The sequence below is a fragment of the Biomphalaria glabrata genome, chromosome 11 (assembly GCF_947242115.1).
Source record: "Biomphalaria glabrata chromosome 11, xgBioGlab47.1, whole genome shotgun sequence".
NCBI lineage: Eukaryota > Metazoa > Mollusca > Gastropoda > Planorbidae > Biomphalaria > Biomphalaria glabrata.
In genome coordinates this window covers 11662512-11806690 of record NC_074721.1, presented here as the reverse complement: position 1 = coordinate 11806690, position 144179 = coordinate 11662512, and the positions used below count along the sequence as shown (strand labels likewise).

At 36.4% G+C, this 144179-nt stretch overlaps 3 protein-coding genes and 1 pseudogene across 5 annotated transcripts in view; 2 read left to right on the top strand and 2 right to left on the bottom strand.

Moving 5' to 3' along the window:
• LOC106054906 (uncharacterized) overlaps positions 1-1463 on the top strand; it is a 19263-nt gene extending 17800 nt beyond the window's left edge. Inside the window, exons 7-8 of the mRNA XM_056045727.1 lie at positions 1-22; positions 1321-1463. The exon at positions 1-22 is cut by the window's left edge and continues 140 nt beyond it. Coding sequence (XP_055901702.1) covers positions 1-22; positions 1321-1452 — 154 coding nt within the window. The 3' untranslated portion in view covers positions 1453-1463. The remainder of the gene's footprint in view (positions 23-1320) is intronic.
• A 22811-nt stretch (positions 1464-24274) lies between these two features.
• Positions 24275-26918, top strand: LOC106051128 (beta-1,4-mannosyltransferase egh-like). Its single transcript, XM_056004793.1, has 2 exons — positions 24275-24426; positions 24877-26918. The coding sequence occupies exon 2, from the start codon at positions 25497-25499 to the stop codon at positions 26904-26906; it is 1410 nt and encodes a 469-aa protein (XP_055860768.1). The 5' UTR covers positions 24275-24426; positions 24877-25496; the 3' UTR covers positions 26907-26918.
• A 14076-nt stretch (positions 26919-40994) lies between these two features.
• Positions 40995-131546, bottom strand: LOC106054816 (uncharacterized). Of its 3 annotated transcripts, none has more exons than XM_056004897.1 (8): positions 131393-131546; positions 56612-56919; positions 52021-52135; positions 48755-48871; positions 47720-47791; positions 47339-47510; positions 46667-46828; positions 40995-45544 (listed from the first exon to the last, which is right to left on the bottom strand). In XM_056004897.1, exons 2-8 carry the CDS (start codon positions 56907-56909, stop codon positions 45398-45400), a joined length of 1083 nt encoding a protein of 360 aa, XP_055860872.1. In that variant the 5' UTR covers positions 56910-56919; positions 131393-131546; the 3' UTR covers positions 40995-45397. The 3 variants fall into 3 exon arrangements, with proteins under 3 accessions (XP_055860872.1, XP_013066315.2, XP_013066312.2); XM_013210861.2 differs by lacking the exon at positions 131393-131546 and adding an exon at positions 116940-117090; XM_013210858.2 differs by lacking the exon at positions 131393-131546 and adding an exon at positions 95794-96132.
• LOC129921826 (uncharacterized) lies at positions 109516-113851 on the bottom strand (annotated as a pseudogene).
• Positions 131547-144179: the final 12633 nt, after the last annotated feature.

Below are 144179 nucleotides of genomic sequence, written 5' to 3'. Positions count from 1 at the left end.
TGACTATGTTCATTTGTATCAGGTAGTATAATTTTTTTTTTGTATAGAATAACATAGAGCCAAATATTTTAAAATAATAAGACATTTTTCTTAACTTACAAATAACGACATTCCTTAAGCAAGATTACAAAAGTGTTTCACACAAACTCCGAGGCGGCCTCCATATGTCCGCCTATGAAACCGCGTTTATCAGACAGTTACACTGCGACCAAAAGAAAGCTACTCGTTTTTAAGCATCTCATAGTTGTAGCATGACTAAAAGAAACTACGAACTGTAAACCAACAACAACCACAACCCTGTCTCGGACAATACAAAAAGAAGAGACTTGTACGTACCGAAAATGTTGCCGATACTTTTATATTGTTAGACCGTCAGAGGCGGCCTGAGTAGTGCCCGAGGCCGTGGTCGAGTGTCATATCAGGAGTAAGATTGGCTGACGGTCACAAAAAGAAAAATACAAATCTTCTTATCGTGGTGTTGATGTCGGTCGTTGACTTGTAGCACCAAACTGCTGGTCGTCAACTAAACCGCTGAAGGCGTGTTATAGTTTAACTTGTAAAACTTGAAATAACTTCAACAGTTTCTTTGTGAGCAATAGCTTTTATTATAATAAAATGAGACAAATGTAACTTGAGATGAAACGAAATCAATTGAGTAGACTTTAGTAGTACTATAAAATGGTATTTTGAACTAAATCTAGCTCACTACAGTAACACGTTCTGACAGTCTGGCCATATGGAGGCGTCTGTCCTAACGAAGACCGCTGACTACAGTAACACGTTCTGACAGTCTGGCCATATGGAGGCGTCTGTCCTAACGAAGACCGCTGACTACAGTAACACGTTCTGACAGTCTGGCCATATGGAGGCGTCTGTCCTAACGAAGACCGCTGACTACAGTAACACGTTCTGACAGTCTGGCCATATGGAGGCGTCTGTCCTAACGAAGACCGCTGACTACAGTAACACGTTCTGACAGTCTGGCCATATGGAGGCGTCTGTCCTAACGAAGACCGCTGACTACAGTAACACGTTCTGACAGTCTGGCCATATGGAGGCGTCTGTCCTAACGAAGACCGCTGACTACAGTAACACGTTCTGACAGTCTGGCCATATGGAGGCGTCTGTCCTAACGAAGACCGCTGACTACAGTAACACGTTCTGACAGTCTGGCCATATGGAGGCGTCTGTCCTAACGAAGACCGCTGACTACAGTAACACGTTCTGACAGTCTGGCCATATGGAGGCGTCTGTCCTAACGAAGACCGCTGTCCACAATGCCGCTTATCTTACATCATTCACATTTTGTTTTTCTTTCAGATTCACACAAAGTTGAGAGAAATGGGTTTCCAGAAGTTCACCGTAAGGCCATACTCCAAAGTTTTAGTGGAGGGTTATTACGCAAATCAAGTTGAAATATCGTTTGTCAATGTCTTGTTTCAACCAAGATAAAGGCTTATTAATTATTAATTATCACTTCATACAAATTGTTTTTTTTAAACTATTTTCATTCAATTCTATAGAAATGAAATAGAAATGTGTTACTTAATTTAGTAGGAGGCGGTAATAAAACCTGGATTGGAAATCCGGCTACAAGAACAAATAACACGGAACTAGTTGCTATGATTGATGTAAAAAAAAAATGGAAGGATATATTGCACAAATTGTTTTAATAAAAGCAGTGTGACCATATTAACGACGCGTCTTAATTGAATAAAGAATTCCCTTGATATGATGTAAATGTAGAAATCATCCATTGATGAAAGAACATCTATAATGTTGACATGTTTATAGACGTCTTAGTAAACAACGTGTTAAGTCAGAATGACTGAAGAAACTTTTGTATTTTGTTTGACAGCACACCTGACTTAACAGACACTGATCAGATTCACAAGCTATAAGACTTCAAGGGAAAAAAAATGCAGATAAAATGTCTAGAAAGGAGTGAGCTTCAATGTCAGATGTGTCGAGCTCAGAGATAGGAGAATGCAGCTTTAATGTCTGAAACCACGGAGGAGATATGAGAATGCAGCTTTAATGTCTGAAACCACGGAGGAGATATGAGAATGCAGCTTTAATGTCTGAAACCACGGAGGAGATATGAGAATGCAGCTTTAATGTCTGAAACCACGGAGGAGATATGAGAATGCAGCTTTAATGTCTGAAACCACGGAGGAGATATGAGAATGCAGCTTTAATGTCTGAAACCACGGAGGAGATATGAGAATGCAGCTTTAATGTCTGAAACCACGGAGGAGATATGAGAATGCAGCTTTAATGTCTGAAACCACGGAGGAGATATGAGAATGCAGCTTTAATGTCTGAAACCACGGAGGAGATATGAGAATGCAGCTTTAATGTCTGAAACCACGGAGGAGATATGAGAATGCAGCTTTAATGTCTGAAACCACGGAGGAGATATGAGAATGCAGCTTTAATGTCTGAAACCACGGAGGAGATAAGAGAATGCAGCTTTAATGTCTGAAACCACGGAGGAGATATGAGAATGCAGCTTTAATGTCTGAAACCACGGAGGAGATATGAGAATGCAGCTTTAATGTCTGAAACCACGGAGGAGATATGAGAATGCAGCTTTAATGTCTGAAACCACGGAGGAGATATGAGAATGCAGCTTTAATGTCTGAAACCACGGAGGAGATATGAGAATGCAGCTTTAATGTCTGAAACCACGGAGGAGATATGAGAATGCAGCTTTAATGTCTGAAACCACGGAGGAGATATGAGAATGCAGCTTTAATGTCTGAAACCATGGAGGAGTAGAGAATATGTTAAGAAATAACAGAAAATCTATTTAATAGATGTGTATAGCATTCACTTAATCTATGTGGGCAACACTATTTTCGTTCTGAAATAATAGCCACTAGAGACGCTGCTTAAGATCTATTGAAAAATGTCTTTTATTTTACCGTATGCCTAGAAGGCCAAAGATACACAATAGTACGTTTAAACTTTTGACAAAGTGGTAACCAATTAAAACTTTTCCTTACCAAAAACATAACACGTTAGCTTAAAGTGTTATTGAAAAGGCTCTTTAAACAAAAAACAACAACTTGTGATTTAATAGAAAAAAGAAAAAAAAAAAAACAAGAAGAAAATGTCAGGCGAGCAATCACAAGATGCCGGACTCACTATTTAGTAGCAAGTTCCCCTTTCAAACCTTGCTGTCTAAGGGGCAGATAACTTAGTTCATCTGTTTCTGTAGCCCACGGTTAACGAGGTTGTCATGTGGCCAGCACAATGACCAACCGCCATTACTTTTCCCCAACTAATGTCAGGTACCCAGTGGCGTTCCGCACCGGGTGACACCCGTTAGGGGGTGACACCCGAATGGAAAAAATGCACATTTTCAAAAAATATAATAAATACCAACGTAAAAATGTGATAGAAGCAAGATCATAAAGCATAGGAATGGTTGAATAAACATTTTCTTCATGGGGAAAAATCAATAGCAAGATTTTCTTGTTTGATAGACAGTGGTCATGCCTACAATGAGAAACTCGCGAGAAGAGTTGAGAACATTAATTAGGTTTTCAAATTTGAAACAATTAGGCAGCCGGACTTAGGCTACTTTCATAGGACCCGCGCTAATTCAAGGTGTATAAATTATTAAATTAAACCATTTTATAACTTATTAATTAATTTATGCTCCTTGAATTAGCGCGGGTCCTATGAAAGTGCGGGTCTTATGAAAGCGCGGGTCCTATAAAAGTGCGGGTCCTATGAAAGTGCTCCTGGTAAATCGACAGGAGGGCGCGGGAAATCTCTTTTAAGTTATAAAATGGTTTAATTTATTAATTTCTACACCTTGAATTAGAGCGGGCCCTATGAAAGTGCGGGTCCTTTGAAAGTGCGGGGCCCTCTGCGGTCCCATAGGTTGCAGGCGCCTAAGGCCGGCCCTGATAAATAGCGGCGTATGCTACGCCGCCGGTCGACTAATAGTACAATAAACATAGGAAGATTTCATTCATGTGTACAATCTATTACAAGAGAAATTCAAAGTTGATTACAATATCATGTGAGAAATAAAACACTCAGCGTTGTTTACATTGCCTTCTATGGACGAGTGCCAAGGTTATTCACAAGCCAGTTTGGAAACAAAATCAACGTTCACAGCTTAGTACAAGACCAGGGTCGGCCTTAGATAATTAGAGGTCCTAGGGCTCAAATGAAATAGCAAAATACAAAAATAAACATCCAAAAACGTAAATTACTTTTCAATTTGTTTCAAACTTTGTGAACTACAGCAATAGTGCTGGCCGCAAGTTACTGTATTTCTTCTCTGAAAAGTCCCGTGCGAGGCCCCAATCAATCGGAGGCACTATGTAGCTGCCGTGTTTGCCTATGCCTAAGGCCGGCCTTGACAAGAAATTCCAATATTGTTTACAAAATGCAATACGAGAAATGTGTTCTCCTTATTTAATGTTATCAATATAACATGAGAGTGTTATTGCGAGAATGTTTGTTCACGCTGTGAATCTTGGGTCTTTGAAATGAACAGTGACCTTAATTCGTTTCAATGGGTTTTTCCATAAATTTCATGCGAAATTCTCTTGCATTCATAAAAATCCTTACCAGTCAGTCACAACGAGTCAACGACCCCATTTTTCTTGAATGGCTTAATTTTAATGTCTAAATGTTTCATCGGCAACTGTAGGATCCTACATAGTTCCTTTTGAATTAATATTCTATTTAATGATTCATATAAAGCTATTCCAGTATTCAAGTGACTATATAAGTTTGCAGTAGATACGAATACGTATATTTCTATCAACATACTAAAGATATGTTACTAAATATAAATAAATAAATAACACGGTAACAAAGACAGTTTGAGCATAAACTCAAAATCGGCCCACGAAGTGGTCTGCCCAGGCAGGTCAAAAGGCAGGTTTCAATATTTTCAGAAAGAATATCAGAAACTATGAACTACAAACTATCAACAACTACAACCTTATCTCCTCTATCAACAACTACAATCCTATCTCCTCTATCAACAGCTACAATCCTATCTCCCCTATCAACCAGGGGCGGACTGGGTATCAAAATCGGCCCGAGCATTACCATATAAAACCCGGACCACAAATTGCATGTCATATATTTTCGGTGTGGGGGGTGGTGGTTAAACCCCCTCCGCAATTTATATATATATATATATATATATATATATATATATATTAGTGTGTGTATATGTAATTAATCTTCATTACATTCTTATCTTTCATTCTTTTAAAGTTTTTTCTACTCTAGAATACTCTCTTCCTATAAAAAAGGTAGTACTCAGCGCCAAGGGACAGCTACAATTAGGAAGTCTGGGGGAGCGCCGAAAGCTCCCCCAGTGGGGTCCGGGGCGAAGCCCCGGATTTGAGCATTATTTCCGTTATTTTAAGCTTTAAAAAATGCATATTCTGAGGTATCTACAGTGCAATTAGCCTGCTACTCTTCCGATAAAAAAATAAAAAATAAATCTTCTATTCACTGGAGTCTAGCGACTGGTAGAAAATGGTAAAATGCTTTAGTTTTGTATTGGAAAGGGGGGGGGGGATCACTTTTGGCTACGCTCATGAAATTTGGTGACTCTTGTTTGCTTAATTTGGCTGCACTGGGGCAGTAAGTAAAGTTTCCCTTTCAGACAATGAGATCTGAGGCCAGTGATGGTTTGAATTCCTCATTTCGGCTACGCCCATGGGCTTTATCATAGGTGTGAGCCTAATTCTATTCAAAATATATAAAGTTTGATAACGCATCAAAAACTGGATGTATTTTTTCGTAGGCTTACATAATGTATTCTATTTATATATCTACACGTATGTAGTCTGAAAACTATAAACACTACAATAGCAGCCTTAATGAGTTTCAAATTTTTTGGTATTACTTATAGATTACAGACGTTTCTTCAAAAAAAAAAAATAATTATGTCCTACGCATTTCACGTGTCAATCTATTCATGCATGTTGATCTGTGACTTAAAATATGCTAAATCATTGGTTTTCCTGCCTGACAACCCATTCCTTTAAAGCGGTATCTCCACAAATACAAAACTAGGGGTCTATCGAGCCGTCATCCTGCTCTACATTGCTCTATGCCTCAGAAACATGGATAGTGTACAGTTATCATGCAAAGAAACTGAATCACTTCCACATGACATGTCTGTGAAAAATACTGAATGTCAAATGGCAAGATAAAATGCCAGATACTGAAGACCTTCAAAGAGCGGGTCTGCAAAGAATCCACACACCCTGATGCAGTCCCAGCTGCGATCGGCAGGACACGTATGCAGAATGGAAGACCACCGCATCCCTAAACGACTTGTATGGCCAACTAAGCGAAGGAAAGCACTCTTAAGGTGGTCAAAGAAAACGCTTCAGGGACAACCTCAAAGCTTCTCTGAAGGCGTTCAGCATAGACCCATCCACCTGGGAGACAGAGACACATGACAGGGCATCATGACGTCGCGCTGTGAAAACCGGCGCACAGGTTGCTGAGGAAAAGAGAACAAAGCTGGCAGAAGAAAAAACGCCAGAGAAGAAAAGCAAGGCCAATGACACTAGCTCCAGCTGGAATAACCTGCCTAGTGTGCGGCCGAACATTCCGGGCTCACATAGGTCTCACCAGCCACACGAGGAGACATAAAACCCCAGTGCAAAGCCCTCAGCCCCCTGGATGACAAAGTGGTCATAATCGAACTACGATAGACGAACTATATATATTCCTTTAAAAGATAAGAGAAAGCAGAACGGTTAAAAAGGTACTTCTAAATGTGAAAAGCTCTTGCTTCGTCCTAGTAAGGCTAGTACATTCTCAAAAACGAGATTTGTATATGAATATATTATTTAAAATATAAATGATTATAAATCTCCTTTCATTAAATATCGGATGTGACAGCGCTATATAATAGTATATAAATTATTGTAATTATTGTAATAATCTTCATCATCAATGACTTCATACTAAGCATAAGTTAGCCGTTAATCACAACGGTATAAAATTGATTTAGATCTAGATTTATGTTTTAATTAAATAATATTTTTTTTTTGTAAGCCTTAAGTGTAGTATTTTTAGATTTATGTTATTACAAAAAAAAAAACAACAACAACAAGAAACTTACTTTTTCTTTTCAAATCGCAGATAGTAGAACTTAGTACCCATATTGAGCTATGAATAAGTTGGGTGGTTTGCAATTTCGCGGCTGTGTGTATGTGTTTTGTTAAAGACCTAATTGTCTCCCCTTTTGACGCATTATATCAATGTTTTCTCACTTATCCTCTCCCATCCCTCTTTTTCGTTAACTTTCATTGAACCATCAAAAAACGGGTGAGGGAAGGAGCAAAACAAAAATAGGAGAGCCATCAAAGGCCCATGCCGACCAGCAAAATGATCAGGCCAAACACAGTCTCGAAGACATCAAAGTAGTGTTGAAGGCCATATAGTGTATAGCAGAAAGTACGTTCTAACGTTTTACAAATGATAATACCTACAGCGTATAGTGTAATTCTTAAAATTATATTCTTGTTGAATTTCAAACAAAATTAATTGTCATAATAATTTTAAAAACATGTTCGGGCCTTTGTGTCTTGTTGCTGTCACTTTTTTAAAAAGTTGTCTGCATTGATTTTTTTTCTTTGGTAGCTACCAGACCGGCCCATTTGGTACCGGCCCATCGGGCATTTGCCCGTTTGCCCATATAGCCAGTCCGCCCCTGCTATCAACAACTACAACCCTATCTCCCCTATCAACAACTACAACCCTATCTCCTCTATCAACAACTACAAACATATCTCCTCTATCAACAACTACAACCCTATCTCCTCTATCAACAACTACAAACATATCTTCTCTATCAACAACTACAACCCTATCTCCTCTATCAACAACTACAAACATATCTCCTCTATCAACAACTACAAACATATCTCCTCTATCAACAACTACAACCCTATTTCCTCTATCAACAGCCACGATCCTATCTCCTTTGATACAAAAAATAAGAGATACACGTATGAGTGTTGATACTGTTGTATGGTTAGACCATGGTTAGACAGACCAACGACTAGACGAGTATACTGAGATGTATTAATGTTATTATTTTTACATTTTTAATATTCATATGTAATCAAAAAAAATATTTGAAGGTAGAGTTCAATGGGAGCCTGGCTTAGCTGATGTTATTGAGTGATTATCAAATTTATTTCAGTGTTTTGTTAAGAATCGATCTCTCTTTCAAAGCCTGAACAAAGACAATTTCCCTTTGGTTACATGTCTTTCGATGCATCGGTTGTTGCACTACATGTTTGTAGGTTGAAACATTGCTTTTTTAATTGTAATTTTAATTATGTTTGACTTACATTCATGCCAAATAGATTTTTTTCTCTATTATAAGAAAAGAAAACATTTTATTGAAAATGAAATAGCTAGTATTACAGCAAATACCTAATTTGATAATACAATTTTTAGAGAACATTTTTGTGACAAAAAAAAAAAAAAGAAACTTTTGCACCAATGTGTTTAAAATATGCTTTACAATTATTTCCAACAGTGGCGGGGTGCGGGTCGCACCTGGGGACACCCGATAAGGGGAGACACCAGAGTGGAAAAAATGTCCCCCCCCCAAAAAAAAAATAAAAAAATTAAAAATGTGACAGGAGCTGGAGCATAAAGCCTAGGAATGGTTGAATAAATTGATTCTTAATGGGGAAAACATCAATAGCAAGATTTCCTTGTTTGATAGTGGACATGATCACAATGAGAAACTCTGCGAGAAGACTGAAGAACATTTATAAGGCTTTCAAATTTGGAACTTTTTGGCAGCAGGACTTAGGCTACAAAAACAATTTGACACGGAAGACATTGCTATGACTGACATATAGATGAGAAAAACAGAGGAACATCTTGCACTTCTAGATTGCTTGATATCGCATTGTTTCTAGCTAAGCAAAAGTTGGTAGTTGGTGGCAAATTGAAGAAAGCTTTTGATTGAATAATGGAATTTTTTTCTTGGGACTGTGAAAATGTTATCCAAATATGAGCCAGTCCTGATATACAAAGAGCCAGTCCTGATATACAAAGAGCCAGTCCTGATATACAAAGAGCCAGTCCTGATATACAAAGAGCCAGTCCTGATATACAAAGAGCCAGTCCTGATATACAAAGAGCCAGTCCTGATATACAAACTTGAAAGATGGCAAGGGAGCGATGCAATAAAAAAAGTTACTTTCCAAGCTTGTACCAAAACAAAAAACAAAAAAATGTTTAAGCAAACCACTTAAGGGATATACGTATTAGAGACAAATGTTGCAAGGTTCTCTGGTATCTTGTAATACAGCAAAATTAACATAGACCTCTGAAGTTGTAAGATATATTAAGAGTAGCAATGTTCAAATGACTGAAATGTTGTAGGATATTTGTCTTTAAGTGGACCAAAAGCTGATGGTATCAGTTCTAATTATTTAAAACGCCTGGGAAATGATTGATATGATGAGCTCAGAGACATGGTAATGCAATGTCAAGAATTCATAAGGGAGTGCAGGCAGTATTAATGAAGAAAAGAAACTTGAATAGATGTGTACACTGTCATGGTGGATTTTCCAACTCGTTGATTTAGGGGTAGACAAATTCCTTGAACTCTCACACACAATCATTCATAATGCCATGGATGCACGAACCATGTCAAACAAATCAGGCTTGACTACAACAGAGTCCCAAACCTGCGTCCCTAAACAAGAAAAATGAGCATTCCTTGAGATCTCCATTCACAAGATCATAGGACCAACGAATTTAGAGCTACACCACGAAGAATAGAGTAAAACAAACTAACTTACCCAATATTGAGGAAAAAAAAAACCCAAAGAAAACAACTCCAACCAAAGATCTGCCATCAGTACAGCCACAACAGAAGCAAGGAAGCGAATGTCATCAACAAAAGCGCGTTCTTAGAAACTAAAGTAAATTATTGTGCACAAAAGAAAACATCACGCAAGATGCGCGCGACATACATCATTTACTTAAGCTATGTGGTCCAAAATTCCTTATCAGAAAATGCTTCTAACATACATTTTTTCGTTTTTCTTGAAAAAAGTTTTTTTTATTTGCTGCTACCAATCGATGGGATATTTTAATGGACGATAGAGTGTCATAGGAACAACTTGCTGGTGTACTCATCGTGTTGCTGTTAGACCCATGAAAGAACGATTTTATGAAAGTGTGACGAAAGTCTTTGCGTTGCTCTGAAAATACAAACCCTAGAGGCGCAGCGCAAAGACATCTGTCTGTGAATACATGCAGACCTTTCATTGCTTGACTTTCTTGTTGGCAGGTGTACCGAGGAAAAAGTCAACTAAACACAAGAGTACCTTCAAATTAAAGTGTTAATTATGGGAAAAGTGGTGGCTAGAGCACTTCAACATTTACCCAACGAAATGTGTGACTAATTCAAAATGTTATTGAGATAACGTGTCCAATCAAACTAGCATGTTATTGCAACATAAAAATACATTTTAACAATATGAAAATATCAGGAGAGTAATAAGAAGATGCCGGATTCACTATTCAAATAGAGAAGAAGAGGTCAATGCTGGGTGCATCTCTTTTATACTGAGCCAGACGACAAGATATTTGAACAGAAATACCAAAACTAGAAGACATCGACAGGCAGCAAGTTTCAATAGGAAGGGCTTCAACGCATCTCCACCAGCCTTTGATTTAAGCCTTGAACTGTTTCTTGCCATAAGCAAGTGTAGGCTTACGTGGCATGTCTAAGTGGCGAAGCTTTTCAAAACTAAATTTTATTAACAACTATTAACAACTTTTGAAAAACGAATTTCAAATCAAGCAATTCAGTCCATTGAAAACGAAGTTGCAAAATATATTGAATTTAAAGTTATTTATAACTTTTTCAAATTTGAAATCCAGTAAAGGAAAGTTTGTATTTTCTAAAGTTATTGTAGACTTTTAAATGTTAAGATGAATAAAAATTTCTTTTGAAGTTTTTGTATCTATCATTATACTTTTCGTAAAGTTGCATTTTGTTCTTAATCGCCCTCAGGAAACTACCATTATAATGTTATAAGGTTTCCATTAAGAGTAATATAAGCTGTTTAATGTTTACTAAAGAAAGTGTGTTTAGGTGATGTGGTGAGTTTGGCACAGAACAAACTAAATGACATGACGAAGGCAACTCGTAGGACGATTCCAAACTGTTTATTATACATTAAAGACCTGCCAAAGGCAAACATAAAACATAATTACACATGGGCATAAACTAAACATAATTAATAGGCCTAAATGGTTAGACCAAGTTGTACACACACAATCAGGTCTAAATACTACATCAACAAATAGAAAATCTAATAATGTAAGCCAATCATCTCTTATCAGAGCATAAGGAGGGATATGATACATCAGAAACATAAAAATTAATGACAAAGTAATTCTCTAACAAGATGGACATTTAACATTCTATATAAACTACTAATTAAAATTACAATCTAATATAAATAAATAAAATGTAATTACCTGCAGCCATCCATAAACACATGGTGTAGAACCAGGCACAAACAGGGAGTGGGGATAACCCAGTAACGTACGGACACTACAGCGACAGAGATGCCGGTCGAATGGACAGTGCCCACGTTGGTCTGCCTTTTTATGCGCGGACACAGGGTGCCATCTAGGGGGAAGGGTCACGTGGATCTCGGGGTGGCCGGTGTTTCCTGAAAAGGTATCCACTCCACTACATTGATATTTAATTTGTTTCTAATTTTAAAATCATAGATGTTAATCTATATACTAACTAATGATAACAAATGATAAAATGTCAGAAACAACACAATTTGAAAATAGTCTCGACACTCATTCTAACGTTGTCTAACAGCAATCAACGAACTGTATTAAGGGCAAATAAAACAACTAAACAACGATATTGGGAAAAATAAATGGAAAGTGTGTGTGTGTGTGTGTGTGTGTGTGTGGGGGGGGTGACACCCATCCTGTTAGCACAGCCGATGTCCAATACTAAATGATCTCCCGTGTTTTATTTTAATATTGATAGTGAATAGTTGTAAAAATGGTTTATTTAGTGACAATACTGCTCGCATAGTTGATTTTAAAAATTAAACTTATCCCTTTCATAAAAATAACTTTCGCATCAGAACTTTGAAAGATTTAAAATATCAAGATATCAGATTTTCAATATCTTTTCTAATTTTTGAGATCTAACTGGGATGGACGGACAGACAGACCATACCGGGCCGGTAAAAATTAAAATTAAATAACCAACAAATAGAAATCCAGTTTCTTTTACATAAGTTAAGGGAGTGAACTTTTGTTTAAGCTTGATTATATCTAACTTGCTTACTCCCCTTGCATACATTTCTTAATCTTAGAAATCAATCTGTTTGACTTGTAATTTCCTTCTATATGTATTTCAAATTTAATTATTAGGATATTTTAGTGATGCACATTATAAGCACTACTTAAATGGGCTCGCTTTGTAACATGCATGTGAATCAAAGAGATCTATGTTACACGCGATTTCACTTGAATTTGCTCACTAGTTCGATATTCAATACAAGATTTAATTAATATCTTTTTAAGAGAAGTAAAAATGTAATCAAATCCTTTTTTTTGTTAAAGAATGTTTTTACTGAGTGACTCGAAGACATGCAATATCATTATTTTGAATCAATCATGTAATTGATTTTTAATAGATCCAGAGTTCTAGACTAACAATACTAGATTTGTGTGATTGGAAATATTCTTATTAATTGTTTTTCTTTAGCGGAACTTTCATGCTTATAGCCTGCTCGGTGCCATATGGATCCATTCCATTTTGTGGATCAGAGGTGGGGAGTGTCGTGCGCGAGGGAAGTTCTCTTTTTGTGTTTCATATTTGTGTAGTAGTTCTTTTTCAATCTGAGCCCACCGTTTTTCAGTTGGTGTCAATGCTCTAGAGGCAAATTCTATTGGTTGTCCTTCTTGCATTAGTACAGCACCAAGTCCATGTTGACTACTTTCCACTTGTATTTCAAGTTTCTTGTCGGGGTTGTAGAATATAAGGACTGGAGTATTGGTAATCATTGTCTTTATCTTGTTGAATGCCTCTTCATATTTTTCAATCCATCTAAAATTGCAATCTTTCTTTGTTAGTTCTCTTAATGGTTGAGACACTTTGGATAGATTGTTAAAAAATTATGACAAATACTGCACCATTCCACATAATGTTCTTGCTTCCTGGCTATTTTCTGGTTTCTTCATTTCCAGAATAGCTTTGATGTTCTTTGTGTCAGGTTTTATGCCTTGCACACTAATGCAGTGTCCCATGAAACTTATCTGGTCTTGTTTCTTTACCATTTAATTTAATGCATTTCTCTTTGCGTGATCTGAAAGTAAAGAGAAGCTGTCGGCAAGATAAACGGGACTGGATTGAGCAGAAGGGACAAGAGGCACAAGCAGCTGCAAGCAGAAATGACACAAAAACCCTCCATCGTATTGTCCGAGATCTCACTGGAGCAAAGAGTGGACATGGGGCACCAATAAAAGACAAGCAAGGCAAAACTTTGTTAACCAAAGAAGAACAGGATGCAAGATGGGTAGAGCACTTTAAAGAGACCCTTAACCAACTGTCGCCAGACCTAACTTACATATTCAAGGACCCCTCTCCAGACAATGATCTCAAGGTCAAGACAGACCCAATAACTGCTGAGGAGGTTACCATGGCCATAGCAGTGCTAAAGAATAACAAAGCACCAGGACTAGACATGATATCAGCAGAAATGCTAAAATATGGGGGACAGTGCATTGTTAACAGAATGACTGATCTCTTAAATCTCTGTTGGCGAACTTCAAAAGTCCCAGAGGACTGGCAAAAGGGAGTGATTGTAAAGCTTCCAAAAAAGGGCAACTTGGCAGATTGCAACAACTGGAGGGGCATTACTCTCCTCTCTGTCCCAGGCAAAGTTTTCAGCACTGTTTTGTTGAGACGGCTTCAACAGTCTGTAGATGAAAGGCTCAGAGAAGAACAAGCAGGCTTCCGAAGAGGCAGATCATGTACAGAGCAGATTTTCGTTTTACGAAATATCATAGAACAAAGTCTTGAGTACCAACAACGGCTAATGATCAGTTTTGTGGACTTCAAAAAAGCGTTTGATAGTGTCCACCGAGAATCACTATGGAAAATAGTTAGAGAATACGGTATCCCAGAAAAATTCGTCCAGATCCTACGACGCCTTTACAGTCAGTCTAGTTGCTGCATTAAAACAGAAGAGGGAACAACAGAGTTTTTTACAATCGAGACAGGTGTGAGACAGGGGTGCATCTTATCTCCCTTCCTTTTCCTCCTAGCCATCGACTACATAATGAGGAGAGCAATGAACCAGACTGCCTTTGGTATTCCATGGCATGAACAACTCCGATTGATGGACTTGGACTTTGCTGATGATGTTGCACTACTCGGGGCTACAAATAAATGCATTCAAGAAATGACGGAGAGCCTAGACAGAGAGGCACCCAAAATTGGCCTCCGCATAAACTTGGATAAGACTAAAATTATGCGAGTGGGATATAAGGCAAAGGGTGTCCCCATCAGACTTGGCGAGTCAAAGCTTGAAGAGCTGGACAAGTTCACGTACCTTGGCAGCATCATAACAAATGATGGAGATGCTTACCATGATGTAGCATGTCGAATAGGAAAGGCAGGGAGCATTTTCCAAAGGCTGCAGCCTATTTGGACTAGCCAAGCCATTGGACTCGAGACAAAAATACACCTTCTCAACACAATCGTCATTCCAACTGCTACATATGCATGTGAGACGTGGAAGTCATCTGTCAAAATTGAGAAAAGACTAAATGTGGCTCAACAGAGATGGCTGAGACGGATTTTGGGAGTCAGTTACACAGACCGGATCTCAAACAAGGAAATCCTATGCCGAACTGGGAGTCGAACACTTAGTGAGGTTGTGACTGAGCGTCGCATGAGGTTTGCGGGACATGTTCTACGTCAAAATGAATTACGCACACCAAGAGTTGCGATAACCTGGAAGCCAAAACGAGGAAAGCGCAAACAGGGACGTCCTCGTATTACCTGGCGACACACCTTCATGGAGGACCTCAGAACAGTGGACACCAGATGGGAGGAGGCTCCAGACATTGCCAGTGACAGATCATTATGGAGACAGCTTGCCGCCCAATGCGCCGAACGGCGCGGGAGGACCTAAGTCTAAGTCTAAGTCTCTTTGCGTGAAATGCGTATGACGTAATTATCTTCTTTTTGAAACAACGTCTGTAATGTATAAGATAAGAAAATAAGAAAATAAACCAAGCCAGTGTGACGTGAACAGTCAACCGTGAGGAAAGACGAGGGACGGACCTCCACTTCGCGTGAAGATCGCCCGTAAGCTAAAAGTGATCTTCTACCAGTAAGAGGCGACAGGTCAGTTGTGTTTCGATAGGGGAAATCTACTATAAGGACAGTCCAATCAAACGGAAGGCAGTTGTGCTTAATACGATCTCAGTACGAATCCAGTTTGAGTTCAGCCCAGTACACGACAGTGGTTGTAGAGTTTTTAATAGTTAATATGTCATCCATTATTATTTTAAGTTACCTCTAAACCTGAGTTATTAACTGAGCCTGAGTAGGCTTACAATGGAATATTACTTTTTTTATATTCTCAAACATTTCCATTTGAAGAAAAAATAAAACCTAGTTCTAGGTATTTAAACTTATACCCTATTTATGTGTCGCTTTTTCGCTGAACTGTTGAGTACATTCTAGTACCAGCACATAATTTTCAAATTTCTTCATTATAATTAAACTCTAGTTTCTGTTTCTGAAGATTACCTCCGAGTAACAAGTTGTCAATGTTTTCATTCCTAAAAATCACGCGTCTCAAATACCCTCTGACAACGAGTCCGACTCCTTGCCTTTACGCATGTTCCATAAATACAAGAATTGATCGTATAGGGTAGCGGTTCTCACCATTTTTAGCTCGGCGACCCCTTTATAAATTCCTCACAATGCTATGACCGTGAAGAGCGCCTAAAGTATTTTCATTTATAAATATAAGTAACTGTGCTTTCGCTAATTGTACACAATTACTTTTGTAGGTCTAATGTAAATGTCTGACTTGCATTGCCAAAGCTTTATGTTTTATCACTAAACAATATGTAATTATATTCTCTTTGTAAAATTACATTACAAATAAATGAAATAATATCATCATGACATGCATTTAGTTACTTTTCTATTTTTATTCACATTTTCATGTTGTATATATGTGACAATTTGAAAAGTATGTCGGAACAATAGCACAATACATTGCCACAATATTGTTGCGACACTCTCAGCTTATTTCTGTTTCACCAAAATCAGGTATTCTCGGGACAGTGTTTGCAAGATCATAAACGAAAATCATCTTTTGCATCAAGTCTTTTTCTGTATTTGATTTCTGTAAACTTGATAACTAACAGGATGTTTCACAAAAAAACAACAACAATATTATTGCAACTGGAAGAAGAAGGTCCAACAACGAAATAATAGGACATAACTGCAAACGCTGGATTCAGATTTGTGTAATTGAAGAGGAAATGTTTGCTTCAACTAGATCTATAGTGTTGAGTTCAATAAACTTTTTCTTTGTCCTAAACATCTGATACAACATCCTCAACTTTGACTTTCATTAGAGTTATGACAAGTGCAAATGAGATGTTAAGTAGTTTTGGATAGTAGGATGACATTTAGTTAAATGTTCTTTCACAGATTTTTTCCCGTCTGTCAGGCTCAATGTCATTCTCCTTATAGAGAGTAGATCAGATTGGGAACATGTAAATATTATTCTCCTTATAGAGAGTAGATCAGATTGGGAACATGTAAATATTATTCTCGTCTTACGTTTTTAAAGTTTCATTTGGAAAGGTTGTTGTTTTTTTTCAGACTCAATGAAAATAGGCTTTGATCCATGTAGTGACGTTTTTTTTTATTGCTTTTAGTAATTTTAGAAGCATTGTCTTCGTTATTAATATTCGAACATGAATCACACAGTGATTTCTTATCTTATCTTATATAATACAGACGTTACTTGAAAAAAAGAAGATGATTACGTCCTACGCGTCATGCATTTAGTCATGCAAAATAACCAATGACTTAAATTCTGCCACGTCACTGGTTTTCCTGGCTAGCTCAGACAACCCATTCCATGCTCTAATAGCACTAGGGAAGAAGGAGTATTTGTACAAATTTGTCCTATCATATGGGACGAGGAATGTGCCTTTATCTTTCCGATGACTTTTGGTGACTCACTCTGTACTAAACGTTGCAATCCAGATCAAACACAAATATTTTTCAAAGTTATTATATATTTAAAAAAAAATGAAATATAAATTCACATGCTGTCGTAGTCGGTTGGTTCAAAGGGACTGCAAAAAGAATTTAGTCTTTAAATCATCAGCATTTATATGCCTAATCATTCCTCCAAAATACTGGTTACCAATGACGACGACAAAGCTCGGATGCTTGCTATCATAATGACGTCATTGTTATTTCGGCTTCATAGATTCGACTTGAAGAACTACGTTCCAAATGACATACTGGAGTTTTTCAATTCCTAATGGGACAGGCAGAGGCAACAGTGGTGCATGTCTTACAGGGCAGGCAGAGGCAACAGTGGTGCATGTCTTACAGGGCAGGCAGAGGCAACAGTGGTGCATGTCTTACAAGGCAGGCAGAGGCAACAGTGGTGCATGTCTTACAGGGCTGGCAGAGGCAACAGTGGTGCATGTCTTACAGGGCAGGCAGAGGCAACAGTGGTGCATGTCTTACAGTGCTGGCAGAGGCAACAGTGGTGCATGTCTTACAGGGCAGGCAGAGGCAACAGTGGTGCAGGTCTTACAGTGCAGGCAGAGGCAACTGTGGTGCAGGTCTTACAGGGCAGGCAGAGGCAACAGTGGTGCATGTCTTACAGGGCAGGCAGAGGCAACAGTGGTGCATGTCTTACAGGGCTGGCAGAGGCAACAGTGGTGCATGTCTTACAGGGCAGGCAGAGGCAACAGTGGTGCATGTCTTACAGGGCAGGCAGAGGCAACAGTGGTGCATGTCTTACAGGGCAGGCAGAGGCAACAGTGGTGCATGTCTTACAAAACTGTCCAAGAGCTGCGGGGAAACAACTGAAGGGTCCCTTGAACCCCATGGAAGCTATAAGTTCAACAAGAGTTACTTACTTGAAAATTAAGGGCGGCCCATGCTTTCCTCCCCTGCTAACTATTAAGAGTTCATCCAAGGTACATGGTGTATAATGCGTTATGCCTTTCTAATCAAAGTTGACGTAGTTTATAATTCAAATGTATGGATGCGTGGTTTAACCTTTTTCAAAACGTACACAGTTTAGTTCACATGTTATAGTTTTAGTGTGTGTGTTTGTTAGGACTCCCAGGTCATTATGTAAATGGTCTAAACGGTGGTACACTATATTCACCAATATCTTAATATATTGGTGATTAATATTACTGACATCTGAGACGACGGTCCCGAGTGCATTCAACCTGACCCGGCCTAACGATACATTATGCATTAATTTGCATTCACTTAAACTGTTTATAATATTTCTGCTGCGACAATTAAAATGTGTGAAATCAATTCTGATTCAATTATCTGCAACTTCTATCTTCGAGCAATATTAAAAGTAGTAACTTCCACAGGTTGTAAACACCTGGTACATGGTACAAGTCGGAAGAACGATTTCAAAGAGAGATTTAGAGTTCGTTTATTTTTTACTAGAAAAAAACAAACAAATGTACTACCTTTTATCGATCATGAGACTTTTGGACGTTTTGTCAAGATAATTGATTGTCATATAAGTCAGAAAAGCGAGTCGGAAGAACCATTTGGCGTTAATTGGTTTTTGACGTGGAAAAAAACTATTATCGACAAAGATACTTCTAATCCTAATTTGTTTTTGACTTTAAAAAAAAAAGATAAACACATATCGATAATGAGATTTCTGAACGATTGAATGTAATATAAATCAGAAAGCCATTTCAAATAACTATTTGGCGCTAATTTATTTAAAAAAACATGTAACGAACATTACATTTTACACAAAAAAATGCAGTCTAGAATTTAATGCTAAAATAATAAAATTGATATAAAAGCTGAATCAGAGTAATCGCCGACAATAAAAAGGTGAAGTCAGATTTTCAATATTTTTTTTTGTAGTCTCTACGAACTAAGCGTGACAGACCATGACGCATACAGACGACACAAAACTAATACCGGTTTTTCTGCTTAAGGTTTGCGAGAAAAAACCATAACCGATTTTGAATCTTAGGAAATTATGTAAATATAAGATGTGACCTTAACAGTGCACAAACCACCACTGCACTAACCATTGTTTATTATCAACTCGATTGTAAAAAAGGTAACAAAGACAGTTTGTATGAAAACACAAACTCAAAATCGGCCCCCGAAAAAGTCGGCTTAGGCAGTTAAAAAGGCAGGTTTCAATCTTTTCAGAAAGACTATCAGAAACTATAAACTACAAACTATCAACTACAAAAAGAAGAGACGTGCTCGTGTCGAAAGTGTTAGTGATACAGTTGTATTGTTTAACTAACGACTTGATATCACAGGATACGGAGATTTATTATTATTGCATCGTTAATATTCCTATGTATTCAATGAACTGATGGTTACGAAGATACGGTTATATCCTAGGTGTCACAAAGACCGCATAACAAATGAAGAGATAAGAAATAGGATGAATACAGCAACTGGACTCCACGTTGACCTGCTAACCGCTGTCAAAAACAAAACATCAACTCTCGCGAAGTGGGCGACTGCTGTCAATCAAAACAAGAACGGAGCGGTACAAAAACTCGTTCGTACCTCACTCGGTCAGACTCTATCACCGCCACTCATTGATCAGGGAACATGAAATGCACCAAGATACCTGTGTGTAGTCGCTGAATGAACTCTTTATGTTGTCTGTTGTATTTATGTGTATTTTTCTGTTGTGTTGTCTTTATATGAGAAAAGAGTCCTTGTAATCACAACAAATTTCCGTAAGGATCAATAAAGCAGTCTTAGTCTTAGTCTTACTCTATGACCATATCACAAGGTCCTCAGGACTCGTGAAGACCTTCCTTCAGGGAACAGTACCAGGAAGAAGATGAAGAGGAAGTCAGAGAAAGCGATGGGAAGACATCAAAGGAGTGACTGGCCTATCAGTAAATGAAATTCAATCAAATGCAAAGGACAGAGAGGAATGGAGAAAGACGGTAAGCCGGTAAGCAGATCTTGTGTGGTGCCCCAACGGTTCAGCAGACCAAGGGATGGGTGAAGATGAAGTTAAATGTTAACCTGGCCTAACTGATATTGAATGATTATCTAATTGATCTAATTGTTTTGTAAAGAGCCAATCTCAATTTCTGTCTCAACAAACAAAACTTTTCCCTTTAGTTTTTTTTTTTTTTTTTTTTTTAGGAAACCTCAGCTTTTTAGCTTTTGACTTCAGTTGTCTAACTTAGTACATCCTAGGAATCCTTGGGCTTTTGCCTCTTTTCTTTGCCTCTTTTTTGGGCGTTGCCTCTTTTTTGGGCTCTTGGCCTCTTTATTGGGCTTCTTTTTTTTTTTTTTTTTCTTTTTTTTTTCCAAGAAAACACACAAAACATCATTCTAAATTAATAAATGTACAAGGAAAATTTCATAAAAAAAAGACATTTTTATCAAAGTCATATTCCAGGATTTTCAGTATGTTCGCGGAGTAGGCTGCAGCGAAGATCCATAAAATGGTGACAGCAAGGGGTCCAAAAAATGATTACAGCAAAGGTCCAATAAAATGATGACAGCAAAGGTCCAATAAAATGATGACAGCAGAGGTTCAGGAAAGGTGACAGCAAAGGTCCATAAAATGATGACAGCAAATGTCCAGAAATTGATGACATCAAGGGTCCAAAAACATTCACAAAAATTTGGAAAGTGTTCCTTAAAATGAGTATTCCCAAAAATTATTTTTTTATTATTATTATTATTATTTTTTTTTTTAGTGACTTATGAGTTATTAAAAATTTTATTTTTATTTCTATTATTTTTGCAACAATTTTTCCGTTACGAACCTAAGACAAAGGACCTCCATCCTATATCCTTAGGAATTCTCTGGGGTCTGCTAGAGTTACAAAAATGTACATATTATGAAACAATTTGGTTTCTATAAAGTACAGAGCTCAAAGTAAGTATGTATGTATGAAGAGCTTACAAAATTATTTCACTTTGGAATATAACTCATTTTAAGATTAAATTCATTATTTATTTTTATTATTATTTATTGTGATAGTGTTTTTGTTTTTTTTAACAATTTAGTAGTCCATTTGCTCCATTTTCATGAAATCCTGTCCTGTTTGGGTTGTCTTGAAAATTTATTAATTTGGTCAAAGGGATGTAACCAAAAGAAATTTCCACCTTGCATCTTCCAGTCCTAATTGTCTCTCTTGTTGAAAAAAGAAATTAATAAATAGTTTATAGGTAATTTTTAGTAATTATAATTTTAAAGCAAATAAATGATGTATTAAATACATTACACATGCAAATTTTTAATAGTTATTACTTATACAAACACACACACACCCATACATTCAAAACTTATTTTCTTCATTGTTTAAACAGACTTTGTGAATTGATAATTTATGATAAAAATGGAACCTTCCAATTCATTGGAAGAAAATAAAGGAACCCTTTAGTTAAGTGCTCTAGTTGTATGCTCGGTACTATCGGCTTGCCACTTTAATATGAAACACTGCATATTAATTTAAATTAAACTCGGATTAGGGTTAGGGGTTACTATGCATACTAAATATATTTTTTTCTCTTTAAAAATAAAAGTAAACAATTTTTTTTTGTAAATATAGGTAAATTGTTGGACAAAGATAACTTAACTTAATAATACAATTTTTAAAAAATTGGACAAAAAATCTACAACTCTTTTCATAAACATGTTAAGAATATGGTAAATAGTAATCTCCCTTTATAAATTGTCTCTCTTGTTTCTTACTTATAGTTCATAGTTGTAAAAATGGTCCATTTTTTATGAAAAAAACTGCTTGCATAGTTGATTTAAAAATTAGATTTTTCTCTTTCAGAAAAGAAAAAGTAACCGTTGCATCAGAGCTTTAAATGGTCTAAAATATTATGTCGGATTTTCAATATCTTATTTTATATTTACGAGATCTAAACGGGACGGATAAACAGGTGGACAGACCACACAAAACTAACAGCGTCTGTTCCCCTTTCGGGGGCTGCTAAAAATGAGTGATATTAACATATGAGATACATTCTTAACGTCTATAAATAAAAACAAACGTTTTCTGTTAGGCATGGGCACGGTCCCTGCAGGGCGCCGCATATACAGTTCATGTCATTCGCCTGGTTACAGTTGTCAAGCATTGAGTTCTCTCTTATGCCGCAGGCAATATCAGATTCGTTGTTTCTGTCTCGGCCATTGTTGGGGCCCGTATTCGCAATTTCACCCGACGACATCCAAGGCAAGAAATCAGAAACGGTCTTGAGGCTTTCATGGTTTGAGTTCTCATCAAAGGTACTGGCGGATAAACAGAGGTCTTTTAAGTCCAAAGCAGAAAGCTGGACGCAGACCCAACGTTGTCTTGATCTGTCCGTGTCATTGAGATACTAGTTGCAGGCACACCAGGAACAAAAACTTCAGGCACATAACAGACTTCTCTTGTTTCTTCATTTGTTTCTTTCCTTTCGATTCGGCACATCCCGTTGAGATCGTCGCAGCAATCGTTGTCATGTTTCTCGTCTTGAAATTCACACCCACAAGACTTGCCCACAACACATTCACAGAAGGCGCACAATCCCCAGCGCCTCCATCACCACTGTTTGTGCAGCTACAGTCCTGACCAGGCAACTGCCCCTTCACTAACGAGTCTATTCCTCCTTTTGCTTGCGACACAATTTGATCACTTTGGTCTATTTGACCTTCTACTTGAAATACACTTTCATCTACCTTGTTCCAAATCATGTTCCTCATCATGTTGCTAATCATGTTTATTTGTTCATCAAATGCATCCCTAAAGTTCTGGTACTCGCCAATGACCTCAACAATCCCAGGTTCAATTTCAAATTGGTAGGTTTCCGGATCTTCTTCTTCATCGACCAAGGCTTGCCGGTGACGAGTCGTGAGGGTTTCCCTGCTACCGACGGTTTTTAAACCTCGGTACTGTAGCTCTTGTCTTAGCGCTTTAATTAAGAGTTGATGTAATAGCTTCAAACATGCCATTGTAATCAAAGTCTACCTCCTCTCGTTGACTTACCTATAACCCCACTTCTGACACCAATGTAATAACTTAAGGGAGGCAACTCAACGTTTATTTACAAGAGGACAAGACAAACACATAGGACATCTGCCTTGAGCACCGCACCTTCATATGGGCTCTAGACTTGGGCGGAAATCGTCCTCCTTCCTAATGTAAACATTCTTCCTAGTCTGGTTTCTAGAAGTGCGCACCTTCTGCACTAGCCTGGATGGCGGTGCGCATGGCAGAGTTATAACAATATATATTTATTCATAAATTTCTTTGTATAATTATAACATTGCTAATAAAATTAGTGATAAAAAGATGCTTAAAAATTATCTTTCTCAATATAAACTTCCTTACTTTGGTGTAGATTTTGAAACGGTGAATTCTATGAAGAAAAAAAAAAGGGCTTTCATACCTATGAAAGCAAAATGGTTCGCCTTTTTCAAAAGCCTTTGCACCAAAATATCATGAGATCGAGTTTTTAATAGCTTCTCTAGTTTTTTAGACTTAAGTGTTACGGATGGTCAGCCCATAGAAAACAGATAGCGACTTTTCACCTTTATGTTTGTGTTGCTTTCTTAAGATTTTGTTGTTTTCCTTGAGTAAAAATTGTTTTTTTTTTGTTCTAAAGTAATATATGATTTACAAAAAAACCGTTAGAAATATTTATTTGTAAAAGTCTTTTTGTTTTGTTTTGTCGTTTTTGTTGTTGTTTTTTGTTATGAAAGAAAACTTGTATTTATTAAACACAAACGTTTAGTTAAAAAGAAAAAAATGTACTTAGATATTACCATTATTATTCTCCGGTTTGAGTTAGCGGAAGGGTAAAAGTTCAAACCTTACTAATCAATGCAAGCATTAGAAATGCAAATGAACCAATGAAAAAGAACTTTTTCCCCTATGCTGTTTAAATTAGCAGATCAAGTGTTTTTATAACCTTTGGGCGATTGTAGGCTTATTCAAAAATGGAAAGTAGTCGCCATGCTATACATTTACTCTGTACTTTGACGTGGGATGTATTTAAATTAACAGTGCGAAGACGTCAGCATCAGGAACACTAACATTTGTGTAGAGATTCAAAAATGGTTGTAAATACAAACAAGCTAGGTAAGTCATATAGACAGACAGATATACGTAAAAGTGTAGATAGATGGAGTTTTAGATCTAGTTATAGTTATAGTGGACAATCTTTATCTCTGGAAAGGTGTAGATTCTGAGTGCATCTTTAATTAAATGGTGGCATGAGGATTACTATGTCAATGTATTCATCAAGTTATAAAACAAACCAATGAAAAGCTTAAGAACACATAATGCTTCTCTCAAGACTCAATAGTTTCTTGATTTCTACAACTATCAGGAGTTTCTCCTCGGCATTGTAAACATCGAAAACAAGCATTTATGGACACATTTGTTGATTTATCAAAAACTTGAATAATGTAGCGCCATAGCTTGATTGACTTATTTCACAGGTTTCCAATCAACTGTCGACTTTAAGCGCTATCATATATTTGATCACATTTAAAATTAATAATATATTGCTGATCTTTTTTTTTTCAGACCACGATGCTCTATATTAAGACGACCTTTAAAGAAGTTGAGTTGGATTGGGTTCTTTAAAATAAAGTTTTTAGTGGGCACACAAAGAAAGAGAACTCAGTTCACCCCAACTGAACAACTAACAAAGTGAACTATTTTAAATTCTTCAGCATTGCTGATCAGTGGACTCTGCTTCCCGATATTTTGTATGCCTACGGAGAAAAACTCAGAAAATTTAAATGTTAAGTGAAGAAAAAATAAGAAGGTCTGCAGAGATCTGATTCGCTTCGAAAAAAACACACAAAAAAATTCAATCATAAAATATATGAGAATTTTTCTCTTGGATGATTGTTGATAGTAAATGTATCTTGTGTAGCGGAATGAGTTTCAGTATGTCAGTCAGTTTATTCATTTTCAAAGGTCTATAAACAAGCCAGACCAGGTCTTTGAGCACTGTACAACTTGTGGTAAGACTGGTTCGTTTCTTGATTTTTAATAACATCAAGACTTGCTGCTCATTTTTTTCGTATAGTAAGCACCGAAAAACTCAAGTCTTAAATTTATTGAAACTCCAGCAACGTATCAACTTATTCCATTGTAAATTTGCTTCAACGGTTGTATTCATTCACTCTCTATACACAATGGCACTTCGAGGTGTAATACAAATGTACAGGGCAGTCCCCATGATGAAACATGTCTTGTCAGTAGTAATATTGATGGGTTGCATTTTCATAGTCTATAAAGTTGAGAGCGCAGTAACGCTAGAGAGAAAGATTTTGCCCATTGAGTACAGTACAAAATGGATGATAGTAACCTTATGCTTAATAGTAATGATCAAACTTCCGTTTTACATGGTCAATTTTCTTGGTGTAGTCTTCCTGAATAACTTTGAGAAGAGACCCAAGCTACGGCACTCGCTCCTTGAATGTCCGTTCTTGTGTTTCCGCGTGGTCACACGAGGTCTGTATCCTGACCTTGTCCAAAAGAACGTCCAACTCAATCTTCAGACCTGTAAGAATCTCGGTCTTAAAAATTTTGTGATTCAAGTCGTCAGTGATACGCCTATACATCTTTCAACAGATGAAAATAGCAAGGAACTAGTTGTACCAGAGAATTACACAACAAAAAATGGTACACTGTTTAAGGCGAGGGCGCTGCACTACGCACTTGAACCGGAGATTGATATTCTTAAGCCCGGGGACTGGATCGTTCATTTAGACGAGGAGACACTACTGACGGAGGATTCGCTCATTGGAGTCATCAATTTCGCAGTTTCCAAAACTTATTCCTTTGGACAAGGAATCATAACATACAACAATGGAGAGATAGTGAACTGGATTACAACACTGGCTGACTCTATTCGTGTGGGAATGGACTACGGGTGCATACGACTTTGTATGAAAGTTTTCCACAAGCCTTTGTTTTTTTTTAAAGGATCATTTATTGTGGCCGACGCAGAGGCGGAGAAGAGCGTAAGCTACGATCACGGTCCAGAGGCTTCCATTGCGGAGGATTGTTTCTTTGCCTGTGTTGCTTACAGTCAAGGTTTTAGCTTTGGGTTCGTCGAGGGAACAATGCTTGAACAAAGTACATTTACGATTCATGACTTGGTTCAACAGAGACGTCGTTGGATGCATGGGATTCTCCTGACGGCTCTGAGTAATAAAATCCCGGTTAGAAACAATTTGGGACCCATTGTAATTAGCTTATCCAGCTGCTTACTCCCGTTAAGCCTGTTGCTCTCTTTACTTATGCTCGTTTCGTTACAGCCGTTACCTCCCTTTCTCAAAGTCTCTTCTAGTTTCATTTGGGGCACATATATCTTCATGGCCATCTTTGGGACTCTTAAAACATTTGACGTCCACCAACACGGTTTTATAAAATGTATCCTCTTGGTCTCGGCCACTGTTGTGTGTTGCTTCTTACCAAATGTAATAGAGTACTGGAACTCTGTTGTTATCTTCTGGCAGCCTAAACTTACAACGAGTCATTTTCAATTTCATATTGTTAAAAAGGAGAATGTTTTAAAGATTTCTCCCAAGATTGATTAACATTCGATTTATTGTGATTACTGTATGATTATTTTAGAATAATAATTAGTATTGATAATGTCATGATCATGTTAATGTAGGCTTACATTAGACCTATATTTTCTACAACTATATTTTTTACTTTGATGTTATCAACAGAAAAAAAAAATTAAAATGTTTACATTTTTATTTTGTCGTTTTGTTTGTACAGAATGTTATGGCACGATTAGGAATTAGTTTCGGAAATAGGGGAACGTTTTTAATTAGTGACGATGACGTGATAAATCTTTGAAAAAGTAAGAACGAAATAGGAGTGGACATAAACAAGAATTTTTCTTAACAACGTAGAAGTAAGAAGCATTTTATAAGCGGCTAGAAGTAGGTGACATTCGACGGTTCCCTTCATGATTATTAAACGTGTTTGATGTTCAACACCAGCGTCGACTATCTCTATTGATTATTCGGCCTTTCGCCGGTGTTATCAGTTCCGGCATTACGTTTAGTGTTACCTCTATTTGGGCTTGTTTGTATTCGACACCGCGGAAGCGCATAGCAGTATTACACATTATGACAATAATAATAATTACAATAGGATGATTAAAAATATAAGTTCTTTGAGTTATCAATACGTTCTAGAAAAAGGGGAAAATGAAGGTGGCAAAAGATGGTACGTTACCACGTTCAATATTTCTCTTGCAAACCACAGAGATCAAAAGAATGTATTGAGGAATGTGTATTTATTGAGAGATGTGTGAACTCAATAATTTATTCCAAACCTCTAATCATGCTTAGAAACCCAAGCGTCTTCACTTTCTTTTTGTAAAAAATTGAGATTAAGTCCCTAATTAGGGGCTTTCTTTCGAGAGATTTCTTTTGATTAGAAAAACCAATTGGTCCTTCTCTCTGTTGTAGTGGCTTCATCAGCATGTACCATAGATATTTTAATTCTAGAGACTCACTCTGTTGGAGGGGCTCCATCGACATAGACCATATAGATCCTAATTCTAGAGACTCACTCTGTTGGAGGGGCTCCATCAACATAGACCATATAGATCCTAATTCTAGAGATTCACTCTGTTGGAGGGGCTCCTTCAACATAGACCATATAGATCCTAATTCTAGAGATTTGCTCTGTTGTAGGGGCTCCATCAACATGGACCATATAGATCCTAATTCTAGACATTCAATCTGTTATAGGGGCTCCATCGACATGGACTATATATATCCTAATTTTAAAGATTTACTCTGTTGTAGCGTCTTCATCAACATGGACCATATAAATCCTAATTCTAGAGACTCACTCTGTTGGAGGAACTTCAACATGGACCATAGAGATCCAATTTCTAGAGATTCACTCTGTTGGAGGGTCTCTACCAGCTCGGATCAAATAGATTCTAACCATTACGGATACTGATTTCCTTGAGCCCCCCTCCCAGAATGTTCTGAACCAAATATGTCATTACCCTTTGGGACGCCGATTAATCAAACCAGCGACCATTCATATCTTAACTTATATTTTGGATCTAATTTATTCATAACTCAGTACTACGTACCTATATTAAGAATCCACTTCATTCTTATTAATCATGCAAATAAGTTATTGCGAGTATTTCAACTTCAACATAAATAAGAATAGAAAAAGAACGCCTTCTTCAAACTCCTACAGAGAGATCACGTGAATTGGGCCGGATTCAGAATAAAGCCTACTTTCTATTTTTAAGAAAACAAAGCCAATTCTAGTTGTAATCTGAGCTGAGTACATAGTTGTAGCTACTGTAGCCTTTTTTTAAATATATAAAATGTTGTTGAGCAACTTCTGTTGAAATATAATCTCTCCGCCTCCTTATTTCATTTCCGCGTATAAACTCTCCGTGACCTTTTGAACTTCAACTCAATAAGTGGCCAAAGTTTTGTTAACATTTAGATGTCATTGTAATTGTTGTGGCTGATTGTCACTTAGAAGACCGCGACCCACCAACAAAGACGAATTTTAAACAAGAAAACAAAAATAGACAACTAGTGTCAAGATTACAAGAGTGCATTCTTGATACCTTTCTGGAGAACTTAAGATTTTTTAAAAAATTAGGCCTTCCTAATTTCAGACCTTGCGATGTATGTGACAGATTATGTAAAGGTCATCTGTTTCTATGCCCAAAGGTATCGTGTGGCCAGAACAGCAAACCAACCCCTTTTACTTTCCCAACTAATGTCGGGAGCTGTTGCATAGACAAAGCTCTCCAAAGACAAACACATTGTTTATGTAAAGCGAATGCTACCACCGACCATCTCTTTATTGTGTGAGCATAAAGACTTCTTCAACACAACATCTGAACTTGGTGGAGTTTATTAATACTTGTATTATTGTTATAATTATTTAATTTTTATTGAAAACGTGTGCTTTATAAACTATGAAGACTTGGTCGACTCAAGGGGTCGGAGAGTTTCATATAAGGCAGGAGACGCAGGGGATCAATGTGTCTGAGCGCGAACACAACATACATCTTTTATAACACATTTTAACTTGATCTCTGTCAGCGGAAGGCCTCCATCAAGAACGGAGCTTTGAGATATCGCCTCAGCTATATACCCCCCCCCCCCTATCAACGGCCCCATGTTGATGACTCTTAAAAACTCTTTTTGTCTGTTAGGACAAACAAACTTTGTTCGTTTGGCTTTTATCACCATGCTGAGTGGAAATTTTTCAGATTCAACTATTACAAGAGAAATAACTTAAAAAAATAGCTTGGATCTATTGCGAGACATTATTATCGCCCTTTTGAAAGTTTTTTTTTTTAAAACACAAAATTACTGGAGATTGTCATGATAAACTAAACAATGTGAAGGACACTAAATTGAACTTCTATGTTGCTATTAAAAAAAAAAGAATTGAGCTATAATTCACCAATATCTTACTGCATATCATTTGTTCTTCCTATCAAATGTTATTGATTACTGATAGTTAGTGGCCCATTTGTTCTTCCTATCAAATGTTATTGATTACTGATAGTTAGTGGCCCATTTGTTCTTCCTATCAAATGTTATTGATTACTGATAGTTAGTGGCCCATTTGTTCTTCCTATCAAATGTTATTGATTACTGATAGTTAGTGGCCCATTTGTTCTTCCTATCAAATGTTATTGATTACTGATAGTTAGTGGCCCATTTGTTCTTCCTATCAAATGTTATTGATTACTGATAGTTAGTAGCCCATTTGTTCTTCCTATCAAATGTTATTGATTACTGATAGTTAGTAGCCCATTTGTTCTTCCTATCAAATGTTATTGATTACTGATAGTTAGTGGCCCATTTGTTCTTCCTATCAAATGTTATTGATTACTGATAGTTAGTGGCCCATTTGTTCTTCCTATCAAATGTTATTGATTACTGATAGTTAGTGGCCCATTTGTTTTTAAATTAGTTCGAAGTCAGAGTGAAAGTCTAAAGCCTCCTCCTGCTTGAGATTATTTGTTCTACAAACAAAAGAGCTTAGAAGATTTGATTTTGCAATATTAAATTGAGCACACAAAATATCATAGACCTTTTAAAAAAAATAGCCACACTTTATTTTGGACACCGGATACACCAAAAAGGCTAGTATTAACTTTTTCTCTCCTAACTGACGATACCAGCGTTGATTCCACCAGAATGTGTTAAATAATTACCGAGAGAAAGAGTTAATGAAAATCTACAAAATGTTTATTGTTATTGTTACGTGCGCATCTTAGTGTAAATGTGAAATGGTGCGATTGCGTGTTGAAAGGAGAAGAACAAAAATGGAGGAATATGAACAAGAAGGTGTTTCCAGTGTTAATAAAGATTAAAGTATTTATAAACTGTGCTTTGTCGTTTTCATGTCTAAAGAGTCTCATCAAATATGAAGACGTAACAGTTATACGTGGGCACAGAATTCTTATGAAATTAAAGACAAAATTTTAATCCCCGAGCATAGATGTTTTCTTGTGTGAATTCCTGTCCGCTGAAGCAAAATTGTCCACAGTTCATCTCGCCATATAATTCACCATCTTTTATCGGAGGAGGTTTTTGGCCCAATAATCGAGCGTTACATTTGTTATTTTAGAAGTTTCTCTCTCGGTGAGTGACTCGGCAGAAATTTAGTAAAACTTTAAAATCACATCTAGTACATTCTTTTGTAAACAATCTCTCTAAGTAGTTAAGTCACATATGTACTTCAGTCCCGAGTAATCTTTTCCTGATTCTTTCCGTGCATTTCTGAACTAATTCTGTCAAAGGCTGGAGATGCTTTAAAATGATATTCTGTCGGTCACCAAGCAGCACTGCTGAATGTAATAGTGCCGCACTGTTATTGTCGCGTAGTAATAAGAGTTATGGCCAAGGTCAAGGCTGCTTTAATTGTATAAAGAGAATGATTACATTTCGATAAACAACAGTAGATTTCACTAAATAGAACCAAAAATATCGAAGTGAGCTAAAAATTAGAGAAGACCAATATAAAAATTCTCATTCCTTCCTGAACGATGGAGAAGCTCTTTTAGAGAGGCTATAAAATACAAGGGAAGGCAAAGCGAAACCCTTCAGTTTCAAGCTTCATGTAAAGTACTTTAGTAAATTTATGATTGAAATTAAGTTATATTGTGTTGTAGTGTGTGTTCAATCTTTTGTGATGTCCATTAGGAGCACTAGAATGTTTTATTTCGTTAAGAGGATTAATTCCCCTCTATATCGAAATATGAAATATGTATCACCGGCACTTTTTGGACATTGTGTTATCTTTCATTGTTTCTAAAAATGGCAAAACGTAATACTAATTTCATTTTTTACAGTTGTGTACATAATACATCTGCTTAGTGCACGGGGATTTCAAAGAAGCCTTTGACCATGCTGGGGCACTACTCATAAGATAAATAAAATTTCAAACTAAAAATTAAAAGAACAAATCTAACCTATGTAAATGTTCAAATATAACCTATGTAGGTGAACAAATCTAACCTATGTAAGTGAACAAATATAACCTATGTATGTGAACAAATCTAATCTATGTAAGTGTGAGCTGGCGCTCCTAGATCTAATTTTTTATCTATTTTTTAATCTGTATTTTAATTTGTTAAATTATATAGCCCAGTGCTAGAAATATGTAATTTAGTATTTTTTCAGTTTGTATAGGTCAGGGCTGAGTACATTGTAATTTCCGCTATGTAAAACATTCTGCTAGTTATAGTTTTTTCTGTTATTTTGTGTTTTACCCGTAGAGTAAAAGTAGTTTTTAAAATTGTTAACTAGTGTTAAAGTTGTAAACACCTTTTCATATTTTTTTGCCGCTAATGTTGGATTAGTAGTTATTTTTTAAAATTTCAAGTTTTAGCGTAGGTACATATACGTTACCTATAGAATATCAGAGTTTAAATATAAATAACTTTTATCTTCCTTTTTGTATTTTTGTAAATGGCAATGATTATGACATATCTTCCAAATGTATGTGGATTTAATCTTTCTAGCCCCAAAACTACGGCAAGTAGTTCTTTTTTCAATCTGAGCCCACCGTTTTTCAGTTGGTGTTAATGCTCTAGAGGCAAATTCTATTGATTGTCCTTCTTGCATTAGTACAGCTCCAAGTCCATGTTGAGTACTGTCCACTTGTATTTCAAGTTTCTTGTCGGGGTTGTAGAATATAAGGACTGGAGTATTGGTAATCATTGTCTTTATCTTGTTGAATTCCCTTCACATTTTTCAGTCCATCTAAAATTGCAATCTTTCTTTTTTAGTTCTCGTAATGGTTGAGACACTTCGGCTAGATTGTTCAAAAATTTTGACAAATACTGCACCATTCCACATAATGTTCTTGCTTCCTGGCTATTTTCTGGTTTCTTCATTTCCAGAATAGCTTTGATCTTCTTTATGTCAGGCTTTATGCCTTGTGCACTAATGCAGTGTCCCTTGAAACTTATCTGGTCTTGTTTCTCAACTGTTTTTGTTTCATTTAATTTAATGCATTTCTCTTTGCATCTCTCTCTTAGTCTCTTCAGTTTGTCAGAGTGATCTTTTTCTGCTTCTTCTTTGGACTGACCACATCCCACAATCACGATATCATCAGCCACATTAATGCATCCTTCTAGTCCTAACAATGCTTCTGTTAACTTCTTCTGGAATATTTCTCCACTCACACTTAGTCCAAAAGGGAGTCTTGACCATCTGTAACGCCCATATAGTGTGATCATACATGTTAGGAGACTAGACATTTCATCTAGACGTACATGCCAGTAAGCCTCCTTTACGTCTAATTTGGAAAATATTTTTGCATTTAAGAACTGTGGCATTACAGCTTCCAAAGTTGGTAACTTGAAATGTTCTCTTTTTAAAGCAGTGTTTAGATGTCTTGGGTCAATGCAGATCCTTAAATCCCCATTTGGCTTTTGAACCACAGCCATCTGGCTGACCCAATCTGTTGGTTCATTTACAGAAATTAATATTTTTCTTTTTACTAATGTCTCTATTTCTGATTCCACTTTCTTTTGAAATGCAAATGGTATGTTACGACAAGGTGATACCACTGGAGCTATGTTCTCGTTAACTGTTAATGATGTTTCACCTAAATCTCCCAGATCACAATCCATTTTGTTTACTTGTGATATGAATCTATCTTCATTTAATGTGATCAGACTTAAACTTTGGCATGTTTTACGGCCTAATAAACATTGATAATGGTTTTCCACAACTGTGAATGTTACCAAAATAGTTCTTTTTGTTTTTAGGATTCGTTATTATTAAGTTAGCTGTGCCCTCTCTTTTTAATTGGTTAATTGTTAACGTTTCAACAGTCTTATTAATTTGTGTCTTTTAAACATATTTCTTACATATAATGTTAACATCATCTCCTGTGTCCAGTTGAAATATTATTTGTTGAACATTTATCATGAATAGTGCTATCATTCTGTCCCTATTTATGTTTAACACATTTATTGAGTTTAATTGTTCCTCTTGGTCAAATTCATCCATAGCATTATGCATATGTATTTTATTCTTAGTTTTACACTTTAACAGCAAAATGTTTTTTTCCTTTGCATTTATTGCAAATTTTACCCCAAGCCAGACATGATGTTCTGTTCACTGCATGTCTGCCTCCACAAAACCAGCAATCTATTAGGTTGTGTCTGTTGTCATTTTTCTTCTGTTCTACTTTATCTATCCTTAGAACTCTTTTTTTTTTATCTCTGATAATCCTTTTGACGTTTGTTCATAAGTTTGGCATATCTCTATACACTTCTTTAATGTAAGATCATCATGATTCAATAATCTCTCCTGCAGTCTTTTCTCCACGGAAAATACAATTTTGTCTTTAATCATCCAATCTTTTTCCTTAAAATTGCATTTTTCAGCCTGAGCTCTAAGCTGTGTAATGAACATATCACATGAAGACACATTTTATATATTCCAAAATCTAAAAGTTTCTAGGACGTCATTTTTTCTGAAGTTGCAAATATTCGTGTAATTTTTTTAGTAATATTTGTGGATCATTAACATCCTCGTCATATTGTAATTGTTCACAAATTTCTTGGGCCTGAGGTTCAGCACAATGTAGTATTATTGCTTGCTGTCTACGTTTAGGTTTCTCTTCTGCTCCTATTGCCAAAAGAAACAGTTTCACTTGTCTTTTCAATTGACGAAAATTTTCGCTAATATTTCCATCTACCACGTTTAATTCTGTTGGTGGTTAAAGTTGACCTTCTGTCATCTTCAATGCAAACTTTACTATCGTATATCTCATTATCTAGTATCTAGACTAGACTGTCACTAGACTTAACTAGATATAGACTATAGTCCTAGAATACCATAACTGAATTGACTGAACCTGACTTTAGATCTACACTTTAGATCAATTTTTATTGAACTTAACTCTTGTTACCGCTGCCACCATGTTAATTATCATGAACGAATAATAACAAGACTCTGGATATAACTTACAAGACATGAAATCAGCTGTTTAATCTTACGCCATCTTGGTTGACAACAACAGTTACAAGGGATGTTACTCCCAAACACAGAGTGGTACAACCTATATAAAACACACATCAACGCTGGTAACCCACGTTTAGCCTCTTTTCAACCTTCACGTATTGGAGCGTAGGAGGCCGTTGAGAGTGACTGTATTGAGGAGGTGGATTTTAATCTCAAGGCTAATGAACACGATTGTTCAGAAAGGCCATAATCTTTGAACGAAGTATGGTGATTGTATTTGTATATAGAATTGTAAACAACACTTGATAAAATGTTGGGTGTAATATTTAAGGAATTCTATGTTTATTTATTATTATTTCATTGGACCATTGTTTGGGACAGAGTGACATGGCTTGGAGTTTATTATTGTTGTCAGAGGCCTGAGTTTTGGAGCCTAGTCGAATAGTAGAAGTAATATAGAAGTCAGTTTTCATAATTGTGCATATTTGATAGTTAACATTTGATGTGTTGTCTACAACTACAGTTATCCTGATGACTTTTATTCAAGTTCTATTCTGTTATTAATTCATCTCTGGCGTCTCTTAGAATTATTGAGAGAAGTTTTTGTGTCACGTCTAAGCCAAGTTAGGAGTACACAACACGAAAGCTCTTGCTTTCCAATCCGACATGAAACATCGTGATATGAATCTCCATCGCTTCAGATAACGCTTTCAAAATAGGTGAACTTTACTATTTGTCAGGGTGGGGAAACACTACTTGACCTGCGTCCAATATGCACATAGCTTTGTGTGCGTCTTCATCCGTCATCTCGTGTAAACTTTTAATTGTATTTCAAAGTAATGCTCTATTTCTGCAAAATTCAACTTGGTTTGGTTTACGCCATGGGGACCCGAATGCAGCCTGTTTTTTAATATCTTTATTTAAAATGAGATCGTCAATGACTAGAAGAAAGAGAAGTGGTGATAAGATACACCCTTATCTCTCAGCCATCTACTAATATAAATGTATAGATGAGTTTGGAATATATTGTGTACTATTGCCTATTATGTAGTTTATGCTTATTTTTTTTTTGGGTCGTGATTTATACTTGATTTGTACTTGGAGAATTACATAGTTTTTTTTTCGTACTGAGAAATTTTATTTTCACCTATACAAGATTCCCCGGCATACGTTCGATTTTGGATTATCCTATCAAACATCAGACATCAAACATCAGACATCAAACATCAGACATCAAACATCAGACATCAAACATCAGACATCAAACATCAGACAATGTCAACCTCCCAGTTCCACTGCAACTAAATATGTGATGAAATCGTGAAAATAGTATTAATATATTTTTTTCCACGTTGTATTGTTAACACGTGACATAGCAATGAAAGAAAAGTGAAGAAAACCTTGGTTTAAATGTTAACATTTTATTTATTGAACATAGGTTAAACATTTGCAACAATGATTCAGAAAGTAGTATTTTTTCCCCATAAAATACTCACCATGGCATTAGTAAATGTACGTTATACAACACATTTAGGATCTGGAATCAAAAGCTAGTCCTTTTTTTTTTTAGCTTGTAGTGATCATAGATAATGAACTCAGTGCTAAATCTAGTCTAAAATAAACCTTGACATTGGAGATGTTCATACTAAAAGCAAATCAAAGCATGTGTATTCTTCTTTGTGTGAAGTTTAAGATCCGGTTAACATTCTTTAGGCAATAAAATGTAATAAGACAGAAAAAGAAGAGACAGCGGTAAGGAGAAACGTGAATGCGATATGATTAAAAAAAGGAAAAATATGACAACGAAAAGAAAAAGATTGGGAGAGATTTTGAAATTAACAATGTCAAGGACACCATATTAAAATATCAGTGTTTCCAACTGAGAAAAAAAATGAGATTGAAATTTGACTCTCATATAAAATAAAATGAAAAACAAAAAACAAAAAAAAAACACCACCAAAAACAAAAACATAAGTTTCAAATTCTTTAAAAATAGATAATTTATAAATACTTTTATATTTTGCATGCCGGATACCCCGAAAAGATTTCTATTTATGGATTCGCCTTCATCAATGAAAATCTCTACTACCATCAGTTGGTTAGTGTACATGAGTTTAATGAATACAACAGAATGTGACAAAGGATGAATTTTATTGCTAGCTTCATGACAGATGTTATAACTACGACCTGCTCAATAAATACATGTCTGTTTAGTTGGCAACATTTACAGATGTTATATGCTAAATACTTTATATAGTCAGGCGACTAGATGTTTTGGGAGCGAACGCGGGACGCATGCTGATCAAGAGCTTAAAAAAAAGAAAGAGTGAAAGAGAGAGAGAGAGAGGGGGGACTTATAATCAGAAAATAATTTGAGTTGTCTCTCCAACCGCAGGCACCAGACATAATTTTCTGTTTCTGGTCCTTGTATACTCCCTAGTTCTGCTATACTCCACACTCTACATCGACAAATGTATTCTTTGAAAGGTTCCACGCGAACTGTGCAGGAGCGGAAGCAATAATAGGCTACATTTTCACGCATACTATTTTATTGATAGACAATATGCAGTATTGGAAGAATGAAGATCGAGAAAGAAACGCCAAATGGCGACGATATTCTAACTAACATTTTCTTAATATAAATAACAAGGTTACAAAAGACAGTTTGTGTGGAAACACAAACTCAAAATCGGCCCCCGAAGTAAAATGTTTTACATAATTCGGATAATCCTTCAGAGTTGAAGATAGTTTACTTCCTAGTCCAAACCTCCCGCAGGACGACGGGGGATGGGAGCAGGCAGGGTTTGAACCTTCGATCGTCGATAAATCCAAACGACAGTCCAGCGCGCAAACCGCACGACCAGTGGTCCACCCAGGTAGGCTTCAATATTTTCAGAAAGAACATCCGAATGAAATTATATCAAAGACAAATGAGAGATAAGAATGGAGAAAGAAGGTTAACAGATCTTGTGTAGTGCCCCAACCGTCCCGCAGATCAAAGGATACGTGAAAGTGAATGTAAAGTTAGATGTGAACCTGGCCTAACTAGTTTGTGGTCTATAGGGCAGATGATGTAAAGTTCATCTGTCGTTGTGGCCTACGGTTAACGAGGGTGTCATGTAGCCAGCACAACGACCAACCGCCTTTGCTTTTCCCCAACTAATGTCAGGTACCCATTAGAGCTGGGTAGACTCAGAAGTTGAAAATCCCAGTCTTCACCAGGATTCAAACCCGGGACCCTCGGTTCGAACTAAATAAGTTAATTTCTTTGAAAAGGCTCAATCTCATTTTCGAATTCTCAAAAAAAAAAAAAAAAAAAAAAAAAAAAAAAAAAAAATTTCCGCTATATAAAAAAATGTTTACGAAAATGATATTTATAAGATTACTATTCGTCCTAACTTAGGTGTAACATATAATGCATACTAATTAGCTTTTTCTTATAAAAAACTTCTTGCATAATTGATTTTTAAAAATTAGAATTTTCGCTTTCAGGAAAAAAAAAAGTAGCCGTTGCATCAGAACTTTGAATGGTCTAAAATATTGTAAAGTCGGATTTTCAATATCTCTTCTAGTTTACGAGATCTAAACGGGACGGACGGACAGACGGACAGACGGACAGACATTTCGCACAAAACTAATAGCGTCTTTTCCCCTTTCGGGGGCCGCTAAAAAGTGAAGAAAAGCTCCCCTTTCAGACCTTGTGATCTAAAGGGCCTATCACCCTTAGTCTGTTGGACCGTTGGGGCACCAGGCAAGACTTTTCGACCGTCTTTGTCCATTTCTCCCTTTTTTTTTTCCTTGTTTAGAACCTCTCTCAATGACAGGCCTGTCCATTCTTTAATGTTGTCCTCCCATCGCTTTTTCTGTCTGCCTCTTCTTCTTTTCCTGGCACTGTTCCCTGAAGGAAGGTCTTTGCGAGCCCCGTAGATCTTGTAATGTGGCCATAGGTTTTAAGCTTTCGTCTTTTTACAATAGTTAGCAGGTCATCATGGGCTCCGATCGCTGCAGTCTCTGATCTCTTGGTTTGTGATGCGGACTTTGAATGTGATGCCTAGGATCCTTCTGTAGCATCTCAATTCCATAGGTAGGATCCTTCTCTCTAGGTCTGCATTCAACGTCCACGACGCCATGACCAGGGAGCGCATCAGTCTGATTTTGGTGCCGAGGGCTAAGCCCTTGTCTTTCCATATTATTTTAAGTTTTGAAAGGGCTGCTGTGGACTGTGCTATTCAGGCCAATAGTTCGGGTTTTGTTCCCTCATCTGAGACAATAGCTCCGAGGTATATGAAGCTGTTAACACTAGTTAGCTTATCACCTCCAATACTGATGCCTCTTTTAAAGCCCTGATGGCTATTGGTCATAATTTGTTTTTTTTCGGCATTTATTTGCATGCCATATTCTGCGGAAGTCTTGTCAATGCACATCACCAGGTCAGCTAGTTCTTCTTCTGTCCCTGCTAGGCCGTCAATGTCATCTGCGAAGCGCAAGTTAGTAATAGTAATTCTTCTTCCTCCAATGCTAACAGTACCTTCATAGCCCTCGAGGGCATCTTCCATTATCCTTTCAAGGAAGATATTGAAGAGTGTTGGTGACAGTAGGCAGCCTTGTCTTACTCCAACTGTGGTTTTGAACCAGTCCCCAATATTATTGTTGAAGTACACCGCACTGGCGGCATCCTTGTAGAGGTTCTGGATAACTTTGATTATGTTTTTATTAATGTTGTACTTTTCCATTGTCGCCCAGAGTGCCCCGTGCCATACTCGATCGAAAGCTTTCTTGAAATCTAAAGGGCAGATGATGTAAAGGTCCACGGTTAACGAGTGTGTCATGTGCCCTGCATCTTTACATCTTCAGACAACGCCGCCCGCGCTAGCTTGGACATGTTTGCCGGATGGAGGACAATCGCATTCCGAAAGTCATTCTCTACGGGCAACTCGCGTCTGGCACAAGAAAAACTGGTCCCCCCCCCACCTCCGTTACGTGGATGTAATAAAACTGGACCACAAAATAATGAACATTGATACTGACCATTGGGAAGACTTAGCACCAAACCGCACTAGATGGAGAGAGACTGCGATCAAGAAAGCTATGTACAGTGAAAAAAAAACATGGACCTCAGCTCTTGAAGAAAAGTGACAAATAGCCAGCTCCTCTACCACCAAAGCAATAGCCACCTTAACCTGCGATATTTGTGGACGGGAGTGTCTCTCCAAAATAGGGCTCAACAGGCATATGACAAAGTGTTCGAGATGAATCAAAGTCGTTCTACGACTGAAGGAGGCCAAACATGTGACCAGCACATCGACCTTTACTTTTCCCCAAAAAATGTCTCGTACCCATTAGAGCTGGGTGGACTCAGACGCGCCAAAAAAAATAATTATAAATCCTAGTCTTCAACAGGATTCGAACCCCGTACCCCGGTTCCCTCTTAATAGAAGCCGGACAATAAGTGAATTTTTCGGTAGACTGTGGAACATTCGGCTGGACTGTCCTACTAAATCGGAACGTCTGGTTGCTATATTTAGATGTGAAATGTAAACATCAATTCCTAGCAGGCCTATGCCAAAGAAAATCTAATGGTGATCATGTAGTAACCTAAGAAAAAGGCGACTTTTACAAGTCATGAAACTCAATGCCTGCAGCCTACGTCTTCTCAAGAAACAAAATTAATGACTAATTTTCAATGGGCCTTGAGGGCTCCCTATAGTTGAAGTCCGGAGCGCAATGTACCCCCTTTTGCGCAAAGGCTGCCATGCCACTGGCCAACAGTTAATATTAAATGCCAGGAATTAGCACTGAAAAAAAAAACATCCACTTTAAATATAACAACAAGATTTACTCCCAAAAAAAATCAAGCCAGTTGCAGGCCCATACATTTAACAACCTGAAAATCATTTAATAGTCACTAGACTCAATAGAAACATTCAAAGTTTTGCTTTCACTGGTGGAATATTGGCAACTTAATGTTTACCAAAATAAAACGTTGTCCTTTTACCATTGAAGCATTTTGTGAGGGATGTATGAATAAACCAAGCTTTCACGAAGAGAAATCCCTAGCAGATCGAAATATGTTGTTACCCCCACCTCCCCACACCCCAACAAAAACAAACATTCAAAACATTAAAGACATGATTTAAAATTGAGAAACGACATTCACTTCGTACTGGGAGAAACGTGTCAATGTCGTCATAACATTTATTTCCATTGCTTTTTTTTTTTTTTAAATATAGTTTTTATCTTAACAAGCAGAGACCAAAACTTGAATGACTTCGACCTGAATAGAAGCACAGTATTTAACTTACAATAATGTAAGATCATCAAAAGCAAAAATCAAAACATAAAAATTGTTCTACATGTTGATGACGTTGAAAGAAATGTTTCAGTTATTAAAATGCCTAATATTTAGAATAACTTCAGTAGCGAACATTGAAAAGGGACATACTTATATAATGGTGTAAAACTTTTGGGGCTTTACCCGTCGCATTAAAGTGTTGGCTGTAATGTAAATAGCATAATAGAAACATAAAAATACATCTAAAAAAAACCAACAACAAAGCTTATGTTAAGTGTACTTGTATCCATTAGTTCGGATTAATTATGTAATTATATGTAATTCCGACCTAGACATAATAAATCTGTGCGATCAGAAATATTTTTACTAATTGCTTTTGTTTAGCCCTTAGCTTTCTCAGTGTACTCTAATCCTATCACTTGTCTGGGCCAGTTGTGAAAGGGGGTATCTTGGTGAATGTTTACATGAGTCCTCAAGGGAACTAATTCAACTTATACCACCACCTCTGTGAAGTACGATTTCTTTACCTTGTTTAAGATACTAAACAAAATAATCAATTACCAATCGTAAATTAACTAATTGGTAAATAGTTTCGATTCTTATGTCAGGTAAAAGTAAATAATTGTGCAAAATTTCAACTTAATCCGAGATTGGGTGTGGGAGAAATAACGCGTACAAACCTTTTACTAGACAGTGTGAGTTGAGTTAGCCTTATAATAAAATGTTGGTTAGTGTCCGTTGTACTTTTTAAAGTTCATCATATTTACTAATCAGATTATTTGCATTGTATTATCTAAAAGGTAATCTTTAAATATGCAAAGGCTTCTGAGACAGTCCAATAAATAAAATAAACTGCTAAAGAACAAAAAAAAAAGTAGACGCTATAGTGGTACAATGACTGAATACTGATGGATCCATAATGTTTTCTTTTGCTGCAGAAGAGGTATAACAAAGTTTTAGTTTAGAAGAATGGTTTAACATAGCAAACAGAAAAATGTACCAGCAACAGTTGAACGCCTCAAGGAAGTTAACTTTGCAACCATTTAATGTAGGAGAGTATTTTATTATCGGTGTATATTACTGCAAAAGAACTAGAACTTATTTACGCTCCAAATAGGATGAATAATACTCATTCTAACTACTCATTCAAAAAAACACACATCTTAACATCAATCCTAAAAATAACAATAGTGCGCTGTATTATGGATCATTGACATGGTCAAATTTCTCAAATCACATACACTTTGATCCACCAGCACCTTTTAGGCACATAGGCTAGCTGTGACCACATGCACGAAGAAAAATGGACCTCTTCACAATTCTAAAAAAAAAGTATTAGATTAGTTCATTTTTGTATAGGCTGGTGTGGTGATGAACAACACTTCAAGAACAAGTCCATATTCTTGGGTCTAAGGGAGTTACAGTTAAGCAAATACCAAGTAGGAAGTTAATTGAGGGAAATTAGAGGGTTAGAATATAAAAGGGAATGGATGGTGAAATAACATTGGAAAAGGAAACAAAAATAGGTATGCTAAACACACAAAGCAATTCTAAATCAAAATGCAGTTACATAAATACTTAATATTTAAACACTGCACAGGCTCAGCCGATAGAATGTAAAATGACAAAATAAGTTTACATACATGAACCAGTAGTAGACTAAACAGTGTGAGTTACAATCTTGAATTGTTGAGCCAGACAATAAACAATATTCTCTCATTTCAAAGTGATATTTACAAATAAAAAGTATGAAAAGTATATTTCAGAAAACATCAGCCCCAAACGTCATAACGTTATGAAAAACAAAAACACACCAAGAATTGATGTCCACTGTTCATTTTGTATGTACACAAAAAAAGTTGTAAATAAAAATACCAAAAAAAAAAAAAAAAAAAAAACTGTCTTCATATTTAGACAACTTTTAACATTTACATAGTTGAATTTAAATTGAATCAACTAATAAAAAATGTGAATATTTTAATTTGTTACTCAGCAAAATATAGTAAATTGTTGTTTTTTTACAAAGTCTTTAAAGCAAAAGCTATATTGGTTTCAGTTGGAACAGTAAATTAGTGCCTTTAACTTTTCTGTCAAATCTTTTGAGTTTAAAAAATTTTTAAGCATGCTTCTATGAAAACAGATTTCCAAAGCATGATTAGTGAATATCTATAAATATTATGCATTCAATCTTGTGTTATCACAATCAAAAACAAAAATACAAAGCATTGTTGTACATTGTCCCATGTATTAAAAAGTGAAAAAAAAAAAGCATTAAGAAACCTAACAATTACATTAACACAGTAACAAAAAGTGACCAAAAAAAAAAATGTCATTATTTGAAACTTAGATATTTTTGTTTCTTTTGTTATTTAATAGATCTGCATGACCTAGTTCAAATCACTCAGAACTAAATGTTGGGCATCAAATATGTTGGTTTTGAACTTCTGAGTTAAAAATTTCTCATTTGTTGTGAGTGTAGCATAGCGTGAATGTGGAATGGTGCTAATGCATGTTGAAAGAGAATAAGATAAAAAAAGGGATTAGGAAGTAAAGTAATATAAACGAGGTTATTATTGACATATTGTCATTTGTTGAACCAAGATTAAAGTTCTCATAATCTACTATTGATGGATCTGTTTGATGTATGATTAAGTGTCTCATAACAGATTTAACAAGTGGTAGAATTGAAAATTAAGGTGCTTTTTGTTTGGCATCCAAAAAAATATTTATTTTTGTCCCTGCAATGTAACAATTATTTGATCATAGATTTACTTTTCTCCTACACTGTAATGGTTTATGCATGCTTTTCTTCCCTTTAAGTATTAATAATTAAATGTATAAGGCATTTATTTCTCACTCAAATGTCTTAGCTAATCTAGTAGACATGTACTTCAGCACCTTATGTCTTATTGATTAATGCGCAGGCTAATCTTATTTGTATGTTCAAACTTGTGTTTGTTGACTAGCAACTCTTATTTCTCACTAAACAAAGTTGAGCCTACTTATAAAACATGTGAATATCTCTCCAATAGAAATATTTTATAGAATATCTTATTCCTTTTGTGATGACATGGGAATCTAAAAACTCGGGAGTAATAAAAAAGTTACCCTCCTTATCTAAAAAAAGGGCTATAAAATGTTGGTTATTTTTATTAGTTTCAAATGTTCTTTCAGAAAGGACAATAGTTATATTCTTCCCCTCCCTTTGAGATAACTGGGAATTACGGTGGGCATAAATTGAACTTAAGACACTCTCATGATAGTATGAAGTACTTACCACTTAACCAGGCACCCAACTGAATTGATGAATGAAATGAAAGTCAGGAAATGTCCAGATTACCTGCCATTTACTTGAAAACTATTTGGATAATTACCTTGTTGTGTGGCATTTGTTTTTGACTGCCTGCTACCATCTCATGTCATCTACATTAGGCTTGGGCTAGTAATTAATAATCTTCAATTCTGAAGGAATGTCATCCCAAAAATTAACAAAACAAAAAGTCCAGTTCTCTATTCTAATCATCTCAATCTATTAGTATTTTATGTGTCAGAATATTAGCCATAGCTTAATAAAACCCAAATGACAATATTGTACGAAAAATATTAAGTGTACGATGGTATGTTCATTATTTCTTCCATCAGCAATATTTGACATCTTGAGTAAACATTTTTTAAGAAAACAGTTTACTTCATAATTTGACAAGACAAAATGCAGATAAAAATATATCACACTTTTGGATGTGTACAGTCATATTTGTACTTGTATGTATTTAATTTTGTATATACTTGTATATAGATATCTGTATTTTTGAATACACGGATATGCATGTTCATATGTACTGCTACATTCTTGTACTTATATGTATGTGATTACATTATGGTTCTTTCAATATCCAGATACAAAAAAAATGGAACAACAACATGACCATGCACACTTAGGTACATGAACATTTGCACATACAGGTACACACAAAAAAACAACAAATATTGGTACATATAAGTATACACATTTTATACATACATATGGATACATTATATAGTTGTTCTTTTTTTTTAAAGTTACTTCCCTTTTAAAAATGACAATGAATGACAACACTAATGTTACATTGTCATTTCAATTTTTTAAAAATGATTATATGTTCTTTTATAGCAATAACCATATTATGTCAATCTATGGAATATCAAACTTCAGAGAATTATCTCGATTAGTTCAAAATATTAAATGTTCAATATAACTGAACAAAAATATATCATTATTAATTGTATAGATGAGACTTTAGAAGCTACATCATAATTCCAAATTGTTATTTTGTTCAAAAAATATATTAACATATTCAGAGTCACCTTGGTTGTTGAACTTATCCTCTTTTAAAGTTTTAGGGTGTGGCCCAACAGCGTACTCGCTAAAACCCATTTCTCTTAATCTTGTGTATATCTGTGACAAGAGAGAAGTATCAAAACAATTCAGCTTTTAATTAAAATTTAATTATATATAACACACACCTTAAAAATTTAATTATGTATAACTCAAACCTTAATAACATCTAACTCAGTCATTATCTAGATAGGCATAGATTGAGATGATCGCTTACAGCTAAAGGATTTCAGATATGTTAAATACTAGATATCTATCATATAAGATCTCTAATTTTTTTTTAAACATACAACTTATGATTATTTATACATGTTATAATTTACTGGTATTTGATAAAAATATTGTGATTTTGTCTCAGAGTAATAAAAAAAACTATTAAAAAATGAACTTTTGAAAATCTAACAACAAAATCTGGCCACATTAAAAGTACATAAAGAAATTCCAGACTGATTTGCAGATCACTTGTTCCTTGTTACATAAAAAAGATATAAAGAAAATTCTATTATTTTGCAATTCCAACAAAGGTGAGTGTTTAGATATGGATATATTCTAAATTGGAAAAAAAGTTTAAAACAACAAGAAAAATACAAAATAAAAAAACTTGGAAGAAAAACAAAGCTTATATGATGGAGAAGAACTCCATCTTTAAAACTATATCTACCAATTTTTTCCCCCTTATTTGAAATTTTAAAAAATTAATTACCAATAATTAATTGGGTATTTTTTTATTGATTCATATTTTGCTAGGTACAATAAATAATTGTTTAAAGTATCAACTTAATTGGAGAATGTGTGAAGGAGAAATAGCAATAACAATTATCTAAGGGGTCTAAATCCAACAAAATTAGCCATATCTGTGAATACTGAAGGATTAGTTTCTCTTGTTGGTATCAAACAAAATAATTAATTACCAGTAATTAATTGATTAATTGGTTACTTTTTAAGCCAAAGAGTAATTGTATTAAGATTCAACTTGATCTGAGAATAGGTGTGAGAGAAATAATGTGTGCACACTTTTTACCAGACAGACAGACAGAGTGAGTGGATATAAGCTTTCTAAAAATGGTTTCTCTGAATATTTAACATACAAAATTACATTTAAATAGTTGATTTTCTTTTCAAAACCTTTACTATTTTTAAGCTTAACTCTAGATCACCTTTTACAAATAAAAAATATTTTACCTGATATAAATTGACATAGTCTTCCTTGACTGGCCAATCAGGAAATAAATGAAACTCCAACATAAACTGTCTGACATATTTAAAAACACCTGTTTCCATCATATTATCAATTACTGCCCACTCATGGCCTTCAATGTCAATTTTTAAAACATCAATTACTTTCTGTAATACAAGAAAAAAATATTTTTTTTTCAAATTAAAGAAATAATTAATATTTTTGTACTTTGATTTTAAATTGGATATTTCAGGAACATATTAAAACTTTGATAATAGACACTTTGATAGAATTCCATTACTATCAAACCATTCAAAGGCATGATTGACCAATATTTATTCAGCCTTAAAAAGATAGTGAATGTTATGAGACAAGTTGGCAGTATGCAGCACAGTCATGAAATGGAAATTTGTTAATTAATATTAATTAATGCCATAGCTCTATATACTACAAAGTTTATCTACCCTTTCCTATAAAAAAATATTTAATTACTTGTAATTGATTAAGTAATAACTAATTTTTGTTATTGATTCATGCATCGTATTCAACTATGAATAATTATGTAACATTTCAACTTGATCTGAGAATGTAAAGTGGGATTAACAAAACAAGTTTTTAAAAAATCCACACAGTCAGACAGTTGAGTTGCTATAAACTTTGTAAAAAGTTAGAATCACCTCTTCATGACCAAGTTCTTTCATCACAGACTTCAAGGTTCTCATCTTCCAGACTTGAGGTTTGTTGACATAGCCATCTTTTCTTGGTAAGAAGCCATCAGTGTTTGTGTTACTGAGACCTAAGTTGTGGAATGTAGAGTTATTCTCCCGTCTGTGTGTTTCTTTATCCATACTGTAATCAATGAATTACATTGTATAATTGTATGTCGATCTAAACTACTTCATAACAGTATGTGTGAATTGAAGTTTACTTTAGACTAAATTCATATTTATTACAATAACAAACATTTTATTTTAAACCTACATTATTCTCAAACATTTGATTGATGGTTGTTCAACGATTGTTATTTCCTAAGATAAAAAATTATTAATTTTATGTACCTTGGATCAAAGGAATGAACTTCACAGCCTAACTTTGTCATGGCATCATCAAAGGAAAAGTCAAAGTTAATACTAAAAATAAAATATGTACATTTTATTTAGTTAATAGAAAAAAAGATGGCTTCTAATTATCATTAGTTTTATTATTGTAAATAAATGACAAAATTAGAAAAAGGCAACAAAAAAACTGTGATCAAACAAACTAAAAACATTTGTGTTTCTGCCCCAAGTAATTATATCTAGATATATTTTAGAAGGACAGCTGTGCTAACTTATTTGTCCAAAGATTAAAAAATAATTTTTGAAGCATAAAAAGAAATACTTGTTGAAGGCCAAATTTTTTTTTAAAAATTTTGTTAATATTACTTATTGCTCTCTATAATGGGTCAATAAAACAACAGAAATAAATCTTTTCATGATGTAGGGTAAGGAAGTCGTTCCCTTTATGTTGCTTACTATTGAAGCTAGAATTAAATGTCTTATTCAAGGTACGTGGAATGAACCTTCAAGAAAGGCCACAGATTGAAGAAAAACATGACCAGAAAAGCAGGATGTAAGAAAAATAAAACAGCTTACAATGTGCAATGCGGAGACCATAGCCTAATTGAATCCTTCAAAATCAATCACTTACTGCTCTTTTAGGGGAAAAAAGTTATCTCTCTCTATAAATCAGAATTACATTTTACACTTTGGTTTCTTATCACTCTGTTAAGTGTTATGATAGTTAAGTTCCAGGTTGTTGGATCATCACAGTCAGGTCTCAATGCAGTCAGCTTTCATCATATTTAGGTTAACCCTATCCATAAATGATGCCGAATCATTGCTTTTAAGTCTTAATTATAAAAAAAAATAATAACATCCCAGCCAGTTAAACATTTAGGAGTCACACTGATCTAGCTCTACAAAATGATTTACTTTAAAACAGTTTTTTTTTTGTCATTGGACTGAAGCTGAATTAATATATAAGAAGCTTTGATGACAAGATTATATGCCTAAACATAATTTACCAATGCTTCAACAATTTTGTTCACTTACCCAAATGAATACACAAGACAAGGAGGCTTTATTGTATATTTTGAATCCTGACAAATGTGCCAATTGCCAACAGCTACTCTGTTTTCACATTTATAGCGAATTGGTGAATGTATATACCTGCATTTAAATAAAGCATAGCATTTCGTCATATGACAGCAAAAAAAAGTATGTCAGCCAGCGTTTTATCTTCAAGGATTTTTCAAATTAAATGCTCGAAAAAAATATTTTGAAGGCCTAATGATTAAAAAAAAAACAAAGATATTAATTATAGTCGTTCTCCGACTGAAGGAGGTCAATAAATGTCGGTCTGTCTGGCCAACACCCAATCTCGGATCAAGCTGAAATTGCGCACAATTATTTCTTTTTACCTGACAACACAATTAACAAAAATTAACTATTGGTAATAAATTACTTTGTATGATATATCAAACAAGGAAAAGAAATAGTACTTGACTAAAGATATGGCATAAGCTGAATTAGTTCCCTTTATAGATTGTCGTCTGAGGCGGGTGACAAATTTAATTACATTACTGATCCGAACTGATACACAATTGATACATAATTGATAAGCTTTTTTTTTAATTTTTTTTTTATTTTGTTTGTTGTACATTTGGTGCAAAGCATAACACATAAGGATGACACAAAAAATCGTGTATAGCCACATGGCACAGTTCCAATGCAGAACAACCCAAGAGGATCGACTATATCATGGTGCAGTAGCATTTTAAGACAGACATCCCTACGGCCAAAGCAAGAAGTTTTTCTGGAGCTGATATTAAAAGAGACCGTGACCATTGAAAGAAGCGAAGAAAAAGTGGATATAGAATAAATGTCAAGAAATTGAACAGGGACTAAACAGGAATGACAGTAAAAAAAAGCGTACAAACTAGTAAAACTCCTCACTACCTTAAAGGATGGAAGAACTAGCACAATACAAAGACAAAAGCAATAGATGCTTAACTGAGGAAAAAAGATGTGTTAAAAAGATGGATGGAATACTGTTCAGAGTTGTATGACGTTGAAATATCAGGAGATACAGAGATACTAAATGTCCCGACAGTATCCAACATAGACGAATATTCAATTCTTCGCTCGGAAGTAGCATCAGCAGTGAAAGCCCTGCAAAAAAGGAAAATCAGCCGGAATAGACAACATTTCTAGTGAACTTCTACAGGCGGGAGAATAAACCATGATAAACTCACTTTATGATTTGCAACAAGATCTGGCAGTCAGGAGAATGGCCCAAACCCTGGATGCAATCACTCATCATCATCCTTCCAAAGAAAGGCAATTTATAACTCTGTCAAAACTACCGCACCATCAGCCTCATAAGCCATCCCAGGAAAGTACTGTTAAAATTATATTAAATAGGCTAAAACCGATACTAGACAAAATTATCTCAGAAGAACAAGCAGGTTTTAGACAAGGTCGCAGCATAACAGAACAAATCCTCCGCATCAGAATACTTTGTGAAAAATACCTCCAACATCAAGATAATCTTTTCCATTTCTTTATTAATTTCAAGAAAGCTTTCGACCGAGTATGGCATGGGGCACTCTGGGCGACAATGGAAAAGTACAACATAAATAAAAACATAATTAAAGTTATCCAAAAACTCTAGAGAGGCCACCAGTGAGGTGTACTTTAACAATAATATTGGGGACTGGTTCAAAACCACAGTTGGAGTAAGACAAGGCTGCCTACTTTCACAAATACTTTTCAATATCTTCCTTGAAAGGATAATGGAAGATGCTATCCAAGGGCTATGAAGGTTCTGTAAACATTGGAGGAAGAAGAATTACTAACTTGCACTTTGTGGATGACATTGATGGCCAAGCAGGGACAGAAGACTTAGTTAACTTGGTGGTACGCATAGACAAGACTTCTGCAGCGTCTGGTATGCAAATAAATCCCCCCCCCCACATTATGGCCAATAGCCAACAGGGCTTTAAAAGTGGCATCAGTATTGGAGGTGAAAAGCTGACTAGTGTCAATAGTTTCAAATACCTAGGGGCTATTGTCTCAGATGAGGAAACGAAACCTGAAGTACTGGCCCGAATTGCACAGTCCACAGCAGCCCTTTCAAAACTTAAAATAATATGGAAGGACAAAGCATAGCCCTCGGCACCAAAATCAGACTGATGCGCTCCCTGGTCATGGCCACATTTTAATATGCTTGTGAGTCTTGGACGCTAACTGCCTAGCTAGAGGGGGATCCTAGCAATGGAACTGAGATGCTACAGAATAATCCTAGGTATCACATTTAAAGACCGCATCACAAACCAAGAGATTAGAGACATGATTACTGCAGCGATTAAGCCCCTTGATGACCTTCTAACTATCGTAAAAAAAAAAACGCAAGCTAAAAATCTATGGCCATATTATAAGGTCTTCGGGGCTCGCAAAAACCTTCCTACAGGGAACAGTATCAGGAAAAAGAAGAAGAGGCAGACAGAGAAAGCACAGAATGGACGGGCTTGCCATTGAAAGAGTTTGTATTTAATGCAAAAGACAGAGAGGCGTGCAGAGACAGTGGACAAATCTTGCACGGTACCCCAACGGTCCAACAGACTAAAGGATACGTAAAGGGAAAGTAAGTAACATCATCATAATGCTTTCGCTCCTTTCTCTCTTAAACTCAAAATGTGAACAAAACCACATATTACTGTGTGTCACGTATCAATTTAAATAAACCTAAGCTAGGGTAATAAAAACTTGGTAAAATTTGTCCCAGCGGGAGTATGGACAAACCCACGTGCTCGAGCTGGAGAAACCCATGACGTCACACATCCGCTGACAGCGTAACATCTAGTGAAATTCGATTGGATGTATTTTAGTTTTGATTTGTAACTTGTAGTGACAAGTATTTTATTTATTAGATTTAGTATTAATCTGAATATATTTTGTTATTGAGCTTTGAAAGAAGATATTCATCTGATACAGTTTTATTTCTGGACATACTGTATATTATTGTGATTCCAAGTTTTGAATTTAAGTTCTGTATTTGAATTAAAAGGATCTTCGTTAATTGAATCTCTAAGACTTATTTAGATCTAGAGATACATCTACAGAAGCCCCGGCATGTCACAATAACATTTTGTAACATCTCAACAATCTCAATAGAAAAACCTGCGATACTGCGATTAACTTGCGTATATTAGTGTGACAATTCCCAATACATAAGTGATTTATCTTGTAACTTTTATTTGTTTAAAGACCTTATCAGAGTAAAACATAACATCTACAGATTCACCAATTGTTCTTACCAATCTATCATCGCCGCAGCCTGCCACCACTTCACTATAGTGCTGTTCTTGTTAGGGTCCACGTTCGACAAGTCCGCTCTCGCATCAAATAGATCTCTGTATTGTTGTAAGTACACTGTGTATAAAGCATAATTAGGCTTCAAGAAAACGAAACCTCATCACAAGATTAGCGTCTATTACACAATATGCCTACACTTTCTAACAAAATACAAAGATACATTATCTTAATAAGATGCATCGGTTTACATCCTTACAATTCAATTATTTCATTTAAAGCCTTCAATAAACATTAAACTAACGGCTGATAATGTTAAGACTTCGCCATTGATAACTTTAAATTGTGTTTGCTTTGTCTAACAAAGGAAAGGTGGACACTAGAGAGTCTCTAGCCACAATTGCTTGGTGAATTTCTTATCAAATGTTCTTTGAGTTACACAGAGTTTATTTTGAATTAGAATGTTCTTTGAGTTACACAGAGTTTATGTTGAATTAGAATGTTCTTTGAGTTACATAGAGTTTAGGTTGAATTAGAATGTTCTTTGAGTTACACAGAGTTTATGTTGAATTAGAATGTTCTTTGAGTTACACGGAGTTTAAGTTGAATTAGAATGTTCTTTGAGTTACACAGAGTATATGTTGAATTAGAATGTTCTTTGAGTTACACGGAGTTTATGTTGAATTAGAATGTTCTTTGAGTTACACGGAGTATATGTTGAATTAGAATGTTCTTTGAGTTACACGGAGTTTATGTTGAATTAGAATGTTCTTTGAGTTTAGGGTTATATAGAATGTTCTTTCAAGAATGAAGGTCAGTGCGTTCTAGCTTGAACCTCCCGCAGGATGGAAGGGGAAGGCAGCGGGCAAAGTTGTAACTCGCAGACCATCGCAACAACAACCCAGGGCGCAAACCACACGACCAAGCAGACATTCATTATTATATTTCAGTTGTTCCCAAACTTTTTCCTTAACGGAACACTTCGCACATTCGGATTATTTAGCGGAACACTTTGCTTATTTTTTTCACAGAGATTAATTCAGGTGGTGGCCTACTAATTAATTATTGCAGTAGTTCGAGGAACACCTATTCAGGCCTCGAGGAACACTTGTTTTCCACGGAACACAGTTTGGGAAACACTACTATATTTGAAATAACAGTCCAATATACGGACCCTCGACCTAGAAGCTTAGCCTTCTCTCTGTTTCCTAATTGCTATTGTGTCTCCTTTTTGTGTGTGCAATGTTTTTTGTTTGTAAAATGTTTGACATGTTTCGGATGTTCCTTCAGTTTTGAAGATTATTTCATCCTAGTAAGATGACTAGGGAAGGCAGCGGGTAGGGTATGAACCCGGGACTATCGAGACCACCCGAACGCGAGTCCAGTGCGCATACTACACGACCAGGCAACCTATAGAGCAGTAGGCGTCTGAAAAATATCCAACTTAACAGTATTCCGATTAAGCGAGATTGCTGTATGAAATAGATGATAAAACTAAAGGGAAGAAACAGAAACAATAACAAGATTACAAAGAGAGTTTGTGTTACACAAACTCAGAGGCGGCCCCCGTCGAAGTCGGATCCCTGTCGGATCTGCATATTCGCAAATAATATTCAAGAGGTGATTTAATTTTGATGTAAAATGTTTTACACGTTTTGGATGTTCCTTCAGAGTTGAAGATAATTACTTCCTAGTCCAAATCTCCCGCAGGACGACGGGGGATGGGAGCGGGCAGGGTTTAAACCCTGGGCCATCCATAAATCTGAACGACAGTCCAGCGCGCAAACCGCACGACCAGGCAGCCATCCGATGGTCAAAAGTAATAATGTTTCAAAGATTCATTTGCCGTAAATTTAAATTTAAATTTAATAAAAAAAATAGTAGATTAGTTTTAGTATATTAAAACATTACAATATTGATCAAAACGTTTGGAAATGAAAATCTACACTTTTTTTTTACACTTTAAGTTTAGAAATTGAAATTCTACATCTTAATCTAGTCTATTTTAGTCTAAACTAGATCTAGAAATTCTAGATCTAGACTCTAAAATAATTTTAATTAGAATATAAATCCAGATCGTAGATATACTGTAATAAAAATCTAGATCTAGTTTAAAAAATCTAGATTAGATCTAAATCAAGATATCATTCCTTTTTTAAACGCGAGTCACATAACGAGGCTTAATAAACATTACTATACCGAGTTCTTTTTTCATTTCATTTGAAGAATTAATTCCATATAACGTCAGAGGGAAAAAAAAACACTACGTCACACGGCCTAGCTAGACTAAAAATCGCCTTCATCTATAAGAGCCTTTTATCGAGTGTTCATAGACATTGGTGCACCGAGTGCGTTCTTTTAGCATTTCATTTAAAGAATTCATTCCATATGACGTCAAAGGAAAAAAAAACTACGTCACAAGGCCTAGCTAGACTAAAAATCACCTTTATCAACACGAGCCATTTCTCGAGTGTTCATAGACATTGGTGCACCGAGTGCGTTCTTTTAGCATTTCATTTAAAGAATTCATTCCATGTGACGTCAAAGGAAAAAAAACACTACGTCACACGGCTTAGTTAGACTAAAATATGTTTTCATTAATACAAGCAATTTTTTCGAGGGTTAATAGACATTGGTGCACCGAGTGCGTTCTTTTAACATTACATTTAAAGAGTCCATTCATATGACGTCAAAGAAAAAAAATTCCATTACCTCACAATAGGCTAGTACCGGTACCATAAAAAAAAATGTCTTTATTTACACGAGATATTTAACGAGGGTTCATAGACATTGGTGCACTGAGTTCTAATAGATATTATTTAAAAAGGATCAAAGCCACATTGTTTTTGCGTTTTGTCTGTCAGTCGGTCTGTCCGTTATCTTATATAAAAAAAACAACTAAAAGTTATTAAAAATTGATTAACCTTTATTTTACGTTTCAAAACATCGCAATAATTTTTAGGTATGAACACAATTGAAAAGTTTATATAATAGATTGTTCCGGATGTTTGTATAAATAGTAAAAGAAAAAGAGAATTTGAGATAAATGTAATACCGTTAATTAAATTTTTTGGATGGTCTCGTATAAAAATTAGATGTACTACAGCCACGTGGAGAGATTTTCATACCTTACTTTGGTGTTTGGATTCTGTTTTCCTTAAAAATCGGAACATAATATTAACGATAATTAGATTTTTTAATGTTTTAGGTAGAAAGTTAAATGTACTGTAAGAGAGTAGTGAGTTAAAATATTTTTCATAAAAATTCGTAAAAACATTATTTCGTAAATGAGAAGATTATTTGTTTATTAATTAGAAGAGGGAGTTCAAACAATTATTTGGCGTTAGTAGATTTTTAAAAAAATTCGGAACTTTCTGGCGACGATTTTTAGAAACAAAATCCGGAACATTCTTTATCGATTACAAAACTTCTATGTTATGTTTCAGCAAGAAAATTAAATGTCTAAAAAGTAATTTTGAGTAATCAATTCTAGTAAATTACTTTTTTTAAAAGCCTTATGCGATTTCTAACAATCATTAGGCATAATTCATGTTTTATAAAACAATATCCGGAACATTTTTACACTTAATGAAATATAAGTCAGTATAGAGATTATGATTTAGCATTAATATGCTATTTACATAAAAACGGAACAACATATTATTGATAATGTGTTTTTGCAACGTTTAAGCATGGGAATTGAATGTAATATAAGTTAGAAGAGCAAACAAACATTTGTTGGCGTTGATTAGTTTTGCACAAAAAAATCCGGAACAATCAATTTTAGATACTTAAAACTATTGAGATGTTATGGGAGGAACATTAAAGGGTAAATCAGATTTTCAATAGCTTTTAGAGTTCTAGTTTTTTAAATCTAATCGTGACGGACAGACCGACCAACAGACAAAACGCACAAAAATAAGCTTCTTTTATTCGGATGGGGGCACTAAACAAAAAATAAATAAAATCTGATTTTTAAAAAAAGTTTAAGGAATTGGTTTAGCACCTGATCATGTTGCGACGTTACGCTACTGCACGAAAATCGCTGCATAAAAAGTCCATTTAAAAAAATGTGCGTGATATTTACATACAAAGTGCATTATTAGCCTTTATAAACAAACAGAAATGTTTTCTTTTAATTTTAGCAGCTAGTTGACCAGAAAAAACGTCTTTAACTATTATTTGTATTTGTTGTAAATATTTCCTGTACATTTTAAAAATATATTTGACTTAGTGATACTGAAAATACACAAAAGTTGTCCATCTTTGTTAGCATATTGTAACATTGCCTCCCTTACATTTACGTAATTGTTTTAGAATTGGTGTATTTTTATGAAAAAATCGCTTGCATAATTAATTTTATAAATTAAACGGTTTGCTTTTAGAAAACCAAAAGTAGCCGTTGCACCTAAACTTTTCAAGCCGGATTTAATGATGAAATAATATTTTTCATATCTCTTCTAGTTTTCGAGATCTGAGTGTGACAGACGGACAGACGGACAGACGGACAGACGGACAGACGGACATTTTGCACAAACCTAATAGCGGCTTTTTCCCCTTACGGGGGCCGCTAAAAAGACACACAAAAATACTTACGCATCGCTCCTGAGTTATCCACAATATTTTTCCTACGTACAGCAGGCTTGTGGACCGGAATTTCTATCTTTCTTTGTATTGGTTTCTCTGTTATTCTTTCGTCTGCTGGCAGTTGGTCTTTAATCAAATACCCAGCGTTCTTCTTGGGCTCGCCAACGACAACGTTCTGTTGGAGATGTGTACTTTTGTTGACCTCCGCGGTACTCTGGGACAGAGTGAGGAACAAAACTGTGCCAGCCATCAAAAACACAATCATCAGCAATAGGAACCTTTTTGAGGAGAACAATCCTCCAGCCATGTTCGCTTCTCTGAGAGAATAGAAAAAAAAACATATTGGTAACATTGTATTTTTTTTTTAATGTTTACTTATCTTAATATAAAAAGATTTATTTAAATTCATGATATGGAAAAGTATAGAACAGCATAATTTTCATTACAGCGATTTGGTTTATGTCACTTTTATTTCGGGGCTTTCTTTATCAATCTATAGAAACGCTTAGTTATAAGTTTCCTGGTCTCGTTATCTTTACTTATCTTAATATAAAAATAATACCTAACTTCGTTTATTTAAATTCGTGGTACGGAAAAGTATAGGACAGTATATTTTTCATTACAGCGATTTGGTCTATGTCACTTTTATTTCGGGGCTTTCTTTATCAATCTATAGAAACGCTTAGTTATAAGTTTCCTGGTCTCGTTATCGGCTGTCTTCCTTTTTTTTTTCAAAATAAAAATAACAATTGCTGGTAAAAAAAAAAGCGCGATGCATAAAAAGATAAGAAATAATAATGATTGTCAACTAAATCAGTACAGTATCAACTAAATCAGTACAGTATCAACTAAATCAGTACAATATGCAAGGTCTTACTCTCAAACGTTTGTCAAAGGCTTTTAATACTTCAAAACAATCGAAGTGAATGATCAATGAAAAAAAAAACAATAACGAATTATTGCAGTAATGAACTAGTGTGTCTACACGCAAATTAATTCCTAAATAAATGTAAGGAAGAAAGAAAATCTTAATAGCTCTTCTCAGTAACGAAACAAAACATTCTATAACAGCAGTGCCTATTACTCCATGTATACCAGCACGCCACTCTCCCAATTTACTTTGCTTTAGTTTAATTATATAAATACTAAATCGGGTTTATGTGTACCTGCATTTCTGTCATTTATGTGGAGTGATGAGTCTCACTCTTGGTGCTTGTAGTTACTTTGGTTTCAGTAGTGACTAAAATACTTTGAATAATCACTACATACAGTACTTTAACTCTATACTACAATACAGTGTATTAACGTGATCACAACATCAAATGGCAACACGTAACAGTAGGCCTACTCGTGAACTCAAGACTCTTAATGAAAACTAATATTCAATATCTCTATTTGCCATTATGATGTGGCAAAATATGTAGGTTACAGCTGGGGCTGCGTAGCCACGGGAAATAATGCATTCCTCATTAATCTTCGGACTCAAAGAAAGCCTTATGATTATGCCATTATGATCATTATAAAACAATGTAATAAATTTAATGATTAATTATATAATGTTTTGATGATTACATTCATGGTCAAATAAGACAAGTAGATAATTATTCCAATTATATAGAATGGGTATATACTCTCTCTCTCTCTCTCTCTTTCTCAGGCATTCTATAAAATGCCTAGTCATTCTATAGAATGCCGGGCGTTTTTAGGCTACATTTGCTACTTTGCCTAGGCAATTTTTAGAATGTCTAGGCTTTCTATAGAGTGGCTAGATCTGCGTCAGGCAAAGTATAAAAAGTCTTAATTAGAAAGATATTTATAAACTAAATAAAAATATAAAAAATAACACACAAATAAACATCAGGATTTCTTAGGACTAAAAAAACTTTGTATCCTATGTCTTCTTTACCCTATGCTTAGCGACATTGGGAAACTTCAACTGTCTGAATGCAACCGCTAAATCAAGTCAAAGTAATTCATAATACTCTTAAAAGCTGCTTTTTTTAAATAAAAATATTTGTATTAGTTTCTTCTAAAAACAAATATAAAATCAATAGAATGATGTTCCAATGAGATGTCTTCACTTATGAAAGGGTAATAAAAACAAAACTGCCGATAAAGCAAAAGAAAGTCTTGCCTTCCACATATTCTATTTGGTCTTATTTCATTTCCAAACTTTTTCTTGGTCTTTTTTTTCTTTTTCTTATACATTAGAAAAAAAAACGCAGCGAGACCAGTTGAGGCTTATCAGACACCTTATCAGACACTTTCAAAACCATAGGAGGGGAATAAATGAGACAAAGCCTTACAAAGAAGAACAACAAAAAAAGATAGATCTAGAGTAACAATGAAAAGGCGTTTATAAAAATAAAAATTGGAGGGTAACGACCTGACTTCAAACTCATGGCTCTATCCTTCTCAGGCTTCTCAAGCCAACACCGCAACCACTCTGCCAGTGAAGAGCTTCCAAGAGATCATGGAAGATTGTATAGCTATCTATTGCTTCTATAATATCCACCTATTTCTCAGCTATGTGTGTGTTTACTAAGACTCAGTCGACGATCTAATCGATCATCATCATCATCATCAAACTCCATTAGAGTGAGGGCTTGAGAGGCTCTCTTGCAAAAGCCCTGGACAGAAACCCTGCTGTCTTGCGTAGTGCATAAATGTCGCTATACAGGCGAGAAATATGAGCCAACAGGACAGTGGCCTGTCCTGCACTGTGCTATAATAGCATGCTCAGGCCTGGACAGCCTCTACCACGGGGAAGTGCGGTCAGGGCGCCTCATGCGCTCCCAGACTCCACGGGCTTTTTGGGACTTGTCCCAGCACTCAAACCACTTTTAATCTAATCGATAAAGAGGACTAATTCAGCTTATGCCACTACTTCAGTCAATTACAATTTCTTTCCCTTGTTTGAAATACCAAACATACCAAACAAAATAATTTATTACCAATAGTTAATTAACTAATTGGTTAATTTTTCAAATTGATTCTTGTGTTGATAGGTAAAAGAAATAATTGTGCAAAATTTCGGCTTGATCCGAGATTGGGTGTGAGAGAAATCACGTGTAAAACCTTTTACCCCCCCCCACACACACACATACATACATACATACATACATACATACATACATACACACATATATATATATATATATATATATAGTTCGTCCATCGTGGTTCGATGATGACCACTTTGTCATCCAGGGGGCTGAGGGCTTTGCACTGGGGTTTTATGCCTCCTCATGTGGCTGGTGAGACCTATGTGAGCCCGGAATGTTCGGCCGCACACTAGGCAGGTTATTCCAGCTGGAGCTAGTGTAGTGGGCCTTGCTTTTCTTTTCTGGCGTTTTTCTTCTGCCAGCGTTGTTCTTTTTTCCTCAGCAACCTGTGCGCCAGTTTTCACAGCGCGACGCCATGATGCTCTGTCATGTGCCTCTGTCTCCCAGGTGCCTGGGTCTATGCTGAACGCCTTCAGAGAAGCTTAAATTATAATATATATATATATATATATATATATATATATATATATATATATATATATATATATATATATATATATATATTATATATATATAAACAAGAAGAAGTCTTTCCCCATGCTTAGCAGACCAATACATTATTGAATCCGCAAGGCTACATGAGCTCAACAAATGCTGTCTGTCTGTCATCTTGTCGGACTATCGTCTGTCGCTCATTTTCTAGCTGTTCTCATCTAACTACTGTCATAGAATCATCATAGACTATCATCATATTCTAAGGATATCTCCACTGGCTGTCGCTCTACAGGCGGATCTCTACTGGCTGTCCCTCTTTAGACGGATCTCTACTGGCTGTCCCTCTACAGATGTATCTCTACTGGCTGTCCCTCTACACATGGATCTCTACAGACGGATCTCTACTGGCTGTCCCTCTACAGGCGGATCTCTACTGGCTGTCCCTCTACAGACGGATCTCGACTGGCTGTCCCTCTACAGACGGATCTCTACTGGCTGTCTCTCTACAGGCAGATCTCTACTGGCTGTCCCTCTACAGGCGGATCTCTACTGGCTGTCACTCCTGGTCCCTTAGAACAACTTCCAGGGTCTTTGGTGAACAGCACCCACCTCCTGGTGCTAACATGGCAAGTTAACTCAGCAATTCACTCCCAATGTGTGTGCACCCAAAACTTCTTGTACACGACACACGCTCCTGTCAGTCCCTACACGACGGTGTGTCCTAGTCTGCCCCAAACTCTACTCTATACAGACTAGAGTAACGCTAATTAATCTGTGTCTGCCTCGAGCCACAGGTATCAAGTCATTCTTCAGCCTCTACATCTAAGTGTCAGTATTTCTACCTTTTGTCCTGCTCTTTGTCCAATCAACTCCATCGAAACTAAATTAACCTCACTCACACACAGCATAGTGACAAACATCATTATGAACTTTGAACTGCTCTAGATTCTAATTTGAAACAGAATCAACCAATCTGATCGAGCTTGTTTAAAGAGTATCACAATATTTGAAAACCTGTTTCATTTCGCTCTAGTTTCCTTCAACCTAATTGCCCAAAACTGGATTATCTTATTTTGTTAGAATAGAAGTCAAAGTATAGATCCAGGCTTGACGTCCGTACAAATATTCAACTTAATAATATCATGTCTGATTCAAGAAGTCTTTCTCTTCCTTAATGAGGTGCTATCCAATTTACAAAGCATAATTCTTTGCATTATTTTATGTATGTTATTTAATAATAGGATGTTACAAGTGTTACGATTTCTGTTTTTATGCCTAATTTTAGCGCCCCCCCCCCTTTAAGGGTAAAAGCCGCTATTAGGTTTGTGCAAAATGTTCATCTGTCCGTCTTTCACAATCAGATCTCGAAAACTAGAAGAGAAATGAAAAATATTATTTCACCATGCAATGCGGCTTGAAAAGTTTAGGTGCAACGGCTACTTTTGGTTTTCTAAAAGCAAACCGTTTAGTTTATAAAACTAATTATGCAAGCGATATTTTCATAAAAATACACCAATTCTAAAACAATACAAAATAAATGTAAGGGAGACAATGTTATAATATGTTAGCGAAAACACAACTACAATATATATATATATATATATAAAATGTACAAGAGATGTTCACAACAAATATAAATATTAGTTAAAGGTGTTTTTTTCTGGTCAACTATCTGCTTAAAATTAAAAGAAAACATTTATGTTTGTTTATAAAGGCTAAGAATGCATTTTGTATGCAAATATTACGCACACTTATTAAAATGGACTTTTTATTCAGCGACTTTCATGCAGTAGCGTGACAGCGGCGGGACGTAGCATTAATCAGTTCTCTCAAAATTTTTTAAATAATCATAGTTATCCATGTTTTGTTTAGTGCCCCCCATCAGAATAAAAGATGCTTATTTTTGTGTGTTTTATCTGTCGGTCAGTCACGTTTAGATAAAAAAACAACTCTATAAGCTATTGAAACATCTCAATAGTTTTTGTGAAAAACAAATCATTGCCAATGAATGTTTGTTTGCTCTTCTAACTAATGTTACATATAATTTCCATGCTTAAACGTTGCAAAAACACATGATCATGATCCGGTTTTTTTTAAATGTAAATAGCACATAAATGCTAAATGAAAATCTCTATACTGACTTATATTTCATTAGCTATAAAGCTGTTCCGATATTGTTTTATAAAAAATAAATTATGTCAAATGATTGTTTGCAATCGCATAATGACTAATATTACACTTATATTCTTTGACAATACGTCACTAAAGTTTAATTATCGATATCAAATTGTTCCGTATTTTCATTTTAAAACAAATTTATGTCGAATGACTTTATTTTTTCAAAAATATGGACAATAGGTTGTTCAGGATTTTAAAATAAGAAAGTAATTTACTAGAAACGATTATTGAAAATCACATTTTAAGACTTATTTTAGTTTTAATTTTCTTGCTGAAACATTACAAAAGTTTTTTAATCGGTAAAGAATGTTTTGTTTTGAAAAAGAAATCGACCTACATAACTTTAATTTTCTTACAAATCGTCGCCAAAAATGTTCCGAATTTTATATGAAAAATCTACAAACGCCAAATAACTGTTTGAAATCCCTCTTCTAATAAATAAAACAAATAATCTTCTTCTCATTTACGAAAATAGGTTGTTCTGGATTTTTTATGAATTGTGTTTTGGTGAAATGAGTTATGACATTGAAAGACTCTTATATAATTATTTGCAAACGACATATTTCTTTATAAAGCTGGATGAGTTAATCTTGTCTGGCAATGAAGCATTATTATTGTTATGAAACAAGAAATCCATAAATATCTATTCTTTACAGAGAACTTTATCAATTGCCTCTTCACACTGTACAATCGTTTTCAAAAGGGTTATTTTGATGATTTTATTTTCTTTTTAACACTGTCTTTGGAGTCCTTGAATGCTAAAGAGCTAATTTTAAAACAGAAATATTAATCAAGCAGAAATGCCCTCTAATCCGATTTTCAAATAAAATTTGAGGATACTTCAAATATGGTATCACCTGAGTGGATAATCAAACTATATGATGATGATATAGAAGAGACCGTAGCACTGTACGAAGAATCGCTCGGAATAAGTAGGCCTACTAATGATGGCTTAAAGTTCAATTTAAAAAAGGATAACAGCTCCTCTCGTTTCAAAATGATTATCACTGATACCATACCTAACACAAATTATGGAATATGAAATTCGAAATTGTTTTTCTCTCTCTGTACTTATTGAAAAAAGATTTTAGAGAGGTTGCCAATTTTCTAATAAAAAAAAAAAACAAACAAACTAGACATTACTATCCGAAAATTTTTAATATTTTACCAAATTAAATTGAAGCCCGATATTACAATTATATCATCAAAGCAGCCCACTAATGGGCATTTATTTTTCGTTCATAATACATAATAAATTAATTTGTTTCGTTTAATGTGAATTTCATCAATGGATATCTAAGACTTAGAAAGCAGTGAAGAAAAAAACAACACATTTGAATTTGGTGAATTTTCAAAAATGCATAATAAACTAAGCTGGGTGTCTACCGAGAATTGGAAAAAGTGGGAATGGGTCTACAAGACTAAAAAAGTTTTGGAACCACTGTTCCATATTATTGTCTTATAAATGTACTCATGAGTGTGCTAATAAAAACATTATCTGTATATATTCCATTATTTAGAGTGCTAATAAAAAAGTTATCTTTATATTAAAAAAATCAAGTTCTGTTTAGTTTAATAGCTTTTGAATAATACATTTTGAACAAGATCTTTAGCTACTTGAAAGGTATTTTACCGTCTTTGGAATGACCAACATTTCAGTCATTGTTAATTAATGGCATAGAAAGATTTAAAGATAATAGTGACTTTTTATTTTTCAAGTTTTCTTTATATTGTTTGAAAAAAAAAATAATTTAACAATCAAACAATCGAAAGACACTCCAAGTGAAAATTTTTCACATAAAAACATCTTCAAATGAAAAGGCTCATCAATTAAAAACAATTTTCAGATGAAAATTCACTTGTAATGAATACACACTTCAATTGAAAACACATATCGAGTGATAACACGCTAAGAATGATAACTAATTTAAATTGAAAACACACAACAAATAAAGAGAATACTGTTATCTAAAGCAAGCATCAGATATAAAAACCGATCAATAAGAGTAACAAGTTTTATTTTTTAAAAAATACTATTTAAATGCAAAGCTTATTTTGAGTGCAGGGCCAGACTTTGGCCATTTCAGGCCCCGCGCTAATTCTAGGTGTAAATTATAAAGTTAAACCATTATATCTGGATCTCCTGAAATTGCAAAATATGCGAACAACTCCTGGAACTCTCCTAAAATTATTAAAATCTTCTAAAAACTCATAAAAATCTCCTGAAAAATATACACATTTATCATTCAATGTGGTAAACACCAATACTACGCGCAATAAAAAAAAAATCGGCATTGACAAAATAAAAAAAGATAATAATACAACAAAAGTGTAAATGTAAATCCAAAACCGAAAGTTCCAATACTTTATTTACTTGAATAGTCACTGGCATATAAATATGGAACTGTGACGCGCTCGATGACTGAGCTAAAGAGACAAATGATGCGATAATTAAAAGAGAAGCAGATGAAATGAAAACAAAACAACAAACAAACAAAATGGTGACACTAACCTAGTTTGTTGCACTCAGAATATTTTTTACAAATTCAGTAACTTAGCGCTAGAAAAGCTAATAAAATATAGTTCTCTATACTTGTTAAACAGCTTATGTTTTGGGGGGGGGGGGGGGTATTTTTTCTCTCTACTTTTTAAACAGTAAAACATGGCGCCAATACTGTGTCTACATTTCCTAATGCTGAATGCTGAGGAGTTATAGTATTTAATTCATTTTTAAATTACAGTATAACATAATTAAATCTATCAGGTGCCATGACACGTTCTTTTACAATGTAGGTAAGCCCTATCTGTTAGTCTTTAATATTCTACTATGTGACAGCTTCAATACCACATTTCAATCTTGGTGATAAATTTCACCAAACTTGATCGATTGGATTGATAGATTTTGTTTTAAAGCTGGAATTTCAAAACGTTTCGGCTGCATTATCGTCTGAGCAAGATTTGCACACACACACACACAAAATGCGACAGCGACAATCAAATCTAAAACTAATCCAGCACACAAAGACGTGTTCATATCGGATTGGTTGTTCAAGTGGACTGATTAGTGGCCTTCAGGAGACGTCCTGGAGCGAGTATGGTCGGGGAGGGGGGGACTTTTTAAAAAAATTGCTAGCTCCTTCACTCCCCAACAATCCAGAGTGTTACAGACACAATCTTCACTAGATTTAGTATACCACCGATAATTGGTGTCAATGCATTGATAGATAATTTATAGTTTGAAAAAAAAAAAGCTCTCAAACAAAGTCCTGACAACCCCCAAAAATTATAAAATAAAATGAGAAAAGAAAAAAAAAAAGAATTACCCCAAAAACTTATATTCTTAATTTAGAATTTAAATTTATTATTTGAAAATTATACGGAAAATGTAACCCTCTAAACTTTAATGCCAATATGTGGCGCCAATACCAAGAATGATCACATATCAATAGCCCTGAATATAAATTGATAATGAAACCTGATAATGTTAAATAACGTGAAATGAAGTTCCCCTTTCAGTCTTAAAAGAAAGAACCAAATAAAATTATGTATAGATGAGTGTACAACTGTAAGCTATACAGGGGTAAATCAGTTTCACGAAGACAATAGTTTTTGACATTTTGTCCCTTTGATGTCTTTCTTTGTCCCCCCTCTCAATCGTTGTCCGCAAGTCCGCACCCTCTGCATCTTCCACTCAGAAAAACATTTGCCTTTGGAAAGATTATTCTTCAAGACAGAGTGTAGGATTACCAGACGTCTGGAAAAAGGAGGCCATTCTTCGTTTTTTGGGGGTCATGTCTTCCGTCCGTCCGGCATTAGTCTAAAGTATGAAAATATCCGGCTTTTTCACTGTTGTTTACTGCAATGGCATAAACATAGATGTCACGCTTCGAGGAATTCCAGTACTCTCGCCGGATGTTCTCATTCATATAGTACCTAAAGATAAGTGGTATTAATGTCAACGATGTTCAATTGTTTGACCAGGACTGTAATTTAAAATTAATGATTTGCCGGACAGAACGATAGCAAATTTTTGTTAAGCTTCTTCATGACAGTGCTGTACGTAGATACAAAGCTGTTGTAATGAAACTTGTTACTCAGGGCTCCTCACACTGTTTGGATGTTTCCTACGCCAAAGTTGAGAAAGTTACACAGTGGAGACAAGAGACAAATGAACGATGTCTTGAGTCAATGGGAGCTCTTCTTCTCACGAAGTACACTTTAATGAAAAGTGCATGCATAAAGCTCCATGCGTATTTTCGGATGATGAAAAGTAATTTCTTTTGAGAAATAGGACATCTCATAAAGTTACATTACATCCTATGAGTTACTAAAAGTTTAATCAAAGATAAATATGTCCAGTTTTTAAAGTTTTACTTTGTCTGTATTTTTTGGTCACCCTTTGGGTTTGTAGGTGTCCAAGGTAACCCTAACAGAGGGAACACTTTAAGTCGCCTAAAGAAACAAAACAACGGTGTGAAAAGATTTAGAGAGGTGCCACGGGTGTCATTAAACCGAGAGCAAAGTGAAGAGCATTACTAACAAAAGTCGCATTAGCATCTACACAAACATCATGCCATCACATAAGCACAATTACTAATTGCAATTTGCTTCCTTCAACTAATGTCTACACTAGTTACAACTCGGTAAACTAACCGAGCAAAGAAAACTCGGTCTACTAAACAAGCCAAAGGGTTTGAACTCAAACAGATCGGTTCTTCTTGAAAATGTTATCATCGACCAGGTTCATCCAGCTTTAAGTGGCTACCTAACAAGTGGGGAATGAAGGTGGTAGGACGTTGTGGTGTTTATGTAACACCATCGTACATTTTGTGGTCACAGATATCATACATTTTTTTTTTTCAAGCCGGGTATCGAACTTCTACTTTGGCACCGTCAGCTCGATGTACCAACGTCTCTGCCCGTTGAGCCAGAGCTACACTGTGTAAATCTATAATTATTTATTGGTACTTTCATTCTAAAGACATCTAGGACTAGATTTGGATCGAGACTTCTGATTTAGAATTATTGAGATCTAGTCTAGATCTAGATCTACTTGAAGATCTAGAATCTAGATGTAATCTATATTCGATTGACGTAAAAATATAAGTAAAGCTTAGATAATCTATCAATAAACTAAAAGAAGCTTTAAATTTAATAAACAACTCAGTTACCGATACACTACGCCTGACTACCTTATGTTTTTTTTTAATCGAAGCGAAATTTTAACTCATTTTTTTTTTTTTTTTTTTTTTTGAAAAATTCTAAAAGCCAAACTAGAGTTTTTTCCCGTGTAGCCAACAAGCTAGTAATTTTTTTTCAGCAATATACATCGACTGCCAAATTTCTAGGAAATACATTAGAGCCATTTTAAGATCCGTGTCCAGATTCCACCCACCGTCCACCCTCGATGAAATTGTGACTTGAATAGAGGTATTGTCATGTGTCTAGATCTGTATGAAGCGAAAAATAATCCATTTCACTTATGTACCACAATGATCTTCATATAGTAAAAACCTACATATATTCATGTATTCATGTATTCATGTAACTGTCACCGAGTCACCGAGTGGAAGGTCTGTCTGATAAGGATAAAAAAAAAATTTCCTGGCAGGAAGAAAATTTTGTTAGAATCTTGACCTAGTTCTTGCTTATCTGATCCAAATTTTAGTACAGATTTTCTCACGCATTCTCGTTCAAATTCCACTAAACACACTTGATTAAATCACTAAACTAAAACATAAATATGTAATACTACATAAAACATTTAACCATATCTTTGTGTGTGTGTGTTTCTATGGTGACGGAGGGAAGAGGTTTGCGAATGATGCAACATAGGTTGCATTGTCGTCATTTGGTCTTAGTTAGGGGAGACGACTCCAGAATGTAAAAAAGAAAGTGTTTTTGCTGTGAGTCAGATTTTGTTTAAAATATTTTACTACAGTCTTCTACATTTATTTCATTTTATCACGAGTTGAATTTGTCCATGTTATAAATAAAGTTCTATGTAGTATTGTTCACAAGGAATTTATTCAAGGTTATTTCAAGTTTTGTTTGTTAGAATATATTTCGTCTACAACGGTTTAGTAGTCTACCAGCAGTTTGGTGCTGCAAGTGAACAATCGGTATCAACAAGATAATAAAAGACAACAACAACAAAAGAACATAACAAAATAATCAGACAATAAATAAATAAATGAACATTTCTTATTCCATATGCTAGGAAAAAGTCCTATAAGTATTCTTTCTTTCTAACTCTCATTAGAGCCCGTTGGTAAAGTTTGCTTCAAATAAATATGAACCACTAAAACCAGCAAAATATAAAAATCCTTTAAAGAAATACAATTTTTTTTATAAAATTTTTTTTGAAATATTTTTTTTTAAGGAAATGTTTTATTCCTGAGGAATAAGAGATTGGAAATTTTCAAAACAATTAGATCAATTAGATATAAATTATAAGACATCAGTTAGGCCAGGTTCACATCTAACTTCACATTCACCTATCCTTTGGCCTGCTGGAACGCTTGGGCACCACACAAGATCTGTTAACCTTTTTTCTCCATTATTTTCCGTCATTTGTCGTTGATAGAATTTCATTCTGATAATATTGAGACCTGCATTTTTACGTGACTGGGTTGACCACTTCGGGGGCCGATTTTCAGTTTGTGTTTCCACACAAACTGTCTTTGTAACCTTGTTTTTTTTTTTTTATTGATTCATGTCTTGTCCATGCCAATGAAGAATTTTGCGGAATTTCAGTTTGATCTGGGAAAGGGTGTGGGAGAAATAACGTGTACACACTTTTACCATAGTGTACACACTTTTTACCATAGTGTGCACACTTTTTACCATAGTGTACACACTTTTTACCATAGTGTACACACTTTTTACCATAGTGTACACACTTTTTACCATTGTGTACACACTTTTTACCATACAGACAGACAGAGTGAGTTGATAAAAGCTTTGTAATAAAACACGCTAAAGGAGAAGGACGTAGTCATTTTGCTTGTTAAAGGAACGTCTGTAAATTATAAGATAATGGCCTTTTTTCAATCAACATTAACTGAGAGCACAACACATTCTCCAGCTAGATGTGCTTGCACTAAACATTCTCCAGCTAGATGTGCTTGCACTAAACATTCTCCAGCTAGATGGGCTTGCACTAAACATTCTCCAGCTAGATGTGCTTGCACTAAACATTCTCCAGCTAGATGTGCTTGCACTAAACATTCTCCAGCTAGATGTGCTTGCACTAAACATTCTCCAGCTAGATGTGCTTGCACTAGACATTCTCCAGCTAGATGTGCTTGCACTAAACATTCTCAATCGAAGCCCTTACGCACGTTGTGATAGCAACTAAAAAAAAATCTGTCTAGCACTGCACTGGGGCACTTGACGAAAACATGTTTGCCAATGACAGACTAGAAAGTGACCTCCTGAACAGTGCTTCCCATTCTTGTTTCGTTTATTTGGCGTAAACAAAGAACCATAACCACGACGGGCAATGTTGTTTGGATTGTGTCCCCTCACTTAGAAACAAACAAACCTATAAATAATAATTTTAAAAAATATAGCCTATTGTGCATGGAGTATCAAGTAAATTAAGAGCCTATTTTAAAAAAAAATACATGTCATGATTCTAAGTTGTCTAAAGTATATCGGTATATGAGAGACCAAAAACATTAGTAATGAAGAAGTATTAATTATTAAGGAAATATAAAGATCTATTGCGGACATACATTTAGAAAACTAAGCAGAAAAGAGACAATAAAAGTAATCTGGTTATAGCATGTGAAAGAATATTCTCTGAGTAAGAACATCTGACGGGATATTGCTACGTATTTGACAGGATATTGTTACGTATATAACGGGATATTGTTATGCATCTGAACGGATATTGCTCTCGATTCAAGCGAAATCCCCAATGTCTGAATCAACACACTTTTGTCACTGGCATACGTTTCATTGCATTGTCTCTGTAATACTTGCTATCTAGCTACAGACAATTACAGTTTTAAATCATTGTGGAATGCTGGATCCACGGTCCAGTTTAATCTCGTGAAATGTCGTAGTCCACTAGAATTAAAAGTTATTGTATATGAAAATGTTACAGTGTTGCATATTAAATAAATGAACTCAGTAAGTGTCCGGAAAACCGTAAACATTATTTGTCCTTGGGTGTGATTCTGTGCTGTATATATTTGAAATGACAAGAACACAATAAGGCAAACAATTGAATGGTTCCCCAATTGTACAGGAACACACAAGGCAAACAATTGAATGGTTCCCCAATTGTACAAGGTGTCCAGAGTATGTTCTACGTTCAACATTTGTATTCATTTTCACTTCCCCAAGTAGTGTTGATGAACCAGAACTCTAAACAATATAAGCATGGTTACTAATAGGGCGCCCGTGTAGGTACTATTGTTTTGTCTGTTAAATCATTTTAAAATATCCATTTATTGATTTATGATTGGTACTAACTTTCTGTCATAATTAGAAAAATGATTGAGTATATTATAGTCTCTTGAAAGGGATGTGTATAACTAACTTTTATACCTGGGTATGAAAAGGAAATATTGTACTCCTTTCATAACTGTAATACTTTTTTTTGCATTGAACAACTAAAAGACATTGTCTACGATTCCAAAGATAAGGGATGAGAACAGTATTTCACGTGACCACGGAAACTCAGTTGCGACATGCATATTTTGCCACTTTTGATGCCAACCAAGCCGTTGTCCACCGGGGATCTATTTAAGTTTTCGTAGCTTGACCCTGTATTTCCTTTGGGTCTCCAACTTATGTACCGCAACCTTAGTAAGAGGCTTTACATTGCTTAAAAACAAACAGCCCACTTACGACAAAGAGCTTTATTTTGATAAAGCCCGGGAAACGAATCGAAACCAACTCAAAAATAGGAAATATTTTTTTTAAATACATTTATCAGTACTTCCGATTTTTTTACAAACTTCTGGTTATCTGCTGTACATAGGATGTGTCAAAGTAGGTCACTTAAACTTGACGAGATAATGTCCAATAATAGCAAAAGATATGATATTGAAGTGTGCTACAGTACTTTAAAAAATCTGCGTATATTAGATTTTTTTTCATAAGTATGTTTGTTTTTTTGACAGATAGGGTTATTGATTCAAAGAAGGCGGTTACAAGAGATTTAAAAAAAAAGCATGGGAGATAAGAGTTTTTTTTGTTTGTACTAGAATCTAGCATTCTTTTAAAGTAGGTCATTACTGGAAAGTTTAAATTCGTGAAAGGGAGAAGATACAATTCAAAATAAAAGTTGATTTAAAAATTAATAAATATCAAAGGAAATTTAGCATGAATCTAGGTAGTATATCTAGTGCGACCTAGTTTTAAACAGTTATTTTACATTGTGCCATTTTCAATAAAAAAAAAGTATATCGGATTAAAACAGTTACTGAAGCTCACAACGGTGAAAAACAAAATCAGCCTCCTTGATAAAACAACATGCGATGATGGAGTTAGTTAACACCTTCTAAGGACAACTATAGTTGACAGATGAAAATATGCTCGAGACTGGTCTTTTTACAGAGCTTATATCAAGTCTGTCTGTCTGTCTGTCTGTCTGGTACAATATTCGTACAAGTTATTTGTCCAACACATATTCTCGGATCAAGTTGAAATTGTACAAAACGTATTTGTTGTACCTAGCAAAACATGAATCAATAAAAATAAAATTAATAATTAGTTAATAAGTGGTAATTAATTATTCTATTTGGTAATGAAAAAAGGGGAAAAATTGCTACTTATTGAGAGATGTGGCTGTATATGTGGAGCTATTCCCCTTATTACGTTTTGTACATGTTATTCCTCCACTCACCATTCTCGGATCAAGTTAAATTTTTTGCACATTTATTCATTATTGATGACAATACATGAATCAATAAAAAATGTAACCAATTTGTTAATCATTTAGTGGTAATTAATTAACTTTGTTTAATGTACCTAAGAAGGAAGCTAAAACCTGCCATCTTGGCATACTTAGCAGTAATTAGCGGTTCTTCCCCTTAAATAAAGTTTAAAAAAAAAATATTTTCTTTTTTTAACCTCGGTCTAAACTAAATCAATTTTATAAACTTCAACCGAATAGAAGCCCATTCATTTCTCAAGTTTCTCTAATTCTTCATTGAAATGTTTTTGAGTCAATTCCAACGAGTAAAATGATCACGTGTATTTTTTTGTTCAAAGAATGTAGCCGCCCGTTGTAGCACAATATCCGCAAATCTGAATATTTACACGGCATAATATTTATTGAGCAAAGTGATGCTCCCCCCATAAGGTCATGGTTTGTGTAACAAATTCTCAAAATTCCTATCCACGGGTTGCCGGGACCTGGTCCATAACTGTGAGATTTTTTTTTTTATGACTCTATGCCTCAATTTAGCTTTACGTTCAGTGAACGACCAATATCAGAATATGCGTCCTCAGTTTTGGGAGCCCTCAGCTCAAGAAAATATAACGAAACTAGAACAGACGCATAGAATAACTAGCGAATATTCACATTTGACTAGAGTAACACCACTAAAAAAATATACAAAATATTTTTAAAATCTTTTTTTTTAAACAAAGCTTATTTAACGGAAAAAAAAAACAGCTCTGCCATATTGCAGGAAAAAGGTCCACTTTTCTATTAAAAAAATAACCACTAATTGATTAACTAATTGATTAATTTGTTTTGATTGACTGATGTATTAGATCAGAGGATGATAGGTAGGATAAAAACGTGTACGTGTATTAAAGGGAATGGCTCCATATATAGGCCAATAATAGAATATGCATCCTCCGTTTGGGACCCCTCAACTCAAGATAACATTAAGAAACTGGAACAGACACAAAATAGAGCAGTGAGATTCATAACAAACGAATATTCGCACTTAACCAGAGTAACACCTTTAGTAAAATCACTAAATTTAGAAGGCCTTCAGGACAGAAGACTCAAAAGTAAAGTAGCAACTATACATAAAACACTGAACCATAATCTTCAAATATAAACAAAAATTTAATAAAATACTCTGAAAGACACAAAGATAAAGGCACATTCCTCGTCCCATATGCTATGACAAATTTGTACAAATGTTCCTTCTTCCCTAGTGCTATTACAGCATGGAATGGGTTGCCTGAGCTAGCCAGGCAAACCAGTGACTTGGCAGAATTTAAGTCATTGGTTAATATGCATGACTAAATGCATGACGCGTAGGACGTAATCATCTTCTTTTTTGAAGTAACGTCTGTATTATATAAGATAAGATAAGATACAGCCACATATCTCAGTAATATCTTTTCTTTCCTTTATTCGAAACCAAACAAAATAACTAATTACCAATAATTAATTGGTAATTTTTTTATTCATATTTTGTTAGGTACAATAAATAATTGTGAAAAGTTTCAACTTGATTCCAGGATGGATGTGGGAGAAATAACATGTGCAAACATTTACAAGACAGACAGACAGACAGAGTGAGTTGATATAAGCTTTGTAATGAGTCAATTTTGACACAGCTTAGGACAGAAAACTTAAAAACGCAAATTTCTTATTAAATATTTTTAGTCAAATGTGGTCCTTCTTTCTTTACGATGGTGTAAGACAGATTATAACTGCTCGCAGCCCAGGACCCCAACCGTAAAGGAGGCCTATATTTTTTTTTTAATATCTAATTTGTAAAACAATTAACCTTAAATATAAGAAATTAAAGGAAATGATAGTAAATTTACAAGTACCGCTACTCTCTCTTTTTTTCATAAACATTACATGCTTTTAGATTTAGACACATTAATATTATTAAGAACATTTACATTGAAGCTTAAAGAGGGTAAATGGCGTCCTAAAAATTCCTCCTCATGGGCTGCACTTACTTATTTATGTATATATACTTACTTACTCCGGCACTGACACACAACGACTTTGGCTCTAGATTCTCGTATTTATAAAAAGTCCTTACTAATCTAGTAGTATCGAGCCCTCTGTTATGGAGTGTTAGTTTGTTTCCAAGGTAATGTCGATAAAAGGTTGTTGTTTTTTTGTCTGACAGGTTTCTGATAAAACCGCTACATGGTCAGTCAAACTGGATGTGAAGAGAAGTGACGTGGGTGAGAGTAATACGTTTTTTTTTTTTTTTTATTCGAGTAACGTGATCCAGAAAGAACGAGTTTGTGTAGTGAATTGTATCTTGTTACAAAGCTTACACCACTCATTCTGTCTGTCTGTCTGTCTGGGTGAAAACTTTCACACGATTTTTCTCCCACTTCCCATTAACGGATCCAGTTGAAATTTTGTAAAATCATTCATAGTCAACGAAAATACATGAATCAATCAAAAGGGTTATTATTTAGTTAATCGTTTACTGGTAATTAATAAATTGTTTCATGCAGAAAGAGGAAATAAACCTTGCAGTATTGAGAGATATGACTGTGATTGTGCGGTGCCTTCACCTATACAAGCTTTGAATTTGAAAAAAAATATTTATATTTATATTTTTCTTGTTTTAAATATCATTTCACTTGTATATGCATACTATTGCATACATCTACTTTCAAGCTGAATCTGTGTATATTATGCATGTTACATTAAGTTGTTTTTTTTTTTAAATCAAGAAGTTTGTTCAACTTTCTTTTGAAGTTCTATATTAAAACTTAAATATACCTATATCATTCAATAAGCAGTTTTGGCTACAAACCAACGACCGAATAATAACACCCTTTAAGTCTTAACAATAGTATTCAGTCAAACGTTTCAAGACTGTTGTTCCAGGAATACCAGCATGGTGGAACCAGAAAATAATTACAATGGTCTGTAAATGATGTTACTCGGTAACGCAACTAATTTACATTTAGCTAGGAACTATGCGATGATAGTCACTAGTGAGAGCACAGACCGGACAAAGGTCACTGTGTTGACCTAAATAACACAGAACACGGTGAAACTTGACCCCGAAATGAGAGTACACACATCCTGTAGTGCCCACGAGACCAGTTGTTTTTTTCCGCACACGTCATCGACCTCGCGTGGCACTTTCTGTTTTTTTTTTTTTGTTTAATGAGACAGTAACATGTGACGTGAGAGTGAGGGGAAACATGTGTGGGAGAGAAAGGGAAATATGTGTGGGAGAGAGACGAATTTTTAGTGTAAAGAGATACAATGTATAAGGAAGAGTGTGGAAATCTGTAAGGAAGAAATCTGTAAGGAAGAGTGTGGAAATATGTAAGGAAGAAATCTGTAAGGAAGAGTGTGGAAATCTGTAAGGAAGAGTGTGGAAATCTGTAAGGAAGAGTGGGGAAATCTGTAAGGAAGAGTGTGGAAATCTGTAAGGAAGAAATCTGTAAGGAAGAGTGGGGAAATCTGTGAGGAAGAATGGGGAAATCTGTAAGGAAGAGTGGGAAAATCTGTAAGGAAGAGTGGGGAAATTCTGTAAGGAAGAGTGGGAAATCTGTAAGGAAGAGTGTGGAAATCTGTAAGGAAGAGAAGTTGATGTGTAAGGATGAAAGAAAGACATGTGTGTCGTAGAGAGAGGGTGGTGTTTAGAAGAGAGAGGGATGTGTTTAGAAGAGAGAGGGAATGTGGGTGAAAGACAAGGGTGTATGTGTGGACAAGAGGGGAAAAGTGTGTGTAAGAGTGAGAAATGTGTGTGGAAGATAAACGCGATACATGCAGTATAGAGAGTGTAGGGGAGAGGGAGGTGTGTATAGAACAGAGAGATGGAGTGTGTGTGTGTGGAAGCAAACAAAAAATGTGTGAAAGAGAGAGGGAATGTGTGTGTGAGAGAGAAAAGTATTGTGTGTATTTTAGAGAGGGAATGTGTGTGCGAGAGAGTGAGATATATTTGTAAGAAAGAGAGAATGTGTGTGTGTGTGTGTAAAGAGAAAGGGAATATACAAGGAAGAGGGAATATGTGCGGAATGGAGTGCTATGTTTGTAGAAAAGAGGGATAGTGCATGTCAGAAAGCGATAGAGGATGTAGAAGAGAGTCGATGAAAGATATTCCAGAAAGTCATTTACTGGTACCTTCACCGCTTCAGAATGTGCAGATTTAGTAAAACCTACGTGGTCGCTTGATTATGGGTGTGCGGACTGCACTGAGTGACGTCATCCCCAGCAACGCCTCAGATTAAAACTATGTAGTGTAGGCTTAATTCATGCTAGTAGGAATAAGGAAAAGGAAACCCCAGTATTGTCATTGTTTAAAGGGAGGCAATTAATGAAGAAAGTTGTTCTCGTTATTTTCTACCTCAGATCTGACACGATTGTGGTTGCAGCACACACACACAAACACACACACACACACAACCAACACGGTCCTGTCGAATTGTCACGTGGTATGCGCGTCAATGTTGCCAGAGAAATATAAACAGGAAGCTTTGCACACTTGGCTTCTAGATTCTCTTATCTTATATATTACAGACGTTACTTCAAAAAAGAAGATAACTACGTCCTAAGCTTTTCATGTCAATGTAGTCATTCATGTTAATCAATGACTCTGCCAAGTCGCTGGTTTTCCTGGCTAATTCAGGCAACCCATTCCATTCTCTAATGGTACCAAGGAAGAAGGAGCACTTGTACTAATTTGTTCTAGCGTACGGAATAAGAAAGTGCCTCTATCGTTGTTTCTTTCTGAGTATTTCGCAAGGTTTTGTTTTTCTATTTGTAAAATATGGTTTAGTGTTTCATGTATTATATCTACTTTACTTTTTATTCTTCTGTCCTGAAGTGTCTCTAAGTTTAGTGATTTAACTAATGGTGTTACTCTAATCAAATTAGAATATTCGTTTGCTATAAATCTCACTGCTCTATTTGGTGTCTGTTCCAGTTTCTCTGTTCCAGTTTCTTTATCATTTGACTCTGGTATCTGACAACTTATTACTGAGCAGCAAGATTTTCTTAATGTTAAGTCTTAACAAAGTCAGGGTCTTCAAATAGGCTCGACGCCATCCCGCATTTTAGAAATCATTTTATCAATATCGTGCTTGATGTCAAAAAAGTTATGATCATCAACTTCACAATATCATCAAAATTAATCAACCTTATTTTTTTCAACGCTTTTTTGTATCTTCTTTATCTTATATTATACAGTCATGCATGTAAACCAATGACTTAAATTCTGCCAAAACACTGGTTTTCCTGGCTAGTCCAGGCAACCCATTCCATGCTCTAATAGCGCTTGTACAAATTTGTCCTAGCATATGGGACGAGGAATGTGCCTTTATCTTTGTGTCTTTCTGAATATTTTATTAAATTTTGTTTCTGTATTTGAAGATTATGGTTCAGTGTTTTATGTATAATTGCTACTTTACTTTTAACTCTTCTATCCTGAAGGCTTTCTAAATTTAGAGATTTTACTAAAGGTGTTACTCTTGTCAAATGTGAATATTCATTTGTTATGAAACTTACTGCTCTATTTTGTGTCTGTTCCACTTTCTTAATGTTTTCTTGAGTTGAGGGGTCCCAAACAGTGGATGCATATTCTATTATTGGCCTAACCAAGTTTAAATAACATTTTAGTTGTATGTTCTTATTTGATTTATAGAAATTTCATCAATATGGGGATTTTTTCATTTATTATAACACCTAGGTATTTTGCGTTTTCAGTCTGTGTTACAGTATGTATTTTATTATATGTCTGATACATAATTGAAAATAAATAATAAAGCTAAATGAAGGAAATGATTTAATTCGTAGTAGTGCTTAGTTTCAACACATAGGAAATAATCAAACCTAAAAAAATGAAAGTGTTCCGCTGATTTCTCCTAATGCACAAAGTGTTCCGTTAAAGAAAAGGTTTGGGACACACTGTCATAGTAGATCTATAATATATGTTTACTGAAATGGGTCTGAACATGGCCTTTGGGTCCTGTGCGTGAGGTGTGTCTGTGTTTGTGTATGGGCGAAATAGGCTTGCCAGCCAAGAAAGCGGAATGACTTAGTCTGGTGATAAGCTAGATGGTACACGCCCTGCTTTTGGGAATGGTCACAAGAAAGAATGCTTTTGAGTGTATATGTATAGGTGAGTCTATCAGTGTGTGTGTGTGTGTGTGCGTGCGTGTGTGTGTGAAAGAGAGAGAGAAAGAACTAGACAATAGTAGTGTATTGTTATGAAAATCAACATGTGATTAATATTAATCGTGAAAATAATACGAATCATCTGATACCTTTATAGCGTCTGTATTTAACAAACTAATGAAGCGTTCATGTTTTTCAGCGTTTTTGAGTTGAATCAATTTAAGGGAAATCGGATTCGAGCTTTAAATACGTCAGCACTCATAGAGGAGAATTAAGAAGATCTCTAAATGTATTTCAAAACAAAACACCATTGTCTGGGTTTGGGGGGGGGGAGACAGAAACTAAAAGTAAAAGAACCAGGATGTCCTCTTTCGTTCATTAATATGCAGTACTCCGAGAGGTAGCCCTCTTTCACTCATCGTTGTCTCTCTTTCACTGTGTTGTTCGTCTGTTTCGCTGTGTTACAGAATCTGTTTCACTGTCGGTTTCACTGTGTGTCAGTCTCTGTTTCACTGTGTGGCCGTCTCTGTTTCACTGTGTGGCCGTCTGTTTCACTGTGTGGCCGTCTGTTTCACTGTGTGGCCGTCTGTTTCACTGTGTGGCCGTCTCTGTTTCACTGTGTGGCCGTCTCTGCTTCACTGTGTTACAGTATCTGTTTCAATGTCTTGCCGTCTATATTTCACTGTGTTTCACCGTGTCTCTCACTGCGTTGCTAGAATATGTTTGTCTGTGTTGCTGTGTTTAATGTGTTTCTGTCTCTGGTTCATAGAGTTACTCTATTTTTTTTGTCTGTTTTATTTTCATTTTGTCTCCTACCCACTTAAGCTCTGGAGAGTCTTTTAAGTGTACTTTTTCAGTTGCCTAATTGTCTCGCCAAGCACCATTTGTTTTATCCTCTGTGAGTGTCCGTTGAGGGCGAACTTTCGCCCTATTTTGAAGCTTGACCAAAGGGAAGGATTTTATCCAGAGGCCATGGATGAGAGATGGCTCTTCACCGATCCCTCTGTCCAGAGGCCCTAGATCAGTTGGATGCTCTTATTATCATACCCGTTGTTTAGAGATACGGCTCCGTTAGTCTCACCTGGATTCTTCTCCCCCCCCCCAAAAAAAAAAAACAGGCCGGAGGCCGAGCACAAGAGGGGTTCCTACGTATTCCTATAATGCACCGCCCTAAGCGTGTGAAAGCAATCACTCCAGAAATCCCACAAGAGATAACGTTTTTAAAATTAGCGACGACCTTTGACCTTACAATAAGTCCGAAGTAGTGGTAGATTAATAAACAAGAAACATATTTAACGTATTAATTATTAGCATTCCGATTTAATTTCTTTAGTACTTCAGTCTGTTTCTGCTGTACATTAAAGTAGTCCACCTGTAAAGAGGGCGAACGTGTTCGCCAGTGAGTTATGCAAGGATGCCTTGGTTGATTTCATAAGATAGCGATCTCACTTACTTGATGAAATAAGGGAAACAGATATAGAAGTATATGCTGGATTATGGGTAATGACATTTAAGAAACATGGGAGATGTTCAAGGTAAACTAAACAATGTCAAGGACATTCAATTGAACTCCTCTGTAGACAATGAAATAAATTAAACAAAAAAGAACTGAGCTGTAGTTTTAACAATACATGCGAAGCAGTTGATCTTCGTATTTAATCTATTTTATTACCTACGACTAGTTAGTTGCCCATTTGTTTTGTTAATAAGTTTGAAGGCAAATTTTAAGTTCTATAGTGAACTCTGCTAATACATCAAAAAGCTGGCTATATGATTTTTCCACCACGTATGAAACTCTTCATTAAATACAAAAGTAATGTTAAAAATAAAACGTGAAAAAAGAAGCTGGAGTTTCCAGGGGGTAAACACATTGATTGTGATTCTGTTAAAGATCTTCTCAATCAGGCTATTTATATATATATTTATATATTATTATATTTAAATATATATATATATATATATATTAAAGGAAAATGGAAAAGAATTCTTATTCGATAATGATCAGATCACAGACCTTTATATATATATATAAATGTGTATATATATATATATGTGTGGGAAGCGTGGTCGAGAGGCCATGTACGCTTGAACTTGGTTTGGCTTGGCTACCTATGAAGGGGGCTCGAGGTTCGACACCCGACACCCTGAGTGCCTAAAGCCAGCACCGAAAACCCTCTCCCAGATACCCCCTCACCCCACTGGTCCACAAATGCCTTAAGCATGAACCAGAATCTAGGAAAATCGATATTTTCTGTCTTAGAAAAGTAATGATCTTTATTTAGAAATACCCGTATAAGACACTGGCCCCAAAACACCCCAATAAAAAGAAAACTATATGGAGAGCTCCCTGATTTGGAAACCACTGGGCAGTTCATCTCAAGTATTGGTCTAGGCATCTGAACACTCCAACATAACAATGAGAACGAAGAAGAAGAAATTTAGAAATAATACAATACCATTTTGTGGATTCTAAATAGACATTTCAAAAATCCTAGGTCGAAATAAGTCTGTTGATTTTAATACATTTAAATAGATTGATTTCCTAGATCTTTGGACATAATGTATCTAAAAATGGCAAAATAATAATAGTGAGACGAAAGTGTTTGATTATAGATCTAGATCTAAACATTTAACATTTAAAATGTATGCTACATAGGTTAGGGTTGAAAAAAAAAACCTACCTAAAAACCTATCTACATTACAAAACCACGACTTCTTTCAGCTTTTTTGAAGTTTTTCACGACATTGTTATGTAGTATTAGAGATGTCAATGTCCAGTTTAGGTAAAATAAATGTCTGTGGTTCTATTCTTTTCAATTGTTTTTTTTTCTTTTCAAACTTTTTCTTCTAAATGTTACAACATTTTAATTACTATTTTAACCATATGTTTTATGTTTGCATTTCAGTTAAAAACTACAACAGAAAATATTCGTTTTCAAAATGCCAAAGGTCGAAACCACAGAACAATGACAATGACGTGACATGTTGCCAAGGATATAAGAACTCGTCCACTCGATGTTCTACGTTGAAGTAATATAACACTCAAACCCCCCCCCCTACACGCACATTAGAATCTCTTATTAAGAACAGTTGACTTTGCCTTCCAAAACGTTTTCAAGTAACCTCATCTTACCTTCATTCACAGCAACTACCAGTGCCCCCCCCCCCCCCATTTCCACTCCTTTTCCATTGCATTTAGGGAAACGCCAACCTCTGGTTGACAGACAGCAGTAGACATACACGTCTCTACATGCGCGCGTCGCAAGGACATTAACCAATGTCTTGGCTATGTTGTTTAAAATAACAAAAACATGAATACAATTGATCATTGTTATTAGATAATTACATGTTTTTGGTGCAAGAGTGTAATTTAAGCCATGATTTAAAAAAAAAATATGCAATAATGGGGTGTAGATAGACATCAGTACTAGTCTTGAAAAAAAAAAAGAAAGATAAATGAGAGAGTTTCTGTGACAAACTCAAGGGTGGCCCCTGTGGGCAAGTCGTACTCACACATTACATGATACACAGACGATATAGTGCAGTGGTACACAATCTTTGTCAGCATGGCGATGCATTTAAAACTTTGACACTCGTTGCAAGGGCCACATCGATGCAAAAAGAGAGTGTGTGTTTTCACACAAACTCAGAGCGACCAATATGAGTCGGCTGTTTGAAAGCAAAGCAGCTAAAAAAGACAGGTTTCTATATTTAAAAAAAATACTAACATGAGCGTGAAATCAGATTACAATGGCGTTTTTAGTGTAGGTGAGATAGAAAATGCTAACAGTGACCTATTAAAGAAGTAGTTGCAAAGGATGTAAGCGAACCTTCAGTTTAGTAAAAGCCATTGGAAACTTGTATTTGTGGACACCAGAAGCTATAAATCCTCCCTTTCAGATCTTGCGATCTATGGGGCAGATGATGTAAAGGACATCTGTTTTTGTGGCCCACGGTTAACGAGGGTGTCATGTGGCCAGCACAACGACCAACCGCCTTTACTTTCCCCGACAAATGTCAGGTACCCGTTAGACCTGGATGGACTCAGAGGTTCCCTTAAGATCCGAAAATTAAAAAACTTCAGTCTTCACCAGGTTCGAACCCGGTTCGGAAGCTACACGCTTTACCACTCAGCCACCGCGCCTCCTCGACGCTATGAACTACAGCTGATATCAATAAGAACAATCCTGTCTTCATTCATACAAAGTGTACATTGAAAGCATGATTGCTTGCAATCACTCAAACCGAAAGAATACAGTCCAGCTTGTCGGATTTCTGAATATGAATAAAGGTATTGTATGCATTCAACGGAAGAATGACAGGAACCAGTGTCTGTTAAGTTTTGATGAAATCTTAATTAAGTGTAAATTGAGCAGTTCTCGTTGGTTTTTTTTTAAACAAAAGATCAACTTTTGTAACGGTTAGTAAGTAACACTTCCGTTTCAGAGAACCACGTTTCTTGCAATGTAATTAGTATTCCCAAGAAATACTTTATACGTCTATTTAGCATTGTTTTGATAAGGGTGTATATCTTATTGTATATCTTATAGACATTTTTGGAATATTTAATTTTAAAACACTAAAGAGTTCGCTTTCAGAAGACATATAGTAGTCCTTGCACCTTTTGTTTTAAACACGCAACAAAATGTGGTGGAATCGGATTGCCTGTAGATCTTCTAGTTTCTCAAGTGTAAACGTGATTTACGTGAGTGGATAATCTAAGGGGAAATCATTGGTTTACGTGAGTGGATAATCTAAGGGGAAATCATTGGTTTACGTGAGTGGATAATCTAAGGGGAAATCATTGGTTTACGTGAGTGGATAATCTAAGGGGAAATCATTGGTTTACGTGAGTGGATAATCTAAGGGGAAATCATTGGTTTTCGGGACCAGAAACGTAGAGAATATTTGGGAACCTATAAATAAGGGAGAAATGCTTATATCGGGGTCCGAAAAAAATCCGTCTATATAGTTTATAAGTTTCATGTTCAATCCACTAATGTGACTTTACTATTGAAATTGCATTTTAATAAGAATATTATATATAGTATATTTAAGTATATATTGTATTGTGTGTTCAATATTTTCATGAGGATGGTATTATTGTAATTCGTCAAGAGGCTTTTCTCGTGTGTGTGTGTGTGGGGGGGGGGGCGCTAACTCTCTCCCCCCCCCCCCACCACCTCACTCTGAAATGTTCTTTTATTCTGACAAGAACAGACGATGATTGAGCATGAGGGAAAACCTTGCCCACGCCTTGTCAGAGGCGTCAACACTAAAGCCAGCGACTCGCCCCCACTCCCAGGCCATTGCTCCCCAGTCTTCAAATAACCTGCACACGTTTAAAGTTAATGTTCAACCCAGAGTCTCCAGCAGTCGGTTTACAATGGAAAAGAAAAACAAACCCTCGGTGTGAATGAAAGATCTGATAAACTCTACTGGCTCAGCGAGTGCATCCCATCTTGAATGTAATGTCCTTTCTTTTGTTAATCTAGTGTGTACAGAGATTGTGTTTTATTATAAGATAGGCGCAAACATGTTGGCGAACACAGTTAATTGAGGTTCTCGTTGCTTAAAACAAATTGTTGGTTGTTCATATGAAGTATTCGAGAGATGATCATCCATCAAACATAAGTTGCTTCGCGGAGCGACGTGTCTTTGGGGGGGGGGGGGGGTAGGGGGGGGCAACAAGTTCTCCACTCGTCTCATTCAAAAGCTGGCCGTATGTGTGGACATAAACATAAGCATTTCCAAACCTTAAGAGTTGTCTAATTAGTTTTTCTACTGGCGACCCAATCTTTTTTTTTTCTCTCCTTTCTCCGTGCTATCACGAAGGATAACGTTGATCACTATTCTTCCGTCAACACAAGGCTATTTAAAAAACAATTTTATTGTTCGTCTCACACGAATCATCATCAAACTTAAATTGAATGAGGGCTTCATATGTTCCGATCCTCGCTTGCCCTGCCAAGAAACTCTGCTGCGTAGTGCACGTATGTCACCACCGGGTCCAAAACTTTGGGTTTCCTAGACCTGTCCAGTTTGAGATCAGCAAGTCTGGGGCAGTCAAAGAGAATACGAGACACGATTTTCTCTTCCTTCCCGCAGCTGGGGTACCGTGAGTCAAAGTTTGTCATGAGCCGTGCTAAATATGAGCCAACTGGACAGTCTAGCACTGTGCTATAATAGATTTCAAAGGCCTAGGCACCCACACCCACTGGGAGGCGCGGTCAGGTCGCTTCATGTTCTCCCAGTCTCATCGGGCTTTTAGGGACTCAAACCATTTTTCCATTTCTGTTTGTTTTTTTTATTTTTGCCAGAGCGAAAGCGCACAAGCCTGCTCAGTTTGTTGTGTTATCCCTTCCTGGTAAGTCAGGGAGTCTGGGACGGTGTTGCCAGTCACACCTATGGGACACGGTAACCACTACATATTACAATAGTGTTGGTTTATATCGCGTGAAGCCATAATAACAGTGTCGGTAATGGAGGGACCAAGTCACGAATAGATTTTAAAACGTAAAAGCGTCATTGAAAATCCGGTTTGATCGTCGCCAGTATCGAAATCTAATTTTGGACTTCTAAAAGTCAATCTGTTACATGCACACCAATTTTAAAACAAGATTTAAACGTATTAAATAGTGTATGCTGTACAAAATCCTCAGGTCAACCAGCAGTAGGCATATGATACATATAAAAATTAAAGGTAGTCCATACAAATCTTGCGATTTACCAAGGCCAATGTGGAAAACCAATGTGTTCTGTGGCTAACGGTTATCGAGAGTGCCATGTGACCAGCACTACCATTGCTTGACCTTGACGCATGTTAGGTATCAATTAGCCCTTGGTAGACCCAGAGCGTCCTAAAAGTCCCGAAGTTCAAAATACCAGAACCCCTCGGTTCGGAAGCCAACCACTCAGGCAGCATGTCCTCATTGTATGCATGTGTGTGTGACTTCCTGGCATTAGTCCAATGAAAGGGAAGGCCAATTATGCAATGTGTGTATGTGTGTGTTTCTATGGTGACGGTGGGAAGAGGCCATCGACTGGTCGTGAATGATGCAACATAGATGGCATTGTCGTCATTTGGTCTTAGTTAGGGGAGACGACTCCAGAACATAAGAATGAAAGGCTGTGTTGCTGTAGTGAGTTTTGTTAAGAAACATTAGTACTAAAGTCCACTACATCGGATGGCCGCTTGGTCGTGCAGCTTGCGCGCAGGACCGTCGTTCGGACTCATCGATGGTCCAGGTTTCAAACCCTTCCCGCTCCCATCCCCAGTCGTCTTGCGGGAGGCTTGGACTAGGAAGTAAATTATCTTCAAATCTGAAGGAACATTATGTAAAACATTTTAACAAAACATTTATTTGATCTCATACTAACTTGATTTTGTCAATATTGCAAATAAAGTTCCAGTTAGTATTGTTCACAAGTGTGACAAGTCAAAAACTCGCTGTCAGAGTCACTCAAATTTATCACAGCATTAATTATTATTTTCATTATTTATTTATTTTATTTTAATTATTTCCCCATCCTACCCCTAAATTCTTCACCCGCACCACCGTTTCCTCTCCAGGCTAGACTTAGTTGACCACATTGGAGATAGCTAGGCCACGTCTTTCGATTTATCTTCCCTTGACCGGGGCAAAGATACACACAGACTCTTTGATCTTATCGGCAGGATGTCTGACAGCCGCAGTGGACACCACCTTGTGTGGAATGCAAGTCACTCCTCCCCTCCCACCTTCTCCTACGTCTCTCTTTGATCTAGGAGATTACTCGAGTCAAAGTGCCTCTCGACATACCAATGTGTGACTCCCATCTCAAGTCTAATTCACCCACGTGTAAGATAATTCTTAGCCTAGGACATTTCCTGTGTCCGCTATCGAGTCAGGACTATATCATTTATTCTCACTCCTAGAGGAATACCAGGTGGTAAGCCGAACTTAATCACAAGTTCCATCTTAATTACTTTTGTGCTATTTCCACTGGATATTATCATGTGTAGTTTAATATTTCATTTATATTTAATTAGTGCATTGTGTATTTCTCACTGTCGTAAGTAGAAAACATGAACATGGCTAATGTATATTTTATGTATTGCATTAATCTATTAATGCTACGTTGCTCAATTGATCGTTGATGCAACCATGTATATATTTGTACATCTTATTTTATTTCCTTTATCTCGGTTGACCGCCTTGATAATTTTACTAGCGCACTAATACTGCGTCTAGAAAAGAGTTATGAATTATCTCCCCTTTACTCATTTTACTCTAATGAGAGTCGCGCCGCTTGAACGGACACCCTCTCCATTCAAGCGCGCTCCATTGTTCTCGATCGACGGTCATATGTAAACATACCGTCAGGGTCGCTGACCACTACCCAATTCAACCCCCCCTTTTTCTTTCTCTATCCACCTGTGTTGCTTATTTGAGATTATTATTTCCCCTTCTATGTACATTTTTATATTATTACTTTCCCTTTTATGTACATCTTTATATTGCTACTATCAGCCATCTATTATTCCAAACCCCATTTGTCATCATCTCCCCTTTTGTGCTCAAAAGCAATTTCACCAATCTGACGAATGCACCTCAGTCGAGGGCATCGATAAGATGCATAAGAGACATGTCCTAACTTGTCTTTATTTATCCGCAGCCTCCCTCAGGTGTCTGTCTATTTGTTTGATATCAAGAATCACCTACTATCTTTGTGCTTAGTGCTATTCAGCACTGCACTAGCTCACTGACCTGCCTATGTATGTGCTTAGTGCTATTCAGCACTGCCTTTGCCTACTGAGATCTACTCAACTCTATTACTTGGCGCTATCGGCATTGCCCGCCTATTCGACCGCCCACCTGCCGAGCTATTAGGTGCGACGTCCCTATAGATTCAGATCTGTGCGAGACGTCATAGCTACGCCAACCCTCTGCAACTCACTGGACATATCCTGTTCACTACACTGCCCAGGCAGATCCGCTCTGCCCGCAGTACACTTGTGCCCACGGTAGCCGGCCACCTGCCCTACTGTGCCCACTACAGATATTAGATTTTGGGATTAAAACTCCACAAGAACTATATCACCGGCGTCCCTCTATCCGCTAGAGCGCCACCTCCAGCTGCAGAACCTCAAGCCAGGACACAGCCAGCTGCGACATCAACAGGACAACCAGCTAAGTCAGAGGACAAAGTGACATACTCTCTTATTAAGTGCAAGAGTGATGATTAAATCTAGTATTATTTAGAGATAGATGCAAACCCTCCCCCCTTTTATTCTTATATGTATATTTATGTAAATAAATATTCTTCATTTTTAACTTTTGTATCTATCTTTCATTGCTTGTCTCGTTGCGTGTCTGCTCCCGATTCATATGCTGATAGGTTGGTGTGTGATAGCTTTAAAAATAATCATCCCCTAGACATTTAACGCGCCAAACACACGTCACATTTCCCCACCTGTCACAACAAGGAAGTTCATCAAGTTATTTGATGTTTTATCAGTTTAGACACATTACGCCTACAGCTACAACTCAACGACAGGTAAAAAACAAGATTAAAAAAAAGTAACACAACCTAATAAAAATCAGACAAAAAATAAATAAATGAACATTTCTTATTCCATGTGCTAGGAAAATGTGAAATAAGTATTCTTTCTTTGAAACTATGATTAGAACAGTAATAATATCCAGAGTTATAGTAATGTAACGATGATCAAAGTTTAAACGCCCCCCCCCCCCCTCTTTAAATCTTAAAGAAATATAAATACAAATCTTAAGGAAGCAGACAATTGTAAAATTATTTGGAAACGAAACTAATTTTTTTGGAAACTATGATACATTTTTAAAAATATAATTTTATGACTTCACGTTTAATAAGGTGATGACTAAATGGTTTTAAGATCATTTGGTTCTAACCTGCCGATTACGCGAGATATCTCTCATATTAATTGTAAATAACAGATGCAGAAAATGTGGGGAAAAAAATATGTTAATATAAAATCGTTTCCTTTACATTTCAGGGGCAGCTGGGAAATTTGACAAATGACAAAGGATGCCCAGGATGTAGAACAACACACACAAAAGCTACACAACAACGCATGGTTTATGAATTGAGTGAGTCATCCCTCTTACCTCCCATGCAGAAGAGGCTGCTGTTGCACAACGAACGCTGCTGGTATAACTCTCATGGTTAAATTAAAAATTAAATTAAATTATGGCTTTTATATAGCGCTACTTTCATGCTTATAGCATGCTCAGAGCGCTTTGGTCCCACTCAGTTGTGGACCAGGGGGGGAGGGGGTATCTAGGAGAAGGTTTTTCCGTGCTGCCTTTAGGCGCTCAGTAAAACACAACTCGGCCCGAGTCGGGTGTCGAACCTCGAGCCCACTTCATAGGTAGCCAAGCCAAGCTAAGTTCAACTCACTTAGTCTCTCGACCACGCTGGTTAGTATTTAACTCATTCATGGAGAATTCGGTCCAGTGGTAAAATGCCACGCCATCAACCACACAATTATAGTTAATTGTCTGATTTATTTAATATTTAGATTTATGCATATTTAATAAAAAAAAAACATTCTTATTCTTGTGACAAGTCAAAAACTCGCTGTCAGAGTCACTCAAATTTATCACAGCATTAATTATTATTTTTCATTATTTATTTATTTTATTTTAATTATTTCCCCATCCTACCTCCAATTTCTTCACCTGCCCCACCTTTTCCTCTCTACCAGGCTAGACTTAGTCCACCACCTTGGAGAAAACTAGGCCAGTCCTTTCATTTATCTGCCCTTGATCGGGGAAAGATAATCTCTTTAGTCTTATCCGCGGATGTCCGCCGCAGTTGACACCCCCCTTGGGTGGAATGTAGTTCACTCTTCCCCCCCCCCCTTCTTCTCCCACGACTCTCTTTGATCTAAGAGATTACTCGGGTCAACACACCGCGTGATACTCCAAGGTGCGACTCTTGTCGGACTTCACCCACGTGTAAGATAAGTTCCTGGCTTGGGACGTTTCCTGTTTCCGCCCCTGTTCCAGGCCTTTATATAAAGTGAATTAAATCAGGCCAGACTCTCTTTCATTTCTCATTCGAGCTGAGCTATCGAGTCTGGACTACTTCATACTATTTTACTCCTAGAGGAATACCTGGTGGTAAGCCGAACTTAATCACAAGTTCCATCTTAATTACTTTTGTGCTATTTCCATTGGAAATTATCATGTGTATTTTGCTTAGTTCATTTATATTTAATTAGTGCATTGTGTATTTCTCACTGGCGTAAGTAGAAAACATAAACATGTCCTATGTATTTATTTATGTATTGCATTAATCTATTAATGCTACGTTGCTCAATTGATCGTTGATGCAACCATGTATATATTTGTACATCTTATTTTATTTCCTTTATCTCGGTTGACCGCCTTGATAATTTTACTAGCGCACTAATACTGCGTCTAGAAAAGAGTTATGAATTATCTCCCCTTTACTCATTTTACTCTAATGAGAGTCGCGCCGCTTGAACGGACACCCTCTCCATTCAAGCGCGCTCCATTGTTCTCGATCGACGGTCATATGTAAACATACCGTCAGGGTCGCTGACCACCGCCCAATTCACCCCCCCTTTCTTTCTCTATCCACCTGTGTTGTTTATTTGAGATTATTATTTCCCCTTCTATGTATATGTTTATATTATTACTTTCCCCTTTTATGTACCTTTTTATATTGCTACTATCAGCCATCTATTTTCCAAATCCCATTTGTCATCATCTCCCCATGGTGCTCTAAAGCAATTTTACCAATCTGACGAATGCACCTCAGTCGAGGGCATCGATAAGATGCATGAGAGACATGTCCTAACTTGTCTTTATTTATCCGCAGCCTCCCTCAGGTGTCTGCCTATTTACCTGCCTATTTGTTTGATATCAAGAATCACCTACTATCTTTGTGCTTAGTGCTATTCAGCACTGCACTAGCTCACTGACCTGCCTCTGTATGTGCTTAGTGCTATTCAGCACTGCCTTTGCCTACCGAGATCTACTCAACTCTATTACTTGGCGCTATCGGCATTGCCCGCCTATTCGACAGCCCACCTGCCGAGCTATTAGGTGCGACGTCCCTATAGATTCAGATCTGTGCGAGACGTCATAGCTACGCCAACCCTCTGCAACTCACTGGACATATCCTGTTCACTACGCTGCCCAGGCAGATCCGCTCTGCCCGCAGTACACGTGTGCCCACGGTAGCCGGCCACCCGCCCTACTGTGCCCACTACAGATATTAGATTTTGGGATTGAAACTCCACAAGAACTATATCACCGGCGTCCCTCTATCCGCTAGAGCGCCACCTCCAGCTGCAGAACCTCAAGCCAGGATCACAGCCCAGCCACGGCATCAACAGGACAACCAGCTAAGTCAGAGGACAAAGTGACATACTCCCTCATTAAATGCAAGAGTGATGATTAAATCTAGTATTATTTAGAGATAGCTGCAAACCCTCCCCCCTTTTATTCTTAAATGTATATTTATGTAAATAAATATTCTTCATTTTTAACTTTTGTATCTATCTTTCATTGCTTGTCTCGTTGCGTGCCTGCTCCCGATTCATATGCTGATAGGTTGGTGTGTGATAGCTTTAAAAATAATCATCCCCTAGACATTAAACGCGCCAAACACACGTCACATTTTCACCACCTGTCACAATTCTTCCAAATTGATAAAAATGTGCAGTTGGAAAGGGGTTAAAACTGTTGGGGAACACCTTAACTATTTCGCTCCTAACTGATGATACCAACATCAATTTTTGGTTTGATAAACTTTAATTTGTATATCTAAAAAGAGCACACATTCTTCTATAGATATATACATTGTCACGTGTTATTATGTTTGTTTGATTTGATGATCTTGATGATATAGACTTGTGACACATGCGGATTCGAAGGTGCCGTAAATCTGGTTCAAACACTTTAATAATAAATGAAGTAACAAATTGTTGATATGCTTTTAATTAATTTAAACTTGAACTTGAAACAAAATGTATGTACAAAGATGTATAAAGCAGATACAGGATTCAGTAAATGATGATTAAAAAAATGAGTAACTATTTACTTTTGAAACTAGCGACTTCTAAGTCTAACTTTCTAGCTCTCTCTCTCTCTCTCTCTCTCTCTCTCTCTCATTCCAAGCTACTCCTCCTCCTTCTATATCTCTCCTTAGAATAAAGAACCATGACACTCTCAATGCCCATCCTTGACTCCTTGACTCGTTTACATTTATTTTCCTTTTAATTGTTTTTGTAATTTAACCTACGTTAATTATGTTTCCCTGCTGTAGCCTTGATCTAAGTTTTAATCGGCATCTTTCTGGCATTTAAGCGTGAGTGCGCTGACCTGATATGAGATAGGTCACTGTCCTCATTCTGTGAACAATGAGGTGTCACCAGGGACGTGACATACCTAATATACCATTTTCTGATTACATACCCAAACGGTATTGAAGTTTAATCCTAACAGGGGAGTGAAACACAAATGAACAAAATGAATAATTCCATTGGAACATGAAATCAATTACGGAGAGAAAGAGTTAAGCACATTTTAATTTGCAGAGTGTCTCAAAGTTTGGTTTCCTTCATTAAGCGGCGATGAGAAATGCTTGACTGTCGAAAAACCACTAATAATAAGCACTAGCGCTCAATTTGATACTTGGAGAAATTAGAATGAAATGTGTGTAATAAAATAGAAAAGAAAGATTTCAAGTATGTTTTACAAATATAAACTATGTATTAATACAAGACAAACATAAAAAAACAACCTATTTTAAAAAGACAATACCTTCTTGATACAACTTATAAAGCATTTTTTCCCTTAGAAACTAATTAATGTTAGCTTTAAAAAAAAAAAAGAACTTTAATTTATTAAACTCTTGAATGAATGCTGAAATATCCGAAAACATATCATTCGTTCAAGATAAATGTTTTCTAGTTCTCTCTCTTTGTACACTTTAAAAATCATAACGGTTAAACCCGAGTTTTCCCAATCTGGCCAACGAGCTAGTCTTTTTTTCCCCAAAGATATACAGCAACTGTCAATTTCTAGGAAAAACATTAGAGCCGTTTTGGAGATCCGTGTCCAGGTTTCACCCTTAGACCATCCAGAAGGTTCGACGAAGGTAGGCCTTCCAGTTAAATAGATGTGTTGTAAAAAACAACACAACAACAAAAGATTGTAGATTTATGCTTGGTGTGTAAAACTCCTGTTCATGACCAGTGTGTGTCCTGGGATGAGAAATGTTTTAGATGACACACGTGCCCAGTTGTGATTTAATGTCGCACACACACACTCACACAAATATGTCAAGTCTTTGTCTGGCTCGGTGGTAATCGTATAACAAATCAACGTAAAGCCTTTCTGGCTTCCCTGTCAGTTAAGCTTCATGTGCTCTTAAACTGAGAAATTCTTTAAAATCTTTGCCTTTAAGTTTAATAGGTCCAGCTAAATCTACAGCGTCACTCTATTCATACTCTACTGATACAACTTTCTACACTTAATAGTGTACAATAAAACTTTCTGGTGAACTGAAACCAGGTATAAATGAAAGAGAGTACCTTAAAAGTCAGTTTTAAAACTAACATTTTATTTAACCTTGGTTAGGCCAATAATAGAATATGCATACTCTGTTTGGGACCACTCAACTCAAGAAAACATTAAAAAACTGGAACAGACACAAAATAGAGCAGTGAGATTCATTACAAACGAATATTCACATTTGACTAGAGTAACACCTTTAGAAAAATCACTAAATTTAGAAAGCCTTCAGGATAGAAGACTTAAAAGTAAAGTAGCAATTATACATAAAACACTGAACCATAATCTTCAAATACAAAAACAAAACTTAATAAAATACTCTGAAAGACACAAAGATATAGATACATTCCTCGTCCCATATGTTAGGACAAATGTGTACAAATACTCCATCTTCCCTAGTGCTATTAGAGCATGGAATGGGTTGTCTGAGCTAGCCAGGAAAACCAGTGACTTGGCAGAATTTAAGTCATTGGTTAATATGCATGACTAAATGCATGACGCGTAGGACGTAATCATCTTCTTTTTTGAAGTAACGTTTGTATTATATAAGATAAGATAAGTAAATTATATACAATCCAAGGGCGTTCACTTAAATCCTGACTCATACACCCGTTGATAACCTCTTGGAGGTGAAAACAAAATGGTAAGATAAAACGTTACTTATGGGTTACTATGGTGGTCGTTTGTCTGTGCAGAGAGTAGCCACTCTAGTGTAAATTTCAGAAGAGGTGATAACAATTTTATATTTCTAAGTAGCCAGGAGCGGTAATAATTCCTTTAAATGAGTGAGCACCTGTTTGCTATTCCAAGGACTAACAAAAACTAATTCATTAAATAAACACTAGCCTATAAAAAAAACAAGAATAAAAAATTCATCTTTAAAAAACAAAAGCATACAACGTAATACGTAGTGTTATTTTATCAATCAGTTTGAAAATTATTCATTTAATTAAATTTTTAAATAGATCTAGACCTACAACAATAAATCTGTGCCATTAGGCGTATTATTATTAGTAGGCCATATTTAACACTATATAATGCTATATTGTTTGCTTGAATTTAGAGCGGCGACCTATACTGGAAAATAATTCAGCTTATACCACCACTTTAGTCAAGTAGAATTTCTTTCCCTTGATCGAGATACCAAACGAAATAATTAATTACCAATAGTTAATTAAATAGTTGGTTAATTTTTAAATTGATTCTTGCGTTGGCATGAAAAAGAAATAATTGTGCGACATTTCCGCTTGATCCGAGGTTGGGTGTCGGAGAATTAAAGGTGTACACACAGAGTGAGTTGATATAAGCTTTCTAATAATAATGAAATGCTCACGACTCTTTATACACACACTCACACAATTGTATTCACACATGCACAAATTATATTTATACATGAACACAACTCAAGCAATTAGCTTTACACAGTCACATGCATAGTGCTATTACATTACATGCACATGACTATATACACGGCATGCGCACGACTACAGACACACATGAACACAATTACATAAACACTTGCACACAACTATTTATAAACAAGTGAACTGAACCAGACTCACACATGCACTCAACTATATAAACACGTGCAGAAACAAGAACACGGGAAGCAAAGCGACTAAAACAAAACGTTTGAGAGTTAGACCTGCGAGCCCTGTTGTTTGGTCTTTCTAGCAGAGCCGGTTTTAACATCTAGTCCGCCCATGACCTCAATCGTATTTATAGACCTAGCTGTATACAATTTTCTTTTGCATTGTTTCTCAATGTTTCTTGTTAATAGCTGAAATTAACGTAGGCTCGAACTGACTACCCGCTACAGTAAACTTTCTGAGCGCATTTGGTCTGTAAAAGCTAAACATTTATTTAGGAAACTACTGCTTAATTTTTATTAATTAAAACGTAAAACGAAAATTATATACAACTTGCAAAGAGTAATGAAAATAATAACGTGACATCTAAATAAGAGATAAATAGTTATTATCTAGAGAATGGGAATTAAAACTTAAATCAGTAACAAATTTCTAGCATTCATTTCGATTCTTTTTATAAGTTTAACTACTAACGATAGAAATTATAGATGTATACGTAGAATAAAAGATTGTGGACTACAAGTCTGATCAGTATATTTTTAAGCAAATATTTTAGACCAAAGTGTAACAGATTGAAGCCTCGTGTCGATGCAAAATGACTGCGCCGCTAGAGACCTAAGTTAGGTAATGGATACTTTGTCAAGCACTACTACGCATGGTGCTGTACGCGATCTTTGTCGAAAAATCAATAATAACATCTGTCATTTTATTTTATGTAGAATTTGCAGATATTATTTTCACTATTTTGTGCAGAAATATTTGCTGTAAGTAATGTAAATAAATACTGAAAGCCTCAAAGATATAAACATAAACTTTCTTACTTAGATACTGAGTAAATTTAATAGATCTATCGTTACCCATTAATAAATAACAATTGTTATAGTTTCAGTCCGTCCCTGCCCGAGACCCCCAAACTGGTCCCCGGTGCTAACCTCCACGGCACACCACTGGTGCTTAAGTAAATCAAATTATTCAAACTAGGGTTCTAGCTGAGATTTAATGTAGATTTCGTCTCACTTATTTCGAAACTTAAATCTAATAGTACATGAGCCTAGATCTAGACTCTGTCAGTGTAATTAACATATAAAAGTTAGACCCTCTATAATGGGATTCCATTCACAAAAAATACAAGAACAATAAACGCTGTGAATCCAATTATCTCTGCAAACACTCCAACAAGGCATACAACGGGGGATTGGGGGGGGGGGAGAATCTGTTTACATGCAATCCATGACTAATGAAACACTCACTACGGTTAGATTTAGTTTCTATATTTAGACCAAGGCCATCATGCAAATAGAAATGAAATCAAACTGACCGCTTCATGTTCAACGAGTGCCAATTATCTATCCACCAAGTAGGCTCTGTGTGTAGCCGTAGGCAAGGTTAACAACACACATCAGCTCTGGAACGTAAACTAAACCTAGATTTCAGCACAACTGCCAAAGAACGGGGCTGATAGTATCATAACCTGGTGTTACAGAGAAAAAGCAAACCAAAAAAACAAAGAAGGTTATGCGCACGGCTATATCCTAAGTGTAAGCCATCTCATGAAGCCTTTCCTGCACAAACACTAGAATGGTTTAATCCGACAATTATATCTATAAGTAAATCTGCCAAGAACTCAACTAGTAAATATCCTCATTCCTATTCCGAGAAAAAAGAACTCAACAAAAAACAAAACAAAACAACTTAGGCACAGGCCGTGCAGGGAGGAGGCTACACTGGCTGGCCAGCTAGCTGTGTTGGGCTGCGTGTGCCAGGATTGAGAGAGAGGAAAAACAAAATAGCAGACAAGATCGCATGGAAGGGGGGAAAAAAGATGTGAGGGAATAAGAGAGAGAGAGATAGAAAGAGATCATTCATAGGAAGATGGGACTTAAAGAAGCACATAGTTCACAGAGTAAGTGGAATCCAGTTAGTGCAAGCTCTTTCATGTTTTAGATCTATAAATACATAAACTAAATTCTAGATCTATATGGAAATCGATGATTTTTTTTTTTGCTGCCTATTCTATATCTTGTCAGGCTAAAGAGGAATAGTACTGAAAGAGGTGTGGGGAGTGACTTAATTACGGTTTCTCTCAAGAGTTAACACATCTGTGTATGGCGATTCATCATTAAATATCAATAATATTTACGGATTTAGAATCTGTTCTATAATACATTAATGTAAACTAAAAATACATATTATGCATAATACTGAATTGATAGTAACCTCTTCTTCATAATTAATAATAATAAAAATAAATGATAATAATAATGATAATTTTTATCATCTATTAGGAAATTTGTCTTACAATTTGTGCATTACACCAAACTAAACATTATAACTATAGAAAACCAAAATATACATTCACACAAGACTCACTCTTGATTTACAAGTGACAAAGTTTATATCAGATTGTTTCTATTTTACTTGATGATCTGATTGCCAGAGGGACAAAAGAGATTTTGTATGTGTCTTTGCTATCGGTGTCTTGTATCTCTTTTGTGATGGTTAAATCAGAAAATCCTGACCAAAAGGGTGATTTTTTATTTCTAAAATCTTTTTAGCTTTCTTATGAGTGTTTTTCATTAGAGTTCTCGGTGTAATACGTCACATCCTGACAATTAGTTTTCACACATCCACAAAAAGAAGCAAAACAAACAAAAAACAATGACGAAATAAAAACAAGATATCACAGAATCGATTTATAGAAAGACAATGTGAAAATGTAAGGGTTATATTGATTAAAAAAACGGATATATATATATATATATATATATATATATATATATATATATCAAATGAAATTCCCCCCCCCCCTACGGACTTTAGTGACTGATTTTTTGCTTTGATTTTGTTTATTTTAGGTGAGATTTTAATACTAAACCATCACTTGCCCCAGCACAGCCAATGGTTTTTGAGTTTAAAACCCCTTACCAGGGGGGTTTGAGTTTAAAACCCCCTACAAGGGGTTTTATCAGTTAAATCCCCCTCTTCTATCAAACAAAACCAAAAAAAAATGCAAACGACAATCTCCAAATTCCAAGAGCACAGTTATGGAACATTTTGATTTTAAAACCCCACCAAAATGTACGATAAACCCCCTTTTCAATATAAAAAAAGCAAATTACACATTTGAAGGGGTTTTGAGTTTACCCCCCCCCCTCCTTCAGTAGGGTTTGAAGCTAAAAATTACCTATTCAATAAAAAAAAAGCTAATTACGCACTCAAGATGTTATGAGCGTAACTAAATGGGTTTTGAAGCGGGGTTTGAAGTAAAAAATTCCTCTTTGATATTACTCAAAATTCTATGAAAGTAGGCAAAGGGGTTTTGAGTTTAAACTCCCTTCAAGTGGATTTTGAAGCTAAAAAATGCCTATTTAAAATCTATGAGCGTAGCTAAAGGGGTTTTAAGTTTACCCCCCCCCCCCCCGCTAGTGGGGTTTGAAACTAAAAAAAACATCTTCAATGTAAAAAAAAAAAAAGAAAATTACGCACTCAAAATGCTATGAGCGTTGCCATATGGGGTTTTGAGTTCAAACCCCCCTTCAGAGGGATTTGATGCAAAAAAAACTACTTCTTCAATATAAAAAAGCAAATTACACATTAAAACTATTTGAGCGTTACCAAGCCATTTTGGGGGTTTTGAGTTTAAACCCTCTCCTACAGATGGCTTTTTTTTTAAAGTTTAAAACCCCTCCAGATGGTTTTGAGTTTAAAATCCCCTTACAGAGCGTTTTGAGGTGGAAAAAAGCTCTATCTTCAATATTATTCTAAAGCAAAGTACAGTTCTATGACCGTAGCTAAATGGGGTTTTCAAAAAAAAATAAAAAATCCAGAGATTTTTTAGTTTAAAACCACCCCAGATGATTTTGACGATAAAACTTCCCTTTCCGATATAAAATCTAAAGCAAACTACAATCACCTAATTCCAAGAGTGTATTCAAGAGAGGTTACACATTTCTACCAGTGGCTGTGCTCCATTAATAAAGTGCAGTGAACAGTCATCTGCGAAATTAAAAAACACTAAATGTGGCTCAACAAAGATAGCTAAGAGAGATTTTTGGAGTCAGTTATAGAGATCAGGTCTAAATCAAGGAAATCCTATGCCGAACTGGGAGTCGACCCCTTAGTAAGATTGTGACAGAGTGTCGCATGAGGTTTGCGGGACATGTTCTCCGACAAAATGAATTACGCATAATAAGAGTTGCGATGACATCCTATTAAGTACAACTTGGCGCCATACATTTATGGAGGTCCTCAGAGCAGATGGGAAGAGGCTTCAGACATTACCAGTGACAGATTTTTGTGGAAACAGCTTGACGGTAAATGCGCCGAAAGGCGAGGGAGGGTCTAAGTCAGTAAGAATAGCACATTATTTTTTTGAAATAAAACTTTTTAATAGCAGGAAAATGCACTGTAGATACCTTGATACCTTTGATGGCTTTAAATACCAGAAATAGTGCTTGGCGGCGGGGCTTCGCCCCGCGCTGGGGGAGCTCCTAGCGCTCCCCCAGACCCCCTTGCTGGCAAAGACGGGGAGTCTACAATTTTTCCACTAACTCCAGGAAGAAATTCTAGGGCACAATAAACTTCTTCCAAAAAATGAAGGGTCAGAATGTAATAAAGATTATGTACACACACACACATACATATAAATATATTTTTTGCGAAAAAAAATCCTGGCTACGCCCATGAATATATATTTATATATCAGGTTTTACTGCTGCGTGTTGAGAAAAAGTAAAGTTGTCCTTTCAGACCTTGCCATCTATAGGGCAGATGATGTTAAGGTCATCTGTTTATGTGGCCCACGGACAAAAAGAGGGTGTCATGTGGCCAGCACAACTACCAATTGCATTTACTTTTCCCCATTTAATGTTAGGTACCCATTAGAGCTAGGTGGACTCACGGGCGCCCTAAGAATCCCTAAATTAAAAACTCAGAGATTCGAACCCAGAACCGAAGTTCGGAAGCCAAGCGCTTAACCACTCAGCCACCGTGCCAGTGAAAATCTATTGTCTACCATTTAAGAAATTCAGATGGTTATGGGCTTTCTTCCCTCTCTTGTCTTTATTTTTGTTTAAGGGAGATAGATTTGTGTAGGATGCTAGTTTGTAGTTTCATAGATTCGTATTCGAAATGAAAAATCGAAACCTTTTTTGTTTACGTGCAAGGGTAGTTTCATCGACAGGGTGCTTGAGTTTGTGTGAAAACAGAAACTCTCTTTCAATCTTTATCTTTTTTCTTTTAATGTTCTAGTTAAAAGCTAGTACTCTGGACAGTAAAACAGCCTATTACATTAGATCAATAATAAAGCTCGCCATGCCATTGTTTGCCAAATATTCCACAGATCCCTTTCATTGTAAGGGACATTAATCAAGTCTGTCCTCAAATAAACATCTGTTAATCTTTAGTATCCTACCCCATCACACCTCCTTCTCCCAACGACAAGGCTTGAGCTGCCTAGAGGCTTAGCGAACATAAGAGATGCATGACACTATATTGGTCCCCCCCCCCTAGAAATGCATATATTAGCAAAGGCGGATTCAGAATCGCGGAAAAGGAGGGGGGGGCGTTAAAATAACACTTAAGGCTCATCCCATAATTGTAAAAAAAAATAATGAAGTATTCAGAAAGAGAGAATGTTCTGTTTATTTAAATGCTTAGCAGGTAGACTTTAAATATCAGCCAGATGTTGGTTTTTATTATAAAAATCAACAAAATAATGCACACGTAAATATGACTTAATTTAAAATAGATCAAGATATTAGATAAGTTTTAACGAAAATCTTGTTTGTTATGGAATGCATATAGGCCTCTGTGACGATACGAAACTTGCATGGAAAAGTTCATTTGAGTTTTTCAAAGCAAATCGTGGGAAACTTTATTTTTAACTTAAAACAATTATTTTCCTGTCCACCCATAACTAAATTCTTATAAAATTTATCTCCCCTCACACTGTTTCTCACGGGACGAATCTCGACGTAAAACATTAACTAGCTTCTCTAGGGCTAACTAGTAATTTTTGACCGCTGTACAGGTGACCAGTGTGACAAGTCGGATTAAATTATTGGCCGTTTTGGGTGTCTAGGGGATTTTATAGTTTGAGAATCCTTACTTGCACATATAAACTACAAGCACAGCGTTATAATGCAGGCAACAAATGCTATATTTAGATGTAAACTTATGTACAGTTTATTATACAAAATAAGATAATGAAAGGTGAAATGCTGTACAGTTGCTAGTATGGAAACTAGCGTATTTACATATATAGGAGACTATCATCATCAGATATTAGAACCAAGTGGTCTGAGTGTCATTAGGCTGGTTGCTTAGCTTTTGGTCCGGTGCTGCACTGGTGAGACGGGTGTGGCTGGTACTGATGCTGTCTGCTGGTGGGCTGGCGTAGTCGATCCAGGCTCCGGTTGCAGTCCAACTTTGTATGGTTGCAGAGCTAAGCTGCGTCTACCAATCAGTTAAGCCAGTGACGAGTCTGTGGCTAGCGTTGTTACTTGGACTCTTGAAGGATGAGTAGGTCTGATGTCTACAGATCTGGTGCCAGCAAATCTGCTATCAGCTTTAGGTTGCTAAGATTTCAGGCGGATGTAGCCTATAGATAAAAGCAAGTTACATACCACCAATCCAAAGTGAAATAAGGGAATGAAAATAGTTTAGAGCTCAAGCAAGAGTTAGATGTGCTCCCTGTGGGCTCTCCAGCGTGAATGAGATCGGACGATGAAGTTTGTCCATATACACGTGGATAGAAAAGGGGGGGGGGGGTGAGTGGCGGGAGATAAGTGCAAAGGTGGTCTAGACTATCTGGCGTCTTTGACAAAGAGATCCTCGCTTGACCGTGACGGCGTTTCCGGGAGATAGACACCGCGCGAAGGCGCGAGTTGAAAGTCCAGGAAATCAGCCCAGGTGGTCAGGTGGATTATGAAGGGGAGATTATCAGAGCTGGGTACATCAAGGGAGATTATACCTTGATAAAGGCTAGTGCCAGACGAACAGCGTTGCCCGGGGCGTTGAGTTGAATGGGCACTTTGAAGTGACCAGCCGCTCCCAACAAGGGGGGGGGTCAACGGATGTTTGCCAAGATAGGAAAAGGGGAGCGTACTCTTGTCAAGAGTCTAGTGTGGCACGTGTCAAGGTGGGGATAGTAAAATGTGACATCGCTGCCAAAGGGGGTGGGGTTGGATTGGAGGGGTGGTGGCTGTGTTTTTAGCGCTTGATTGGCTAAATTAATAAAATTGATGATTAATAGCGAGTAAATAAATTAATTAAATGCTTAGACCTGAGTGATATCTTGAGTGAGCTAAAACGGTTCGTCACAACCAGCACACAATGGTCACGGCACCAGCGCTACAGGCAGCGGCTTAATAACTTTTCACACCTATCCCCCCCCTCCCGCAGAATACGCATCGCACTCGGGCTGGACAGATACATATTCGCCTTAGTCCCTACTCTCATGGTACAGGCCATAAATCGGACATGACGCCTGACATGTCCAGTACATAGATACATGTGAGAAAATCAGCTAGCTATCTTCCCCACCCGTTAAACAAAATGCCCCAACTATATATAGAGAGAGACCAGAGCATTCTAAGTTAGGCCCGCTAGGATTCATACAGTCTCCTCTGTTAGGAAGTTTAGTTGTGAGGTTTCATTAGGGACAAACGGGTAAGTGTAAACATTTTACTATACTTATTTTATCTTATAGGAATGTGTGAGTACACATTAGTACCCAACCACGTTCCCCGTCATTACATTATGACTTTGTTATGTATGTACATTGTACTATTTTATGTTGATGTTATATCTTCATATAGTATTATTAATGCCGCTATGGTTGTCTACCTTTGAAACCATAGTTATAATATTTGATTTGTTATGTTTCATCCATTCCTGTATCTTAGCAATTGATGTAAACAATAACCTCTCGTGAATCTAAGTACTGTCTAAGAACTTAGATCACAGTGCTCTAAACTTACAGAGCCCATGTGAAATTAATCATTTCACATTTCTATTACATCCCTCATACATATTATTATGTCTCACACGCTTGTGAACTTATAGTTCCTTAGATGAGTTTCATTTTGATTAATTATATCAAACCCTTATACTGTATCTCGATCCCTAGTATTGTATTTTCATCTTATCCTTTAGTATATAATATAAACCTGGTGGTGGCACAAACGGGGGTAGTGGTGTGTGTGTAGTCAGCCGACGCAAATCGCCCCAGGCCAGCGCTAGACGAGCGGTCAACCGTGACGAGTTACGATGGTCAGCCGAGTCGAGTGTCAACACGGCGGTTCGGGAAGGATCGACGGCGGTTCGTGAACAGAGCTCAGGAGCGTCACGAGAGTTGTAGTCATCTGACCACCTGGAAACGTCGAGCGGCGTTCTGTCCGGTTCGAGAAGGCCAGTAGGGACCCTATATAACAGCGGAGGTATCGCAGTCAAGACGGTCGAGAAAAGGGGCTCATTACAGCAAGGTTCACGGCAGGGGTTCAGAGCCCGGTTCACTACAGTCCGGTTGACTACAGCACAGTTCAGCGGTGTGGTTCTGTACGGAGCATTACGACGGTTCAGTGCGGAGTACTGTCAAGTACAGTTGAGACGGCTGGCGTCTTGATCTTGGTCTGCGATCGAGTCCGACACAACGAGCCTAGTGTGTGAAGTCAGTCCTGAACTGTTGAACCCATTGCAAGCCCGGAACGAGACGGAGAGGCCAGTGCAAGAGTTGATACTGCGGAACAGTGTTATCGGAGAGATATTTGTACAGTGTACGTGTTGCCAATTGTACAGTATTGGCTGTTATTTATTCAACTATTAAAGTGTTACGTTACTTTGGAGCCCTGAGTTGTCAAGTTCTTTACGTTGGTTGTGTAAGGTGCAGTTTGCAGAGAGCCTGAATAGTGAGATTCGTAACAACTGGTGTCAGAAGTGGGATCGGATCGGAATCGGATTGGATCGGATCTACTATGGCTTGTCTGAAACTGCTGTACGAACTTGAATTTAGAGAACTGAAGGAAGAACTCCGTGGACGAAGGCTGAAGGTATATGGTAACAAGGAAACTTTACAAGCACGCCTCCGAGAAGACATGTTGGAAGAAAAAGAAGATCCGGACACATATCTTTTTGAAGTCGAACCTAACTTGCTGGAACAGCTCACCAGTAGCATGCAGCAACAGATCACCAGTACCCGTATCATGCAGAAACAGATGGCAGCTATGCTAGACGAGATGAGTGTGACATTGAAGAAGAACACCGAGGAGTTCTGTAGAGAGATTAAAAAGATGGGTACCTCAGTGAAGGAAATGACGAGCCCCGTGGTGAAAACGATGGACGTGGTGGGAGAAACCTTGTACGACCAAGGAGACTTGAAAGATGAAGGAGATTCACCATCGTTGGACATTGAACAATTACCCACCCAATGCTGTGAATCAATAAGCAGTAACAATGGCAATGCTGATGAAGGTGGTGCTGCCTGTGAATCCGAAAACAAGGAGTACAGACTTGTGGAGCCGAAAGAGACAGATCAAGAGAACGCTGAGTTTGCCTACAAGCATGTTGCTGAGGGACGTTTACATGATGAAAGCTACCGACGAGGCTTGGACTCTACAGACGTTCGTCCAGATGCTAAGATCAGCGAGAGAAGCCCTGATGGTGATCATGAGAACCCAATGATACCTGATGAAGTCGTTGAGAGACAATTGCAAGTCGGAAGATACCAGCCAGATCGGCACCCAACAGACGTTGGTCAGGCTGCCAAGACTGGAGAGGAAAGTCCTGATGGTGGTGAAAAGAATCCAAGGAAGCTTGACGTTGAAGTTGATGGACATTCGCACGATGAAAGTCATCGACCAGGTCTGAAACCAACAGGCGATTGGCCCGATACTGAGACGAGAGAGAGAGGTCCTGATGGTGGTGAAGAAAGCCAAATGGAGCCTGAAGCCGAAGACGAGGGTCCTTTGCACGAGGAGTGTTACCAACCTGCCCCACAAGCATGTCCCCCAGACAAGACTGAAGATGATGACTTGTCCCACAATTCCCTGTCCTGTGGATTTGAAGCCCATCCCAGTCCTTCTTCGCAAAGCCCTATGAAGCCACCTCTTTGGTCAACAATCTTGGTAATCCCTGCCCTTACATCCTTTACCTCTCCATGTGTCAAGTGGCTGTCCTCAGTACCGACAGACAAGAGAGCGATGCAACCAAAACGTCACTGCAACAAGAGGACGATCAACTGGAGGAAAAGAAGAAGGTGGCGTTTGCGTAGTCCAACGTGCATGGTGATTCAACCAAGAAATAACTGCAGCCACATGAAGACCAACTGGCGGAGAAGAAGAAGAAGGCGACTTTTCCTGAGTGCAACATGGATGACGATGCGCTCACGACATCAATGCAACCAGATGAAGGCTAACTGGAGGAAAAGAAGAAAACGTTTACTAAATTCAACGTGGGTGGCGATGAAAGCACGACGCCGAGGCAAACAGGTGAAGGCCAACTGGAGGAGAAGAAGGAAGCTGACTGCAACATGGATGGCTCCATCAAGCTCAAGAGGCAAGCCAACTGCCACTGATCGACCCCCGCCTGCAGCGATGAAACTTTACAGCCAATGTCATGATGTCGATTCTGTCCGGGACGGACAGATCTAAGGAGGGGGCAGTGTTATAAACCTGGTGGTGGCACAAACGGGGGTAGTGGTGTGTGTGTAGTCAGCCGACGCAAATCGCCCCAGGCCAGCGCTAGACGAGCGGTCAACCGTGACGAGTTACGATGGTCAGCCGAGTCGAGTGTCAACACGGCGGTTCGGGAAGGATCGACGGCGGTTCGTGAACAGAGCTCAGGAGCGTCACGAGAGTTGTAGTCATCTGACCACCTGGAAACGTCGAGCGGCGTTCTGTCCGGTTCGAGAAGGCCAGTAGGGACCCTATATAACAGCGGAGGTATCGCAGTCAAGACGGTCGAGAAAAGGGGCTCATTACAGCAAGGTTCACGGCAGGGGTTCAGAGCCCGGTTCACTACAGTCCGGTTGACTACAGCACAGTTCAGCGGTGTGGTTCTGTACGGAGCATTACGACGGTTCAGTGCGGAGTACTGTCAAGTACAGTTGAGACGGCTGGCGTCTTGATCTTGGTCTGCGATCGAGTCCGACACAACGAGCCTAGTGTGTGAAGTCAGTCCTGAACTGTTGAACCCATTGCAAGCCCGGAACGAGACGGAGAGGCCAGTGCAAGAGTTGATACTGCGGAACAGTGTTATCGGAGAGATATTTGTACAGTGTACGTGTTGCCAATTGTACAGTATTGGCTGTTATTTATTCAACTATTAAAGTGTTACGTTACTTTGGAGCCCTGAGTTGTCAAGTTCTTTACGTTGGTTGTGTAAGGTGCAGTTTGCAGAGAGCCTGAATAGTGAGATTCGTAACAATATGCTCATTCCTCATTGTACTATAACTGATTGCTTGTCGTCGTAATCAAATTTAATGGATGAATCTTGACCAGTATCATCCTACATTGTATGATGACACATTTATTGTGGTTATCTTACTTTTATCTTTTTGTTATTGAGTTATATGCATGCTTTAAGATTTTGTACTTAATTGTCTTAAATGCCCTATTGGGATTGATACCAATGCCTACATCTGATTGATTGCAAGGCATATGGGAATCCCTGCTCATTGCCTTTAGGAGGTTCCTAATTGTCTGTCTTATCCCCAGCCTGGTTGCTACCCCTGGTTGCTACACACGATTGCTACACCCGACTGCTATAAATACCAGATCTCCACCCAAGGCTGTAACCGGAGCAGACCACACCAGATACCCCCTCCCCCAATTATATACCTGTTAGCAAGAAGGCATTGCCTACTGTCCTTGGCCTTAACATATTGCCCAGTGTCCACAGTGCCTTATACTGCCCAGTATCATCTGCCCAGTACCCGGCCTAAACTGTCCACTGCCCAATAGCTAGTGCCTAATGCCGACTGATTAGAGCAACCTTCGCTACAGAAGATAAACTGGTGTTGAGTTAGCACGGCTCTCTACGAGCTAGAGATCACAGCTGAGAGATCGTCCCACTACAACTTAGTCTGCAGCACCAACCCTCTCTACTGCTAAACAGGCAGCGGCCTCACCCTAGAGCCAGCTTGCCTACAGCATAGAGAATATTCCGAGCCGACGTCCTAAGACAGAGCCGGATGACTCATCCTTCTGAGTGCCAGTCCTACGACCGCCAGAAGACGACCCACGGGCTAGCAGCTAAGAATCTAAGTAGCAGACATAGGAACACTCTTCTCTTCCAATCACTCACCAACTAGCAATCCATGATGAGCAGTTATATTAGATATTAGCACCTTCATTCCATTTCTTGATTAAAATTTTATTTGATCATCTATCTTTTGTGGACCTCACTGTGATGAAATTTAAATTATTTATAAACTTAATATACTGGTCTGTTCTTACTGTTAGTTGCGGTGTGCCTGTACAAAATCTTATATGTGAGCGGGATAAACTAATAAAATTTCCCCTAGACTTAAATAAACAAGCCACAAATTAACTAATTAAACATCTCGTCACAGCCTCCTTCTGCGAGTACAGTGCTTGATACAACCTATTGCATCCCTGTCGTACCAATGATTTTCATAGAATGGGCACAATTGTCTCCCTTTTAAAAAACAAAACAAAGGCCTAACAAAGTCCTGCTTGTAACAGAGTGTCTTGGAGAGAGAGAGAGAGAGAGAGAGAGAGAGAGAGAGAGAGAGTGTCTTGGTAATAATAGTCTCTTTGATGAACTGCACAGATCTGAGTAATCAGTGGATCACCACCGCATTTATTTTTGAGGGAAGGAATGTGGCACAGTCTGTGTGTTTAAACAAAAGTATAGGCCTTACATTTTAGCCTACGACTCTAATCCTGTAACGCTAATTTAACAACGTGCTCTGACATATCCGCTGCCCCACCTCTCCTACAGTATAGAAGTTAAACACTCATATTTTGCGCAAGTGCTAATTTTTGGCATTCTTTATTTTTTGTCTTGCGAGACCTACTGAAACAATTCTGACCAGAATTGTTCAGAAAGCAAAACAAAAACAAAACACAATAGCCTACTCACTCTCGGACATGACATGACACACACACACACATCGTACCTACCAAACACACACACATCGTACCTACCAAACACGCACACAGAAACACATCGAGACATAATATAGAAACTGACAGACTAACTCTCCCACACTCCTCTAAGGGGCGTGACGTCTTCACAAACGGGAGTGGAAGGGGTCAGAGGCTTGTACGTTCTATTTTCAAGTCACAAAAACACAAAAGATGTATTATGACAGTAGCTATAAAGATGTATTATGACAGTAGCTATGAAGATGTATTATGACAGTAGCTGTAAAGATGTATTATGACAGTAGCTATAAATATGTATTATGACAGTAGCTATGAAGATGTATTATGACAGTAGCTATGAAGCCATACTTGTCTAACGAGGTAAAATTACACAATTACCAAATGTTTAAAAAAATAACAGTTTTTATGTACAATTTAAAAACTTGTCCGTAAGACCGCAAATGCCATTCTTCTCGACCTTCTTATGACAGAATGGTCGATTTTCTCCCGACTATGTAACATCGTTTTGCGTATCGACAACAAAACAAAATAGCAACAAAAATAAATAAACAAATAAATAACATAAATGAAAAAGAAAGACAAAACAAAAAATACTTATAAAAAAAAAAACAAAAGCTCATATGAAGTGTAATTGTATCAATTAGTTTTTATCAGTCATGTAATTAAATTTGTAATAGATCTAGAGTCTAGACCAACAACAATATAATCTAATCTGTGCGATTAGAAATAGTTTTACCAATGGGCTATGTTGCTGCACATAACAATTATATATATGTCAGATGCGAATAGCTCAAATTTTAGTAAAAGAAATTACAAAATTCATTACTCTATAGAAGAAGTTACGAAAGTTATATAATATAAAACCACAGACCTATATATACTACAATAGATATAGGTATTTGATTTCTATTTACGACTTATTTAGGTAGGTGCTGTATTACAATAGGGTTTGTTGGACTAGTCCGTTTCGTTTCTTTGATTAAAAAGTACTGGGCCGGAAGTGGCTTTTTTCCTTATATATCTTTGCATTTTTCAGTTCTCTCTTTAAATTAAACTGACATTATTATGCTATAGTTTTAAGTGTGCCTGATAGAGAAAAAAATTCTGCACAAAAATACGGGTAGTTGAGATCAAACCCGATAGAGGCTATAAAAAGAAAAGACCTGAAACTAGCGCGTAAAACTACACATTTACAGTACTTTATTTAATGAGTATTTTACCCAAGATCTGTGTTGTTGTTTTTTAGGACTAGCTTATTTCAAGTACCCGGCATTTTCCGATACACAATTTCATACACAAAATAATTGTTGAAAAAAATTGTAGTGATTTTAAACTTTAAATGATTACTTAAAAAGGTGTTACTCTAATCAATTTTGAATATTATTTTGGTATGAATGTCACTGTCTATTTTGTGTCTGTTCTAGTTTCTTAAATTTTTCTTGTGTAAAGGGGTCGTTTTCCTCCTAATGTGTTTTTGCAGATGTACACAAGCTACACTATGAGTCAGTCCATCTCTTCTAATTGTTTAGAAATGAGTGTAAAAATATAGGCTTCGATATTTTTAGCCTGAATTTAAGAAGTACAAACTTCAAACAACTCTTCCATAAAACTTTGTATTTAAAAAATAAATTTATCCAATGCTTGAAATCCTGCTTGTATACTTAGGCCCTATTTAAATCGATCGGTATCAATGTATTAAGTAGCAATAACCCCGCAAAAAAAAATTAAATGAAAGAAGATTGAGATATACATATATTTTTGTGACGGTACGCACCGGTACGGGGTACCGGCACCTTTTTTAATGTCGGGAAAAATGATTACTTTTCTTGTAATTCAACGTTAATTGTTAATTTATTAGTAGTTGAAAGTTAGGCAATCTATCTGTTGTACTTAATAATAACAATACCATGTTACATTCAAAGCTTTATTTCACTGAATGACAAACAACTACACACATAGTAGAGTTCACAACACGGACTACGAAATACGGTCAGTACACAGGTTAACAAGTGTAACAAACACTAAGGGGTGACAATCCAAATAAGCAAATTCACGACATTCACCCCACGTTTAAATTTTATACATATAACACAACATTAAGTAGTCAAAGCAAATACAATGATTAATAAAACATAAGCATCTAAATACATCTGCAATACTGGTTAATAGCAAACTGTTTATCAAACACATTAGTCTGTTAAACCCTGTAGTTGGGTCTTGATTTTCGTTCTCTTAGGTTGTATCGGCAGTTTGGATCGGCAGTATTAGTACAATCAGTATCAGTACTAACAACATTACTTGGTGACTCGATGGTAGGGGCTTCAACCGGGTCCACTTCCCCCGACAGGGGTGGTTTGGTTGTTCGGTTAACAGGAGGGTTCAGAGAAGAGTTCTCTGTGTTGCTTTCTGTTTCGCTTTGAAGTGAGGGTGTCGCATTCCTGGGGGAACCGTCTCTCAGCACAGGGGGTCTCACATTCTCTGTGAAACAGTCTTTTTCTTTGGGCGCCAACAATCTTAAAGAAACTGTTTCTTCTCGGCCCGTAGATGTTTTGATAAGAGCGTATTGAGGGTTGCTGTTCACCAGCTCTACCTCCTCTGTTAAAGGGTCATACTTAGAGGATCTATTATTTCTTTTTAACAACACGGGGCCAGTAGATGTTAACCACGTTGGTAGGGAGGTTCCAGAAGTACTTCTGCGATAGTATCCAAAGAGTCTCTCATGTGGAGTTTTATTCGTCGCCGTACACAGAAGTGACCGAATTGAGTGCAACGCGTCTTGCAATACTAGTTCCCACTGAGACGTACTCAAGTCCTGGGAGTGTAAAGCTAAGGTTATAGCTTTCCAAAGGGTACTGTTCAGTTTCTCTATTTGACCATTTCCTCTGGGATTGTAAGCCGTTGTCCTGCTCGTAGCAACTCCTCTTTCGTTAAGGTACTTCTGTACTTCAGCAGACATAAAGGAAGTACCTCTGTCGGTATGGACATAGGAAGGTAGCCCGAATAAGGCGAACAACTCATTTAGGCATTTAAATAACAGTAGCAGATGACATATCTGGGCATGCAAAGGCAAAAGGAAACCTAGAGAATTCGTCGATCATGGTAAGCAGATATTTATTGCGTGAGTTGGAAGGGAGAGGTCCCTTAAAGTCCATGCTTATTCTTTCGAATGGCTGAGTGGCTTTGATTAATTGTGCTATTGGCGGCCTGAAGAATCGAGGTTTAAGTTCAGCACATGACTGGCACTGGTCGATCACTGTTCTGACGTCATCGGTGGAAAAAGGTAGATTTTTTGATCTCACAAAATGTAGCATTCTTGTTACACCAGGGTGACACAAACTATTGTGGAGTAATTTTAAGTCGTTACGTGACATTGCGGATAAGTAGCGATTTCTGCTGAAAGTGTCAGCAGCAGTGTTCTGTGTACCTGGTCTGTAAACGACGTCATAGTGAAAGCAGGATAGCTCTAACCTCCACCTTTGGATCTTCTCATTCTTGATCTTGCCTTTATTTTGTCTACAATACATAAAGGACACGGATCGCTGGTCTGTGACAAGGGTAAATGGTCTTCCAATAAGAAAGTGTTTCCACTTTCTCAAAGATTCTACTATTGCATACGCTTCTTTTTCCACTGATGAGTGCCTTCTTTCGCTTTGCGATAGTGTCCGGGAAAAGAAAGCCACGGGCCGGCCATCTTGATTAAGTGTAGCTGCTATAGCTATGTCAGACGCATCTGTCTCCACTGTTAGCGGGCGAGTGTAATCAATGGTGTACACGGCGGATTTCTCGAGCTCGTCCTTTAGGTTCTGGAATGCTTGTTTGACTTCCTCAGGGACAGGAAATCGTTTATTTCTAGCTAAGAGGCTGATTTTGTCTGAGAAGTTAGGAATCCATAGAGAATAATAAGCCAGCAGGCCCACTATTCGTTTCTGTTCTCGCAGGTTCGACGGAGCATTTAATTCCCGCAAGGCTGTGAATCTTTCAGGGTCAGGCTTGAGCTGACCTTTAGATATTTCGTATCCCAGCAGTCTGACGCTATGTGTTCCTATCTCACTTTTAGCTTCGTTGAAGGTAATGCCATACTTCTGAGCTACTTTGAAGAATCTCTGCAGGTTTCTATCATGAGATTCATTATCATGTCCACAGATGGTCACATTGTCCACATAAGCGAATGTATTTTCTAGTTGCTCATCTTCGATTATTTTATCTATGGTTCGCTGGAAACAAGCCACTCCATTCGTAACTCCAAATGGAATTCTTCGAAACTGGTAAAGTCTACCCCCAGCCTCGAAAGCTGTATATGGCCTTTCTTCTTCTTTAATCGGGATCTGATGATAAGCATTTTTGAGGTCCAGAGTGCTGAAGACAGAAAACTGTGATATCTTCTCCGCTAATTCATCCATTCTTGGCATGGGATAGGCGTCTAGAAGCGTAAATCTGTTAATCGTCTGGCTATAGTCAATAACCATACGTCTTTTGTGCCTCTCATTGGATGTTATTAGAACCTGTGCTCGCCAGGGGGACTTTGAGGGTTCTATTACTTCTTCTTTGAGTAGTCTCTGAATCTCAGTATTAATAAACTTAGAGTCCAGTAGTGAGTGTCTGCGTGACTTAGTTGCCACTGGGGTGCAGTTTGGAGATAAGTTACCAAAAAGACTAGGCGCCTCTACTTTGGCTGGTCTAAGGGTACTTACGCACAGAGGTGGTCTCTTCCCACTAAAGGGAATCTGTAGATTCTCGTGTAGGCTTATGAAATCCAAACCTAGAATAACATCTGAACACAATCCATCTAAGAGTGACAGTTTAATATTTTCATATTTTTCATCTTTGAGTTGAATGGTAGCAAAGATATGGCCTTCAGTAACTCGAGACAGGTGAGTAGAAGCCATAAATATTCTGTCCACGGAGGTTTTTATCGGCCATTTGTGATTCCTGGCAACTCGAGCTGACACGTAACTCTCACAGCTTCCAGTGTCTATCAAGGCTTTAAGTGGCACCCCATTGAGAAGGATCAAGGAGGTTGATTTGCCTAGTCCTAAAGAGTGCAACGTAGCGAGGGCAAATGCTGTAGATTTTCTTGATTTGCAAGATCTCTGGAAATGTCCCTTCTTGCCACACTGATTACATGTGGCTTCACGTGCGGGGCACTCATTACGAGGATGTCTTCCTCTGCCACAGAAGTAACACTTGATAGATATAGCGCTTACCTCTTGTCTTGTTTGAGTCGAATTAATCGAGGCTCGTAGATCAGGCAACTGGGGAGCGACAGGATCAGCAGGGGGTTCTCTTACAGCATTTGTAGTAGCCCCACTAGTGGTTTCTGACTGTGACTCGTACAATAACGAATGTTGATAGGCGTGTTCAAGTACTCTGGCTTCCTCAAATGCATCCTTTAACTTTAAATCTGATTTCTCTAGGAGACGTTTTCTAATGCTGTTGGAGGCAATCCCTGTGATTAATGCATCGCGTATGGACTCGTCACGATGTTGCTCAGCTGTCACGGCTTTGAAGTTGCAATCCTTGGATAGACTGCGGAGTTTTTGAAGAAAGGCGTCAACGCTTTGACCCTGTTCTTGTCTGCACGTGGCTAACTTGTGCCTTGCGAAGACCTCGTTATTGGGTTGCACGTAGATGTTGTTTAGTGACTGGATCGCTTCCTCATATGTTTCTTTGTCACTAATCATCTGGTACACCGATGGCGAAATGTAGTTAATTAGTAGTTTCTTGTTATCTACATTTTCTATAGTAACTACAGACAGAAAGTTTTTAAATGTTTCGTACCAGTGCAGCCACTTTTCTTGTGCTTGAGGTGCGGTAGGTTCCACATCGAACCTTTCAGGCCGAAGTAGTCTATCCATGTTTAGACAGATTCAGTGAAATAAATTGTTGTACTTAATAATAACAATACCATGTTACATTCAAAGCTTTATTTCACTGAATGACAAACAACTACACACATAGTAGAGTTCACAACACGGACTACGAAATACGGTCAGTACACAGGTTAACAAGTGTAACAAACACTAAGGGGTGACAATCCAAATAAGCAAATTCACGACACTATCACTGAGTACCGGCACCTATTTTTTATTTTTACAAAAAAAAAAAGCACTTTATATACTTTGAGCCGACATGCCGTATTATTAACAACACCTATATGTGAACTTCTCAATCATCTAGAGTCTTAGACAGTCATTATTTTAGACTAGATTTAAGTAGAGTCTATACCTAGATCTAGTAGGCCTATTACTATAAAAAAAAATAAAAAATTAGTCATTATAGACATCATTCGCAATTTTATTATTAGGTCTAGGCATTGAAAAGTAAATCTATTAATAAACTATAATAGATCTAAGTCTAAGTACTAATTTATTAAATAAGTCATTATAAGTAGAAGTATTATAATGAATATTGTATAGATCTAGAATGACTAGATTATAGATAAATCTATAGATAGATCTCTAGTCTAGTAGATTAAGTATAGAGTATAGTAAACGTATTACAGTATTATTAAATCTATGTCCTATGATAGTATGTCTATATCTTATAATATCTAATAATCTAATAATTAAAAAACTTTAGTCTTTATTAATATGTAGACATTTTTCTAATAAAAACTGACTGTAGGCATAGCATAGGCTAGACTCGGCAATCTAGTCTCAAGATAGAATCTATACTATTACTAGATCTATTCGATTTTTATATATAGATCTAGACTAGAATTAGATTATAGATCTAAATAATGGAGAGATGATATGCGGTGTTAGTTAATAGCGTTGCACAAGAAACAAACCTGGGTTTTTCTAAACTCTAATACTTGGTATGTAATAGTAAAACAGCACCTACCTAAATATATCGTAACTAGCAATCAAAAACCTATAATTATTGTAGTATATATAGGTCTGTGGATGTATTTTATATAGCCTTCGTAACTTCTTCTATAGAGAAATGACTTTTGTAATTTCTTTTACTGAAAATTGGGCTATTCGCGTCTGACACATATATAATTTTTATGTTCAACAACAAACCCTATTACACACCAAGTATCAGAAATTGGAAAAAAAAACAACAGGTTCGTTTCTTGTGTTACGTTATTCACTAATACCGCATAGATTTAACTTTACATTATTAGTATATTTAGATCCAGATATTTGCTCCTTCTCTTCCCGTCTTTTGATGGTTTCATTGTCAGTTAACGAAAAAGAGGGATGAGAGAGGTTAAGTTAGAAAACATTGATATAACGCAGAAAAAAAAAAGCTCTTTAACGGATACAATGGATACCAGCACATATAGAACTAGAATGAAATGATAAGGCTGACAAACTCGCCAAGAGTGGGAGAACAAACTCACAATTAAACACTGCACTCTATGTTGTTGAAATGAAGAAACTAATAGTAAATAAAATAAATGAGAGATGGACAAGCTCTCATCCGAATCAAAAGAAAATTGATGCCTATTATAAGCTATCCCGAGAAGATCAACGTCTAATCTTTTGACTCAGGATCGGACACTTTTACTTACCCGCTCCCCCTTCCTTCCACCAACAACAAACAAAAAAATTGTCTTTCGTACACTCCATGGGCGTAGCCAGGATTTTTTTTCTGGGGGGGGGACCTCCCCCCAGTGCAGAAAATTTAAGCAAACTACAGTCACCGAATAGCCTAAGCGTAGCCAAACGTGCTTTTGTGGTTTTCCTCGATTCCTACTCCCTCTCCAATACAAAAACTAAAGCAAAACTATAGTTACCATTTTCTACCAGTCGCTGGACTCCATTAATTAAGTGTAGTGAATAGTAGATTTGGTTTTTGAATTTTTTAGCGGAAGAATTGCACTGTAGATACCTCAGAATATGCATTTTTTAAAGCTTAAAACAACGGAAATAATGCTTGGGTAGCTGGAGGAGCTCACAGCCAGGGCCGGTCTTAGGCCACAGCAACCTTTGCGGTCGCAGTGGGCCCCGCGCTTTCATAGGCCACGCGCTAATTCTCGGTGTAATCATTAAATTGCAAAATATATACGAAAAATTCCTGGAAATCTCCTGAAGTTATTAAAATCTCCTAGAATCTCATAAAAATCTCCAGAAAAATAGACTAAATTGTCATTTGTGGGTTTCATTCATTGCGGAAAACGCCAATCGATAAAAGAAAAAAAAATCATTGTCAGCTTTCATGTAATAAAATGTAGTAATCGGGCGAATTTTCACCTTAATCGGAAGTTCCAATACTTTATTTACTTTTATAGTCACTGGCATATAAATATGTCATAGATTGCAAGGTTCGTAAAGTAAAGCTAATTGGATCGCAATTTTGTACTTAGTAAAGAATGAATAAAATTCAAAGTCGATTTTTTTTTCTAATACAAACTCTTAATTTTCACTTACTATCCTTATTCACACCCAGACTAGGCCCCGCGCAATCAGTTTCGCATAGGGCCCCGCAACTGTTAGGACCGGCCCTGCTCACAGCGCTCCCCCAGACTCTCTAGCTGTCCTTGGCGGTGTGTAGGCCTACTGTCTTTCCACTAATTAAAAGAAGAACCTGTTCTAGGCTTAAAAAAACAACAACACCCGAAAGAATGAAAGGTCAAAATGTAATGAAGATTAGTTACATACATATACATTGCAGAGGGGGGTAGAAAAAAAAAAATCCCCCCCCACCGAAAAAATCCTGGCTACGCCCATGATATGACATGCTATTCATTTGTGGGCCGGTTTATATGGTAATGCCCGGGCCGATTTTGATACCCAGTCCGACCCTGATATATATATATATATATATACACACAACATCTCTATTTAGAAACACCTAGCCTACACTAAATAGAGATATTGTAAAAAACAAAACTTTTGTGTACGTTACTTGTTATATGTAAAGCACATCAGTTGAACCAATGTCCTCCTGGATAATAAAAATATAGTATTATTATTATTTGGTATTATGGTTTATACTTTTATAAATTTAGGTGGTGTGGTGGCCGAGTAGTAAAGCGCTTGGCTCCAAACCGAAGAGTTTTTTGTTTCGAATCCTGATGAATACAGGGATTTTGCATTTTGGGATTTTCAGGGCGCCCTGGAATCCACCCAATTCTAATAGGAGTAATAGGTATTGACTTATGTTGGGGAAAAGTAAAGACGATTGACCGTTGTGCTGGCCACGTGACACCCTCGTTAACCGTGTGCCGCAGAATCAAATGACCTTTACATCATCTGCCCCATAGATCGCCAGATCTGAGAGGTGAACTTTTACTTTTATAAATTGTAATAATTTTGTTATTAGTTTGTTCGTGGCATCTGTTACCTAAATATATAAACACATGTAGAAAATTAACAAGACTTACTTTTAAAGTCTAAAGTAAGGAAGACAACTCTAGTCACAACAGTAACCTATCGTATCCTTTATCAGAAGAAATAGAAAGAAACAAAACAATATGCAAAAACAAATTATGCCCCGTTGTTCACAGCATATATTCAAGCAAGTGGAAAAGTGTTTAAGAAAAAAACTTGACTTGACGGTCAGGAGTAGCAGTGATTCTCACGTTGTATCATGGAAGCTATAAATGAGGCGCTTATCAGCTTGGCCAATGCTACATGAAGATACTAGATTTATATGTTTCAACCAAACCTTTTATTCCGCTCGGGGCCAAGGGGGCCCACTAGCCACCTCGCGTACAAAAAAATATTCGTCAATACAAATCAAACCTGGCAATGCAGCTTCATTAAGTAGGCCTACTGTTGTCTAAAAGGCTGTAACTTCGAAGGTCAAGATAGCACTACGTCACGGGACAGATAAGAAAAATAAGTTTAGAGTTCTTATTACAAAGCGTGTATTACTCTCTTTGTCTGTCTATCTGGTAAAAATTTTGAACACGTTAATTCTGCCACACCCATTCTCAGATCAAGGTCAAACTTTGCACGATTATTCATTGGCGTGGGCAATACATGGATCAATACAAAAAATACGTACCTATTAGAAAATTAATTACTGAATATTAATAATTTTGTTTGATAACAGCAAGGGGAATAATTCTTCAGTATCCAGAGATATGATTAAATTTGTAGCGTTTTGTCCCCTTAAATTATTATTCCCGTTATATCTTCCACATCTAGTCTCGAAAAAAGAAATAACTTCTACATTCTTTGGTGATTTAATTGTGCAGATTTCTTCCCCTTAAAATTTAAAAAAATTTTTTTTTTCGCTTGTATCAGGGATAATTTTAGGGATCGCTGATTTATATTACTAAAGTCTTGAAGAAATTAAGGAGACATAGGCCTGATTTAAACTTGATAAAGCCTTAAGCTATTTTAGATTTGGGAGCCACTTATAAATCCAGCCCCCCTCCCAATTGGCTACGCACATGCCATTAAGAACATATGGTAGTTTTTCCTTTGTTCTTTCTTAAAAATTAAAGAAAACGAGCCGACCCGCGGCGTAGCATACGCCTCTATTTAGTGACGGGTGAACACTTCCTATATATATATAGAAGAATACTTGTTCTCCCTCCCCCCCCCCCCCCCACTATTTTTTTTTAGCCGCACTCTCTGTCGCCACGAAAGTTACGTGGCGTAACTCTAGTCCGACTTGCAGAAATAAAAGAGCTATCTTTCCATGACTTTTTCATTACAGCTTAGAGTCGGCGTGCGTGCGTCTTGTCCCACATGGTTGGGCGACGTAGTGAATTATATATACAGATATCCCAGGGAACCTACCTGGTTATAACGTGGGATCCTAAGCTATAGTTTTTGTTACATGTAGGTAAATCCAGCACTGAAGGGAGGGAAGCGGAAAGAAACTCAATACTTTATGTTACTAATACAAAAAGCGCACGCAGGCGCGTGCGGATACTAATGTCAACCGAGAACAAAGTACTTTGAGAGGACGAAAAAATGGAGAAGAAAGAACGTCACCATATTCATGTCAACCCAAAGTCAATCAAGAGGCGCGTCAAAAGCAAATGAGTTATTTTTTTTATTTTTTTTTACAAAGCTGAAATCAACCCATTCTGTCTGTCTCTTTGTCTGTCTGGTACACATTTTGAACACATTATTTATCACACTTCTCATTCTCCGTTCAAGCTGAAACTTTGTACAATTATTCATTGTCCCTAAAAAAATCCATGAATCAATCAAAACATTAACAAACCAATCAAGTTATAAGTGGCAATTAATTAAATTTGTTTGATGTAATAAAAGGGAAGTATTGAAATATATGGCATTAAATGTTTAGTTCTTTCCCTTTTATAAGATTGTTGAAAAAAGTATTTATTAGTATTTTTTTTTTTTTTTTTTTTGGGGGGGGGGTGGGGTGGCAACCTGTGACTTTATAATGTGTCTAAGTGTTACCTTATAATTTATAATTAATAAAAGGATGAAATAAAACAAAAGACCGAAAGAAAGAACTGACGTTGTTGCTGAATGCTACCAATTACTGAATCTGGCCACCACGTCCGCCAACAAGTAAACACTTATAATCATTTGGTGACATAGTTTAGTAAACACTGGTGCAGGAAGCCAGAAAGTCAACGCCTATACAAATTACTATGGTCACTTTGTTTACTCGACACTGGCTAGCCAAACTAGCTAACTTGCGGTCACAACGCGTTGTCACCGACATAACCCTGTTGACCGCAAGCTAAACAGCGCTTCTATTTCCCCTCTTGTTAACAGCTCTCTTTGGCGACATCCATGTGCTCTACTATTTCGGTAAGAGCGCACAGAGACAAACAAGAGCACGGCGATGACCAATCGCTTCGTCTGTCGCCCAGCCGTGTTGAAGTAAGCCGTGCTCCAGCGTGTTCTGTCGTGTCACTAATTTATCACGCTAATTATAGCTCCGGCCAGGATACAGGCTGTCTGAACATAACAAAAATAGAGAGAAACACACTCGCAGGCACTTGACATGACCTGATACACTATAGAGATGTACCTACTGAGAAAGATACATAGATTTGACTTGTCAATAAGTGGATCTGAAATGTTTTCAACTGGACTCCCCCCCCCCTTTTTTTTTTAAGCAGGGCGTTTCGTCGCAGCCTAGTTGACATGGTGGTCGTTTTTTTATATTATATATATATATTGTTACGTATTTCTGATCTTGTGGCTAGATGTACTAGTAGGCACACAAATAAAAACACTGCAAAGAACTTGACGACTAAACTCTCAGCTTCATATAACTTTAATGACTATTAACTCTAACAATTCGTCACTGTAACATGTAGCGTAGAAGACTACAATATCTGTCAGTTTACAGTTAGCTATACTTCGTTGCAATTCATCTCTTCACTTCGTTGCAATTCATCTCTTCTCAACTTGCATCGAGCCGTATTCCAATCTACTCATCTGTTCCAAGTCGTACTCAAGTCTACCGAATCAGAGCCGTACACGTCTTACATCGATTGTATAGACTGTAACGGCTCAAGTCCACAGTAGTTCGCTGTATAGACTTTAACGACAGTAGTCCGTCCACTCCAGTTAACTCAACCCTAGTCGTACACATTTCTCTTCTACTGTCTCGCACAGTAGACAACAGTAACGACGACTGTATCGACGACTCTAGACTCTACCGACGACTGACTTTTCACATTAACTCTCAAATTTATATAGAGTCATTAATCGCTTCTCTAACAATGCACAAACACTGCTAGTACCTTCTGGAATAACTCGTAAGGATACGTCACTTCCTGTTTCTGTTTATACGCGTAGATTCCAGAGAACACTCGCTGCCGTGTCATCTCGCCGGGGTCACACGTAGTGACCTCTACCTATCACTGTTCATTTGTAACAGTATATATATATATATATATATATATATATATATATATATATATATATATATATATATATATATATATATATATATATATATATATATATATATACAATCTTTATTTTCCGTAAAGAAATTTATCTTTCAATTTGTGCATTACACCAAACTAAACATTATAACTAAAGAAAACCAAAATGTTCATTCACACCAGACTCACTCATAATTTACATGTGAAAAGCTTATATCAGATTGTTTCTACTTAGTTTGTTCTCTGAAACGTTTCAACGACGATCTACATTTACTTGTTATAGAGTTGATACAATTGTCTTGATTAGACGTAGACGACTTCTTCTTAGAGTTAATGTTTTGTGACTTGCATTTCTCTGCAAAGTGGTTGATTATTTGACAGTTGAAACAAGTTTTGCCCCAAGCCGGGCACGACTGTTACATTCATGTCTGCCTCCACAAAATCTGCAGTCCTTGATACACTTTCTTTGTGGAGCTTTGAGGCTATCTGCTTCCTCAAGCTTCAGAACATAATCGGTTTGACTAGACTCTTTATTCATTTCCATGAGACTATTGGACGTTTGTTCGTAGACTAGGCAGATTTCTATAGCCTTTTCTAGTGTCAGATCTGAACACATTAGTAGCTTCTATTGTAGACGTTGATTAGCAGAAAAAAAAACTAGTTTATCTCTTATCATTCGGTCTTTGTCTTTAAAATTGCACTTCTCATCCCGTGTCCTCAAACTAGTAATAAACAAATCATATTGCTATAACTTAGCCAAATAACCTCAACGAAAGGATTATAAAATAACAAAATAGAATGTTTAATAACCAAATAGGAAACTAGATCTAGAATTACACTAATCACATCACAAGCGTCGTTTTCATCTCTAATCATCGGCCATTTTGACTTTCTCTGTTCTCTATCGTGTCCTCTGGTACACAATGTCGCGCTAAATGACAGTGCGCAATGTAGAGTCATAACACTGCCCCCTCCTTAGTTATGTTCGTCCCGAACATGACCAGATTTTCGCTAGGGTTGAAGAATTGTCAGTGCAGATGAAGTTCTGGCAAGAAAGTTATAGTCCCACTGGAGGCCAGGTCATAAACACACTGTCATTTCAAGCCATCTCCAGAAGGTAGGCCTGTCTACACATGTCCATTAACCACATTATCAGTGTCCAGTTTCCGCTGAAATTGATTCATCTTTTACTCTGCTTTGTGAAGGCAGACGTACACACGTTTGTCAAGTCCAGACCTGTTGATGGTATTTCTGGTATTTGCATTGTTCATTCGAGGTGCCGCCCGTAGAGTTCTTATTAAATTTCTGTCTGCAGTTAGTACTGGTAGCCAAACAGGAGTATTGGACACAGACCCAACGTTGTCTGATTTGGTCATGCCCATTGAAGCACTCATATCACGGACATCGAAAGCAATAGTTTCACTCTGCCTATAGGTCACTCTTCTAGTCTCTTCATCTAGCGTTTTCTTTTCGGGTCCGCGCTTATCGTTGAAAAGGTTGCCACTTTCTTTATCTTGAAAGCTAGACGCATCTGATGTGTCATTATGATCATCGACGGCGCTGCCACCACCAACACTTTCCTTGTAACTACCCGTATAGCCACAACAGTGATTCGTTGATGTTTCAATATTCGCTCTTCTAGGATGTCGCTGGCCTTCCAGTTCGATCCACTTCAGTTTGTCCCTTTTATGATACCTGTTTACTGACAGATTAGACCACTTTGGTATGGTCGTATGTTCGATTCGTTTCACCTGAATGCCTTCCACACCATCATCAAGCAATGGGAACTCTATGTGTCCATATTGTAAAGTTCCACTTCCAATGTTTAGAGATAAACCGAATTCCTGCATAAAATCCAGACCCAGGATGCAATCGTCGACAACATTGGCGATCAGAAAATCATGACTAAATGGTTGACTTCCTATTTCAAAATTAAGCCGTACCTGTCCTACTATAGGTAACAGTTCGCCACCTGCCGTTTTAAGAGTAGAGCCATTCACTCGTATTATTTCCCGAGCACCATTCAGACTGGGTCCAACTATCGACCGCGTAGCCCCTGTGTCCAAGAGGAACCTATAAGAACCAGCGCCAATCTTTCCCTGCACTCTCAAGGTTCTGCTTTGTTCTAACACTCTGAAAGGAGTCTTTATTCTCGGGGTTTCGATTTCCTGGGATGCCCGTTCTTGCTCCCTAAGCCCGTAGAATCGTAGCGGTTGACGTTCCGATGCACAGCCTTGACCTTGGAACAACATGTTACAATTCCTCCGTAAATGACCTGGAGTGTTACAATTCCAACAACGAAAAGTCTTTCTACTACGCCTTGAGGTCCGATAATGTTCCCGTTCATTTAAAGCCTTTTCCACCATTCTTCGAATCCGCCTCGGCAGATCCTCCTCTTCCGCCACATTTAACGTCCGACAATAGTGTATGCTCCTCGCTGAAACTTCGGCCGCCTCGTAGGACAGGGCATAGATGAGGGCTTCGTTGATTTTCCGTTTTCCGCTTATTCGGATGGCTTTCTTAAGTTCCGAATCTCGCACTCCATCTATGAAAGCATCTGTGACCAGAACATCCAGAAGTTCCTGTGTTGCCGATGGGTAGGCAAGACGGGCGAGACGTTCCACGTCTGCTGCTAATTCCTGTAATGTCTCTCCGTTTTTCTGTTGTCGATTCTTTAATTGCATCCTGAAAACTTCCTGCAGGTGTTCATTGCCGTATCGTAGTTCCATTGTTTTGACCATGGCATCGTAGTCTGTCCGATCCGTCATAGTCTGTAACAATTCGGCTGCCTTGCCTCTGAGTGCCAACATGAGACCAGTTGCCCTATCTGCCTTGGTAACCCATCTGTTGACTTGCGCCGCCGCCTCGAATTGTAATCGATACGCCGACCAAGACACAGAGCCGTCAAACACCGGTGGTTTAATCTTCCCCGTCATTTCAGTCACAGTGGCTCCCACATCTTGTTTCTTTTCCAGCTCCGCCTTCATTTCATTTCGTAATTGTTGAATTTTAGAATCAACATCTCCCACCATTTGGGACCTTAATTCAGCGACCTCATTTCTTAATTGTTGTTTGAAACTGTCTATGCCATTTTTCAATTCGGTCACAAATGATTTTATAGAGCCCAGTTCATTACCCATTTCTTTTTTAAGTTCATCCTTTAATGATTTCATGTCTTCTTTCATCGAGTTCCCTATGTCAGTATTTGTTTTGCCTTGTTCTTGCATCATGTTCCAAAGCTCCATCATAGTCGGTTCTATTTCAAACTCATAGGTCTCCGGGTCCTGTTCTTCCTCTATCATGCTTTGCCTAAGACGCTCCATAAGTGCCTCCTTGTTGCCGCTCACCTTCAGCTCTCTACCTCTGAGTTCCTGCCTAAGTTCCTGTAATGACAGTTGACTAAGTGTTTTCTTAGACGCCATCTAGTATTAAAACGTTGATCAACTAAAAACAGAACTTATGTTGATTTACCCGAAAATGGACTCGTTCAATGTCCCATACATAGATCTAGACCATCTTCTCCCCTTTCGTTGAGGATCCCACTATCTGACACCAATTGCTATAACTTAGCCAAATAACCTCAACGAAAGGATTATAAAATAACAAAATAGAATGTTTAATAACCAAATAGGAAACTAGATCTAGAATTACACTAATCACATCACAAGCGTCGTTTTCATCTCTAATCATCGGCCATCTTGACTTTCTCTCCTCTCTATCGTGTCCTCTGGTACACAATGTCGCGCTAAATGACAGTGCGCAATGTAGAGTCATAACAATATGAAGAGATAAGAGTCATATTCCAGAACCTATAAGCTTCAAGTACTTCGTTCTTCTTTGGATGACAGTATTCATGTAGCTTCTGTAACACTATGTCTGGATCATTGCTATCTTCATTGTCTTCATAAATAAAATGATCACATACTTCTTGAACCTGGACTCCTGCACAATGAAGGATTATGGCCTTTCTTTGACTTTTCCGTTTCTTGTCGGCGCCTGACGCTAGGAGGTAAATCTGCATCTGTCTTCGCCATCGAAGAAAATTTTCACTGACATTACCATCTATCACGTTTAATTCTGTTGGTCGCTTAAGTTCAACTTCTGCCATTTTCAATGCAAACTTTACAATAGTATATTTACTATCTAGACTAGACTTAACTAGATCTAGAACACCGTTACTGAATAACCCCGAGCCTCTCTAGACTCTAGATCTACACTTTAGATCTATTTGTTTTTAACTTAATTTAACTAGATTTATATCACTGATATAAATCTAACTATATCTCTAGTCACCGCTGCGACCATGTCAATTTACTCATAAATACAAGTAGAAATAGATAAACGACAAGGCCGATATACAAAACACACACACACACAGGCTTTATTCCTTCATATTAGATAAGGAAAAGAAACACACACTTCCTAATCCGCTAAGGGAACTTATCCTCACACAACATTACATCATATATCAACAATATTAATACTTAAAATGTTGCAGATGTGAGAGTGATAAAACATTGCCAAGGCCTTTTCACTAACATTAAATGAGGACAATTTTCTCAGTAATCGTAATCTTTGCTGAACTTTTTTTGCTGATATAATCAGTATTTGCAGTAAAATTTAGTTTATTGTCTAGGAAAGTACCAAGATATTTAAAAGTTTGCAATATTTCAATAGTCTCTCAAGCTACAGAAACAATATCATTTTCCTTCTTTTCCCTACGAAAATCGATTATCATTTCTATGGGTTGTTTTTGACATGTAATAATACAAAATTATGTGTACAGTATTTTTCAATGTGTTCTATTTCTCTGAAATACTCATTTACGTCTGAGTTCTCTGAGAGCAGGGCAAGAAAAGCCGCATCATCAACGAATTTTGTGAAGGAGCAAAAAGATTTATCGGATTGAAAATCATTGGTGTACAAAATGAACCACAATGGCGATTTCACAGTCCCCTGGGGTGCCCCTGTGTTAACAATGCGTGCATTTGATATTACATTCTTTACTTTAACCCTCTGAGGTCTCTGAGTGAAAAACTCATTAGCCATAGTATTATATATGGACTAATCTTCAACGCTGTCATTTTTTCAATAAGTAAATGAAGTTGTATGGTATTAAAAGCTGATAAGAAATCAATATAGAACAATCTTGCATAAGTGTTTGGTAAGTCCAGATGTTTGTAGACTCAATTTAAAATATTTAGGATGGCATCGTCTACACCTTTACCCTTTTGGTAAGCAAATTGTAAAGGGTCCAACTTACTACAAAGATCATTCAGAAGAAACATTTCAACCAGTTTTTCTAAACATTTAGACACAATGGAAGTAAGTGAAACAAATCTATAGTCATTCATTTCCTTTAGTTTGGAAACCTTTGGCACAGGTGCAATTATGGACGACTTCCACACAGATGGTATCTCATGATTTAGTAATGAAGTGGAAAAAATCTTTAGGAAAGATTCAACACATTCGGCACATTCTTTTAAGATTTGCCCTTTTATTCCATCATATATATATATATATATATATATATATATATATATATTAGAACTGACGTTGACAACAGAAATACCTATTTTCGATGATTTTAGGCAGGGAAAAGGGGGGGGGGCGTTGTGACGCAGAGATAATATCGTGTACATATAACAATATATGTTTATATCATTATGTCAATCAAAAAGAATAATACATATTTTGTATGTGTGTTTCTGTTTAAAAGTATTTTCTGTTCGTCCCATTAGACTTGGCATTGAAGTTTGTTGAATAATTATTGTTGTCAATATGTCACGAACATCACAATATTTGTGTGTGTGTCTTAATATTGTCCTAATGTTATGGAGTGTGTGTGTGTATGTTTTTTTTTTCATAGGTGATATGGAAAGGGAGTATTTATTGTTAGCTGTCAACAGAGAGAGCATTTATTGAACGTTAATCTTGTGGATTGATGCAAGATAAACGAGGCTGTCCCAAGCTGTGTTATCTACGCACGACGACCCCAGGATGCCAGTGTGTAAAGACGCGTTTTTATATTGTGAATTAGATTTATTTGAAAATAAAAGTTTATTGCATTTCATCTCAAGTTGATTTAGTCTATAAAGTAATAAAAAGTTATATTTACCGGTAGTTTTGTTCACAAAAGAAACTTTTCAAGTTTTTGAAGTTAGAATATAATACGCCTACATCGGTTTAGTTGTTAACCAGCAGTTTGGTACTACAAGTCAACGACATTATGTCTTTCAAAATAAATAATACATTTGTTATAATTGTCAAACCTTTAATTAAACTTTAATATATATTATATATCAACGCTTCTCGTCTGAACGTTATCATTTTTCAAATTTAAAATTAAATAAATTTAAATTTGGCTGGCGATCTAGATCTAGAAAATCGGTTTTGAAAGGACTTTCGCGTTCTTGAAAGGACTATCGCTTTCGGGAGTTTCCGCATGTACGCTGTTATTAATTCAGGAGTTTAATAAATTAATGTTTAGGAAAATTTTGCCATCGTCTTTTAAGTCTAGATCTAAATGTTTATCGTTGGAATATTATAGAGCGTACTAGATCTATACATTCCCTTAACCTGGATTTTTTCTCGATGAGCAGGGGGAGGGGGTAAAAAAATGTTCCAGTGTTGTTGTTTTTTTTAACTCTTTCTCATTGTTGACGTGACCTCATTACATTAAATTAATGTTTAATATTATAAACTTTACTTTGTGTTCCAATAAAATAGCACGCATTCCCCTTTCATTCTAGACCAAATAAAACATTTTCTGATAACAAACGACAAGCTTAATCCTAACAGGGGAGTGAAATAGTCATGTGCAGAATGTAGAGTTCCGTCGAAACGTGGACAAATAACTAGGCCTACCAGAGAAAGAGAGAGTTAAACTAACATTCGTTAATTTGTGTGAGAAAACAATCACTCTATAAGTTGCATAAAGAAGTTATTGTCTTTTTTTTTTTTTTAAAGTATTTTTTAATGTTTATCTTGTTTTTTTTTTTAAATTGTTATTCGAGGATAAATGTTGCAGAAAACTGAATTAGAATGATTTGAAACTTTTTTTTGTCGCGCATAAATGTTTTTTACAGTCAAAATTAAATATAATTTGTAAATTTAAAGATAACAATTCATTTGTATTTGTAATTTAATTATAATTATATTTACTTTAAAGGAAAAATGTATATTATCATTAGACAAAATCTAATTACATATTGATTCGTGATTAAACATAAATTTTTGGCAAGACATTTAATATATATGCATTATGATTACGATTTTATAACATAGCAAAAGGGTTCTTTCTGTGGTGATTAAAAATTGTGTTTATAATTAATAATATGACACTGTTATATTGTTTAAGTTATTGAAGAGAAATAGTTTCATTATGGACAAACATTAGATTTTGATCTCTAACAAAAGAAAGTTAAGAGAAGAAAATATAATGCATATTTTTTTTAGCGATATGGTTCTACATCAATAGATGAAGCAGTAATTGAAAAACCCCATTGCGTAATTTAAACCCACTTAAGTTTTATGAAGCCGAAAAAAACTTTACGGTATCTTATCTTCTTATCTTATATAATACAGACGTTACTTTAAAAAAAGATGATTACGTCCTACGCGTTATGCATTTAGTCATGCAAATTAACCATTGACCTAAATTCTGCCAAGTCACTGGTTTTCCTGGCTAGCTCTAATAGCACTAGGGAAGAAGGAGCATTTGTACAAATTTGTCCTAGCATATGGAACGAGAAATGTGCCTTTATCATTGTGTCTTTCTGAGTATTTTAAGCGGCCACCCAAAGGGGAAAAGACGCTTTTAGTTTTATGTGGCTTGTCTGTCCATCCGTCCCGTTTAGATCACAGAAACTGCAAGAGAAAATGAAAATCGGACATCATAATATTTCAGGTCATTCAAAGTCCTGATGCAAAGGCTACTTTTTTTCTTTTCCGAAATTGAACCATCTATTTTTTTTTTTAAATTATATATGCAAGCAGATTTTTCAAAAAATTACACCAATTTAAATAAAAAATTAAGGGGAGGTGAGTCTTTTAAAAAGGTCACAGACTTCTTCATTAACAAATCAAGCTTCATTTATAGATTCGCACATTGGTACAAAAATTGGCTCACAATGGAAAAAGTATCAATGGATCATTATAAAATATATTTTCCATTTATTAACTAACTCATGAAATAGAATAGTGATTCAAATATTTTTTTTTTATTTAATACGAACTTCGTTTCAATTGTAAGTTTAAAAAAAAAACGAACTACTTTTATAGTGCGCAGTTTTCACATAGTTTTCACAATAAATACAGTCCAGATGTAGATCTAGATTTAGATTTAATTGTATTAAACAATTTGAACAAAATATACATTTATAATCCATTAAGAAAATAGTTTATCTTCTAACAGCTTAGGGATGCAGATTTATTTATTATGTAGTAGTATCACATCAAGAAGTGAATCTGATGCAAACAGCATAAGTGCTCTATAACCCAGTAGTAGGCCTACTATTCCTGATCATAATATTGACCTAGATCTAGCTCTAGTAGATCTAGATTCTATTTCTAGATTTCTAGATCTAGTCAAGATTCTAGTCTAGATTAGGCTATAGATTTAGTTCTGAATCTTTATCTGGAGTCTATTTAGTCTAGACCTAAACCTAGCCTAGATCTAGCTTCTAGACTTAGTTTAGATTCTAGATCGAGATCTAGATAGAGTAGATCTAGTGTAGATCAAGAATCTAGTTTTAACCTATTAATGCAGTTTGGTAAATCATTTATGTAAATTAAAAATAGTAGTGGACCTAAGACTGTTCCTTGAGGTACGCCTGTTACTGGTGCTGATTTAGAGCCATTTATTATTGTTTTTGATGTGAGCTATCCACTGATGCAATGGACCATCAATGCCAAAATATTTTAATTTTGTAAGCAAACTATGGTGGTGAACTTTGTCAAAAGCCTTGGATAAATCTAATAAGATAGCATCTATTTGCTCACTATTATCTAAACCTTTTGAAAAAATCATCAATTCGTCCTATTAGTTGTGTTTAATATGATCAATATTTCCTAGTATGGAATAAGGACACATCATTTCCTTATTATAGCAAGCATTCGAGATCTGCTGATACGGATACCAAGCATTATAGAGTTAAGGTTAGGTATAGAAATGAAGGGTGACTTGAAAGACCAGTTTATCTTTTGGTAACCTCTTGAAACGACTACGATATCACGTGATGTATAAGAGAAACTTGGTTATCTTTTGAATTTATTTATAGCCATATAAGACCCGCAGCCTGCGGACTTTAGTTTGGGTATTGAAGTTAGATCTTTGTCAGACATGGAAAATGTGCCCTTCACATTTTGTTAAAATGTTGCCTCGAAAATAATAGTAGTGTGAAAATGGATTTACCCGTTCAGCTGATATATTCATATCTAATATCAAATAATGTGAAAACGGGTTTACCCCATTGGATAAAAAGTTTCGTACTTTAATAGAGATATAATTAGGTACTTTTGTCTATTTTTAGGGCCCTTCGCTTGTGGGAGGGACACACTGCCGTCTCCGCCATGATATAAGGAACAATTATGCAAAGTTTCATCAAGATTGGTCATACGGTTTTGATTTTTTCGGGACATACATACATACATACATACATAAGTATGCCTTACTTTCTGCTATATATATATATATTTATAAAATGTGTATCTGCATACATGGTGCTGCAAGGTTTCTATCATGCTGTTGTGGATTCTAACAATTGGTACAGAATGAGTCATCAAAAGTCATCTGCACTCACTGTAGGATTCAATGACGAACATTAGTAACGAAGAAACTGCTACAAGAATTACAAGAAGCAATGCAAAACGTCACTGCAGGGATCAAATGCAACATGCCCCGATTTGTTTGAAAAAAATCATATCCTTCCAAATGTAACTTCAGCTTTGGCAAATAAAATTTGATGAAAATAAATAACAATAAAATAATCTATTTAAGACAACACTCGTTACTCAAACGACCAAATTAGTTGGTATAATATAGGCTACTGAAAAAATATATCCACAAAACCGTCATAACACTCAATTGTTTATTTTGGTGTGATGGAGTTCAACTATCGACCTTTCACGACTAAAATGTATGAGCCTGTTCACACCAGATGTTTCATCAATCAAAAAGATAATAATAAACAATGAACTCTTGATGATGTTAGTGTTTTTTGCTTTGATTTAAAATTATTGATTTTTAATAGAATATAGAGAATGAACTCCTTCTCTCCTAATTAACTATACCACCGTTTATTTGACCCCATTAAATTAAATTAATTTTTGGTTTTAGAAAGTATAATTTGTGTTATATAAAATGGCATGCATTCTCCTCTTATTCTATACCAAAAGTAACGTTTTCTGATTGCAAAATGTTATTGAAGTTGAATCATAACAGGGTAGACTGTACAAATGTGAAAAATGAACAATTCTGTTTGAACGTGGAAAAATAATTAGGAAGAAAAATAGTTTTTTTTTTTTTTACAGAAAGCTCTTTTTACAAAGCTTATATCACTTCAATCCGTCTGGTATAAGTTTTGCACACGGTATTTCTTCCCATTCTCGGATCAAGTTGAAACATTGCACAATTATTCATCGTCCCTAACAAATCATGAATTTAAAAAAAAAAAAATCAATTAGTGGTAATTAATTAACTTTGTTTGACATATAAAAGGAATTAAATCGTACAGTATTGAGAGATGTTGCTGTTAATGTTTTGCTTGTTTTTTTTTATATAAATCTACGTGTTTGTTGTTTCTAATTAATTAATTAATTAATTTTTACTTAATGAGTAATTAGAAAGTGCTACTTTGACGTTCAAACACACTAAGCTTCAGATTTCATTAAAAACAATGCGTTCACATTTAATCGTTTGTTGTCAAAACTTCAGATTATACCCCCACATAAAAAAAAACAACTAAATAAACAACAACAAAAAAAAAACAGTAACTTACCGAATGAATTAAATCAATCCGAAATAAGATATAGATAAAAGCGAGAGAACATAACCTTAGATCCAATGAGATCAATAAACATGCACTATCCAAACTTATGACCGGATGTTGTACAAACAATTTCTTTTCACTGCCCAAAAAAAAGTAATAGTTGCCTCCCTTATACGTCTCTTTCTCTCCCTTTCGGTCTCTCTCTCTCTCTTTCTCTCTCTCTCTCTCTCTCTCTTTATCTCTCACTTGTATATTGGTATTAAACTTTTATCTCTCTCTTCTTAAGCCTACTTACTCGCCATGTTTTAAAACGAGGGTTGCTTCATGAACTGAAGAAAATAAAAATGGTATAATTTTGTTTTTTTATTGTGCTTGACTTGATGTCGGACAACTTCTTACCCCAGAAGGAGAATTGCTTTTGTAATTAATTAGATATAAGTTAATATAGGTCGTTTTTTTTGGGTTGCACATCCAGGGCCTACTAACCCTTTTAGGAATATAACTTAGTACAAAACTCTTGTGAAGCTTGAAAAATTATTTTTAAACAAAACAAACATAACATTTATTGACAAGTATATGCAGCTTTCAATATTACAAGGTCTGCGGGCCTCGCAAAGACCTTCCTTCAGGGAACAGATCCAGGAAAAAGAAGGAGGCCGACAGAGAAAGCGATGGGAAGACAAAATAAAAGCATCTACGGGCCTGACATTGAGGTTCTATTCAAGGCATAAGACAGAGAGGTATGAAGAAAGATGGTCGACGAATCTTGCGTGGTGCCCCAACGTTCCAACAGGCTAAGGGACAGGTTCAAGGTGAGGTGATATACAGCTTTCAATTTCAGGGAAAATATACACAGCAGTACATATAAAATAAGATGTCGAACGATTTACAATATTTTACAAAGCTTATGGATTAAATCAACTCACTCTTTCTGTCTGTCTGTTTGTCTGGATAAAGCTGAAATTGTCCACACTTATTTCTTTTACCTGACAACACAAGAATCAATTTTAAACAAGGTTATAAAGATAGTTTGTGTGGAAACACAAACTCAAAATCGGCCCCCGAAATAATCCACTCAGGCAGGTAAAAAGGCTTCGATTTTTTTCAGAAAGAATATTAGATTGAAATTCTATCAAAGGGAAATGACAGAGAAAATGGAGAAAGAAGGTTGACAGATCTTGTCCAGCAGACCAAGGAATAGGTGAAAGTGAAGGAGAAGGGAACCTGGCCTAACTAATATCATATAATGATTATAATTGATTTAATTATTTTGTAAAGGGCCAATCTCTTATTCAAACCCTCATAAAAAATATAAAAAAAAACCCCACATTTTCGTAAAATAAAAAATCTACCCTTCCTTTAGTTCAGTGTTCCACGACATTCTCGGTACTCTGCAGTTCACGCGATAATATGAAACACTACTTATTAATTGTTGTTTTAAATTATATTCTAATTAAAATCATACTGAATAGATTTTTTTCTTTAAAAAATAAAAGTAAACATTTTTTTGTAAATATAGTAATTTATATGACAAAACTTATTTAACTTAGCAATACAATAATTTAATCAAAAATAAAATTTGACAAACAATCTAAAACCGTTCGCATAAATGTAATAAAAATATGGTAGATATCCCTTACTAAATGGCCTCCCATGTTTGTTACTATTAATAGTGAATAGTTTTAGAAATGGTGTATTTTTATAAAAAAACTGCTTGCATAGTTGATTCTAAAAAAATAAATTTTTCGCTTTCAGAAAAGAAAAAAGTAGCCGCTGCATCAGAACTTTGAATGGTCTAAAATATCATAATGTTGGATTTTTAAATATTTTTACTAGTTTACGAGATCTAAACGGGACGGACGGACAGACAGACCCCACAAAACCAATAGCGTCTATTCCCATTTCGGGGGCCGCTAAAAATTAACCAATTAGTTAATTAACTATTGGTAATAAATTACCATGTTTGTTATCTCAAACAAGGGAGAGAAATAGTACTTGACTGAAGTGGTATACGCTGAATTAGTCCCCTTTCCAAGTTAGAGAAATAGTACTTGACTGAAGTGGTGGTCTAAGCTGAATTATTCCCCTTTACAAATTGTCGACCGTGACTTATTACAAATTTAATTACATGACTGATCCAAATTAATTGATACAGTTTCTTTTCATCCACCGTTCACCCCCTTTTTATAAACTTACCTACATCCAACCAAATTTAAGGCTACATCAGAAAACCTCAAACCGTTTCGATCACGCACACACTCCATAACAATCAAACCATTGTAAAGAAAAACAAGAACAAAAAAAAAAAGATTTCAAACAGCGCATATGTTTTTACGAAAACTCAGAAGCGCCCCCAACAAGTACGCCCATAAGTCCGCTGTTTGGTAACCAAGGCAGATACAAATTTCAGGGTGCAATATTTTGAGCTTGAATATCAGAAATTTTAAACTACAAACTACCAACAGCCACAACGTTAGCCCCTTGATACTAAACAATGTATTGGCAAGACGCGTATCTGTCTCTGATTACTGGCCCCTGGAAGCAGCCCTATGTTTTAAGGTCAAGGTCCTATTTCTCAACAATAATGGCTGCAAACATGACATAGACTATTTAAAAAGAGATGACCTAGATCAGCGTGCATTATCTCTCGAATTACTCAAGGTACACATTACTTGATTCAATGAAAAGATTTGTATTTTAAATGTCAATATTCAGACAAAAGTCGATTTATTATTTAAAAATTGAAAAAAAGGTCTCATATATAAGGGAAAGAACTGCACATTTACTGCAACATATATCTATATTGCAAGATTTATTGCCTTTTTTCTATAACAAAAAAGCTTTACTATTATTAATTAATTGGTTAAGTTTTCATTGATATTTATGTTTTCATCGACATTGAATAACTGTACAAAGTTTCAACTTAATCAGAGCATAGGAAGTGCGTGACAAAAATCGTGTTAAGGAATCCTGCTGGACACACAGACGGAGTAAGTTAATAAGCTTTATAAATATAACAGGTGAATACAACTAAGACATTTTTCTGAGGTTTCATGTAGTACACAAAAATCATATTAAATTAATCCATATCGGATTGAATAGGCCTACTTCTTCCAGCCCTTTAAGATAAATATTTATCAAATAAAACGATCTAAAGTGGAAGGCCTAGTTGAATTACATGTTTTGTTGAGTCCATGTTTGTCACAGACAAATAACGCGGTAGCCACAAACTCAGACATGAGAGATAACATAAGCAAACATTTTTGAACCGTGGCCAGATTTTTTTTACATTAGACCAAATCTAAGTTCTGGAAAAGACTATAGTTACTAGATGACAACATCGAAAATCAAACGACAAATGACTGGAAGATTAAGAACTACACATATTTCAGAAAATTAAAAGAACTTCGCTTTGATTCAACGACTGTTACCCAATACTAACAGATAGGACTTCAATTATCATGTAGGTTATGGGTCATTCAGGTTATCTTTTGAATCACTCCTACGATCACTAACTGTATAAACACTTAATACAACCAACCGAACCAATCACACAAACTTTAGATAAGAAAATGGAAGCGGAAAAAAATAGTAACGGTTTTTTTACAAGGCAAGGTTTAACGATCTGCAAAGGTTCTCAAATTAACAACCACGAATGAATCAACAACAGCAAAACAAGCAAAATAGAATCATCTGTTTATAATATATTAACCGCGACACGCGGTTTTGTTTTGGAAACAATTAAACGAAATAATAATGTTATAAGAAAGCGAATGCGTGAATGTAAAAATAGAGAATGTAAATATGGAGCTATGTCCAATCATAATGTAGCCTGTCCAATCATAGTGTGTTTACTTCGGAAGGAGGGTTATTGAGTCGGCGTGCATGCGTGCATGAGTTAATAATCTTAGACAACGAATAACGTAATCCAGTGGTGCACAAGTTGAGTTAATAATCTTAGACAACGAATAACGTAATCCAGTGGTGCACAAGCTGAGTTAATAATCTTAGACAACGAATAACGTAATCCAGTGGTGCACAAGTTGAGTTAATAATCTTAACAAGGGAATAACGTAATCCAGTGGTGCACAAGTTGAGTTAATAATCTTAACAAGGGAATAACGTAATCCAGTGGTGCACAAGTTGAGTTAATAATCTTAACAAGGGAATAACGTAATCCAGTGGTGCACAAGTTGAGTTAATAATCTTAACAAGGGAATAACGTAATCCAGTGGTGCACAAGTTGAGTTAATAATCTTAACAAGGGAATAACGTAATCCAGTGGTGCACAAGTTGAGTTAATAATCTTAACAAGGGAATAACGTAATCTAGTGGTGCACAACGTTTTCGGCCTAAGAGTCTTATACATTTCCGACAAGTGAGTCATGGACCGCATCCCAGCCAAAAGAATCTATACGGCTTTATTATGTTCTGTGAGCAGAATTTGCTAGAGTGGGATAGCACCGCACCACATGCGGATATGGCGCACGGGCCGTAGGTTGAGAACCTCTGACGACGCCTAATCTTTTGCATTCTGTCTTTACACTTCTATCCACCCCCTATTCCGTCTGTTATCTATTAAATATGCTATCTTCCCGACATCCCTTGCTCATAAGATTAGAAAGTATCTTTCCGGTCAATCAGTAGTTTTTCCAGTATATGTAAAAGGTTGCCTGATTAGGCAAGAAAATTAACGTCAGCTTCTCGTAAGATGAAATATTTCTAATGAACGCCAACAGGTTGTATAATACGATATCATTAGAGCGTAGAACTCTTCAGAAAATCAAAGCCAGACTTTTATTTGGTGGAAGCTAGTGAGAATGGATCAAGTCCTAGTGCTACGATAGCTGGGACCATTTTAGCACGGGACGGGAAGTCTGGAAGGTTCTCAAACGCCCTAAAAGGAAGGACGAATGGTGGTAGACAGAAAGAATCAAGCAATTTGGCACGTTTTCTCACGGGACACTGTCCGATAGAAGCCTGCTTGGCTATGATCCGGGAGAATCACGATCCCAGATGTCGACATTGTCACACGTAAGGCGAGACAGTAGAACACATCCTCTACGATTGCAGGGTGCTCAGAGACACAAACGAAGATACTTGTCTTAAAACAGAACTTGTGCATGCGGGGGTTGTGCCCAGTACGGAGATAGGCTAATCCTACAGAATGCTGCCATATACCTGGACCGTGCTATAAGGGATTAATCTCAGCACGGAGCCATTGCATAGAGGTTTAAAAATGGTGGAAGTTAGTCTTACAGTAGAATTCAGTTGACCTTACATGAAATAATGGTTTGGGATGTGTATGTGATAAAGATTACGAGGCTATGGTAGTGTGACAAAGATTATGAGGATATGGTCATTTGATAAAGATTTCCGACACTCATGTCGCGGGCCACATGATCGAAAATGTACAAGAACAAAATGAAATTGAAACAATTTAACAGATACTTGTGGATCTAGTACTTGCAATCGGATATTGAACATTCATCTTTTTTTTTAAGCATCAGAAACTGTCATCATTTGTGTTTTAAAATGTGAGCAATATTGTAGGTAGCTTTACCAACGACTCATTTTCATGTCTCTTTTTTTGGTAAATATCGATCCTCCAATCTCTAGGCGCAGCTCAACAATACCTATCATGTTCCACAAAACAGTAAAGATCCGTTCACTTTTCCAGGTAGATTGTTTGGCTCTCCCATTTCACAAATCTACACATTTTAAATGGCATCGAACCAATTTTATTTGAGAAAAGAGCCTTATGTAGGTAAATATACTTTTTCAACCTTTTTTATTTTTGGTTTGGGGGGGAGGGGGAAGGATTAAAAACGTCTCTGGCCCGCGGGCCGTATTTTGGGCACCATTGGGGTAGATGATGTAAGGTCATCTGTTTCTAAGGCCTACGGTTAACGAAGGTGTGATGTGGTCAGAACAACGACCAATCTCATTTACCCAACTAAAGTCAGGTACCCATGTAATCACGAAATTTAAAGTCTCTGTGACTCATTCCTTACCAAGATTCGAATGAGAGACCCATCGGTTCGGGAGTCTTTGCTTTGGAACTCAACCACCACGCCTCTCGCAAGTATTTCAAGACACAATAAATGATGTGACAATAAATGATGTAACAATAAATGATGTAACATGAAGTCAATGATTCAATGCTTCCAGGTTTGAGGATTGTGCATTTATATCTATATATCTATAATAGAACAATGGCCTATGTAGCTAAAATAATTTATAGGCCTATATATATATATATATATATATATATATATATATATATATATATATATATATAGTGCTTTTTTGTGCGTACTGGCACCATTTCAATGTGGGGTAAAAACTATTACTTTTCTTGTATTTTAAAGTCTATTATTAATTTATTAGTAGCTAAAAGTTAGGCAATCCATCACTGAGTACCAGGACCTATATTTTTTTAAAAAGCAATATATATATATAATATATACTAGCATCGGCTAGCCGGATATTACCCGTGGCCTATGGGCCCTAGTTTGGGTATTACAAATCTAAATCTAGTGGATTGGATTTAGATCTATGTCTGCACCCGGGACATGGTGCCCAAGATCTGAGGCAATCATGGCCCGTCGGCGTACGGACGTTCCCTGCTGCAAAAAAACAAACCCCTAGGTTAATATCCGTATTGCCGCTTGTGTGTGTGTGTGTGTGCTTGCGTGTGTGTTTATACGTAATTAATTTTCATTACATTCTGACCCTTTATTCTTTCGGACTTTTTTTGTACCCTAGAAAAGACTCTTCCTTATAGAATTACAGAAGAAGTCTGTGATGCATCCTCTGAATTCTCATATTTAAAGAGTGGCGTATTTTTATATTGGAAAATACTGCTGAAAAAATGTATTTTAAAATCAAACCTTTTCATTTTATTGAGATAAAATAAAAGTAGACAGTTACTCCAGAAATGTGCAAGATCTAAATTATTATGACATATTTTTTTTAAATATCTTTTCTTGTTTTGTCTATTTTAACGGAACGGACGTACGGACAGACTGACAGATAAGACCACAAAAAAAAAAAAAAGTAATAGTGACTTTTTCCCTTTAGGTTGCCGCTAAGAAAAATGTGAATTTACGACATTACATCTACGATGCTCCATATATCAATTAATCCCTATGGGAATCCATGCTAAATAATAATTAAAGACGACACATTGAGTACCATTCTACTTCACATGACACTGTTGACATCGCCAAATAGTGTGCATTGTATTAATGAATTTCAAAATGATTCTCTTGGATGTCAACACTAATGTGCCCTGAAAATATGTTAATCTTGTAAAGAATGCAGGCAGAATTAGAGGTAGGTCTAGTAGTCACTAGCTGTACCGCACAGACTAGGATGAAATTAACATAACACGTAGCTTTATCGAATCTCCATAAAGTCAGCGGTGTAGACCTGTACATTGTTCTCCCGCCCCACCCAATTTTAAGAATATTACGTAGTCCCAGTGGAGTAACTAGAGTTTGGGGGCCTGGTAAGCTTGGCCTCTATAGAGGCTCCTGCTTTTCGACATTTGACATCATGACATGAGATAGTCTCTGATAGTGGCGTGATATTTAATAACTGATGTAAAAAAAAATTCGAACACTCATTTGGGGGAATTCAAGTGGGGGCCCGGACCAGGGGCGGACTGGGTATCTAAATCGGCCAGGGCATTACCATATAAACCGGCCCACAAATGGCATGTCATATATTTCGGTGTGTGTGTCTGTGGGGGGTGTTAAACCCACTCCGCAATATATATATATATATATATATATATATATATATATATATATATATATATATATATATATTATAAAGTAGAATGTGAGGGGTATGTATGTATGTATGTATGTATGTATGTATGTTACTTATAGACATCAAAACCGCTTGACCAATCTTGATAAAACTAGGCAGGAATGTTCCTTGGGTACCAACTTAGACCTTAGTGAATGTATTGTAGCCCTAAAACAAATGTAAGACCCTCAAAAAAAATAAAGTTGTCCGACTCTATTACAGCTATAGTATTTTATGGATCTAGGCCATGTCTACAATGTTGACATTAGAAAAGATAGAAAGGATTTAGACCTAGATCTAATTTTAAGAAATACACTTTGCGCAGATAGTTTTTTACTTTGACACATGAAAAGACAAAAGAAGATCCATTGATTTCATTATATAATAAAATTAACCTTCAATTTTGTGTTTCAAAAGCATTTTTTACATTAATTAGTTCCTTATATCTGTGATTACAGATTTCCTGACGAACATTCTTTCATTAGACAATTCCGTAATGAATCGCGTACTAAATATTAATTCGTTTAATTGTTTACTTTATAATCCCATCCCTAGATCTAAAACTCTAATTCAACTCTAAGATGATAAAACTTCTCTTCGAACAGATAGTTTTATACTTTAACACATAAACATATTAATTAAAGTCCATTCATTTCATATTTTGATCAAATAAACATTCAAATTTGGTTTTCTAAAGCTACATTCGTTTACGAAAGCTGCGAAGCCGAGTTGAGATAGGCCTAGATCTATATTCATTCATGAATCGCGTACTAAACATTATTTCGTTTAATTATTCACTTTATAATCCCATTCATTTAACAAAGCTATCGCTCTTTTCGTTTTTAATAGATAAGAATGTATCGACTTCCTTCGGGTAAACCCATTTTCTCAAAACTAATTTTATTTTCGTAGCGAAACAGAAATAACGTGAAAGGATCATTAGCTACGTTTAACATACATCTAAATCCAATCCACTAGATTATCCAAAAGCATTTTTTACATAAATTAGTTCCTGATATCTACAAATTTCCTGGCGAACATTCTTTCATTAGACATTACCAAATGGTTACACATTAACACATCTCTCTTCTGAGGTCTGAGTCTATTCCTAGGCCTAGGTCTAAAACTCTTACTGAACTCTAAGATGATAAAACTTCTTTTCGCAAAGATAGTTTTATGCTTTAACACATAAACATACTAATTATTGTCCATTCATTTGATATTTTAATCAAATTAACATTCAAATTTGTTTTTCTAAAGCATTTCTAATACATTCGTTCGCTGTTCGCTAAAGCTGCGTAGCCGTGTTGAGATAGGCCTATATTCATTCATGAAAAAAAGTTCACGCATGCGCAACACAGAACTCTAAATTAGTGTAGATTTAGATCTACGTCTACCTCAAGATCTACTTTATACTTTATACACATGAACATACAAAATTTAGTATATTCATCTCAAATTTTAATCAAATATATGTAGGCCTTCAAGCAAATGTTTTAATTTGAAAAAAAAAAAGGATTTAATTAAGCCTATTAGCTATTTTGATTTGATAGCTTCATTCACACTATCTTTACATTGACACATTCGCTTTACTTATTACATTATTATTTCGTTTAATTGTTTACAAAACACTCTCAGTGACTATATCGACAGTAATGCGCAAATAAAGACCCGCGGGTCGCGGGTAACATATGTCTAGTATATATATATTTTAAAGTAGAATGTGTGGTGTATGTATGTATGTATGGATGTATGTTACTTATAGACATCAAAACCGCTTGACCAATCTTGATAAAACTTGGCAGGAATGTTCCTTGGGTACCAACTTAGACCGTAGTGTATGTATTGTAGCCCTAAAACAAACTTAAGACCCTCAAAAAAAATAAAGTTGTCCGACTCTATTACAGCTATAGTATTTTATGGATCTAGGCCATGTCTACAATGTTGACATGAGAAAAGATCGAAAGGATTTAGACCTAGATCTAATTTTAAGAAATACACTTTGCGCAGATAGTTTTTTACTTTGACACATGAAAATACAAAAGAAGATCCATTGATTTCATTATATAATAAAATTAACCTTCAATTTTGTGTTTCAAAAGCATTTTTTACATAAATTAGTTCCTTATATCTGTAACTACAGATTTCCTGATGAACATTCTTTCATTAGACAATACCGTAATGAATCGCGTACTAAATATTAATTCGTTTAATTGTTTACTTTATAATCCCATCCCTAGATCTAAAACTCTAATTCAACTCTAAGATGATAAAAATACTCTTCGCACAGATAGTTTTATACTTTAACACATAAACATATTAATTAAAGTCCATTCATTTCATATTTTGATCAAATAAACATTCAAATTTGGTTTTCTAAAGCTACATACGTTTACGAAAGCTGCGAAGCCGAGTTGAGATAGGCCTAGATCTATATTCATTCATGAATCGCGTACTAAAAATTATTTCGTTTAATTGTTCACTTTATAATCCCATTCATTTAACAAATCTATCGCTCTTATCGTTTTTAATAGATAAGAATGTATCGACTTCGGGTAAACCCATTTTCGCAAAACTAATTTTATTTTCGTAGAGAAAGAGAAATAACGTGAAAGGATCATTAGCTACGTTTAACATACATCTAAATCCAATCCACTAGATTATTCAAAAGCATTTTTTACATAAATTAGTTCCTGATATCTGTGACTACAGATTTCCTGGCGAACATTCTTTCATTAGACATTACCAAATGGTTACATAATTAACACATCTCTCTACTGAGTCTATTCCTAGGCCTAGGTCTAAAACTCTTATTGAACTCTAAGATGATAAAACTTCTTTTCGCAAAGATAGTTTATGCTTTAACACATAAACATACTAATTATTGTCCATTCATTTCATATTTTAATCAAATTAACATTCAAATTTGTTTTTCTAAAGCATTTTTAATACATTCGTTCGCTGTTCGCTAAAGCTGCGTAGCCGTGTTGAGATAGGCCTATATTCATTCATGAAAAAAAGGTCACGCATGCGCAGCACGAGAATGAACTCTATAAAAGCCAATTTTTAACTCTAGATTAGTGTAGATTTAGATCTATGTCTACCTCAAGGTCTACTTTATACTTTAACACATGAACATACAAAATTAAGTCTATTCATCTCAAATTTTAATCAAATATATGAAGGCCTACAAGCAAATGTTTAAATTTGAAAAAAAAAATGGATTTAAGCCTATTAGCTATTTTGATTTGATAGCTCCATTCACACTATTTTTACATTGACACATTCGCTTTACTTATTACATTATTATTTCGTTTAATTGTTTACAAAACACTCTCAGTGACTATATCGAAAGTAATGCGCAAATAAAGACCCGCGGGTCGCGGGTAACATATGTCTAGTATATCTATATTATAAAGTAGAATGTGAGGTGTATGTATGTATGTATGTATGTATGTATGTATGTATGTATGTATGTATGTATGTATGTATTGTTACAAATGAACAGTGATAGGTAGAGGTCAACGTATGACCCCGGCGAGATGACACAACAACTAGTGTTCCCTGGAATCTACATGTACAAACAAAGACAGGATGTGACGTGTCCACACGTGTTGTTCCAGGGGACGAACAGATCTAAGTAGGGGGACAGTTACTAATGAACAGTGACAGATAGAGGTCACTACGTGTGACCCCGACTTGATGACACTGCAGCGAGTGTTTTCTGGAATCTACGTGTATAAATAAAGACAGGATGTGACGTTTCCTGACATGTTATTCGAAAGGATACTAGGAGTGTTTGTGCAACTTTGGAGAAGCGATTAGGGACTCTATATAAGCCAGAAAGTTAATGTGAAAGTCAGTCGTATGGAGTCGTGAGTGAGCCGTTACAGTCGATACAGACGGTGTAAGACGTGTGCGGCTCTGTGGAAGAGAAATGTGTACGACTCGATGCAAGTTAACTAGGGTAGAGTTAACTGGAGTGGACTACTGTCGTTAAAGTTAAAGTCTATACAGCGAACTACAGTGGACTTGAGCCGTTACAGTCGATACAGTCGATGTAAGACGTGTGCGGCTCTGATTCGGTAGACTTGAGTACGACTTGGTTCAGCTTTAGGAGACCTGGAGCGACACTGGGAAGTGTGTCGTTGGTCTGTTCTGAGGAATACGGCTCGAGGAAAGTTGAGAAGAGATGAATTGCAACGAAGTGAAGAGATGAATTGCAACGAAGTATAGCTAACTGTAAACTGACAGATATTGTACAGTCTTCTACGCTACATGTTACAGTAACGAATTGTTAGAGTTAATAGTCATTAAAGTTATATGAAACTGAAAGTTTAGTCGTCAAGTTCTTTGCAGTGTTTTTATTTATGTGCCTACTAATACATTTAGCCAGAAGATTCAGAAATACGTAACAATTGGTGTCAGAAGTGGGATCTTTCTGGCTAGAATGTGTTCCACCAAACTTCTTATTGAACTTGACATGAAAGAACTTAGACAAGAGCTTCGAGAAAGAGGTCTACAGCTTAACGGAAATAAGGAAACGCTAACAGCACGTCTCAGACAAGCCCTGTTGGAGGAAGATGAGAATCCGGACACTTGCCAATTTGAAATCAAACCTAATACGATGGAGCTCCTGAGAACTTTGCAATACAAAATGAACTCGGTGAAAGAGAGCATTAAGGAGATAGAATCAGAAATCAACACCAGATTATCTTTATTTAACCAGTTGACCAAAACCATGAATGAAAATGAGCAAATAGCTACCACGCCCAACAGGACAGAAGAACAAATAAAAGATCAAACGAGAATCATGATTAATGAGCTGCTGAACACCCAGCAGTATCAGATTGAGTCGACAGATGAAAGAGCTACACCATTGATGAACAGCGAACAATTGTCCAACCAAGGATGTGGCGATACAGACAATTACGATAGAGATGCTGGTGATGGTTGTGCTGTCTGTGACTGTGATAGC

Excerpts from the sequence above, each read along its gene's own strand:
- LOC106051128 (XM_056004793.1), top strand. The coding sequence starts at position 25,497 with ATGGCACTTCGAGGTGTAATACAAATGTACAGGGCAGTCCCCATGATG.
- LOC106054816 (XM_013210858.2), bottom strand. Across the intron at positions 52,136-56,611 it reads GGATAACTCAGGAGCGATGC|TGTACTTACAACAATACAGA; the intron begins GTAAGTATTTTT and ends CTTTATACACAG. Across the intron at positions 45,545-46,666 it reads ACTATGTCAATTTATATCAG|ATATACACAAGATTAAGAGA; the intron begins GTAAAATATTTT and ends CTCTTGTCACAG.